The sequence below is a fragment of the Malania oleifera genome, chromosome 9, assembly GCF_029873635.1.
Source record: "Malania oleifera isolate guangnan ecotype guangnan chromosome 9, ASM2987363v1, whole genome shotgun sequence".
Classification (NCBI taxonomy): domain Eukaryota; kingdom Viridiplantae; phylum Streptophyta; class Magnoliopsida; order Santalales; family Ximeniaceae; genus Malania; species Malania oleifera.
In genome coordinates, this window is record NC_080425.1 from 91,457,637 (window position 1) to 91,601,815 (window position 144,179).

At 36.4% G+C, this 144,179-nt stretch overlaps 2 protein-coding genes, 1 long non-coding RNA gene and 1 pseudogene across 5 annotated transcripts; all 4 read right to left on the minus strand.

The window, feature by feature from the left end:
- Positions 1-25,260: 25,260 nt before the first annotated feature.
- LOC131164229 (DNA-directed RNA polymerase V subunit 1) lies at positions 25,261-102,581 on the minus strand. Of its 3 annotated transcripts, XM_058121260.1 has the most exons (21): positions 102,315-102,581; positions 101,968-102,153; positions 99,438-99,515; positions 83,192-83,288; positions 82,571-82,697; positions 82,317-82,432; positions 82,044-82,106; positions 79,532-79,699; positions 78,467-78,625; positions 78,182-78,337; positions 75,428-77,164; positions 75,123-75,298; positions 56,752-56,827; positions 56,499-56,623; positions 53,334-53,458; positions 32,747-33,021; positions 30,834-31,007; positions 30,572-30,712; positions 29,150-30,480; positions 27,535-27,649; positions 25,261-25,745 (listed from the first exon to the last, which is right to left on the minus strand). In XM_058121260.1, the coding sequence occupies exons 4-21, from the start codon at positions 83,270-83,272 to the stop codon at positions 25,530-25,532; spliced, it is 5,361 nt and encodes a 1,786-aa protein (XP_057977243.1). In that variant the 5' UTR covers positions 83,273-83,288; positions 99,438-99,515; positions 101,968-102,153; positions 102,315-102,581; the 3' UTR covers positions 25,261-25,529. The 3 variants fall into 3 exon arrangements, with proteins under 3 accessions (XP_057977243.1, XP_057977244.1, XP_057977242.1); XM_058121261.1 differs by lacking the exon at positions 99,438-99,515 and having other exon boundaries at positions 83,192-83,277; XM_058121259.1 differs by lacking the exon at positions 99,438-99,515.
- On the minus strand, positions 43,368-44,034 carry LOC131164231 (large ribosomal subunit protein eL20-like; annotated as a pseudogene).
- On the minus strand, positions 67,700-68,884 carry LOC131164230 (uncharacterized). Its single transcript, XM_058121262.1, has 2 exons — positions 67,842-68,884; positions 67,700-67,724 (listed from the first exon to the last, which is right to left on the minus strand). Exon 1 carries the CDS (start codon positions 68,754-68,756, stop codon positions 68,037-68,039), a length of 720 nt encoding a protein of 239 aa, XP_057977245.1. The 5' UTR covers positions 68,757-68,884; the 3' UTR covers positions 67,700-67,724; positions 67,842-68,036.
- A 2,518-nt stretch (positions 102,582-105,099) lies between the features above and the next one.
- LOC131164749 (uncharacterized) lies at positions 105,100-110,544 on the minus strand. The gene is made up of 2 exons (XR_009139335.1): positions 110,393-110,544; positions 105,100-110,264 (listed from the first exon to the last, which is right to left on the minus strand). It is a non-coding gene; the product is annotated as an uncharacterized LOC131164749 (long non-coding RNA).
- Between the last annotated feature and the right edge of the window lie 33,635 nt (positions 110,545-144,179).

Genomic DNA, 144,179 nt, shown 5'->3' on the forward strand with positions numbered 1-144,179 from the left:
AAGACCTCCCCTTAGGTTTGTAAAAGTTACAAAAATCTCCCTTCGAAAAAATTTGTCTTTCTGCAAAAATCAAGGAGAGGTTTGTGTCATGTCCCTAGTTTTTTTTTTTTGTTGGAATTGAACATTTGTTGAAAACACAAAACACACACACACACACATATATATATACTTCATAAGCCACTAAAAAAAATATCTTACATTCAGTAACATGTTATTTATGTTAGGCTATACTTTTCATACAACATTATTCTCACTCCCTAGTTTACATACATAATTGCTCCAAAATTGAATAAATGTTGAATATTCTTATTGTCTTCCTATCAACATGTAATACATGTCAAAATAGTCATATCTTGGAGAACCTAACAAGTGGAGGTCTCCTTCAGCTTGAACTTGAAATTATTAGAGAATAGGGTGAGCAACCACAAGCTCTATAAGAACTCGAACCGTGATAGATAGGTTTCAATAATTAAGAGAGGTATAAAATTGGTATTTGAACAAGCTTCTTCGACGAAACCATAGTTCATCGACGAAGGCCATGCATCTCTCGTCAACGAAGTTCAGAGGCTCGTCGACGAGGAGAAGTCGAGGAGTTTCGGGAACCAGTGATATCAGCGTTCGTCGACGAATCCTCTATCTCGTCGACGAGAGGACTATAGAGCCTCGTCGATGAGGACACCATCTTGTCAACAAGTTTGCCTGGGTCAAAGGGGCTATAAATAGAAATTTCATTACTTCTCAACTAAGAAAACTCAAATATCTCTCTCTCTTTCTCTCTAGAACTCTCTCTACTCTCTATCTCTCTAGATTTCCTTAGCATTCATCATTGGAACCATGAATCTAAAGTTACCATGAGGATCGTGGAAGGATTCTCTATAAGTTCTGTAGATCGGAATCCCGTTTCGAAGATTTTCGGATTTTGACATAAAATCAAGGTAAGACTCGGTTTTCAATTCTAATCCTGTAGTTTAGTAAAGAACAGTGTTGTGAGTATCTTCTATACTGCTGGTTGTAGGTTTTTAAACTCGGTTCGTTATTTAGGGACCTTAGAGTTTAGGATTTGCTATTTAGGGAAAAGGTAAGGGGAATTGTGTTTATATCGGTTATTTTTGAAATCGAACTCAGTAGAACTGTGGTTCACGGTCCTGTGCGTGTTTTGACTACTCATTTTGGGGGATCTAACAGGGAAAACTATGAGTTTTTCATGATTACAGTTTTGGAAAAAAGGGGACGACGGGCTGCATCCCTGATTTTGTTGAAAACCAAACGTATAAGTTGATTTATACTATGTTATGGGGATGGTCATGCCTTGACTTGTTTTAAACTGTATATGTTTGGAAAACCATGATTTTAGATTACCAAATGGGTGTGGTTTGTTTGGTTATATGAGCATGCATGTGTGTATATGATTGTTTAAATGCTAGTAGGAACACGGTTCCGAATTGTTCCAGGTACTGAGGGTGTTTGGCTCTATATTCGAGGGCATATGAAATTGCTGGCCATAGATTGGCAGAGGTCCGACTCTATATCCGAGGGCGTGAGCCTATTCCAGCAGATCAGGACAAAGGGTGTGGATCCACCAGTTAGCACCGGTACGATGCCATGGGAGTCGGAGACTAGCCATGTGCTAGTGACGCCGTGTTACGCGGGTTAGCTATGAGCCAACGCCGTATGTTGCGGGCGGGCTTTGGGCTGATGGGTGTGACGACACCAGGATTGCTGATCATGTGTGTGTGTGCTTGTATGCATTGTTGTGAAATTAGTACTGGACTACATTTAACTGCGTGTATGTTGTACCATGATAATACTCAAATGCCACACACCGATATAACTTGTGTTCTTCCTTACCGAGAGGTGTCTCACCCCTACTATACATATATTTTTACAGGTCCTTTGAGTAACCGAAACTAGCGTCCTGGTGTAGGGAGCTTAGTGGCCAGTGTACTGCGGTTAGCGCTTAGGTAAGTACTAGGACTGTGTTTTGATGGGTTGCCATTTTGGGATGTGTTGGGCACCTAGTTGTACGTTGTATGATAAAGCCTGTCTTTGCTCTTGTATAAACTCTGGTATGGTATTGCATATGTATATATAAAATGACCTTTTTTCGCTGAGCATATGATTGTGTTTGGATGTGTTTAGAGTGCCTGGGAACCCCACGGGGTCGGACCCTCATCCTTTGTATTGTATCTGTGGATGATTTGTATGATACATGGATATGTTAGGTTACATTTTCACCCCTGGGTCGCATTCCGGGGTTCGGGGCGTGACAACTTGGTATCAGAGCTAACCAGGTTGTTAGGTCTTGTAGACTTTGTTAGGCTTAGTTGTGAGTACATACCAGAGTATAGGATGATGGATACGGGTAGAATTGGTTTAGGGTTGTTCAGTTGCTAGACCGGGAATTGTCGATGGTATTCCGTGCTTTTCCTGGAATGACGATTCCAGTAAAAGCAGGGCAGATCATTGATGACTTTCGTGTTAGTGCGATAGGACAGACCTAGACCTGGTAGGGAGTAGTTAACACGATTAGTGTATGTTAAATATACGTGTCATAGGGGTACTAATAGATTCCTATTGTGATGCAAAATGGAGCCCAAGGATAATTACGTGGGAAGTGGCTCTGAGGAGACTGCGAGTGATGAGTTTCCTTCTGTGCCTCGAGGTTCGATGAGCCAGGTGTTATGGGAGATCGGGTGGAGTGTGAGGAGACGCGAGCGCTCTCCTACTGCTGCAAGGTGCACCATTGAGAGGTTCACATGCATTCATCCTCCGACCTTCTCTAGAGGACCTGACCCAACGATATCAGAGGATTAGGTGGAAAAGACTAAGAGGATTCTAGAAGTCCTTCATTGCATGAATAGGCAGCGAGTTCTTTATGCCACCTTCCAGCTGTCTGGGGAGGCGGGTCGATTGTGGACTGCGGTGAGTCTATTGGATAAGCAGAGAGTCGGTCTAGAGGAGATGACATGGAGTTGTTTCAAGGAGGTGTTCTTCAATAGATACTTCCTGGCTTCAGTACGTGATGCGAAGGCGGATGAGTTTTCTACTCTGACTCAAGGGAGTATGACGGTGCAGGGGTATGCGGCTCGGTATATAGAGCTGTCCCGCTTTGCGCCGTGTTTGATCTCGAGCAAGTATGAGAAGACTTGGAGGTTTGAGAAGGGCCTGAGGAAGGATATCCGCAGACTAGTGGGTATGCTTCAGATCAGTGAGTTCTCGGTATTGATGGATAAATCCACGGTGATTGAGACCGGTATCCGAGAGGACGAGGTGGATCAGGAATCGAGGAAGAGGACAGTACCTCCTGGGTCTCAGACGAGATCTCGTCAGGGATCGTGGAAGAAGAAGAACAAGGGCTCGGGTTACCATCAGAATACCGAGAGCCAGGATTCTCAGATGAGCCAGACTAGTGGACATTGTGCCAGATGCCACAAATGGAACGAGGGTGAGTGCCAGTCGTTTGGAGGTAACTTCTACAATTGTGACCAGCCAGGCCACATGTTTCGTGATTGTCGTGTACCGAAGCTAGAAGTGCCTGCATCTAGTGTGAATCGAGGGAGCAATCAAATACCTCGGGGAACCGTTCAGACGAATACAGCTCCGACCAGAGTATACTCTTTTACTCCAGTGGACGCTGAGCATGCAGGGAATGTAGTGATAGGTACCTTATTATTGCTTTCAAATAAGGCTTCTGTTTTGTTTGATTCGGGTGCAACCCATTCTTTTATATCTGTGAATTTTGTTGGACGGTGTGGCGCTGAAACCCAAGATATAAACAAGGTTTTATCTGTTATTATGCCATCTGGGACTGTATCTTTTTGTAGGAAGATGTTAGTAGACTGCCCAGTGGTAATTCAAGGGAAGTTGCTACTAGCGAATCTTGTTGTATATGACATATCGGGGTTTGATGTCATTATGGGGATAGATTAGTTGTTCTCCAGTTATGCTGTGATCGACTGTTGTAGGAAGCTAGTAGTTTTCACACCTCCTGGGCGGCAGGAGTACGAATTCATGGGATCGTGTGTGCATCCAACGCCACAGATTCTGTCGTAACTACAGGCAAAGAGGTTACTCTTGGACGGGTGTCAGGGGTACCTAGCTTGTGTGTAGGAACCATCGTGGGATGAGTTGAGGCTCAAGGACATTCGAGTAGTCAGTGAGTTCCTAAATGTTTTTCCAGATGATTTACCAAGTTTACCTCTGGATCGTGAGGTGGAGTTTGCGATAGAGTTATTGTCTGGTAAGGCACCGATCTCTAAAGCTCCATATTGGATAGCTCCAGCAAAACTTCGAGAGTTGAAGGAGCAATTGCAGGAATTACTAGACAAAGATTTTATTTGACCTAGTGTTTCGCCTTGGGGAGCTCCGGTATTATTTGTCAAGAAAAAGGATGGGTCGATGCAGATGTGCATTGATTACCGTGAGATTAACAAGGTGACTGTGAAAAATCGCTATCCTTTACCTCGTATAGATGATCTCTTTGACCAGTTGCAGGGAACGCGGGCCTTTTTGAAGATCGACTTGCAGTCAGGATATCATCAGGTGAGGGTTAGAGCGAAGGATGTAGCGAAGACAGCTTTCCGAAGCAGATATGGCCACTACGAGTTCTTAGTCATGCTTTTTGGGTTGACGAATGCTTCGACAATGTTCATGGATATAATGAACAGGGTTTTCCATGAGTACTTGGATCGATTCGTGGTGGTATTTATTGACGACATTCTAGTATACTCGAGGAGTTCGGAAGAGCATAAGGATCATTTGAGGTTAGTATTACAGATTCTATGGGAGAAGAAGTTGTATGCTAAGCCGAAGAAATGTGAATTCTGGTTGAGTCAGATTGCATTCTTAGGCCATGTGGTAACACATGGTGATGGTATATCAGTTGATCCTAGCAAAGTTGAAGCTATAGTTGACTGGATGAGGCTAAAGAATGTGCAGGAGGTTCGGAGTTTTCTGGGACTAGCGGGTTATTATCGTCAATTCGTGGAGAGGTTCTCTAAAATATCTGGGCCTTAGACTCGATTGACCAGGAAAGGAGTACAATTTGACTGGACTAATGATTGCGAGCAGTGTTTTTAGGAATTAAAACACCGGCTGGTTACTGCTCCAGTGTTGACCATTCCTTCGGGGGATGGTGGGTTTTGTGATTTATAGCGATGCTTCTTTGAAAGGCCTAGGATGTGTGCTTACGCAGCAGGGTAAGGTAGTAGCTTATGCTTCTTGGCAACTAAAGGAATATGAGAAGAACTACCCTACACACGATTTGGAGTTGGCTGCTGTTGTGTATGCACTAAAGATTTGGCGACACTATTTGTATGGTGTGTAGTGTGAGATCTTCACTGATCATAAGAGCCTTAGGTGTTTCTTTACACAGAAGGAGTTGAACATGAGACAGAGGCGGTAGCTAGAGTTGATTAAGGACTACGATTGCATGATCAGTTATCACCCGTGGAAGGTTAATGTGTAATGACCCGAAAAATAATGATTTTAAATAATAAAGAGAGAGGGAAATGGAACCAGAAACGGAAGGAGGCAGCAGGCTTTGTCGACGAACGCTTCACGTTCGTTGACGACATTGCATTTTGGATGGAATAACCTGAAAATTTTGCATAGGGCCTTGTCGACGAACACAGGGAGTTCATCAACGAGCTCATAAGTAGGCCTCGTTGATGAGAAGATGCCGAGAGGGGTTTTTGGATAGTCTGAAATTCGTCGACGAGGGTGGAAGTTTGTTGACGAAATTATTGAAGGACTCGTCGACGAGGTGACGTGTCTCGTCGACGAATCATGACATGTCTCGTCGACGAATCCGGCCCTATAAATAGTGAAAAATTTGGATTTTTATCAGATTTCAGCGCAAATTAACCCTCTCTCTCTCTCTCTCTCTAAAATTCTCCCCTCTCCTTCTCTTTTCGATTCTGGCCTTGATTCACATCGGATCGACGATCTGAAGCCACCATGACGCTCCTGGCGAAGTTCTCTACGAGTCTGCTAGAGCTAATCGTTGGTGGAGTTGGCTTGGATTTCGTCCCAATCTTAGGGTAAGGCATTTTATTCAATATTTGTCTTTCCCTCTGTTATAAGAAATACAATACACAAAGAAATACTGATGTTTTGTTATGGGGGAATTGATTTTCAGGGTGTTGAGTGGAGAACTCTGCGGGTATAGGACCAGAATTTAGTATGGGCTTTTTAGAGTTAAGGTAAGAGAAATATGCTATGTTAGGAGATTTATTTATGTTATCAGAAATAATATGTATATGCATGTATACTAAATATTATACAGAATGTGAATTTTCAAAGTATGTGTGGTCTGAGTACATGATATTGATATGGAGTTTTATGTAGTTTTTTAGTATTTCAACTTATGCAGCTATAGATAGATATTTGCAGATTTTATACAGACAAAATATGTATACATATACAGTTTATTTCAAATGATTACATAGACAGTTTAATATATATATATATATATATATATATATATCAGCATACAAATATTTATTCAGAACAGTATATACAGTGTATATAGAAAGTTATGTTTTCCTAAATGTCATAATACTTAGATTATATAAAAAGGATGTATAGACAGATTATATAGAAAGAAAGTACAGACAAATTACACGGTTATAACATCAAGATGCTACAGTTATTACAGTATTTACAGTTCAGCAATATAGTGTTATGGTTATTTTGGAAATATAATGAAAATAGTATAAAGAGTATAGTATGTATATATATAGTATCAGATCCCTGTGGAAAGATTACAGACAGATACAGTACAGATATAGAATACAGAGCACGGTACCGTTGCTAGATATAGATAGTGTGTGGGTACCGTTAGCCGTGCTCGAAGAGTATGCAGCTCCCCAGTTCGCTGGGTTAAAGGGGCCGGTTTGACGAAGTAGCAGCCAGTCCCGCGCCTAGGAGAGTATGCAGTTTGGCCGGGCTGAGGCAGTGTAGAGTATAGTGACTTACCTGGAGGGCCGACCAGGTTAAGTCCCGCTTACGGGCTGCACAACACTGTCATGAGGGGTCAAATCATGACATACAAAGTCCCAGGGAAAGAACACAGTTATGTATATGTATACAGTTTTACAACTTTTATTGTATATGGTATGATGTAGCACTATGAATGATAGAAAGTTCAAATGATACAAATGTTTTAAGATATTATACATGTGTCGTACAGAATTGCCAGATTATGCAGTTTTTAAATACTATTATTATAATTTTATGACTCGGCCACCACACACTAGTAATAGCATATTTCCACTTACTGAGCGTTGACTCACCCCATTACTTTACCATTTTTCAGGTGAGATAGCTAGGCGAGCAAATTAGGCTCGCGGATAGGAAGTTTACTTGATTACCCCGGTTGTAGGGTGAGTTGTGATAGAATTTTGTATTTTTTAGGTAGATGATGCTGGAGGGGTTTATTTTGTATGGTTATGGCTTGAATATACTGAATTCTGGTATTGTATATACATGTATATGTTGTAACGACCTGCTCCTTTTTCACATATATTTTTTTTTTATATAAATAAATTATCATCACATCATACATTCCAACTCAGCAGGTCACAATCCACCTAGGCCCGTGGGCACCAGGGATATAACAAAACATACAGCAGAAGCCTACGCAACAGAAAGTATAAAATCATATACATCTCATCATAATATGCATAACACATACCAAAGTCACTACAATTACTATCTCACAGTATATACATCTCAAAAATGAAATCTAGGGACAATCCCCACAAAACCTAACTGTCACTACCAAAAACTTACCCTTCCAAAGAGGGCAAACAACTGATCTAGATCAGCGGGGCTTTTCCCGCTCTCCTATCAGGGGCTCCTGAAAAATGTATAAGATTTAGGGGTGAGACACCTCTCAGTAAGGGAAATAAACTAATACCAGTGTGTGGCAACATGAGTATTCTGTGTTCTACATATACCATACATAACATATTTAATACTGTTTATCAAATCTGGGAAAACATATGCATATCAAAACATGGCAGAACATACTGCCTTTTCATAAACATTTCTCATCTTATATCATAATAATAATAACATAAAAACAACCCTGGTAGGTTAGCTGGCTGTTGTCATGTATTACCCCCACATGACTGGGTTGTGTGGCCCGAAGGCGGGACCTGACAATGGTTGGCCGACCACTGCCAAGTCAAATAGTAGTCTGTAGGTCCGATGGGTCTACCCAGACTGGTCCGTACACCAGGGGCGATAACAGCACACTTCTTGAAAATAACCACATCGACCATCCAATCTCACACCACTCCGTACAGCAGCGTTAACACAGATATCATGATCACGAGGACCATGGACACATAGCAACGGTACCGTGCAAGTGCTAGCCTAGACCAAGCCAACCAGGTTCTGATATCATATACATATACTAAAACCGTGATACATAAATATCTCATATCATTTATTTTCACATCAATCATATCATTTCACATATATACGTGTATCATAAAAATCATCGGCCCGTACGCCGGTATTACACATTTTAACATAGCACGGCCCGTACGCCGACAAATCACATAGCACAGCCCGTACGCTGGCAAACCACATAGCACAGCCCGTACGCTGGCAAATCACATAGCACAGCCCGTACGCTGGCAAATCACATAGCACGGCCCGTACGCCGGCAAATCTCATCCACACAGCACGGCCCATACGCTGGCGAATCACATATACATATCAAAATATCTCGGCCCGTACGCCGGTTTTCCATCATAGAAATCCATATCGTCCCCATTCAAAAAAAAAAAAGTATTTCACAACATTTTTATACTCATGCCACACTAAACAAATTTTCTACGTATTCAACATATCATCATTTAAACAGTATTTTCCAAATATAAATCATATATATAAATATATTTATTTTTCCTGAAACCAGATGCTATATATATATACATACATTTTCTCAAAACAAAACTAGCTTAGTTTATCCCCTTACCTGATTCCTGAAAAGCCCCTAAGAAAATCTTCCCCGTACCCACAAGGTTCTCAACTCAATACCCTGAAAATGAAAACTCGCAGAATTAAAGTTTAGTATTTTCGTACGTACAACATTTTCTATAACTACCATTAAGTCAAATTCGACTTAAAAAGTCTTACCTCAACTTAGGGATGATTCCCAACGTTCCCAATTAACACCCTGGAACTGAAAATTTCCAGTATTAAAGTTCAGTATTTTTACGCGTATATCACTTTCTTCAACTGTCAAAAATCCATATATTGAATACAAAGCCTTACCTTGGATTTGGGATGAAATCCAACTTCGTTTCCCTGACGATCCGCTCCGGCAGACATGTAGAAAACTTCGCCAGGAGCGTCGTGGTGGCTTCGGTTTGTCGATCCGGTGTAAAACTAGCCCGGAATCGAAGAAAGAGAGTTGTAGGAGAGAGGGAGAAGAGAGAGAGAGAGAGAATGAACTCAAAGCTTCTTAAAGAAGCTTTTGTTATTTTATATATATATATATATATATATATATAATAGTAAACATTTATTAAAGTGTAGCTTCTTGAAGAAGCTTTTATACTTTATATATATACACACACACACACACACACACATATATATATATATATATATATATATATATATATATACATGCTTTAATATATATATATATATATTTGTTCCTTATCATACTATTCATTTTACTTGTTTATTTAATTAATTAATTTTATTTTATTATTTTATTATTATTATATATATATATTTTTTTCCCGGTTATTACATTCCTCCCCCCTTAAAAGAATTTCGTCCTCGAAATTTACTGTTTCCGTAACTCGCCATCCTTTAATCAGGAAAAAGGGTCTACTCATTTTATTACTTACCCTCACTTATGGTGGAGGAATACCGTGGTTACATCTCGAGTCTTGGAAGATTACATATACAAAAGAAAACCATTCTCCCAAAACTAAAGTACTACACTATTCAACCATTACATGTACCTGCAACAGAAAACTACTTAACTATTTACATTTATTCACTCAGACTTCTTGAAATAAATGCAGATACCTCTGCTTCATCTGCTCCTCAGACTCCCAAGAAGCCTCTTCTACTGCATGATTCCTCCACAAGACTTTTACTTGAGGAATCGTCCTGTTACGTAGCTCTTGCACTTTCCTATCCAGAATCTGTACTGGTACCTCCTCATATCCCAGTGAATCACTAAGCTCCAACTCATCATAATTGATGACATGAGAAGGGTCTGGGACGTATTTCCTCAACATAGCAACATGAAATACGTTGTGAATCCTGGACAATACAGGTGGCAAAGCTAGCCTGTAGGCTACCGGTCCCACTTTATCTAGAATCTCAAATAGACCGATAAACCTAGGACTAAGTTTACCCTTCCTCCCAAATCGCATAACCCCTTTCATCGGAGCTATCTTCAAAAATACGTGATCACCTACGTCAAACTCTAAATTCCTGTGGCGATGGTTGGCATAACTCTTCTGTCGACTCTGAGCTGCACTGATTCTGTCCCTGATAAGACGAACTTTATCACATGCCTGCTGAACCAGCTCTGGCCCCACTACTCGCCGCTCACCCACTTCATCCTAGAACAAAGGAGAACGACATCTCCTACCGTACAGAGCCTCAAATGGTGCCATGCCAATGCTAGACTGATAACTGTTATTATACGTAAATTCTACTAATGGCATGAACTGAGTCCAACTACCCCCAAAGTCTAGTACACACGCTCTGAGCATGTCCTCTAATATCTGTATCGTCCTCTCAGTCTGCCCGTCTGACTGAGGATGGAATGTCGTACTAAACGATAACTGAGACCCCAGAGCCTCCTGCAAACTCCTCCAAAATCGTGATGTGAATCGTGGGTCTCGATCCGATATAATAGATACAGGCACCCCATGAGAACGTACTATCTCCTGAATGTAAATCTCCGCTAAATGGCTGAGGGAGTAGCTGATCTTGATGGGAATAAAGTGGGCGGTCTTCGTCAATCGATTAACAATCACCCAGATGGCATTATGACCATGTAATGTCGTCGGCAGTCCTGACATGAAGTCCATCGATATGTGATCCCACTTCCACTCCGGGATGAATAACGGCTGCAACTGCCCTGCCGGTTTTCAACTGTCAAAAATCCATATATTGAATATAAAGCCTTACCTTAGATTTGGGATGAAATCCAACTTCGTTTCCCTGACGATCCGCTCCGGTAGACATGTAGAGAACTTCGCCAGGAGCGTCGTGGTGGCTTCGGTTTGTCGATCCGGCGTAAAACTAGCCCGGAATCGAAGAGAGAGAGTTGTAGGAGAGAGAGAGAGAGAGAGAGAGAGAGAGAGAGAGAGAGAGAGAGAGAGAGAGAGAGAGAATGAACTCAAAGCTTCTTAAAGAAGCTTTTGTTATTTTATATATATATATATATAATAGTAAACATTTATTAAAGTGTAGCTTCTTGAAGAAGCTTTTATACTTTATATATATATACATGCTTTAATATTTATATATATATATATATATTTGTTCCTTATCATACTATTCATTTTACTTGTTAATTTAATTAATTAATTTTATTTTATTATTTTATTATTATTATATATATATATATATATTTCCGGTTACTACATATGTGGTTATGTGATTTATGTTTTCCGCTGCGTAGGGGTGCCCATTATATTCAAATATTAAAGTAATTTGTTAAAAAAAAAATGGAGAAATTTTGAGGATGTTACATAATGTGGTAGCTGATGCGTTGAGTTGGAAGTTTCGATCTCCTTTGTATGGTCGGAGGTGTCGATCTCCTTTGTGTTGGGATGATGTTGGTGAACGTCAGGTGTTAGGATCTAAACTTGTGCAGCAGGTGTCTGAGAAGGTAGGTTTGATCCGAGAAAGGATTAAATTAGCTCAAAGCCGGCAGAAGAGTTATGTAGATGTTTGTCGCCGTGATTTAGAGTTCGAGGTGGGGGGGGGGGGTAAGGTATTTCTGCGTATCGCTTCGATGAAAGGGGTGATGAGATTTGGGAGAAATGGCATACTGAGTCCGAGGTATATCAGACCATTCGAGATTCTTGAGCGAGTGGGTCCGGTAGCCTGTAGGATTTCATTACCTCTAGAACTTTTGAGGGTCCACGATGTGTTTCACGTATCCATGGTTAGAAGGTACATGTTGGATCCTTCACATATTATCAGCTACGATGAGTTGGAAATTGGGGATACTTTAGCGTATGAGGAGATACCTATTTAGGTTCTGGATCGTAAAGTTCAGAAGCTTCGTACTAAAGAGGTACTGTTGGTGAAGGTATTGTAGCAAAACCACGAGGTTAAGGAAGCTTCTTGGGAACTGGAAACGGAAATACGCTGGAAGTATCCACAGTTGTTTTGAGCACTTGTATGTTATCCTACTTTGGGTTGGGATAGGTGGTTAGTCGTCGGGAGTGTGTATGTGTATTGTGAACTCCTGAGATAGTTGTATATGTAACCACGGTATTCCTCCGCCATAAGTGAGGGTATATATGTGTATGTGTATGAGGGGGCTACGCTGTAGTAGTCGCCAGTTTTCTTCTGGAATGTTGTATGTGTATTCAGTGGTATGAGTTTGTAAATGAGAGATGGCAAATTTCGAGGACAAAATTTTTGTAAGGAGGGGAAATTGTAAGAACCTGAACCGTGATAGATAGATTTAAATAATTAATAGAGGGGTAAAATTGGTATTTGAACAGGCTTTGTCAACGAAGCTAGAGTTCGTTGATGAAGGCCATGCATCTCTTGTCGATGAAGTTCAAAGGCTCGTCGATGAGGAGAAGCCGAGGAGTTTCGGGAACCGGTGATATTAGGGTTCATCGACGAATCCTTCTCGTCGATGAGAGGACTATAGAGCCTCATCGACGAGGACACCATCTCGTCGACAAGTTTGCCCGGGTCAAAGGGGCTATAAATAGAAATTTTATTACGTCTCAACTAAGAAAACTCAAATATCTCTCTCTCTCTCTAGAACTCTCCCTACTCTCTATCTCTCTAGATTTCCTCACCGTTCGTCGTTGGAATCGTGAATCTGAAGTTACCACGAGGATCGTGGAAGGATTCTCTACAAGTTCTACAGATCGGAATCCCGTTTAAGAGATTTTCGGGTTGTGGCGTAAAATCGAGGTAAGGCTCAGTTTTCAATTCTGATCTGGTAGTTTAGTAGAGAACAATGTTGTGAGTATCTTCTGTACTGCTGGTTGTAGGTTTTGGAACTCGATTTGTTGTTTAGGGACCTTAGAGTTCGGGATTTGCTATTCGGGAAAAAAGTAAGGGGAATTGTGTTTATATCGATTATTTTTGAAATCGGACTCGGTAGAATTGTAGTTCACGGTCCTGTGTGTGTTTTGACTACTCATTTGGGGGGATCTAACAAGGGAAACTATGAGTTTTTCATGATTACAGTTTTGGGAAAAAGGGGGCGATGGGCTGCATCCCTGGTTCTGTTGAAAACCAAACGTATGCGTTGATTTATACTGTGTTATGGGGATGATTGTGCTTTGACTTGTTTTAAATTGTATATGTTTGGAAAACCATGATTTTAGATTACCAAATGGGTGTGGTTTGTTTGATTATATGAGCATGCATGTGTGTGTATGATTGTTTAAATGCTAGTAGGAACGCGGTTTCGAATTGTTCCAAGTACTGAGAGTGTCCGGCTCTATATCCAAGGGCGTATGAAATCGCTGGCCATAGATTGGTAGAGGTCTGGCTCTATATCCGAGGGCATGATCCTATTCCAACAGATTAGGACGAAGGGTGTGGATCCACCAGTTAGCGTCGGTACGATGCCATGGTAGTTGGGGACTAGCCATGTGCCGGTGGCGCCGTATTACGCGGGTTGGCTACGGGCCAACGCCATATGTCACCGGTGGCCTTCGGGCCGATGGGTGTGACGACACCGGGATTGTTGATCATGTGTGTGTGTGCTTGTATGCACTGTTGTGAAATTAGTACTGGACTGCATTTAACTGTATGTATGTTATATTATGATAACACTCAAATGCCACACACTGATTTAACTTGTGTTCTTCCTTACTAAGAGGTGTCTTACCTCTACTGTACGTACATTTTTACAGGTCCTTTGAGTAACCCGAACTAGCGTCCTGGTGTAGGGAGCGTAGTGGCCGGTGTACTGCGGTTAGCGTTTGGGTAAGTGCTAGGACTGTGTTTTGATGGGTTGCCATTTTGGGATGTGTTGGGCACCTAGTTGTACGTTGTATGATAAAGCCTGTCTTTACTCTTGTATAGACACTGGTATGGTACAACATATGTATATATAGAATGACCTTTTTTCGCTACGCATATGATTGTGTTTGGATGTGTTTAGGGTACGTGGGAACCCCACGGGGTCGGACCCTCATCCTTTGTACTGTATCTGTGGATGATTTGTATGATACTTAGACATGTTAGGTTACACTTTCACTCTTGGGTCCCATTCTGGGGTTCGAGGCGTGACAAGTTCAGTAGACATTCTTAACTTCCCCTTATTCAAATAAGGATTTCAATACTTAACATAGGAATTCTTACATATATGCATGATCATAAGGTGCATGAACACTATCGGGAATTAACAACAAATTCCCAAAACCTGTGAGAAACAAAATATAGAAAGAATACATGCCAAAGAAAAAATCGATCATATGCACAAGACAATATTTACGTGGTTCGGCAATTTTGCCTACGTCCACGGAGTTGTAAGGATTTCACTATTATTAAGAAGAAAATACAGAGAGTGTGGCGGTACAATACTTTCTCTCTCTCTCTCTCGCTCTCTCGTGAAGTGTGACAGCTTAACCTAATCACCCAACAACAATCGTTTTATATGTTGCGCACAGGGTTCCGAATGGGCTATAAAACGGGCCCAAAATTGGGCGTTATGGCCCAATCCTTCGCTCCATGGACTAAGCCTTAGGATATAAATCTCTCATTAAAGAAAAGTTGGGTCATCATCCAGATTGAACGCAACTAGGCTCCATAAAGCCCAACAAACACAATCTTTATTCAAGCAATATGTCCATATTAAGTTATCATTGCAAAATATTCAATTAGCATGCATTTACACATTTTTAAACATAGCAACACATTTTATCCCAAACAAGTACCAAAATTTCAGCTTGGCCAACCACCACTTAACATAAAAATACTAACAAGTGCCAAATTCTAGCTTAACCAATCACTGTTTAACACGAAAATACCAACAAATTCCAAATACCATCTTGCCACCACCACTTAACACAGAAATATCATCCAAAGGTTTAGAGCCTTTCACCCAAGGGAGATACAATCCCTACTTGCTCAAATTCCACAATATCACAACCACAATAACAGATGGTGCAATCTTTTTAACAATTCAACATATGCATACACAAGCTTTGCTATAGCAAGTAAGGCCATCATCCTCACTAGAAAAATATCCATCACATGAAAATTTTCTAACTAAACAACATATGCAACTATGATAACTAAAGAAATATGTATATGTACTTTGCAGTCATATCAAGTAATCAGAGATAACAAACTTAAATTTTCCTTATTAGGATTCAACTTTATACAAGTTTCTACCCTTACTTCCTTTAAATACCCAAAATCCCTAAGTGAATAAATGAAAATTAAGAAAAATTACCTTGATTTTCAGCTTCTTCAACTTAATATGAATTTCCCTTTAAATTTCCTATATTTTCTTTTGATTTTCTATGAAATTCCTAGATTTTCTACATAGTTGACTCTCTCTCTCTCTCTCTCTCTCTAGAGTTTTTAGCAAGAGTTTTGGGGGTATTCTTTTCTATGTTCAAGTTGTTCTCCAAATGGAAAAGTTAAAGACAAATGCTGGCCTCTGATAGCAGCAAGGGTCCAGCCAGGTGTCTACTATTCTAGAGGCTGAAAAAGTCAAGACAACTCGTGGCAGTTGATGGCAACAAGGGTCCAACTAGCTCTCTACTGTTGGTTTTATTTATTGGTTTTATTTTATTTTATTGCCTTGACTCTTATGCTATTTAAGTTTTAACTTGACCTTCATAATTTTCTTTCATTTAAGACTCTCCTACCACTAATAGTCAAATGAAATTTCCAATATCAGGTAGCACAACTCAAATAAATGAATAACATGACTAGTATTATTTATTAAAAAATAAAACAAGTCATGCTAATTTATCAAACTAGTTTACCTTAATCTAAAGGGTTATATGGACTAAAGCCATGCAAAATTGGCTAGATGTCTCATTGTTACATGAGACGATCAAAACGTAAACTCAAAAAATTGATAAAACAAGTAGTAAAGATTATAGTAATCTGGTCAAATTCTTGTACTTATATATTACAAATGTATATTAGATGTCGTGTTAAACTTGATGTATTATCTATTGAATTCTATTGTTCATCTTTCTATGGTTTGTTTAAATATTATACTTCTTTTCAACTATTCCAACTAAATCAAAGTAATTTATTTTCTTGGTATCATCGTACATTTCAACCTATTCCACTCCTTAGGGCGGGTTTCACTAGTTAGGATTATTTTAGGATCTTGTCATTAATAGACATGATCCTCTCTATTTTTGTCGGGATTACCAAAGTCCCTTCTTTCCTTTTTATGTTTCTATATATTTTACTAATCTATACCATATTAAAATTTTGAACTTGAACCTCATAAATTGTATGGTATGGATCTTATTTACTTTTAACCTAATCTATTTCTTTCATTCACATTCCTTTATTGATTTTCATTGATTAATTTTATTTGTTATCTAATGTTCCAATAAAATCTACAAACTCTATTTTATTCTTCTTATTCTACTTTTTAAATTCCATCCCACTGCAGCGCGAGTTTTTTTTTACTAGTGTATATAGGTAGGCACTTATCCCTCTTTTATCTCGAGATAATTCATTGTTGGATTTGCATTTGAAAAAATGAAACGGGCTTGTTGTAAACATAAAATATAAATAAAATAGGAATTTTAAAAGCTTATGTGGTATATTCAATATATTTAATCAAGAATATAATATAGTTTATGTTTTTTTAATACAAAATCAAACACTTTTCAAAGGATCGTGTGGATTTACGTGAGTAGATGTTGGATTGGTTGTGAATCAATGTGTTTTAACAACTCTCATCAAAAGTGCAAAAACAACGATAGAATTGTAAAAATCATGGAAGAAGGGAGAAAAGATGAAGGTGAAAAGACTTAAATTAGAAGATGCAAGAAGAGGTAGAGAGAGAAGAGATTAAGGGAGAAAAAGAATTAAAAAGGTAAGAGTGATGAAAAACAATGGGCTACTTCATGATGTTTGTTGAGCTGAGTTAGAGATCCCGTTACAATAATCATTATACGTGTTTATATCCTTATGGAGTCAACAACAAACAATAACAACAACAAAACCAAGCCTTAATCCCACTAAGTGGGGTCAAATATATGAATCATTTTCCCCCAATTTATGCGATCATGAACCATTTCTTTTGATAGATTCAAGGATATTAAATCCTTACTCACTATCTTATCACCCTTATGGAGTCAAACTTACATTAATTCTACAATTGCAAGTTTAATTTCAAAATAATAAATCCTAATAGCAGAAGAAATTTATAAAATGTTTAAAATCTAATCATAAATTGGGACCATTTTAAAACATTAAATACCCAACGTATTTTAATTGACACACTTGCCCAATATTTATCCTTCTTGTCACTCAATGATTGACGACTTTTGCCTGATGAGTTAGAGGATCATTGTCACTTAATGATTCCATGCCCTCCGTCGTCTGAGTGATAAGCTATTCCATCACATAAGTGATTCCATCTCATAGGCGATTTGTGCCTCACCTATGGTATTCAACTTATGCATCCTTTAAGCATTCTCCACTTAGTCACTTTCTTAAGTAGGCAATACATGATTCACCTTACTAGTCAATTATTTATTTTTATTTTTTTATGGCGACTCTCTTAATTGAACGATCACCATCACATTCCTAAGAGCTTTCACAAGGATGACACAATCAATATCATTATAAATTATTTTCACTTTTGTAACTAAAATTCATATAATAATTTTAGTTCAGATCATATGTCCCTATATTCAAATATATTAAAGTTACATTTCATTCATGAAATAAAGTTGTGATAAAAACCAAATAGTAATTTGTCTAATAAAAAGCCAAACATTGTTTAAGGGATGGTGAAATGAAATTGAGATGGGATGAAATAGAGTTGTTATGCTAATTAACGTTAGAGGTGCAAGGATAGAGATAAAATTGCAGAATTCGTAGAAATCATAACGTTAGAGGTGCAAGGGTAGGGATAGAATTATAGAAACCATAAAAATCGAAGAAGGAATGAAAAGGATTTGAAGGTGAAAGGATTTAGATTAGAAAAAGGGAAAATAATAAGAAATTGATCAAAGATGGGATGAGATAAAGAGACAAAAGGATAAGGGATAAAAGACAATGAAAGCTATTCTAGCACTAAGCTATTGCATTACATGTTGATTTGATTGAGAGATGTCTTACAAGATAGTTATACTCCTATTTATATTCCTTTAGAGTCAAATCTACATAAATTCTACGTTTACAAATTATAAACTCCAGTCATAAATCCTAATCATAAATTCATCTGTTTCTACACATTAAAAGTCTTATTATAAATTAAGACCATTTTTATGTTAGGAATCTGTAAGCAAAAAAACACACACCGGAAATATAGATGACACCAGAAATTATGTGATTCGGTCTAGATTGACCTACGTCCACAAAGCACACTACAATCCACTATGAAATTGGGAGAAAAATACAAACTCTCTGACAGCTCTCTCTGCACTCTTCTTCACTCTCTTTTTTGCATTCTACCTCTCTTCTCTATACATTTTTCACTCTCACACACCTCTCTATTTATAGATGGCTGGAGGAATTACATGAAATGGTGATTGAGGAATTACAACAAATCGGCAAACACAACTCAACACGGCTCCAATTTGCACACAGCACCAGCTCACACACGCATCTCTTGGCTCCAACTACTTAATAATCTCCACTAAGAGATGGAGACGCCTCCTCAACCAGTGTATGGTTAAATGATGTGCTCAAATATGTCTTCAGGCATGAAAACCAACTGAAATTGAACACAACTTTAGCTTCTCTGTAGTCACTACCTTTGTCAACATATTTGTTGGATTCCTGCTACCTTAGATTTTTTCCAGTGTCAACACTCCATCCTCTAATAGAGATCTAACGAAATGATAACGTAATCCAATGTGTTTGGTTCTGGAATAAAATGCAGAGTTCTTTTCCAGATGTATCGCACTCTGACTCTCGTTGTACAAAAAATTTCTTTCCTGCTTTATTTCGAGCTCTATTAACAAACCTTGAAGCCAAATCATCTCTTTATTTACTTCTGTCACTGCTACGTACTCGGCTTTTGTAGTGGATAGAACAACAACCTTCTATATCTGTGACATCCAACTAACAGTTGCTGTGCCAATAGTGAATATATATCCGGTGGTGCTTCTGCAATGATCAATTTCACCTGCAAAATCAGCATCTACATACCTTTGAATTTTCAAGTCGTTTTTGCCTAAACATAGTCACTTATCAATAGTGCCACGTAGATATTCAAAATCCACTTCACCGCTTCCCAGTGAGTCTTCCTTGGATTTGACATATACCTGTTGATAGCTCCCACTGTTTGGTCAATATCTGGTTTGGTACCAACCATAGCATACATGAGACTTCCAACGGCTGAGACGTATGGTACCTTAGCCATGAAATCTTTTTCTTCATATGTCTGGGGAGACTGGTCCCTTAGAGAGACAGAAGTGACCTGCTAATGGTGTATTTACTGCTTTGACGCTGCTCATATTAAACTTCTGTAAAACACAGCTAATGTACTCTGACTGAGATAACCACAATGTACCTTGCTGCTTATCTCTAGAGATCTACATCCTAAGAATTTGTTTTATAGGACTCAAGTCTTTCATGGCAAACTCTTTTGACAATTACTGCTTCAATTTTTTGATATCTTCTATATCTGATCTTGCGACTAGCATAGCATCAACATATAACAATAGGATAATATAACTAGTACGATATCTCTTGAAGTAACAACAGTGTTCGGCATTGCACTTCTGAAAATTTTTCCTCTACATACAATTGTCAAATTTCTTGTACTATTGCCTAGGAGCTTGTTTGAGACCATACAAGCTCTTCTTCAATCTGCACACAAGATTCTTTTTACCTTTAACTGAGTAACCTTCTGGCTGTTGTATATAAATTTCCTCATCAAGGTCACTATGAAGAAATGTTGTCTTCACGTCCAACTGCTCAAGATGTAAGCCCTCTGAGGCAACAATACTCAAGACGTACTTGATGGTTGTTAGCTTCACAACTGGTACAAAAATATCAGTATAGTCAATTCCTTCCTTTTGCTCGAAACCTTTGACTACTAACCGAGTTTTATACCTGTTGGATCCATCATGCTCTTCTTTGATCCTGTATACCCACTTGTTGTGAAGAGTCTTCTTACCTTTGGGCAACTTAACTAATTCCCATGTTTTGTTGGAGGTAAGAGACTTCATCTCGTCTTTCATTGCAAGCTCCCACTTGCTCGAATCTTCTGCCTAACATGCTTCAACATAGCATTCAGGTTCTCCTCCATCTGTAAGAAGTAAATGATTCACATACCTCCTATTTGGTACATGCTGCCGAGAAGATCTCCTAAGCTCTGAAGCTAGATAGGAGGTAGTGGTGCAACAATATGCTCCACAGGTTCCTCTACCTGAGGATTCTCGGTGTTCCGCTGACATGTCGTTACACCTTCTAGGACATCATCCACATCTACATAGGTTGTTTCAAACTTTGTAGGTTTTGTTGTGTGTCTATCTTTGTACATTACCTTTTCATCAAAAATCACGTTTCTTCTTCTGATCACCTTTTTATTTTCATCATCCCATATTCATCTCCACCATAACCGACAAAGGTGCATTTCCAGGATTTTGGATCAAGCTTATTCCTGACATGACCATTGATATGTACATATGCAACACAATAAAAAACTCTCAAATATGAAAGTATTAACTCTTTACTGCTCCATCCTTCTTCTGGTAGTCTATAGTCCAATGGTACTCATGGACTCCTATTAATCAGGTAAGCTACTGTGTTGACTACTTCTGCCCAAAACATCTTTGGTAAGCCTGACTGCATACACATGCTTCTGGCTTTTTCTGTCAACGATCTATTCATCCGTTCAACTACGCCGTTGTGCTAAGGCGTACCTAGTACAATTCTTTCCATTTTGATACCATGCTCATAATAGAATTTCTTGAACCCGGTGTCATCATACTCACCACCATTATCGGTAATCAGCTTCTTGATTTTCAAACTAGCTTCATTTTCAACCATTGTTTTCCAAATTTTAAAAGCATCAAAGACATTAGATTTTTTTTTTTCAAGAAGTAAATCCATACCTTCTGAGATTGATCATCAATATATGTTATAAAGTAATGCTTCCCAATTATGGATGAAATGGTCGTTGGTCCCTATACATTTGAATGGACTAGCTCAAGTCTCTCCTTCTTTGGGGTACTGGTGTTCGTCTGGAAACTGGTTCTCTTCTATTTCCTAAGTATGCAATCATCACATGTGTCAATCTTCACTGATTGTAAATCACTCAACTTTCCTTTTGAGTGCATCACCCTGAGTCCTTTCTCACTCAGGTGTCCGAGTCATTGATGCCAAATGTTGCTATCATCATTTCCTGTAGCAACTGTAATAGACATGCATGCATTAGAGGTTACATAAAGAGTTCCACTTTTCTTACCTCATGCAATCGTTAGTGCACCCTTTGAAATCTTCCATTCATCACCAATGAAAGTTGTGTTATATCCTTCATCTGCCAGTTGACCAACTGAGATCAAATTCTTTCTCAGGTTTGGAATATATCTGACATCTCTCAGCTTCCATACTGACCCGTTCGTCTTGATCTTCACTGTCCTCTTGCCGACAATGTCGTAAGGTTGATCATTGCCAAGGTATACTTTACCGAAGTCACCTGGTGTATACTACTTTAGGCAATCTCTACTGCAAATGGCATGAAATGAAGCTCCAGAGTCTAATACTCAAGACTCCTTTTTGCTCTCCAAAGAGCAGAACAACATATCATCATTTTCTGAAGCAACATTTGCTTCTGTTTTCGCCTTCGTCTCATATTCTTTTTTCAAACTTTTGCATTGGTTTCTGTAATGACCAGTTTTTCCACAGTTCCAGCACTCAATATTCATTGTGCCTTGGGAACCTGTATCCTAAGAACCTCTGGGTTTTCTAGATCTAGATCGCCTGGACCTAGATCTGCCATGATTTTGTGATTGTCCATGCCTGCTTCCTCTGCCTTGACTTTCCATGTTCAAGGTTGAACTCGAAGTGGAACCATGGTTTGACTATATTCTGATTTCTTCCGTCAAAATCATATTGACGACCTCATCGTATACTAGCTTTGATTTCCCTGCAGAGCTACTGATTGTAATAACAATACCATTCCAACTTTTGGGCAACTGACTGAGAATCAGTAAGACACGAATCTCACTATCAAATGCAATCCCGACTGAAGTGAGTTGATTCGACAACTCGTTGAAACTATTTAAATGCTTGCTAAAACTTTCAATTGCAGAGATGGTTATAGTGAATAACCTTTTCATAAGATGTACCTTATTAGCGGCTGACGGCAGCTCGTACATGTTAGAAAGCGCATCCATTAGAGACTTGGTAGATGATATGTGTTTGATATTAAATGTCATAGACTTTGACAACGTCATTCTGATAGCTCCGAGAGTTTTCTGGTCAAGCAACTCCCACTCGTCCTCGTTGATAGATCCTAACTTTCCCTTCAATGGTAAGAGCAACTCCTTTCCAAACAAGTAATCTTCAATCTGCATCTTCTAGAAACCGAAATTGTTGTCATTAAACATCTTGATCTTTGAGCTCTTTTCGTTCAACATCTCCATTCGCTAATTTAGAGATGGAATCAGCTCAAATGGACAGTACGGTTGGATCCAGAACAGTCGAAAACCTTAGAAATGGTTTAAATTTCAAAAAAGGCTCAAAAAGGCTTCAAAAAACCTAGTCAAACCCTTAATCATATCTGGTCAAACATAGTCAAACGTAACGAAATATACCTATAACTAACGAAATATTCCTGACGGCGTCACTAACGCCGTTAATAGACACCGTTTGTTGATGTGGTAGGGTGTGGGGCCCACCTATTGGCAGATTTTGTGGTCCACTAGATGATGTGGCAACGCTGATGTGTCAGTTGTTAAGGTTGCCACGTGGCGACTGACGGGGATGCCGCATGTTAATTGCTCGGGTCAACTAGTATGGATTTGGTTCGAGTATGGTCTGGGTCTAGAGCGGGTTTCCGGGTCGGGTCGAAGTGGCCAGGTGAGGAAGACGCGTGGAGCGCGTGCAGGCGCGTGAAGACACGAACTACTCCAGCGCGGCGTGTGTTGGCGCATGTGGTGTCGTCTAGGCTCCTTTCGAGCTCCGGTTTGCACCGTTGGCTTCGTCTCGATGAGATGAACGTGATGTTGGCCTCAAAATTCAATTTCAAGACACTGGACAGGGCTTTGTTTTCGATGAATTTCTCCAATTTGGCGTTTATGCTCCGAACCAGTCTCTGATACCACTTGTTAGGAATCTATGAACAAAAAATCACATACCAGAAATATAGATGACATCAAAAATTATGTGGTTCGATCTAAATTGACTTACGTCCATGGAGCACACCACAATCCACTATGAAGCCGGAAGAAAAATACAAATTCTCAAATAGCTCTCTCTGCACTCTTCCTCACTCTCTTTTCTGCATTCTATCTCTCTTCTCTGTACATTTTTCACTCAGACACACCTCTCTATTTATAGATGGCTGGAGGAATTATATTAAATGGTGATAGAGGAATTACAATAATCGGCGGACACAACTCAACGTAACTCCAACTTGCACGCGACAACAACTCACACACGCATCTCCTGGCTCCAACTACTTAACATTTTAAACATTAAAGGCTCAAATATTATGGTTGACACTCGTACTTACTCAATGCTTATCTTGTAACTTAATGATTAGGCAATCTTTATTGCCCGAGTAACCACTTATGATCTCTTTGCCTCATCCAATGACTAAGCTTCAATGCTGCCTAATGGCTAAGTGACCTTTACTGCTTGAACAACTTCTTGATATTCCTAGTTTGCCTAGCGACAAATAACTTGCCCGATCCAAGCAATTTTTTTTCATTGAGATTCTTTGAGCTATTTTTTCTAATTGGGCAAGTATTTTCATTCTTAAAAGGAGTGCAAAAAGACAATGCAAAACATAATTGTATAATCATATGATAATGTAAAAAAAAAAACTGATTTTATGATGAGAACATATGATAAAGTTTATGAACAGTCACGAAATTTAATGGTTTGTTTTAAACTAGTAACAAAACTTTAATTGACAAACACATCTTACACAAAGATCAAAAGCAACTTCACAACCTTCCACAAACCCCAACTAAAAACAATTGAGAAAGCATCCAGTAATATATTCCTCACTTTAGCCTTTCACATCCTCCAAATTACCAATAAGTAATGATGAACGACCCTTATAGTTAGCTTAAGGAGATTCTCCCTTGTAATATTTCATTGCCACAAGAAAATGTAGGATGCTCTCGTAGTATCACCTGACCAACAACAACAAAATAAAAATGCTCTAGATTTCTATAATTAAAAAATAACAGTTAAATGCGCAATAATAATAACCAATGAAGAATACCAATAAGAACAATGATATAGTTAATGGCTGATGACAAATTTTCTTGGGAGCACATATTCCATACCATATTGTCTTATTTAAGTATCCATTCTTAATTGGATGTAGTAGAACCACCTGATTTATAAGGGCATTTTCCTTCTTCCCACTTGCAAAACAAAATTTTCCTTCTTATGGCATCAAACAAATCTAAATACTTGCTGCAATCCTGAGGCACGTTCTGCCTGAACCCTAATTTCAGAAATGAGCAAACAGATTTATGCAATTGATTGCAATTGCCAAACTGAAGCTGAACTATACTTAAAGCATCCGCTGAAAAGGTAAACACCCTTTTAGCAAAGTTTGACCGAGGTGCTCATGCCAAACCGAGGCCTAAATCTCCAGCTGTATGAGCATCTACGTATAAGCTTAAATTTAACAGCTGAACGCACCCAGGAAAAACAATATTTTGGGTTTTTTTGAACAAAAATATTTTAAACAAACCCAGCAAAAATTTTCGAAAATACAAAGTATTCCGGGCTTGAAATCTAAAAACATAAAAGGAACAACTAAAATGACTATCCACTATATTTACATCACATGCGCAATGCAGCCTCCAAAATGACCACTGGTTGTATGGCAGTTGATGCAGATGGGTATTAAAAACAGCATCTTTCAGCAGATATAAATGAATCCTTCCAAATCCGGAAAGTAATCAGGTTACTGCCTATGCACCATTTTCCTCCTGAGTTGAGGGCCACTCTCGGTTTCCCCCAGGTCGAGGCCTTCTGAAGTATTTTCCAATGAATGGCTCGGCCAGGTCGGGATACTTCCCCTTGATGAAGTTCTCTAGACACTTACGGTAGGAAAAATCCTCCTTGCGGCCGTCAGTTGAGACAATGTAGAAGCACCTGCTCTCCTGGAAACTGCTGTGCTTGCTAACCTGCAAATTCAGATTGGGCATTACCACCAGGGAAGGGAATGGACATGAGGCATTACGGGATTCAGCAAGGCAAATGTTAGCATACGAAGCTTATATCTAATGATGAGTTTAATCCACTCAACTAGAAAATCTTCTGGGTCGAGTTGCCTATCTTAATACCTCATGAAAACTTCGCAGTCCCTAGAAAATGCTTGATGAGTGTCTGGGAACACGAATTTGAGGCTGTGAAACTGAAATTGTGTGAATTTGAATAAAACTCTATTTGTTATAGTAAAATTTGTCCAAATCGCACAATTTCAATTTTTTAAATCCAAACTGGTATTCCCAAATGCTTAGAAAGGTTTCAGAACATTCAGGGTTCTTACTGCTCATGCATTAGCATTAGAAATAATAGTCTTATGCAACTACAGTTGGTCAGCCGAGTGCTAACACAAATAATTAGTTAAATCAGCGAGTCCATCACACTGCTTGAGTGTTGATTCTCATTGGAATTTTGTAAGATACAGCAAAATTTTGTGCCAACAGTTAAATATTTCGGAAAAGATTTCAATTTGTTCAAGCTAGCATAGTGAACTTCCTGTCCTACTGCCAAGAGATTGTCACTGGCAGTTACCTTGCCGTTAAAAGGTGTTGAACCAAAGCACATTCACAAAGAAAGCATCTCCTCACCAATTTTTCCTCCCACAGGTAACCAAGTATTCAAAAGCCTTCCAGGGAAATTGTTCCTGCATCCTCTTAAGGTCTTGCAGACATGGTCAGATATAAAGACCTCACCCTCAAGCAACTCCCTCAGTATGCTTTCCATCTAATCCTCTGCTCCTTTAGCAAGTTCAAACCCCATAATACGATCATTTAGAAAAAATAAAATTGTGTCTAAATCCCAGATCTGTGCATTGCTCATGAAAATAATATCTCAATACACTCCATTTGAAATTTACACAAGAACCTCACCAAAGCATCTCAGCAAACTGGCTTTTTTTTTTTTTTTAAAGGAGGAAGAGCCATGCTAATGTTATACCAGAGATGGATAGAAGTCCATCGCCCACCTCAAAACACAAAAGAAAGTCTTCCCAACCCTTTTTAGTTTCACTCTCTACAAGCTAATTTTTAAAATCCAGACCAGTCCTTGACTGGGTTGGTTACTAGTGATCTAGTTGTCAAACCAGCGGATTTATATTTTAACACAAACTATAATTTAGAGTTAGAATTTTATATTATGTATATTTTTTCTTGATTTTTTAAAAACCAGCCAGATGGAAACTGCCATTGGTTGTCATCTATTTTGGCCAACGCACGTAAACAAGTACACAGAAATCATACATATATATACTATTTACAAGAAGCCTATAAAAAATTACAATAAAATCTACCCGATTACATGCATACTTATGTATGTGTATTGAATATAAGGCACGTCCCTAACTTAAAAAGCTTTACGCAGCATTTGGGAGCACGTATTTTGGGCCTTGGATTTGGATTTGAGTAGATTCGGACAAAATCTAATACAGTTTTATATTACATCTTATCCAAATCCACACAAATCTAAATCCAAAACCTCTCCCAAGCACAGGGTTAAAATATTGCACATTTATTTCATAAGAATTAAGAAATCTTTGGATCATCCAAAAAATTTTTTTTTTAAAAAAGAAAAAAATATACAAGGGTTGGTGCATCTTATGCAATCCTACAACAAATGCAGTCATGTATTTAAAATATAATAGGCTACAGTGTCAGCAAAACCGAAACTAAGTGGCAATTTTTAAAGCAAAAACCTCAAAATCCAGTTTACCATGAGATAATCAATTCCAGCACCCATTTTTACTTCTTTATCTGGATGGTGATTAAAGACATTCTCGAGCACAAATGATTGATCTTCGGCAGACAGGGGATCACCATCATTGTACCTTTATATAAGACAATTCTAATGAGAATAAGTAAATATATATAAGTACATATATACATATTATAAAAAAAGTACCAAGAGTTTGTTTTGGAAATGAAATAAATAAAGCCCTATAAAGCAGGCACAAAAAAAAAGTCCCCAATAGCATATCCCCTGACAGTTCTTAACAAGTGTTTGCCTTGCAAATTTGCAATTGGCATATAACTAGAACAGTATACCCAATGACAAGAAATAAATTAAAAAAAATATAACAGAACATAGTAGATGACATATTATATGAGAATTGAAACAACAAAGAATATCATAATCACATTTATTAATTGGAATGGATGGTAAAATTATTGGAGAAAAAATGGTTTTAATTGGAGACATAAGTCACATAATTAGGGAAACTAATAAATGCTTAAGCTTCCATGTGGTTTACAGTGCTACATACAAAATTGATCATTAGGAACCATCTGAATTACAAACTTCAGAACTGCATTTTGAAAATGCCAACAGAACAGGTACAAACAAAAGGTCTGAAGGTTGGAGAGTCAAAATGCCTGAATATTCAACAAATTAATGTTAAAAAAATATAAAACAAAAGTCAAAGATTATTGCTCGCTTTGAAAGACACCAGTGAAAATTGTAAAATCTATGGGCTAATCTGCCATCTAGGAAAGATCAAGCATTCAGAAAATTATCATGTTGCCTTTCAGCTGGCAAATTCACGATCTGGCACCAATTTACCAATGTTAAGGCATAAAATATTGGTTTGAGTCATCTGGTTTTGGTGAAAGGAAGAATGCTCATGCTTTGTGGACGTGTGCCGTTTTTGCAGTTCTGTGGGTTTTTTGGATTGAATGAAATACTCATATATTTATGGGAAGAAAACTGAACGTATCTTCGTTCTGGAAGATAATTTGAAATTTGGCCTCGCTTTGGTGTGCTTCTGCTGGTTGTTTTAAAGGAGTGACGTTTTCTGATATCAAACAGGTTTTGTTGCTCTGATTGTTGAGCTTTGTTCTATTGTCTCTCTTTTATTTTTTATTGTCACTTTTTTTTTTCTTTCATTAAGGAGGATTTCTTGTTCACCTTCTTGTACTTTCTTCTTTCTCTGAAAAATTCATCCTCTTTTGCTATCAAAAAGAGAGGGGGGGGGGGGGGGGGGGGAAGAAAAAGAAAATTTGATCATCTACATATAAAAGAAAGCATCTGCGTTTGGATTGACTTGTATTTTGCTACTAACATAAACCTCCAATCACTATCAAGTATTTTCTAGTTTTCCAAATTGCTGAGGACTTACCCATGATTATCAGAACTGAGAGGCTGGGGAATACATGCACATACACAAGCATATTCTTTAATTCATTAAATTGATGGTTCAAAGTAGTTAACAATTATACTCTGGTCCGCAGATTCACTTAAATCAATGGAAATATTATTGTGTGGAAACTGAGCTAAATCATAGCTAATATTATTATGGAGAGACTAGGGAAGAGAAATGCAGAAAAGGTACCTAGATTGATGCATTATTCTTCTAAGAGACCGCATAACTGGCTCAACATCCGAAAGAATGTCTTGTTCCTCTGAAGTAAACATATCTAAACGCTGCCTGGTTGCAGTATAAATCCCACTTGCACTGGAATCATCATTCGGTATCCTTGGCGACTTAGCAGGACGGTTCTTGTTTTTCCAGTCCCCAGCACCAGAACCCCAACCACGTGAATTTTCGGGGCGGTTTTTCTTGAAAGCTGAGCCTCCCCACTGAGATGGTGTCTCACTTTCATTCCCACCTACAGGATATGGAGAACCCCAACCTTGTGAACTTTCTGGTTGATTTAACTCATTTGAAGAATCCCAATCCCGTGTACGTTCAAAATTATCTTTCTCTGCAGTTACTTCTCTCTGCTGGCCCCACTGGGACTGTTCTTCATTCTCATTCAATCCTCGACTGCAATTACGGGAACTCTCAATGGGATCATTCTCTGTAGATGACTCTTTCTGCTGGCCCCATTGTGAATGCACATTCCTTTCATTCCACCCTTTATTAAAATTATATGAAGTTCCATTGTTGTTTTTCTCTGCAGATGATTCTGGCTGCTGGCCCCACTGGGGCTGTTCCTCCCTCTCAGATGAACCTTCAGCCCAACCACTCTCCTTCCGATATTTTTTAGAAGTTGACTCTTCCTTCTGGCCCCACGGTGACTGTTCCTCTCTCTCAACTGAACCTTGACCCCAATTACGTGGATTGTCTTTTGGTTCTTTCTTTGATCCTGTCTCTCCCTTCTGCCCCCACAGTGACTGTTCCTGCCTGTCAATTGAACCTTGGCCCCAACTATTCTCCTTCCAATCATTCTTTGAGGCTGACTCTCCCTGTTGACCCCATGGCGGTTGTTCCCTCCCTTCGCTTGAACCTTGACCCCAACTCTGTGAAATCTTCTGCTGATTTTCCCTTGAGTCTGAGACACCTTGGCCCCACTGTGACTGTTCCACCCTCTCAGTTGAACCTTGACCCCAACCATGTGAATTGTCTTTTGGTTCTCTCTTTGAGGCTGTCTCTCCCTTTAGGCCCCACTGCACTTGACTTTCGTTCCAACCTTGCACATTTGGAGAATCCCAACTCGAACCTTCAGGTTGATCCACCGGCAATTCAGAATTTTCTTCAAACACTGGCTTCTCAAAGCCATTATCTGGCGATGGGCAAAAATCCAAATGTTCATCATCCAGCATAAGATCATCAATTTCAGCACCCAAACAAGCTGTATTAGAGTCTCCTTCAATTGAACCACCCCGCACCAAGTGAAGAAAAGAATAGACATCAATCCCATCTTCTTGATTCACACCCATCTAAGCAATTAAAAAAAATTTGAAATTTGAAAAAACTATTTAAGTCGTAACTATACTAACAACATAAAATGTTGGAATAAATATAAAATACCTCCTTTTTGTCCCACAAAATATCAAATCGAGAACCTGTACCAACTGCCACATGTTTACCCCATGAACAAGATGCAACTATGCTTGATAAAGAATCGACATGACACTTCTCAGCTGCCCTCTCAAAACATTTTCTTGGTGTCTGTACAAATTTAGATAAAGTTAAGACAACAAAAAAAAGATGGACTGGGATCAAAAATGGAAAAAATACAATACATGTCTTTCAAAAAAAAAAATAATAATAAACGCAAAAGCGTCCTTACAAAGAGTGTTGCTTCTGTAAATGGTACTTGGATGTTCAATGAACGAGATAGGGTTTTGTAACCCCCTACATTGAAACCAACCAAATTTCCAGCGCATGTCATACTATTTGCCAATAAAATGAGATGCTCTTTCAGCACACCTTTTGCCACCATTGCCACAGAGGTTGACAGGCGCTGCAAAAACATTCAAAACATAATCCTTTTCAAAATGTGAATAAATATTAGAAAACTTGAAGGCATGAAGAAAGAAGAAAAAATCACCTTCTATCCATCACAAGAAAGAGTTTATTTTTATCTTCTCAAAACTGAATATAATGAAACCAATACATTTTATTATCCAACAACTAGTATGCCAAGGATACATATAAAGCAAGGGTTAACCAGTTACAGGCCAGAGACTTGGCCGTTGGGACTTTGGTGGAATGGGATTGACATCACAACTATATGGGTGGCAGTGGTTTTGAGGGGTTCAAGCTTTGTTGTGCTGTATTTCTTTAGATTTTCCTGCTGTCCTACTTGGGTCCCATTCTTGTAGCCAATCCTACTTCTGTGGCTTTTTTTGGGGACCTTATGGAAGAGCATGGGTAGGAGGTTGGAGGGGTCAAAAGGGCGTACTTATCTCTCAGGGAATGTCTCACACTCATTAGTGCTTCACTATTTGGAATGCCCATTTATTTCTTGTCTCTTTTCAGAGTTCCTATGAGTCTTGTGAGGGTAATAGAGAAGTTGATGCATGAATTTCTTTGATTCTGTATTGGGGAGGATAAGAGGGACCTCGCCTGCAGGTGGTCAGAAGACCTAATCTGAAGGGAGGCTAGCACTTGGCAAATGTAGTACCTAGAAACATCTCTGTAATTGTAAAATGGTTGTGAAGGTTCCCCTTAGAAGCTAATTTCCTTTCGCGGTGTTTAAAAGTTTGGGGTTCATTAGAATGAGTGGGATAGCAAACAAAGTCGTATTTTTTCTCATGCGAGCCCATAGAAGTTTGTTTCTTAAGTTGCTCGTTTGTTATTTCCTCACCCATTTGAGAGTGAGCATTGACAGCAAGATTTGGTCTTGGAGGATATTTGGGTGGTGAGGTCTCATTGGAGATGATGGTTTCTCATCTTTTTAAGCTCTCTCTCACAATGCACCATCAGCTCTGCCTTAACTTTTAAGAGTGGTTCTTCTGGGCATTTCCATTGTTTTAGAAATCATAATGAAGCATTGATGAGCTCATTATATTGCCTAATGTTTTGGATCATTTTGTTCATTTGGTCATGATTGGTGGGGATTTTTTAGTTTTTTTTTTTTTTGTTAAAATATTTTTTTCCTTCATCTCTTAAAAACTGTTTCCCCTAGTCACTTTCCCAGGAACCACATCATTTGGAAGGCAAAGGTTCCCTATAAGATTTGGACTCTCATGTGGACTATGACTCTCAAGTCTCAACAAGATTAATACGCATGATTTGTTACAAGCTTGAAGATCCTATAACGCTCTCAGTCATGATACGTGCATCCTGTGTTGTGAGTCTAAATGTAGGGGGCTTTAGAGGTAGTAGAAAGAGAGGAGCATTATGAAGTTGTGTGATTTTTGCTATTCTTTTGGCCCTTTGGGTTAAGGGGAATATGAGAATCTTCAAGGATTGTACAACCTCTCCTCATTTGTTACGAGATAGTCATGGAGCTGTATTTTGAGCTTCTCTTTGGGCCTGCTCACTTGTGATTTTAGGGGAATGAGGCTGTCCAACCTTCAAAGGTATTGGATGGCAGCTTTATCACACTTTTCTTGTTTGTTTTTTTGGGACATCTTGTTCTCCTCTCATTGTACTTTTCGTAATTTTCTTTTAACATATATTTTTTTCATAAAAGAAAAACTTCACAACTAGTCTAGAGAGAGAGAGAGAGAGAGAGAGAGAGAGATTTCTCAATACCTGAACAGCTTGCTCAAAAGCACATGAAATCCCAAGTAAGTCCTGCACTTGCTTTATGGCATATGGAATGGAACGCCTAGTGTCAATCAAGTGAATTATTGGAATACAGGAGTCCATGACAATCCTCCAAACATCACCACTTTGCTTCACTGCTGCCTTCTCAAGTACAACATCCAATGCTAATTCACCTTTGTGTGTCTTGGAAGGGTTTCTTATCCAAGTAGTTGAATCTGGACTAATCCAAATTATGTTCACTGAGCAAACTCGAGGATCACCTGTTCACATATGAGAAATAATTCTGAAGTCAAAAAATTTAAATTTCTATCAGCAGGTTTAATGTTCATTGATTTGAGTTCCATATATTTTAAATTGTCTTTCTAGGATAAATTTATACTTGAACAAATTTCAAATTAAGAATTTTAGAACTCACTGAAAATAAGCCCAATTGTTTTAAAATAAGATGCGGTTTACACTAAAGGACCCTAAACCAATAAGCACAAATTTTGGGTTACAATAGATTAAAACTCACTGAAAGCATGCCCAATTTTTTCAAAACATTTGGCTTAGCTTTTAAAGAAGGTTGTTATTGCTAATGATTTGCTCAAAATTTTGACCAAAAATTTCAGTATACGGTTGAAAATTTCTGGGATAAAAATATTTACCAATTTTTTTTGCTTGTCAAAACTTGACCTAAAAGTTTGACTTGTAATTCAAAGTTCAAACACCAACAGATTAATGGTGCAGAAACATAATACTTTTAATTTGTTGAAAAACAGAATGAGGATCTCTAATCCACTGAGGATGTTAGGGGGCGAAAAAGCGAAGTTTAAACTCTGAAATTTAATTGCAACTTTGACACTTGGGAAGGGGGGCTCAGAAGTCAATCCAAGACATCCAACTCCGCAAATCCAAATACGACTCAAATTCTAGGTGCTCCAGAAATTCTTGACATGAGTACAAGACAATGTTCATTGCCACCAAATATAAGAAACAGTACATATAACATTGAACAGGACAAAAACAAGGGCAACAATATTTATAACTGAAAAATATTTGAGCAAAAAAACAAGTTTAGCTACTCTACTCAATTCTTCAGCAGTGAGGAAAAAAAAGTTTGAAATAGAACTTTGCAATTTGAAGCCAAGGGCAATCCAAGTTAAATGCAGAGTACAGAAGGTATTTAACTTCATCCAATGTTTTAAAAGGCTCAACTGAGGCTTGTCTTGAGGCCCACCTCAAGGCAAGTGATGCCTAAAATGCCTTGAAGCTTAATCTAAAATGTCAAATCCCAAATAACATTACACCAGGATCATATAGAATGAACGTCATAATATGAGTTGATTTCTAAAATTCTTGAACCTGAACCTCTCTAAAATAATTAAAGGGTTGCACCTTAGATCTTGAAAATAATTTGAACTTTGTAAAGTTATAGCATGTCTCTTGTCATGATTTATGTAATGAATTCAAGTTATGAATGTTTGAACGGCCAACAAGTAGTTTGCAAATTATACCTATTTTTTTTTTTTACGTTATATTTGTGCTTTTATTTTATAGTTATTTTAAAAAAATATATGTAATTGTTATTTACTTATTTTATCTACAAAAATTCTCAAAAGTGTTGCCAAGCCTTTGCCTTTTAAAACATTGATTTGATCAATTATATCACCTTCTTCAAGTAGGCATATTAATGTATGTTCAGTAGGAGGCATGCACATGGGATGTCAAGGACCCTTTTCTTTAGATAAGCTAAGATTGAATGTTAAAGGATACTGCTGCGGGGACATAGAAGTACATAGCCAAAGGGAAAACAGAGATGCACAGCCACAGGGGGGGGGGGGGGGGTGGGGAAGCTCTCTACAGAAAAGCTCTTCACATATTCACAAGCATGTTTGTTATCTTGAAATGCATAAAATATAACAGAGCAAAAAAAAATTTTCCTAGCCTGGAAATCGAAAAGAAGTACAGGAAGTAGAGGAGAACGAAAACAAAAAAAAAAGGAAGGAAAGCCAAGCTTTATGCCTAGGCCAATGCTATAACCCTCAAACATCCTCAAAGTTCCTGTACCTATCTAAGCCATAAAACTTGTAAGAAAATCTGTGGAGCAATCATGCATGCAAGCACCATGAATTTTCGAGGACTTACAGAAGTACCAAAAACTAATGAAGTATACTCCCATCTATTTTAAATAACTCACAAAAATGCAGGTTAGTTTTTGAGATTCCTGATAGTCAGAGACCAGCACGAAAGAAGAATAAGTAGAACTCATCTCCTTAGGAGCTTACAGAATCTACTTTTTAGAGATCTTGTTTTATACAAACCAATTTAACAATAACAAATGTGAGTGCAAAGAAAAATTATTTTGGCATTACTAGTAATCAAAACAGAAGGGGAGTTTAGGCACAACGGTAAGGTTGTCATCGTGTGACCTAGAGGTCACGGGTTCAAGGCGTGGAAACAGCCTCTTACAAAATGCAAGGTAAGGCTGCGTAATATAGACCCATTGTGGTACGCTCCTTCCCCAGACCCCGCATATGCGGGAGCTTTGTGCACTGGGCTGCCCTTTCTTTTTACTGGTTATCAGAACATATTTCATTTTCTTGAGCATACTTGTCAGGGAGAGGGGGAGAGAGAGAGTAAAGAACATGGTCGACCAAGTGGAATGCTTGCCAGAGTAACTTGCAATAGAACAGATATGGGAAATCTTAATAATTTCATAATAAGCTTGTAGGCCAGGCTGGGATTTGGAGAGCTTTTACAGTTTATTGAAGCACGCTAAACACAAAACAACAAGCAACAACAAATAAGTAGCGAAAGTATGAACCTGTAACTAATTATAACATGCACAGGGTACAAGCCTTAGCCGCTGGATCTGATCAATCTAATGGACGAACAGGAAAATGCGGTAATTTAACAAGTAATGTTCAATAAATGACAGGTGCAAACTCTAACCCCCTCTCTATGGTTTAAGAACTTTTCACAAGTACATTAAAACACACACAAATGAGGAAATGGGATAGTATGAGAGCTATAATGTAATATAGAAATAAAAGAAGACAAAAGTAAGACCCATTTTATAAACCCCATGCAAACAGTTTCATTGTATAAATATGAAAATGGAAAAAAAATATATATATATATTAAACAACTCCACACATATACAAATAATCAAATTGTGTGGACAAAATAAGAAACAAAATAGCGCAGTTTAATTGCATAAATACAAAGTCTGAAATAAAAAAACTAGACAACAAAAAATAGTCTCCTTTCATATATGCTATTGCACGGATATTTCATTCTATTTTTAATGTTTTTAACAGACTTGTGACCTTTTTATTTATTTTTTTATCAGCAAACAAATATATGAGGGCATCAATGGGATGCCAATCCAAAAAAATACAAGAAATCAACCACCATGGAGGGTGTCACAAAAATCAAAAGTAACATCAAAGTCATTTGCTGCAAGTCACTATGCCAACTAGTAGCTGCAGTAAACCACTGTTTGCAAAACTGAAGCGTCAAGATTGAACTTTTGAAAACTCGTCTGTTGCTCTCTTTCCAAACACACCAGAAAATTGCGGCGGGAATGAGAGACAAAGTCTTCCTCTTTCCCTTTGTTGCTTGAATCCCTCTAGAGGCTTAGAGTTCCCCTCCAACAGATCCAGTGGTAACCCACCATTGTCCAGTAAGAGTAAAAACTACATTCCAAAGATTTCTAGTCCAGGGGCAACGGAAAAGGATATGGTCTATTGGTTCTACCTCAGCAACGCAAGTGGTGCATCTATTGGCAATAGGAGAACACCATTCTCTGCAAGTTGTCCACGGTCAAGATCTTACCATGAGCTGTTTCCCAGGTAAAAAAAGCTACCTTCTTAGGAACAGCTTCTTTCATAATTGAGACCAGGGGGATTAAATGTTGTTTAACTCCTCGATAAAAAGTTTCCTATAAAAGGATCTGACAGTGAAACCCCCTTCTTGTTGAAGACCAAACAAGAAGGTCATGAGTGTTTTGGTGCTGGATCTTGTAAAGATGACTGTAGAAATCAGCAAGCTGGTGAAGTTCCCAATCTTCCACATTTCTATGAAAGGGGATATTCCAAAAAAACCCCTGAATTGATGCTTGAAGGTGCTGACTCATGCAAGTATCTTTATCACAAGCTATGTTATAAATGGATGGAAATGAGACCCTGAGAGCCTCCAAATAACTCCACATATGATGCCCAAAATGAATGTTGTCTCCATTTCTCACTTGCTAGCCCGAAAGATCCATTCATTGTGCTTAAGCTCATATTTCATTGCAAAGATTTTCTGCCAAAGTTGATATTTCTCAATCATGAACCTCCATAACCATTTTCCAAGAAGGGCTTTATTGAAGACGTGAAGGGATTTTACACCCAAGCTTCCTGAGCTGATTGGATATTTCACCGAGCCCCATTTGACCAAGTGAAATTTGAATTCTACCCCAAGTTCCCTAAAAGGAACCCCCTTTGGATCCCTTCCAATATTTTGGCACACAAATATTGGGAGTAGGAGGTGCGACATGAAGTAATTCTAAATATCTGTCAAGGTTCTTTTAATAACAGTGAGTCTCCCACCTTTCGATAAAAATTCCTTTTCCATCTTGCTAGCTTTTTTCAAACTTCTCAATAATGGGGTCCAAAACTCTTTATCTTTGAATTTGGCTTCAAGAGGTAAGCCAAGGTAACTGATAAGGAGGACCCTAATTTACACCTCAAGAGACCCACAAGGAGAGATCCTCCTAAATTGTTGCGTATCGGGATCCGATTGCACCATCGCTCTTGGAAACCCATCTTTCTAAGAAGATAAAAGAGGAAATTCCAAATGATGAGATCAAAGTTTTCTCCATGTCTAGCTTACACACCACACCACTTCTCTCTCTTTAATAGGTATCCACCACCTCATTACTGATGAGAATTGCATCCATAATCTGTCTTCTGGCCACAAAGGCATGTTGGTGATGCCCAATAACTTCCAGAATGATTCTTTTGATCCTTTTAGCAAAGGATTTAGAAGAATCTTATACATAGTCCCCACCAAGTTGATTGGATAAAAGTCTTTGACATTAAAAGCCCCATATTTCTTTGGAATCAGAGTAAGAAAAGTGGCGATGATGATGTTGCGCATAGATCTATTTGATCTAAAGAAATCCACAAAAGTGTCGATAAGGTCATGTTTGAGAGTGTTCCAATTAGACCAAAAAAATGATAGGAGAAAACATCTGGGCCAAGTGCTTTGTTTCCATTGCAATCTTTGATTGCTTGGAGGATTCTAACTTCTTCAAAGGGTCTCTCTAGCCATTGTGCAATAGAGGGACTAAGCAATTTAAAATTAATACCATCCACAATAGGTCCGAAATTTTCGATTTCCGAATGTAAAACTCACAAATGCCCCTTTCGGTTTCCCCTTCCTCAACCAAGGTGTTCTCTTTGATTTCAATGCTCGAAATAGTATTTAGCCTACGGTGACAATTCACAGTCTATGGAAAAATTTAGTGCTCCGATCATCCTCCTTAAGCAATAAGGATCTAGATTTTTGCCTCCAAGTGATCTATTCAAGGCTAATGATCTCAAACAATTCCTTCTTTAACAATACCCCTGTTTCCCTTCCTACGGTAGTGAGCCCTTGGTCCATCTCCTACTCCTCAAGATCGTTGATGTCATTAAGGATGATAGTATTTTTTGCCAAAATATTTCTGAAGATGCTCTTATTCCACATCTTGAGGTTTTCTTTCAACCCCTTCAGTTTAAATGCTAGCATCCCCTCAACCTGAAGCGAGGACCACTAGTTCTTAAAGAGATCTCTAAAATTGTTGTGCTTTAACCACATGTTTTCAAAGTGAAATGGGGTCGACCCCCATTTGACGCCTCTCATGTCAATAAGAATAGGGATATTATCCAATGTGGACATGGGAAGGAGTCCATGAGTGACTTTGGAGAAGTGAATGTCCCAACCTATAAAGAAAATTGTCATCTAGGTTTTTGAACAAACATTAGACCGAAAAGGAGTTGACGGAATGATCCAACATCTCCACAACACTGAGGTTCAACATAACAAGGATGCCTCTGGTGTTCGTAGGTCTCCCGTCCCCAAAGATCTCTTACTAGAAGAAGATCCATATTTTCCACTTTGGTCTAATGTAAGCAAACAATATTGCTTCTCTAATCCTTGAGAAAGGACCTTATTACACTTCTTTTCAATTTGTCGTTTAGCCCACTCACATTCCAAGAGGCGATTTTCCTTAACATTATTTAACCATGCAAACCCAGCTGCAGCCTCCAACAAATTTGTATGTTCTCCCAATTTATCATAATTAATTAAACATTCTTGACGTTTTGGCTCCCATTCGTGTCCGATTTCCTGTTGCTGCCCATAGGTTTTTTGGAGTTGGGTTGCAATTCCTCCCTTCTTATTTTTTCCCTTCTCTTTTTTTCAATTTCCTCAATCAATCTAAAAGCCCTATCTTCAAACCCATCAAAAGATACCTAATAGTTTTGCTAATTAATTTCACCTTCTGTAACACCCAATCAGATACTTGCTCCTTAAATTGTGTACTCTTCGGATCAGAACCAATCAATGCCACGAAGTTTAGGCTGTCCTGCACATTTGCAGGGCTGGGGCTGAAATGCACAACCACAATGGTGGGCAGGGGGCTGGAATCAAGGATAAATCAGTGACTGCAACCAGCGAGTTCTCCGTCTCAGTATCTTGGGGTGTCAGGAGCTGAGGGGATAAACCAATAATGGCAACCAGCGAGTTCTCCTTCTCAGTATCTTGTGGTGTCAGAAGCTGAGGGAAAGGGTGGACCTGCAAGAGGGTGTTTCACAGATCAGCCACCAACCCTGCAGCCTTGGCTGGATCTTCATAGAGGGTAAAGGAATTGAAAACATTGGCGTCGGCTGGTGGAGAAGGTATAAAGGCTGGGAGGCTAATTGCCAGAACCCTTCTTTAAGTCCATTCCGAGACCAAAAAAGGAGGAGAAAAGCTAGGGCCTAACTGGCTTTAGTCCGGAAATACCAAAATCAGAAGAGTTCATGCTCTGCTCAACAATATTCACAAAGGATTGTGAACCTCCAATCTTCATCCCAGGTTGGAGTGGCCCTTGCGGCTGGTCGGTTCTTGGGAGCAGTTGAAAGGGTATGCCACAGTGGGGTAGACGCAGTGATGGCACAAATGGTATGCTATTGGTTTTGCCAAAGTCAAAGGAGCTAAAAGAGGGGCTGAAGACTTCCTGATATCCAGGTTTGAACAGCGGGTATGGGGACCCAAAGTTGAAACCTTAGGCTTCCAGAAGGAGGGAGGGACTAGGACTTAGCCAATGACTGCAATTGCGTCGGACACTTTTTTCCATCCCTTCAAATCGAATCCCTCTAGGAAGACCAAATGTCTCCAACCGCCGCTATTGGTCCCCCTAAGGGTTAATAACCTAACATGCTTGTTCAATTTCAAGTATTACGATACGGTATTGTCCCTATTCCTTATCTTGAGAAACCAAAAGGAAGAGGTTCCTCTCACAGCCCAGAACTCTTACCACGCACGAATGAACTAGGTGAACTACTAAGGGTCCAAGAAATTTGATGTGCAGCGACCTCTTTGATACTCCGTCAATCTAGCAAAGACGGTAAGCTCATTTTCTAAAACTAGGTCGAAAATTTCCTCTCAATCCACACAAAACACTTTGTGACTTGACATGGCGAAGGAGAAAAGAGCGAGAGATGCAAGAGGAGGGAGGAAAGGTAGGATCAGGGGGCAACGAGGAGAAATGGTAAAGGGATTAGAGCTACCGAAAGGAGAAGAGAAGAGATGTAAAGAATGTAATGGTTGCAGCTAGGAGAGGAGAAGAGAGAAGGGAAGTAGGGTTAAGGTGAGAAGAGAAAGTGGGATCAAAGAGGAGAAATTTCAAGTTTGAGTTACTTTTGAGAGAGGTTCTCCATGGTCGAGGGAAAAACGGACGACAATGGGGAAGGTAGTCAGTGAGAGAAGAGGTGCTGGCGAGAGGAGAGTTATCATTATAGCCGAGCTTTGTTTAAATATGCCATGTTATTAAACCTTCTATTTTTCATTTTCAATAGAAAAAAAAAAATAGAGAATGTTAAAAAAATTATAAATAGGATAAAGCATACTACCAGGAGAAAACATAAGAAAAGGACAGAAAAAAAAGAAGGGAACAAAAATAGAAACATAAAAAAATTGGACTGACCACACCATCCAATCCCACTGGGATTCCTTAAAGCAATCTCCACTACAATGACCAATCAAAACAGCCCGCAGCAAAGAAAGTAAAACAATCTTCTTCAAATCATTTGTAAAGGCGTAGAATGACCAGTAAAAATACAAGCATTTATCTCCAAGGATTCATTCATGTCAGGGATTATGAAGTGTCTCTCTCAAACAAAGAAAAAAATTCACCCTCTATTCTTTCTAAAACCCAAATTGAAGGATTTCTCTTTTATTTGGACTGTCCTCCAAGAATCACCTTCTCCTATGACTATCAAAAGCCATGATACCTCAAAAATCAAAGAGAGAGAGAGAGAGAGAGAATGTTGGTCCTATTATTATTATTATTAACCTTCTCCTATGACTATCAAAAGCCATGATACATCAAAAATCAGAGAGAGAGAGAGAGAGAGAATGTTTGGTCTTATTATTATTATTCAGTGCAACACAGGAAAGCGCCCTCTTTTTGTCATCCCTGCAGCTTTCCAGACTTTGTATTGAACGCATGGCATAGCTAGGACCCTTCAAATGCTCTCCCAAAAAACAAAGAAGTTGAAAAGTGAAGAAGGAGAAAAAAGAACAACAGTGCATGAACTGTTTTAGCTACACATTGAGACAGCCCTACAAATCTATGACAAAATGTTGGTTATGAAAGAATTGCAATAACAGTTTATGCATGGGATTTTAAAACTTCATCTCAGCTAGGTTTAATACTAAATGGAGTTTCCATTTGAGTACATCTTTAAATGATAGAGAGGCGAAGGAACTCTTTCTTTGTCAGTGTTATTGACAGGAGGCACAATCAGTTATGGGGATTAGATTCTTCATGATCTATTCTTGTAAATCTTTTTTCGAGCGTTAACTAAAACTAAATCATCCTTTCCTCTTCGCTGTAGTATTTGGTGGACTATCTGTAATGGATAACACCAGCAATTTATCGCACATTTGGAGCCCTTTGAAAGTGTTACCCTGGATGTATGCACCTTTTATTTTCATAGCTCAGAATTTGCATCTCATTCTTTCTTGCTGTTGCTCTTTCTCTTGAAGGATTTGGAGTAGGTTGTATGGTGTGTCTAGAGAGAACTGGATTTGCCTAGGGATGCTGGAGGACTTGTTGACAACATGTTTTAGCAAGATGAATATGGGTTGGCTTTGGGGAGTTGTGGGTTTTTTGCAATTTTTTGGAGAATTTAGCTGGAACAAAATGTACACATTTTTACAGGGCAGTAGGTCCCTTGTCTTTTATTATGGGAAAGGATTCATTATTTGGCTTCTCTTTACTCTTCTGCAGCTGGATTTTTTATCCAAAAATAAATGGTTGCAATAAAATTTTTGTTTTAAGAGATTTATTATTATTATTATTTATTTTTATTTTATTTTTAAAAAAAGTGATTTAAGTTTGCCAGCCAAATTGAAATTGTGTGAAGATACTTGGAAATTCAACCAAAATAATAGATCTCAAAAAAATTTAGAAAGGGAATACAATATGATACAACATTGTTAAAAGGGGGAACATGATATAACACTAAATGGAAGAAATCAAAACTTGAATGACAAGTACACATATTTTACATGTGTAAAATGAGGTTAGAAGCAATGCATCAAAACATAGGTAAACAAATACTTGAATTTTAAGAGTAATATAATATAGTATAATATTATTAAAAAGGGCAACAAAATATAATGAAAAAAAACTAGGCTAACAAGTACACAATTATATCATATAGGTGTAAAATTAGGAAAACAACACACCAAAAACAAAACTCTCCTCATACACAGGTCAACAAATTATTGAGTTGTAGAAGGGTAAACACGAATATATATATATATATATATATATAGCTGAATTGCACAAAGGCAAAGGAGGAAATATTAGAACATAAACAAAAAGATGCTTTTTTATGCATACAGATGCATATCAACATGAAAATGTTGCATAACAAGGGGTTAAAGTCCTTATGCATATGGAAATAAAAAAAAATTATTGAAATTTGATTCCCACAAAAACAAATTTCCATTATTATGTAACATGCGTTTTAATAATGTGAAAAATTCAAAACCAGAATAAAACAGGAAAAACAACAGCATAGTATAATGACAGTTGTTCAATGGCTAATAGTAGGGGTGAGCAAACAGTCGGTTCGGTGAAATTCGGCTAATTAACCGAATTAACCGAAAATCTCGGTTAACCATTTCCATTAACCAAACCGACCGAATAAGGGCTATTAACCAAACCTCGCCCGACCGAATTACTTGTTCGGGTAATTCGGTTAACCAAATTTAACCGAAATTATTTAAAATTAATTATTAAAAACAGAATATACTTACAATTTTTTTACCATTTTTTTTTTTTAGGAGTATGAAGGCAGTAGCAACTCAGGGGCATAGATTGATCATTCTAGCACAAAATTTTTAAAAAACAAATCCATAGAAAAACAATTCCCATTTGTAGTCCTCACTAGTTTAACAAACTAATCAACTTGAAAGGCATATAGATGATGTCAATAGCACGCAATGACGAGAGTTACATAAATAAGTTGGGCCTTGATGCCTTGTATGTTGTCTTGAGCTTTCTGGTTGGAGGCCTAAACACCTTAGAAATCAAGGGGAATTTGATTTTTGAGTTGTGAAACTGGTTGGTGCTCTTCCTCTTGCAAAGCTTTGCAGGAATGGTGGCTGTCTTGATAATTTGGATGCATGGAAACCTCACCCTGCGGCGTGATGCCATTTCAGTGTACATTTGTTCAACAGCTCCGTTAAGAGTTGTCTCTCTGTATTCCTTGTACATGTTGTGATAACCAGTTCTGCTCTGATACCGCAGCCATATCCCATAGTTCTTGATCTTGGTGGGATTCTTCTCAAAAATCTCATTAATGGCAAGGTCCATTGCTCTTCTTAACTTTCTTCAGCTTCCTCAAAATATACCAGAACTTGGATCTGGCGTGAACTTCATTGGTAGCCCAGAGTTTCATTCGGTAGATCTTCGGATGCTCATGTGCTTCAGAAGAGAGTGCTCTCCCCACCACCTGGTACTGGTGAAACCTGAAGGCAACCATTTCTGCACCAATTCTACATCTGCCATTACCCAATTTAATTAATTATTAAATCGGTTAATCGATTAATCGAATTTATATTTCCTATTAACCGAACCGAAATCCGATTCACCGAATTTTGGTGAAGCCCAACCGAACCGACCGACCCGGTTTTTTTGCCCGAACCGAACCGACCAATTTCGGTCGGTTAAATCGGTTAATTCGGGTTTCCCCGAATTATGCTCACCCCTAGCTGATAGCAATGACAGCCTGTTGGCACCCTATTCTGTCTGAGGTCAATTTAGCCAAATTTGCAGTTAATTCTTAATTATTCAAGCACATAAGGAGCAAAATGCAAGTTAAGAGAAATTAGTTAAGACAATCACATCATTCCCATTGTTTTAGCATGCATATTCTGGATCTCAAACACTTTTAAGCTACGATTTCATGTTTTAAGGCTCTTTACCCACGTTTTTGTTGGAACCGGAGAATATCCTTAGTCCATTTAGTCTTCTTATTGAGGATAGTATGTGAGGATTGCCCAAACACCCTTAGAAAGACAAGAAAGGAAGCCCTTTTGTTTTAAAACACACCATTGCTCTATAAAAAGAGAGCTACGGCAAGAAAGACACGCTCAAATAGATTGGAGAAGGCATGCTCACTTTGAGAGAGAGGGGAAAAAAGGCTTCACATTGAAGTCTTGGAGGAGATACATGTGGGAGAAGAGGACTCACATATTCAAGGGCGAAAAGAAGAAAACAAGCTTGCATATACTCTCAACTCTTCTTAACATTTATTGGCTTTCTATTGGTATTCTAGCTCTTGGAAGGTGGAAGACAAGGGATGCCTCTTACTCTTCTTCTTCATGTTCTTAATATGATGTTAGCATGGCTATATTTTGAAGTACCCTTAAATATTAATTGAATGTTTGCTTCAAATCTATGTTGAAGTAGAGATCTTGTGCCCATAGGTTTGTTATAAGCTCCAACATTTTTGCTACACAATTGGTTCAGAAGTTGTAGGCTTTGTCCTATGCTTTCATCGTGATCTTCGGGTCATAGTTGGATTAAATTTGTGGACTTCATTGTGTGTTAAAGCTGCAATTTTTATGTCATATTCATGTTTGAAGAGTGTCCCCTACCCCATGTTAGTGTTGAATTTGCATGATTCTTCCATGATCATTTAGGGTTGAAGTTCTTATTGGAGACACACAAGTTCTCCTAGTGTTAAAGTTTTAATCTTGACAGGGCAGCATGTTCATATCACTGTTTAAGGGATTACAGGAGAAAATAGGAGAGGATTGAAGGATTGAAGGACGGGTGTGGTTTGTTAGGTCTAGGTTTGTTCTTGGGGATGACTCTCTTGCAGGGGCTCCAGCAACATAAATTGGCTGGCAGTGGTCATAGGACCCTCACACAAGGACTCTAGAGGGTGATGGTGGCTGCAGCAGCAACCAGCGGTGCTAGCAGGGGCAGCAGACAACAGCCACCATGGCTGCAGCAGCTCAGCAGCATGACTGTTTGAAGGGGATGGGCTGTGCAGGATTTTCTGGCAGCTGGCCTCCACTAGAAGGGGTCATTGGAGGGAGGCCAGCTGAACAGTGGCTATGGCGACGGTCGGCGAAGCCAGTGACAGCGGTGGAAGTTCAACTGTAGCACTAGGGTACCATTGGGAACCCTAGTTTTTATGAGGAAGATACTGACTTCCCGCACAGATTGACTGGTTCAGCAGAGCAGTTGACTGATCTGTTACTTTTTTTATTCCTTTTTAATTTTTTTTAAATGTTGTTTTATTCTTTCTGTATTTTGTTTTGAAATAGATCAAAGACCATTAATTTTCTAAAAATCCTACAAAAAATAAAAAAAAAATTATAAGTTCATATTGTGTATGTGATTCGTAATGTTATTATCTTCTATTATTTGCCCTTATATTATCACCTAAATATTAAATTAAAAAAAAAAGGAGAAAATATGTTTCAGAAGGCCAAAAAAAATCTTTTCTTTTCTGCGACTTCAATAATTAGTACTAAATGATTATTTACTACTGTTTATTGTTATTATAATTAGTTTACTTTAATTGATTTTTTAAAATAATTGAAAAAAAAATACATAAAAGTTCAGAAAAAATCTTGAAATTTTTTCCAAAAAATAGAAAAAACTCTCCTGATTATTTCTTTAATTTCTAGGGTTTTGGAGTTCTTAGTGTTTGTTCCCATTTTGAATTTGGGTTTACGTTTTTGTTAAGTCCAAAAGGAAAAAGGGAAAAAAAAATCAAGAAAAGAAGTTGCCTTGTAAATTTTCCTTGTTTTTATTTCCTGGTTAAGGATATAGAACCCCCTTCAAGTAGAAAATTAGAGATTCAATGTGTTTCATTGCCTTCAAAAGGTTAGTAAGCATGCATGTGGTTTTGTTTCCTTTAGAGTTTATGGTTCTTTCTTTGTTTGCTACTACATCTCACTTTAGGTAACTTGTTGGAATGTTTCCTTTGAGTATGTGATTCTTAGTGTCATGACTAACCCTTGCATCATTTCTCTACACGTTATGATTTATTTCCATGAATTCCATCTTGTCTAAGAATTATAAAAAAAAAAAAAGAAAAACCCCTAACTTAACTAAACCAAAGACGGAACATGAAAGTGGCGTGATAACGCTCTCTTGGGATTCTCAAGATGAGGGAACCCCATAAGTCCAATTAGATACCTGATGGTCATAGGGTGGAACGATACTAAGGAAAGTAGCCTAATTAAAAAATGAAGAACCGAAAATCTTTCTTTGATTAATGTTTGAACATCTTGAACTTATCACGATATCGTTTGATAGGATGACTGTCTAGGGTCCACTAGTACCTTCCCCTCATACAATCATACTATCAAACTTCGCCCTGGTACCGTAGACCATGACTATTGAATCCTTGGACCTAGGTTTAGCTAAATACTAACTATTTAGTAGTAATCAAGTGAACTTAACCACATCTAGGTCAAGGTTAGTAGTAACCTCGTAGAACCTAAAAAGAGCAAATAAAGATCAATAATCACATTTGGATCGCTATCCCCATCAAGGCATCGAATCCCTAGTCCACACGTGTTCACACAACCAATACTTTAACATGCTTGATTTAATGGTGAAATAAGAAAAATCCCCACATGTCGGGGAAGGGGAAGGATGCAGCACACACAATTGATTTGTTATCAACATCCTAACAAGGAGAATAAAAATATATTAAATTATAAATATAGATTCAACGAACAAGCCTTAGCCTAATTGACAAACTCATGACCAAGACCTTTTATAAATTCCTCATTCAGCTCCCTGCAACTACTGCTTCGGCTTCCAGTTTGCTGCACAATATCTTTCATTGGCTTGAAGTTCATACTAGGGCAATTTTTTTTATAGGAGAAAAGAATTATATTAACCAACTAAAAATTACAAGAGGGGAGAACAAGATGTCCTCCCAAGAAGAAAATGAATATGCACAAGCATTGCCAACCAATCCCTAACAAGATCAGGCAGTGGCAAATCCCTGAAGACCCTTAATAAATAGAACCATAGAGAGGCCAAAAGGGCTGCTTGATCCCATAGCAAAACCAGGAAGGTTATGAGATCACTGAAGGTCTTGATTCCTTTCAACCCACAAGGTCCACAAAATAGAAAATACTGCACTACACCATAGCACTTCCCCCTTCCTACTCTTTCCAAGACCCCAGTATGTCACAAGCAAAAAATTGCCCCCAGCCTAAGGTGACGCCCAGGCATAATTAAAACAAGAAAAAAGGGCAGCAACAAAGCAATGTAGGAAAAGGTGAGCACTTGTTTCACAGGACTTGTGGCACATCATGCAAATAACTGGATTGAAAGTCTTGTACGGCCTTCTCAATCACGTGTATTAATCCTATTCTAAGTCAGAATCTAGATAAAGTTTCAAATCTGGAACAGAACACTAGCCTTCCAAGCAATGTAGCTCCAAGGAAAACAATTGAGTGTGAATGATTTGAGAAGGTGTAGAAAAAAGGATTCGGTGGAAAATAAGTCCAGACGAATTGCCATCATCCCACACTCTCTCATCTACCCACCTGGACTGAACAAGTATTAGGGTCATTTTAAAGCTTAGAGAGGCAAAACAAAAATACACGAAAGGTTTCTTAAGAAGATTAACATCAGTTGGGCAACTTTGATAGCTAAGAATTATATTGCAATTTGGATGCAAGTTCAAGGAGTAAAAACCCCAAAATTAAAACATCCCGCGTTTGAGTGGAAAAACTGTACAGTTTACCATTTTGTTTTCCCTAATCTGTGGTAGGAATTGTTAGACCAAGTGATGTAAGATGCCCAAGTGAAGGAAGGGCAGAGAGAAGAAATAGAGGAGATTAAAAAGTAGGGGGAAAGAAGAGAGAACACAAGGAGTAGAGAAGAAAAGAGGGGAGGTGTATTGTACAGTTAGAATGCATTTGTGAACTTTGAATTAAACTTTCTGTTGACCCCAAGAGATTAATTTTCATGATAACAGAACCTCTGTGTTGTGTTTGCACATTCAAATTATGGCTTTAACTCAAATTATTTTTGCTAGATGAGTAGCTTGCACAGAAGCATAAGATCATATCAGTAGCATAATAAATCGAGTTATTGTTGAACAGACAGAGCAATTTTGCTCCTCCTCATGTGGAACTCTATTTTAAATAGATTTATTACTCGAATTTGAAAAAATGAATGCTATACAATTCCTAAACTAATTCCTATTGATTTTGAATTGTTTGCAAGTATCTTTGAGCTTGTTGAATTTGGACAGCTCATGAGGCATGAAAACAGTCTCTTTGCAAAAGTGCAAGGTAAGGCTGCATATATAGACCCATCATGGTCCGCCCTTTCCGGGACCCCGCATACACGAGTTTTGTGCTCCAAGATGCTCTTTATGTTGTTACAGTCATTTTGATAGAAAAAAAGAAAATTTCAGTAAAGAAGAAAGAATATTCAAAAAATAAAAAATACAAAATCATCCTAAGAAGAGAGAACAAATGAACAAAAATTACGGTCAAATGCTATAGATCCAAAAAACACGCCACCTTAAAACAACCTGCTGCAAAAGCCCACAGAAGGGCACATACTGAGTCCAATCTCAGTGCAATTACCAACTATTTCATATATTTTGTTCATAATTTTGCACAATTACCAAAAAACATGCCACCTTATGTTCATATATTTTGCACAATTATTTTATTCAAATTTGTAGTTCTTGTATAATTTGAAAGTTTAAATCATGATAAGGTAAAGTACCTATATTCTTGGAAAGCCGTCCATCAATTCCAATGTTCGAGTGAACACACTTTTTGTCTTTACGGAATCTAAAGCTTTATATCAGCTAACAGTTCAAATTCATAATTTCTGCAGGATTTATGCGTGTATGACTGGAAAGGAAGTACGCTTAAAAGAAGGGACATGTTGAGAAATTAATGGAATGAAAATTAGACCAAATCTTCCGTCAATGGCTAGAACAAAGCCTATAAATAATCTTGGCACTCTTTTTGAAGATTCTATTGGGCAATAGTCAGTTTTCTCTAAAGCTTATCTATATGAGCAGACTTTAGACACCATAGGACAGAATATCTCTCAGTAAGCAATGTCCTTCATAAAGAACAACAAAAGACACTTCATTAATTCTTATAGCAATACTAAATGAATCACTGATTCTGCATACAGAACACTGTAGTATGTTTTACAACGCTACTGATCCTCCACCAGGAATATCATCAAACAACTTAGAGATTGTTTGGAACAACTTATGCAAAAGTGTTTTTCAGAAAAAGTGCTGATAATAAGTGTTGAAAATATAAATGGTGTTTGGTTGCATTTAAAATAAGTGGAATTAGGATACTTACTTTAATTAGAGGGTGTTATATGATTATTCACAAATATATTTCAAATTAAAAATATTAACATTTTCTAATTAACAATTTCATTAATAATTATTTTAATTATTCTTGATTAACATTTAAATATTTTCTATTAAATAAAAAAATATAAGATTATTATTTTTAGCTGTCAACTAATCGGTCAAGGGTTCGAGTCTAAGAAAACAGCCCATCTGCATAAAAGCAGGAGCCTTGTGCAAAAGTGTTTTTCAGAAAAGTTGCTGATAATAAGTGGTGAAAATTATAAGTGGTGTTTGATTGAATTTAAAATAAGTGGAATTAGGATACTTACTTTTATTAGAGGGTGTTATATGATTATTTACACATATATTTTAAATAAAAACTATTAATATTTTTTAATTAACAGTTTCATTAATAATTATTTTCATTATTCTTAATTAACATTTAAATACTTTCTATCAAATAAAAATATAAGATTATTACTTTTAGCTGTTCGACTGATTGGTCAATGGTTCGAGTCCAAGAAAACAACCTCTCTGCATAAAAGCAGGAGCCTAGTGGCCTGGGGACTCCTTTTTATATCACTATAAATTAATTTACGACAAAAAGAATATTATTAATTCAATTAAATTTTAATTTATTTAATGTTAATTTAAATTAAAAGATGGTACTTATTCATTCCAGAATTGAATTTATATTTCATTAATAATTAATATGTCATAATACATAATAAAATAATATACATAATAATTTTAAATATATATATTAATATTTCATAATTAAAATTTTAATTGATAATTATATTAATTTTTGTAATTAACATTTAAATAATTTATACTACTTAAAATAATATAAAAAAAATATTTTTTAATTAACAATTATCTTGTTATTATTTATATTTATAACATATGATTATCACACTAATTTATGTTAAAAATAATATTAACAAATAAATTAAAGTTTTTACTTTGTTTAATGTTAATTTAAATTTATAGATGGTTCCTTTTTATTCATCCCAAAATTAAATTATATTTCATTAATAATTAATACGTTATAATATATAATAAAATAATTTATGATTATTTTATAAATATTTTTAAATTAATATATTTAAATTAACAATTTAATTAATACTTATCTTAATTTTTATTTTTATTTAAAATTTAAATATTTTTTATTAAATAAAAATAATATAATGTTATTTTTAACTAATAACAAGCTTGTTCTTAATGCATATTTATAACATATGATTATCATATTAATTTATGTTAAAACATACTATTAATGAAATTATTAATTTTAATTTTAATTAATAGATGGTTCTTCTTCATTCCGAAATTAAATTATGTTTCATCAATAATTAATATGTTATAATACAAGATAAAATAATATATGATTATCTTCTAATATATTTTTTAAAATGATAAAATAGTCACTAAAAGTTCTAGTATTTACAAAACTGACCCACCTATGAACAGTGCTGCATACAAACGACCAAAAAGCTATTTTTCGTTACTTCTTAAAATTTACTTTTAAGTTCTTAAAAAAGTGGTTTTGGAAAAGCACTTTTTGCAGTAAGTTCTTGTTTGTAAGCATAGCCTTCTACCCTCTTATGAAGCTCAGTCCTGCATAATGCTGCCAACCGCTATTGAGTATCCATGACCTTTATTCACATACCACCAATTATTTATTTATCACGACGTGAATCAAGCATATGTTACATGTTGGATCAAGCATCCACTGTGATGTTCAATTGAGCATCCGTTGTGTGTAAATGATCAAGTATCGATGTGCCAATGCATAAGTATTTTTTATCACACATTAACAAAATTCCTGAGGGTCTTGAGAGTGGATGTAGGTTACTGGACCACTATAAATCCTGTCTGTAGTTGTCTATATTGTTTTGCTTGTTTCAATTGATTGATTTGACTGCTTTCCCACCTGTTGCCCAAAATTTTCCTATTTCCTACCCTAGTCTACTCTATTTCTTCTCTTGCCCCCTCCCTTCTCTTGGTTGTCCTACATCAACACATCAAACACTACTCATTTTCAAATGTTACTGATTCTGCAGTATGGTATGCATAAACTGATGTATAAACAAGCTATTATCAACCATCCAAAGGATTAAACAAGAAAAATCAAATCATAAGCAAAACTTTTTTCACAAAGAATGACCTTTGAATGTAGCTTCTTGGTTCAACTGAATACTCATTTACTGTTCCGTACACATGCTATCCTTAAATAAATTCCATACTTCGATTATGGGGAACCCTTTTCTTGCGGTATATATAAAAGATTATTTGTGATTCTTGGTGAAGTGTGGGCATGTCCAAAGTTGGTAGAGAAGCTCTTGAGCATTTCTTTTAATCAGTTCTGGGAAGGGTAAGGAAGCAGGAAGATTGTGAGGGTGTATTAAATGTGCTGTTTTATGTGGAAGGTTGGAGCTGACTGCTAGAATATTTTCAAGAGACGGTCATTAGAGCTACTTTGGGACAGGGTGCGGTATTAAGCAACTGTTTGGGCTTACAGTGCAGGGTACTTCAAGGCTACTACTTCAAGGATATTAATCAAGATTGGGCAGCACTAATTAGATGATTGTATTTTTTATTTGTTTCTTTTTTCTCAAGGACTCCTTGTCCTCCTTTCTTGCATCCTTTTCTCTTTGCTCTCTTTAAAAATTTCTTTTTGTATCCCCAAAAAAAAGTATGGGAGAACACTAATCTAGTATTACACCACTATCTTAACCCCCTCCCCCCACCCCCCAAAATGAATTAATAAATAATAAATGTATTATGCTGCCATCAATTTGCAGGGATCGTGTATCAGTAGTTAGCCGTAAGGCTTACATTCTTTTGCAGATTTTGTGGACAGTATTTACAGTGATCTCCAACAATCTGCAAGTACTAAGTTTTCTTTGCATTTGGGTACTGCCACCTGAGAGTCTTTTACCAATTCAATCTGGACCTTTTGGGCTTGGATGCTTCCCCCTTGGAGTTTAATAATTTATCATGTTTACTTATCAAATAATAATAATAATAGGTCATAAGCATCTCAGCATTTTGGCAACATAAACATGCATTAGAAGAGACAGGACAACTGGTTATCCAGATAAATTAACCCACAAAAAAAGGGTTCAAAGAAGATTGCCATGAACCATATGTCTTCAGCCGACTGGAAGACCAAGCCCAATTGATCATTTGATAGGGCATTTACAAAACTTCAAAATGATGCAAGTAAAAACAAATAACAGATGAGGAATATGTCATGTTTGGTTTACGAAATGAAATGGGATAGGAAAGTAATGGAATGAAAAATTGAATGGACAGAATGGTGAAATCAAATGATAAATTCGAATTCATTCCCTTTAGTCCATTCCATTCCTATGAACCAAACGCGTTGTAATTGCATTTGCAACATAAACTAGAAAACGCAGACTAAGAAAGGATGATTGTGAACTTACCTTTGACTATTGTCTCCAACAAAACTGGACAAATTGTGTCAGAAAGGATCTGTGAAGTTCTCTCTAAATGAGAGTCATTCATATCTTGCAAGAAGAATGCCAGGCATGGCATAGAGCAACATTCACTGCAAGAAGGAAGCATCACTCAAAAGACAAAATCTACTAAAAAGACACATAAATCTAAATACAAGTGAAATGAGATGCAGTATGCACACGGACAAGGATATGTAAAGAGAATAACAACATCATGTTAACTACAATTGACAGCTATGATGCTGAAACATGCACTTGATTCAGCTCATCACTCAGGGGAAGAGAGAGAGAGATGAATTCCTAAATTTTCCACAGGTTAGATAAAGTAGAGAAAAAGGACATGTCTCATCCATGTCTTTTTGTGAAGCTTTTTATGCACAAATTATTCTCCTTCAAGGATTCAAAAAAATCTCTCAATTACCTAATAAGGGGAGCTTGTATTGGTGGGGCCATAAAGTCCTATGAATCAATAATTTCAAAATTGTACCTGTTCAATGCCTATGCATTACAAATGACAAAATAATGCATATGCTCTGCATAAAGGTATGAAAATAGGTGCACAAACACGGACCTCAAAAACCAAGAAGATAGAGGGTGACAGGGGTCAACACAGTTAATGGGGGTAAACAGAAATAACACATACAAGTGAGACAGAGCCCCAAGTTCAAAGAAAATGCAGAACCACAGAATCTTCAATTTTGTAACATGCTTGGCATGACAGAAAATCTTCTTCACAAGTATCCTTAGAAGATAAAACAAACAACAACAAAACCAAGCCTTAGTCCCACTAGGTGGGGTCGGCTATACGAATCCTTTTTCCGCCAATTTATGCGATCATGGACCATTTCTTTTAATAGATTCAAGGATATTAAATCCTTACTCACTATCTCCTCCCAAGTTATTTTAGGTCTACCCCTAACCCTTCTATTACCCCCCACAGTAACTAAGTCACTTTTCCTCACAGGTGCACTATGTGGCCTACGTTGTAAGTGTCCATACCATCTAAGTCGTCCCTCCCTCACCTTATCTTCTATAGGAGCTACACCTAACTTACCACGAATATGTTCATTCCTTAATTTATTTTTCAACATTATACCACGCATCCATCTAAGCATTCTCATCTCGGCAACTTTTACTTTTTGGATATTATGCTTCTTCGTCGCCCAACATTCGGATCCATATAGCTGGTCTTATAACTGTCCCATAAAACTTCCCTTTCAATTTTAAGGGTATTCTATGATCACAAAGCACACTTGAGATTCCACAAAAGATATGCAAATTAATCAGAAGTGTGAACACCATCAACTCACTTGAGTTGTGAGATGTGTTAAAAGGAAATTAAAAATAATAATAATAATAATTGTGCATAGTCAACAAATTGTGTGTTGTGAAGAAGATAGCTTGGAAATCCCTGTAATCCCATCAGCTATCAAGCAAGAATTCACAGTAACCCAACCCACCCCACTCCTCCCAGCCCCAAAAAAAATTAAAGAAAATAAAAAGTCCAATTCTCTATTCATGTTTTTTCTCCTCATGACATTAGCCAACCCATGGAACAACTTTGAATTACAATCATCCTCCCTGAACCATTTAAATTCAGTCTTTTACCTCCAATTCCTCATTTTCATAAAGATCACCTCCTTTAACTTATTTTTCAGCAACATCCTCTTAATTTTACCACTCCAAAGTTCCCCTTCTTCTTTCCTACACAACAGCTCATCTAGATTGTTAATTCTTTTTAACCCTAATATCCCCAAAAACTTCTGTGCCATACCGTTTAACACTTCTTTAGGATGCTTGATTTTTTCGTAAATCTAAAACCTGAGGGGGAAGTCTAGGTGCATTGGTAGAGTTGTCACCGTCTGACTTGGAGGTCACAAGTTCAAGGTGTGGAAACAGCCTCTTGCAAAAATACAAGTTAAGGCCACGTACTATAGACCCATCATGGTCCACCCCTTCCCCTAGAGGTGCATAGCTTTGAGCACCGAGCTGCCCTTCTTTTAAAACCTTCCCAACCCTTCTCAACATCATCACTCCAAGAACTCCTACCCAAAGACTATCGAGCCACATATTTCTGAATCTAAACGATCAAGGTCCCCACTTGATCTTGCTATACTCGAATAAAATAGGGAAAATGGTTCAATAATAGTTTGGACAGAACCACCGGAGGGCGATTAGGAAAACAAGGACAGGCCTAAGTGATTGGCAACGAACCCCCCAACCCAAAGAATAAATAAATAAATAAACACCTAACCAGCAAAATAAAGCTATACCTAAAATTAGATCCCTAAATTCATATTTCCTAATAAAACTCTACTAAAATTATGCATACCCAATGTAACTCTGCCAAACCCTTTATTCTCCCCAAGAAATCTGACCACATTAAAATCTTACGCTAGAACCCACCAAGAATAACAAAAACCATACACAGCATATAACTCATCCCAAAGTAGGAACTAAGAGCAGGCCCAGTAGGACTAAATCACCAGACCTACAAAAACCACCACCACCCCCCAAATTTTCACCTCCAAAAAAAGCAACAAAAAATCCCCAATGATCCCTATTTTTCACTTCCAACAAAAGTGGAAAGGACAAGAAAACCACTAGGCTGTTGATTCTAAAAAATAAAGTGAGTTCCTATATAATCAGCCACTCCCTAAGAGGGGAAGAGCCTCCCACGCCTTACACCTAGCCTCCCAAATACTTCAAAGCAACCCCCCCCCCCCCCCACCTCCAACCAAAAAATAAAAACCCACCCTTTCAAGTTGGTTACTGCATATATTGTGCATGTACATATTGTACACCCTTTCAAGGATGTACTCCATATATTGTGCATGTTATGTCTCCTACACATCACATTGTGTGGTATCACATTAAATTATAATCAAGGGGCACAAAGTATTGCAGGTACGTATCCATTTTACAGAGACTCCACACACTGTAGGGGTTATGTATTATATCATTAATGATAAAGGCAAGGAAATGGCGGAAATGAATCCAGGACAGTAATGGCACTATAGTTTAGAAATGCTTTCAGACAATAACAGTATTACATTAAAAAGACAAGGCACCCCACATTACACTAGAAATAATGAGTTGAAGTCCAACAGTAAAGTCCAATAAACAACAAACCTGACAAACAAAACTACCCTCTTGAAAAGAAGAGCAGCCTTTTTCTTCCTTCTGTATGAAATGATGGTTTCTTGGCACTTTTGGAGAACCTCAGGCATGCTTAAATTCATTTCCTTTAACAAAATCTGATCATTACAACACAAAGTTACCCATAGAAAAACTAAATTAGTTAGGCAAAAACATAGTATATCTGAACTAAAAAATTACTGCAGAACATACACTGAAGAAAAATATATATATATATGTTACCAACCTCATTGAGATGAATGTGACCAACAAGACCCGCATTGATTTGAGAACATTGAGATCCAGATTGATGTTTTTTATATCTGTATGCAGCAAAGAATGTGACCTTTGAATAGCAAATCGAAACCACATTATTGTTAAATATACATCTCACTGCCTGGATAACCAACAAAATACAAATAATATAGAGAAAAGAGGTCACACTTGTCAGCAAATTCAACTTGGGTTTTTCCATTGGTGACAAAATTGCAGCAACTTGATAGAAAGGAAAAGACAAAACTTTATTGAGATAATTCTTTACATTCATTCTACTCTCTTTATGTTTGAGGACTTCTTGTCCCCTTTGTTATTTTTTCTCCTTGATGTTCTAACAAAGTTTCTTCTTTTATACAAAAAAAGAATGGAGGAAAAATAACACAATCAGTGCTTAAATTACAAGATCTTCACCTATAATATCAATAGGCATAACTTAAAGGGGCCCAGGATTTCTAAAGTAAGAAATAAACATTAGAGAAGAGGTAGAGAATTTCAAACAAACAATTAAGACGATTAAAATGGGAGCCAAAGCGGCTATTTTGAAAAATATTGGTGTCACATGCACACACATATGATTAAGAAGTCTAAGACAAGTACCTCCATAAATGCCCAACCACCAAGTTAAAAATAAAAGCTTCTCTAGTTTAGGGGTCAAATTGGAGAGACAAGAGCTTACCAAGAGAATTCACAAATTTTATACATTTTATTTATATATAGCATACTCTAGTATCAAGATGGTATTAGGCCAAGAGATAATAAATATCATTAGCACTTATGCTCCTCAAGTAGGCTTTACAGAAAATCTTAAGAGACAATTTTGGAAAGATATGGATAGTATCATACAAGGCATACCAGGGATTGAGAAAATATTCATAAGAGAACATCTGAATGGGCAAGTTCAAAGGGATGATAAAGGTTATGAGAGGATACATAGTGGATATGGATATGGAGACAAAAATGAGCCGAGGAAGATGATCTTATACTTCGCTAAGTCATATGATCTTATTATAATGAATACTTGTTTTAAGGAGAGAAAAACATTTAATAACCTATAAAAGTGGACAAAATAGAAGACAAATAGATTTTTTTAACTAGAAGGGTAGATCGTTTATCATACAAGGATTGTAAAGTTATTCCAAGTGAAAGCCTAACCACACAACATAGAGTCTTAGTGTTAGATATATGTATTAAAAAATTGAAGAAAAAGGATAAAATAAACTAGTGTAAAAAAACTAGGTGGTGGAACCTAAAGAGAGAAAATATAATAAAATTTAAAGATAAAATGATCAAAAATGAGGATTGGACTATAGAGGATGGGATAGATACAAATACACTTTAGACGAGATTAGCTAGCTTCAGTAAAAAGATAGCGAAAGAGATTTTAAGCGAATCAATGGGAAGATTCTCGAACAGCAAAGAAAGTTGGTGGCGGGATAAAGATGTCCAAAAAATCATAAAGACAAAAAGAATTTGGTATAAAACCTAGCCAAAATGTGCAAACATAAATAACTTTGAAAAACAATTGTGGGTCAATATCGAGTGAAGTAGAAGCCTCCTTCTATCAACATGCGAGCTTTGTTGTGTCTTTGATACCTCTCTATTCAATTTACCTTGTGAGCTTTGCCTAACCTCCCTTTCCAACTTTTCCTAGACTCCAATCAACCAAGCTAACCCATTTGACTGCAAGAAGGGATATCCGCATTTTAAGTCTCATGTTCTTAGACTCGGAAGGTCTCGGATCCTCCTCCTATATCGAATCTAATACCATGTTTAATCTTACCCTTTTCAACGCCTGCTAGAATCTTGAAGATCTTGGAACCCGCTCCTGATGCACTTATGTAGCCACTGGACTAAGGGTAAACCCAACGAAATTTGAGCTATGCTGGCAATGCCACATCATGCAAGTAAACTCCTAGAGACTTTGATAAAAGTCACTTATTATGTAGGGCACCCTATGTTCAAGGATTTGGGAAGGAAAACCATTACAAAAAGATGGGAGACAAAAATATCTCTGAAGGTTTTTTCTCTCTTGTTTGAAATTTTCCATCAATGGAGAGTTAGGTGTGTGGAGGATTGACATTACAAATTGTAGAAGCAACCCCTCAAAATGTGAAGTTTCACTTAATTACAGCATTTCACTTTAATACGAAGGTTTATTTTAATAAATTAAGTTTAACTCAGAAGTGAAACAAAAACAGAAGTAAATCCAAAGTGGAGCTGCGAGGGGAGGGGAGAGACAAACCAATTGGTAGGGAATTATAAGGAAGTATGCAGAAGCTTATCAATAAGATTTCACTGTCGTGTACCGCATAGTGCATGACCATGATAAAGGTACACACAACAACAATTTATAAAGCAGAGACAGTTCCAGAGAATGGCTGCATCAGTATTCATAGGATACTTCTTGTATACATGCAAGACACTTCCCAAACGTATCAAATACTTTAATGATGTATCTTTATGTGTCCATGATTTTGATGTATCTTTTTCCTTTTTTTGCGATGATAAAATTTGTGGATATTGAAAATACATCAATGGTATATTTAAGAGCTTAGATTTAAAGCCTGGATTTTGATTTGTGCGGATTTTAACAAAACTCGATACAATTTTGTACATCATTCTGTTTAATTCATAGAAGTTCAGTATTGCACAGGAATTCAAAGTTTGAGAGAAATGGTATCCGGAGGAATCTCTTCCACCCTCTATACATAAAACCAAAATCGACTCCAAGGTCTTCGAGCTGCAAGTGTAAAGTGTAAGTGATAGGAGTTTTGTTCAGCTGTAAGCGAGGAATATGGATGGCACCACAGGATTAAGTTTTCACTGTTGGCGGCAAAGTGAATTCATGAGTATTAGTCCTCTGTTTTCTTTCTTTTGGAGTAATTTCATCAAAGAAGGAAATTTGGGAAGATTTGTTATCATGTAATAGTTCAATCTACTCGTGTAGGTAGATTCATATTTCTTTACATGATTTTAAATTAAATGGAAAGTGCTTTCCTATATTTGTTCTAAGGGGATTTGAATGATAGAGTTGGAGTTTATTTCATGATACTCTGAGATATATAGTGGATTTGAACGAAAGCACACACAAGTATAAAACTGGTGCAGCCAATGACAAATAAGAAGGGTTGACAATGGTGTGATTTCATGAAAAGAGAAGAAAAGGGTAGAAGACACCACAAATACTTTTTAACATTGTCGGTTTTGTGAGCAGAAAAGGCTAAGTGCAATCAGGGAATCCAGGGCATCCTGTGATTCAACCATTGAAGAAGAATATGATGATACATGGCCACAGGTCAGAGTGATTTCAGTTCTGCAGTTATTGGTGTCAACAAGTAACAGGTCCAAAAAGGGCGTTGGGCCTTTGAATAGTGGGCTGAAGATTGGTGGGCCTATGACTACGGATAACAAATCATAAGCCTGTGATAGTGAGGGGCTTGTTTTAAAAGTAGGAACAGATTTGGGTCGGTGAAATGTCATGGTCCATTCATTGATGGTGACATGCAGCTAAGGCAGGTGGGAGGCTCTATTGTTCCAGGCCTCAATTATAAAAAGGTACAAGTGTGTAATGGGGGATCCCAGGTAAAGGCAGACGAGAGATCTTTTAAAAGCCAGATCAAAGAAAAAGGATTACAGGATGAAGGGATTTCATGTTCGGCCAACACAGACGTTGTACAAGTGGAAGAGAGGAAAGATTGTTCAGTTGCTTCTTCAAAGACGGCAGGTAGCTCTCTAGGGGCTTCTATCCAAAATCAGATGAATAGATCATTAGAAGTGGATGCTGAGAATCTTTCAAGGCTGATAAACTAGATAACTATGCTGATCTGGATACTAAATCTAAATCACAATTTGAAGACTTTTGGGATTGTGATGTGGAGTTTCCCAGGAATCTTCCTTCAATGAATAATGTTGGCAACAATATGGGAGTTGGCAACTGTGAGAGCTTGATTATGGATCAGTATAATCAGAACAATTTTGACCAGATGTGTATACAAGATAATGTGGGCTATAATTGTGGGAATAAGCTTGGTGTGGGAAAAGGTCGGATGGGGATGGATCTGCTAGTATACACTCATTCAGCAGCAATGCACAAGGCTGCTGATTGGGATTTAGGGAGTAGCTTTTGCCTTGTTCACAATCCAAAGGACTTCATGGTGTAGCAGGTGAGATGGAGTGCGAAGTTGTCTTAGCCTCCATTTGGGAGCACTTAAAAACAAGTGCTTATAGAACTTATCGCTTAAAGTAAGTACTTTTACAAAAAAAAAGTGGCACTTGCTTGTACTACAACAAACACTTTTTGAAAAAAGTGTTTTTCCAAAATCACTTTTTTGAAAAGAATTTAAGTGAACTTTGAGAAGCAATTTAAGATAGCTTTTTGGCCACTTATAAGTGGCACTATTCATAGGCAGAGTCAATTTTAAGATAGCTTTTTGGCCACTTATAAGTGGCACTATTCATAGGCAGAGTCAATTTTATAAATATAAGAAAATTTTGTGGCTATTTTATAATTTAAAAAATATATTAGAAGATAATCATATACTATTTTATTATACATTATAATATATTAATTATTAATGAAACATAATTCAAGTGTGGAATAAAGAAGAAGAACCATCTGTTAATTTAAATTAATATAAAAAATTTAAAATACTAATTTAATTAATAGTATTATTTTAATATAAATTAATATGATAATTATATGTTACAAATATAAATTAAGAATAAGATAATTGTTAATCAAAAAATAATATTACATTATTTTTACTTAATATAAATATTTAAATATTAATCAAAAATAATAGTTAACATATTTATTAATTAAATTTTTAATTAAAAACTAACCATATATTATTTTATTAGGAATTATGATGTATTAATTATTACTAAAATATAATTAAATTATGGAATGAATAAAAAGAACCATCTATAATTTAAATTAACGTTAAATAAACTAAAATTTTTAATTGAGTTATTAATACTATTTTAAATATAAATTAATGTGATAATCATCTCTTATAAATATATATTAATAACAAGATTAGTGTTAAGGTAAGGCTGCGTACTATAGATCCATTGTGGTCAGCCCCTTCCCTGGACCCCGCATACACGGGAGTTTTGTGCATCGGGCTGCCCCTTTTTAGAATATATTTAAAAATAGCTATATATTATTTTACCATGCATTATGACATATTAGTTATTATAATTTATTTCTGGATTGAATATGAACTATTTATTAATTTAAATTAACATTAAATAAATTAAAATTTTTAATTTAATTAGTAATGTTATTTTTATCATAATTTAATATGATAGTAATATGTTGTAAATATACATTAATAACAAGATTATCGCTAAATAAAAATAATAATCTTATGTTATTTTTTTTATACAAAAATATTTAAAATTTAGTTATAAATAATTAAAATAATTATTAATGAAATTTTTAATTAAAAAATATTAATATTTGTAATGTATAATGTGTAAAAAAATAATCATATAGTATCCTATAATAAAAGTCATTATCCAAATATCACTTATTTTAAACACAATCAAACACCACTTATAACTTTCAGCACTTAGTTCAGCACCTATTATCAGCACTTTAAATTCAGCATTTTTTTTTTTCTGAAAAGCACATTTGCACAAGTGGTTTCAAAAGACCCGTACTCCTTCAGGCAAAACAGATATGGGCGATCAGTCTGATAATGGGAGTGATTTGGAAAGTTAATTTGCCTGCAATGGTGGCCTGTCATTGGATGAATTTTTTAAAAATATGGGTAGTTTTCAGATTCTTTGGATTTAGTTGGAAATATTCCCCATGTTCGGCAGGTTTGCTAAAAGGTGTAGGAGGTAAATCCTATTTTTGAGGATCGTGGCGAGGATGCAGAGCAAAATGTGATTGAACAGGCAAGGTATGTAATTTTGCCTACCCCTGTTCCCTTTAGATGGGAGATCAATGAAATGACATCGAAGCTCAACAATTGTTGGAAAAATGGGCTTATGCTTGTGATTCAGAAAGGCAAAATTTCATTGGAGGGTGGTAAGATAAGGTGGAAAAATGTCAGCACTAGCTAATTTTGAAGTGTTCTATTGACTAGGATGGAAATGGGCTAAAGATGGGGCTTTCTTATTTAGTTTTGTGTTAAAATTTTTCAGTTTACCTTTCTAGTCTATATTTTGCTCTTATTTTATCTTCTTCAGACTTCTGATCCTAGCCCTGTTCCCTTTAGATGGGAGATCAATGAAATGACATCGAAGCTCAACAATTGTTGGAAAAATGGGCTTATGCTTGTGATTCAGGAAGGCAAAATTTCATTGGAGGGTGGTAAGATAAAGGTGGAAAAATGTCAGCACTAGCTAATTTTGTAGTGTTCTATTGACTAGGATGGAAATGGGCTAAAGATGGGGCTTTCTTATTTAGTTTTGGGTTAAAATTTTTCAGTTTACCTTTCTAGTCTATATTTTGTTCTTATTTTTTCTTCTTCAGACTTCTGATCCCACTGTAGCTTGTAATTCTTTTTCTCCACTACTAATATTTCTCTTGATCTCAAACAAAATGCATAGAATTCCAAATACATGACTCAAAACTCCTAGCTCTCAAACCTAGCATAAATAAATATTTTCTAAGTTCTTGGAAAGTGCAAATATTTGCATGGAATTTTTACTTTAATAACAACTAAAAAAAAAAAGGAATCACCACAGGACATGAGAAAAGAAATATAACATTTTTAAACCCTTGCCCTTCTACTTGTTTCATATTCTATTTTTAAGCCTTTTGATGCTTGTTATTTATGTTTTGGAATAGAAGACATAGAATATTCATGTGTGTGTCCAAAAGTATATGTTGAATTGCTAACGCATCTCTACTTATCATAAGTTAAAGATTTCAAATTGATGCATGTAAGTATTGTTGGGCTTTTGTGGAGCCTAGTTGCATTCAATTTGGATGATAACCCAACTTTTCTGTAATGAGAGATTTCTATCCTAAGGCTTAGTCCATGGAAAATTTTTTGGACCCGTTTTGTAACCCATTCAGAATCCTATGCGCAGCATATAAAATGATTGTTTTTGGGTGATTAGGGTAAGTGGTCACACTTCGCGAGAGAGCGATAGAGAGAGAGCATTGTACCGCTGCACTCTCTATATTTTTCTTCCTGATAATAGTGAAATCCCTACAACTCAATGGACGTAGGCAAAATTGCCTAACCACGTAAATACTGTCTTGTGCGTGTGATTGATTTTTCTTTGGCATGTATTCTTTCTCTACTTTGTTTCTTACAGGTTTCGGGAATTTGTTGTTAATTCCCAACAACTGGTATCAGAGCCTAGGGTTAAGTTCTAGTGGGAGCAATGGCAAAGGAAGCAGGAAAGGTGTCTGAAATAGAAAAGTTTGATGGCACAGACTTTGGATTCTGGAGGATGCAGATCAAGGTTTATCTCTATGGGAAGAAGTTACATCTGCCGCTTCTAGGAGCAAAGCCTACTACTATGAAGGACGAGGAATTGACTCTCCTTGACAGACAAGTACTGGGAGTTATAAGATTAACTCTATCTAGGTCTGTTGCACACAACGTTGTGAAGGAGAAGACTATAGCAGATCTGATGAAAGCTTTGTCTGGTATGTATGAAAAACCGTCAACAATAACAAGGTACATCTAATGAAGAAATTGTTTAATTTGAAGATAGCAGAGAATGCAGCAATAGCACAACATCTGAATGAGTTTAATGCTATCACAAATCAATTATCATCTGTAGAAATTGATTTTGATGATGAGATTCGTGCACTGATCATTTTTGGCTTCGTTGCCAAACAATTGGGAGGCAATGAGGATGGCAGTAAGCAACTCTACTAGAAAAGAAAAACTGAAGTATAATGATGTACAGAATTTAATTCTAGCTAAGGAGATTCGCAAAAGAGATGCGGGTGAAACCTCAGGATCTAGTTCTGCCCTAAACCTTGAGACAAGAGGCAGAGGTAATGACCGAAATTCAAATCGGGGTAAATCAAAATCCAGAAATTATAAAAGAAACAGAAGTAAATCTAGATTTGGCAAAAAGGGACAATGCTGGAACTATGGGAAAACGGGTCACTTTAGGAGACAATGCAAAAGTCTTAAGAAGAAAAATGAGGATGATTTTGCTAATGCTGTAAAAAAAGAGGTACAGGATGCATTACTTCTTACAGTAGACAGTCCACTTGATTATTGGGTTTTGGACTCAGGAGCTTCGTTTCATACCATTTCACACCATGAAATCATATAGAACTATGTAGCAGGAGATTTTGGTATGGTGTATTTGGCTGACGGTACAGCCTTGGATGTTGTGGGTATGGGAAACGTCCGAATGTCATTGCCCAAATGGGTCTGTTTGGTTACTGGAGAAGGTACGACATATTACGCCATATTCCTGACCTGAGAAGGAATTTGATTTCTGTCGGACAGCTTGATGATGAAGGGCATGCAATGTTGTTTGCTAGTGGCACTTGGAAGGTTACAAAGGGAGCCAAAGTATTGGCTTGGGGAAAGAAATCTGGTACCCTGTACATGACCTCAAGTCCAAGAGACACAATTGTAGTTGCTGAAGCAAGTACTGATACAAGCTTATGGCACCGCAGACTTGGTCGCATGAGTGAGAAAGGGATGAAGATGCTGCTGTCAAAAGGAAAACTACCAGAATTGAAGTCCATTGATTTTGACTTGTGTGAAAGTTGCATCTTAGGAAAGCAAAAAAGGGTGAGTTTCTTGAAAAGTGGCAGGACACCGAAGGCTGAAAAATTGGAGTTAGTGCACACAGATTTGTGGGGGCCTTCTCCCATTGCATCCCTTGGAGGTTCAAGGTCCTACGTTACTTTCATTGATGACCCAACCAGAAAGGTATGGGTTTATTTTCTGAAAAATAAATATGATGTATTTAAAATTTTTAAAAAGTGGAAGGCTATGGTTGAGACAGAGACAGGTTTGAAAGTAAAGTGTTTGAGGTCGGACAATAGAGGAGAGTACATAGATGGAGGGTTCAGAGAGTATTGTGCTGCACATGGAATTAGAATGGAAAAGACCATTCCTAGGACACCACAGCAAAATGGTGTGGCTGAGCGCATGAACAGAACTCTCAATGAGCATGCTAGGAGTATGAGGTTGCATGCTGGCATGGTTCGAAATCGCGGTCGCGGGTAACGTCGCGAAACGGTCGCGGGTGTCGCGGGTCGCGGGAGACGCGGGTGTTACGTAACGGGAAGCGGGCGTAACGGTCGTGAATTTTTTTCACGCATGCACAACCATGCCAAAATTAAAAAATAAGCATGAAATCCATTAATACATGATTTTTAATGAATTTTGAAGGCTTTTTTTCAACCTACAAATGCTTTTTAATAGGCATTATGATTTTTATATTAATTTTAGTGCGCTGTTTACAAAAAAAAACATATTTTTTTTATAGTTTACATTACTTTAATGAGTAAAAAGATGTAGAAATGTAAGAATCAATTAATTAAAGTCATAAAGTTACTAAAAATGAATCAATACTCAATAGACTTAATACTCAATATACACATTACACATACATGAATTTAAAAAGTGATTAATATCAAATATCAATAAATAGTTGAAAATACATGAATACAATATTACAAATTTGTAACATAACACATGTCACCACTAAAAAGAATGACGTGGAGGGTCTTCATAATTTGCATCTGTATCTTGGGATTGGGATGGGAAATTATCTCCCCATCCTTGTGGAAATACATAGTTGAATAAATTTAAGTTTACGTCATTTTGTTGTTGCTCTTGAAAATGTACTGGTGATGAAAATTCTCCTGAATAATGTCTATAAGTTGGGGCAGGGGCTGGCTCTGGGTAGTGTGTAGAAGAAGACTCACTAGATCCTGAGATTCCTGATCCACTGGGATAAAAATGTGAGTCACGAGATGCATAATGTGGATATGCTGGATGAGATCCATATGATTGTGATGATGAACCATCTAAACCAAAGTCGCCAAAACTACGAACCACACCATATGAATCTTCAGTAGAATCGTTAGGGTCACCACGAGCACTCCTTCTCCTGGGTTGTGAAGATTGGTTCCTTGGAGGAATACCCAAGTCATAATTTTCAGGTATGTCATGTAGTCCATAAGGATCAGAAGGATATATATCCCTTCAAAATGATGTCCCTGTATCATATCCATAATTATATTCTACACCGCCGCCTCCACCACCACCACTGCCACCCCCCCCAACCCCAGCTCCAGCACCACTATTACCATCATCATCACTTGGTGGGCTCAAACCAAGATTGTCATCACTTTGTGTACGTTCAGGGCTTGAACTTGAATCATCATGCGCGTTTATTGGTGGTTGATCACCTCCTTCTGTAGTACCACCAACCTCTTCATTTAACCAATTTGAATTGTCCTGACCGTCGAGTAGTGGTGTCTCTCTCTCCTCTAACCATTGACTTAAAGGATCATCTTCTTCGAAAATGTAGTCCAAATTGATAGGATTGAAACCCTCTTCAATTTCTCGTTGGCTTCTTCTCATTGTACGTCTTAACTTTAACCTCATGTTGTAATGTACGAAAACAAGTTTTTGTAGTCTCATGTACTTTAATCTATTTCTTGTTTTCGTATGGATGAGGCTAAAGGTGCTCCAATTACGCTCACAGTTCGAAGCTGATGTGGTCTGGCTAAGAACTCTAATTGCTATTCTTTGGAGTTCAGGAGCACACAAGCCATAATGAATCCACCATTCAGCTGCATTAATAATTAAAAAGAGTTTTATATTAGTATAGCGTATTTCAAAAGTCAAATTTGAACACAAAGAGAGAAAATAGAGTAATTTTCCATTATTTAGCTATATAGTCATATTTACCAGGATTTGTTTGTTTCACTGCCCTTTGAGCCAATGGGGTTCCAAAAGTCTCTTGCCTATCTCGATATAGCAACAACTAAAAAGGATGATTGTGAAATAAAATTAATTAATTAGATGTATTAATAATTATTCTTAAAAGTATTACAGAATACTAGAACAATTCATTATTCAATTTAATGGAACCAATACTTACTTGATTAATAGCCCGAATTTGAGTATCTATATCGGGTACCAACTTGGTTATCACTTTTTTAACTCCATCCATGACTTCTCTAGCAACTTCAGGAGAGGGTGGGGCACCATAAAGAAATTGTGGGTTCAAAAAATACCCTACAATTAAATTTAGAAACATATTAATCAATAGTTTTCTAATGCAACTATGCATAATTTAAAAGTTAAAATAATAAGAAATTGTATTTGATTTACACTTACCAGCAGCGTGCAAATCTTGGTGCAACTGAAAACTCCACCGGTTGTCAATAATTTTCCAATAATCTTTGTAAAACCGGCAATCTTTTTGAATGGCCAACTTCGCCCTATCAATTGCCTCGTATATGAAGCCCATGGTTGGTTTTTCATCACCATCAACCAATTTAAGAACTTTCACCAAGGGTTCTTGCACTTTAATTATATCAGAGGCCTTTTGCCAAAACTCTTTGCCTAAGATAATTTTCTTCGAATCATATGCTGGGCCTGATTTTGCCATTCCAAATCTTGAGTTTTTCCAAGCATCAGATGTAAACATTTCCCTTAGTGCTTGTTTATGCCTGACAATAGTCTCCAAAGCAATGAAATTTGTGGCAAATCGAGTGATGGCAGGGCGAAGTAACTCTCTATTATTTGTGAATTTCTTCATGAAATTCACTGTCCATGTGTGGTTGTAAATAAATGAGGTTATTGTTCTTGCATCTTCTAAGACCTTCTTCACGTTACTTTTCTTACCAATATCTTCAAGAATAAGGTCTATGCAATGAGCTGCACATGCTGTCCAATAGAGATTGGGCCTCTTCTGCATCAATAATTTTCCTCCTGCCTTCATTGCAGCTTCATTATCAGTCACTACTTGAACAACATTCTCCTCTCCAATTTCTTCAACCACCTCATCCATTAATCTGAAATGAAATTATAGATTCAATAATTACTACTATTTAATTAAAAACATGCAAGTCCATAATACTATTTGCATATACAATTAAAATTAGAAAATTACCTGAAATAATATTCAGCTGTTCTGCTTGGCACATCAGAGGCATCAACTGATTTGTGAAACACGGTACCTCTATCGCAATAAACTAAAAAGTTTATAATGTGTTTTCTAGTTGGTCCTGACCAACCATCACACATAAGTGTTACACCTCTTTCCTTCCAAATTCCAGCAAAAGAAGCTATATAATTTTTCATTTCTTGATACTCTTGCTCCAAATAAATTTCAGATATCTCATAGGGTGATGGACCCTTCACCCCCTTTCCAACCTCTGCAGCAATATCAAGCATAGGTTGCATAAATGGAGAGTCAGCTACATTCGCTGGAATCCGATTATAAATTAGGAATTTTCCAACCGCTTTTCCTAATTTACTTCTTAAACCTTTCAGTAACTTTGTGTTGAGTTTTGGTTGTTTCGCACTCTTGCTTCTTTCTAAAATAGGATCCATTGCCTTTAGTCTAGCTTCAGGGGCATCAGGATTGATCCATTGTCGTCCACTACCTCCAGCTTCTCGACCACTATAAGATCGAGCTCCTGCTCTATTGAAACCACTGGTAGCACCACTGCCAGAGCCACCTCCCTCTTCATAAATATTACCTCTTCCAGTTGTTCTTGCTCGAAATCTTTGTCTTTCTTCCCATTGTTGTTGTGATCGCATGCTTTCTTGTCGAGCAAATCTCATACTTTCTTCTTCTAAGTCTTCTTCATCGCTCAAATTCTCAAAATCTCCTCTAATTTGGGCTTCTGCTTCTTCTTGCCTTTTTTGTTTATCTCTTTTCTTCTCAGCATACTGTTGTAGATGTTTCATCATTTGTTCTCTTACTTGTGTGGTCACATTTGAGCATCCAGCTACTTGACCCTTTTTATGTGCCAAGTGTTGTTTCAAGCGTGTAATGCCCCCTTTGATTATCTTCCCACATAACTTACACATAATAACATGTCTATTACCGTCTACCGCAGTACCAAAATGCCATCCAATATCCTCACTAGGTAAGTTTTCATTTCCTCTATCACGTGACATATTGATAGACTTAATTTGATGATCTCTACACAAAATATAAAGAAAATACAAAGTTACAACCTTTCTACAATGACAGGAATAATATAATTAGTAATTTAGTAAATATTAAATAATAAGTACTAAATAGTCCTAATTTTAAATACTTATTACGTAAAAATAAAGTATAATATTTGATTAAAAATAATAAGTAATGTTTATTATTTTTATATTTAAATAAACAAAATTATAAAATATTAGATATTTTATTACAAAAAAAAATATATTTCTTTATCTTTAAAAGATATTTTTATTATTTTTCATAGCTTGATTTTATTTTCATTTATAACTATAAGAAATTAACAGGTGAAAAAGATTTTTGCTCTACTTTCATATACATCATAGCATCACAAATAGAGATCCATACATTACAAATTGACTATTTAATTTTTTAAGCATTTTCTCAGTATATGGATTAAAATTAAATTTTTCTATAAATTCCAGTAGTAATTAGTAAAAATCAGATTTATTAATGTATTAACTATTAGGTTAATTTTTTTATTATTAAGTTATCAAATTTTACTTTATTTGATAACTAAAAACAAAAAATAGATGTAAACATTTATTTTACCTAATTTTAAATTTAAGGTCAAAATGATGTATTAAAACTTAAAAAATATTAATAAACAGGGTCACCCTACTCAAGAAATGGCAAGTAGATACACATGTAACATAAAATGGGTGACAGATGTTATTTAATTTTTTTTTATTTTATAATATGAACATTATTCAATATTTTTTCAATAGATGGGAGTGAATATGATATCTTCTTTATCAAAATAACCACTTTGTCCAGCTGACATAAATAGCATGTTAGCCAATTGGTGCCATGAATTAATTTTATTTCTATAAGTTTGGCAAATCCTAAGACTAAATATTATAATAATTGTGCAGAGTATTCCTTAGAATTTGGCAAATCCTAAGACTAAATATTATAATAATTCTGCAGAGTATTCCTTAGAATTCTTTAAGAATGGTGAAAAATATAGCTCAATTAAGCCTAGATAATATAAAATGCCATCACATGGATGTCTTGTGTACATACATTATTTTAATGCTTTGTTTAGATGGTGAATGCAGTAGTAGTGGATTATTGATATTCAAATATTATTATAAAAAAGGCTTCAATTATTATTGGTAAATATTAATTATTTACTAACCTTAAAAAATATTAATTATATACTATTAATAATTGCTTGCTATGTCATGGAATTAATTTTCATAATTATCTTTCAAAAAATATAATACAATTAAAATATTTATAAATTAAGAAAATTTTATTTTACATAATTATTAATGATTTCTAATTTTTTACTCTATTAAATTACTTTTTTTTTTTTAATTCAATTTAACAAACCTATTTTACAACAAAATATAATTTAAAAAAAAAACAGAATGAAAAGTGCTGTGGGAACAACAAAATATAATTTAAAAAAAAAAAAAACATAATGAAAAGTGCTGTGGGAACAACAAAATATAATTAAAAAAAAAAACAGAATGAAAAGTGCTGTGAACAACAAAATATAATTTAAAAAAAAAAAAACATAATGAAAAGTGCTGTGGGTGTTGAGTGTTAAGAGTTAGAGTGTCTCATACGCTGGGCCTGGTAGTCGACTCAGAGCGAGAGAGGGGAGGGATTCGAGGGAACTCGAAGGAGCTCGAAGGAGCGAAGGCTGCGAACTGCGAAGCACAAAGCAGAGATGACGCCAAGCTCCGAGCCTCCGAAGCTTAAAACGAGAGGCTGGCTGGTGGCGACTGCGACGACTGGCGGAGGAAGGTGCCGACTGCGACGACTGGCGGAGCTGCTGCAGACCTTTCGCCGTCGCTGGTGACTCGCCAAGTTGCTGGAACTGCAAGATGAGTAGATCTGCTCGGTAGCCTCGGTGTGCTCACTCTCAGGCTTCGAAGCCTTCTTATTGCTTCCGCCAGGCGCCAACAAATTTTCAAGGTCAGTTTGTAACTTTCCATTTTACCCTTTGAATGGCAGATGAGTGTGGGGACTGGGGAGGGGGAAAGCAGCGCTGCTGCCTGCTGCCTGCAGCAGAAATCCTTCAGCGAATCTGCGACTGTCGGCCATGTAACGGTCCGTAACGGACGTTACGAAGTGTAACGTTGGAGAATCGGCCGTTACGTACCGTTACGCCTCCGTAACGGCTGTTACGGCCGTGAATTTTTTCCGAACCGCATTATCGGCCCGTATCGGTTTCGGGGCTTCCGATTTCCGTTACGTATCGGCCGTTACGCTACGTAACGGCCGTTATTTAAAACCATGCATGCTGGACTACCAAAAGCTTTATGGGCTGATGCTGTTAGTACTGCTGCAGCTTATCTGATAAACTAAGGGCCTTCAGTTCCCATGAAGTTCAAACTTCCTGAAGAGGTTTGGAGCGATAAAGAGGTAAAGTTTTCTCACTTAAAAGTTTTTGGTTGTGTTTCTTATGTTCATATTGATTCTAATACTCATAGTAAACTTGATGCAAAGTCCAAAATATGTTATTTCATTGGCTATGGTGATGAGAAATTTCGCTATCGGTTTTGGGATGAACAAAACAGGAAAATCATCAGAAGTAAAAATGTGATATTTAATGAACAGGTAATGTACAAGAACAGGTCAACAGTAGTGTCAGATGTTACAGAGATAGATCAGAAGAAATCTGAGTTTGTTAACTTAGATCACAGGTAAATCAGAATACACCTATAGCTGTGGTCCATAGATCTTCCAGGACCATTAGACCTCCACAGCGTTATTCACCTGCTCTAAATTACCTCCTGCTAACTGATGGTGATGAGCCAGAGTGTTATAATGAAGCCTTGCAGGATGAAAGTTCAAGCAAGTGGGAGTTAGCCATGAAGGATGAGATGGATTCCTTGTTGGGGAATCAGACATGGGAACTGATTGAATTGCCAGTAGGGAAGAAGGCTTTGCACAACAAGTGGGTATACAGAATAAAGAACGAACATGATGGTAGCAAGCACTACAAAGCCAGATTAATTGTCAAAGGGTTCCAGCAAAAGGAGGGCATTGACTTCACAGAAATATTTTCTCCAATTGTGAAGATGTCAACAATTAGACTGGTACTGCGAATGGTGGCTGCAGAAAATCTACATCTTGAGCAGTTGGATGTGAAAACAGCATTCCTTCTTGGTGACTTGGAGGAAGACATCTACATGATTTAGCCAGAAGGGTTCATTGTCCAAGGACAAGAGAATTTAGTTAGCAAACTGAGAAAGAGCTTGTGTGGTACAGTTAGCAATGAACGATTTGGAAGCTACAAAGCAAATCCTTGGAATGAGATTCATTAGAGACAAGGCTAATGGTACATTGAAGCTTTCACAATCAAAGTATGTGAAGAAAATTCTCAATAGGTTCAACATGAATGAAGCTAAACCAGTGAGCACACCCTTGGATAGTCATTTCAAACTAAGCAAGGAACAGTCACCGAAGACAGAAGAAGAAAGGGACCATATGTGCAAGGTGCCCTATGCCTCAGCTATTGGCAACTCGATGTATGCTATGGTGTGTACAAGGCTAGACATTGCACATGCAGTGGCAGTTGTGAGCAGATTCATGAGTAGGCCAGGAAAGCAGCATTGAGAGGCAGTTAAGTGGATTCTGAGATATTTGAGGGGTTCATCAGATATATGTCTTTGCTTCACAAGTGCAAGTTTGAAACTGTAAGGTTATGTAGACGCTGATTTTGCTGGTGATAATGATATTAGAAAGAGTACTACTGGGTTTGTATTTACTCCAGGTGGTACAGCTATATCTTGGGCTTCAAATCTGCAAAAGATTGTTACTTTGTCTACTACAGAAGCTGAGTATGTTGCAACAACTGCAGCTGGAAAGGAAATGATTTGGCTACATGGTTTCTTAGACAAATTGGGTAAGAAGCAAAAGATGGGCATTCTACACAGTGACAGTCAAAGTTCATTTTTTCTTACCAAAAATTCGGCTTTTCATTCAAGTCGAAACATATACAGACAAAATATCACTTTATCCGTTACCTTGTTGAAGATAAGCTGATAATACTTGAGAAGATCTATGGATCTAAGAACCCAGCAAACATGTTGACTAAGGGTGTCACTATTGAGAAGTTGAAGCTGTGTGCAGCTTCAATTGGTCTTCTAGCTTGAGGATAGGAGGATGAGTTGCAGGGATGAGGGATTGTTCATTTGGAAGATTGCAGTTGATATTGGTCATTGAACTAGTCTCCAAGTGGAAGATTTGTTGGGCTTTTAAGGAGCCTAGTTGCGTTCAATCTGGATGATGACCCGACTTTTCTTTAATGAGAGATTTCTATCCTAAGGCTAAGTCCATGGAAACTTTTTTGGGCCCGTTTTGTAGCCCATTTGGAACCCTGTGCGCAGCATATAAAATGATAGTTTTTGGGTGATTAGGGTAAGTGGTCACACTTCGCGAGAGAGAGCATTGTACAGCCGCACTATCTGTATTTTTCTTCCTGATAATAGTGAAATCTCTGCAACTCCGTGGACGTAGACAAAATTGTCGAACCACATAAATATTGTCTTGTGCGTGTGATTGATTTTTCTTTGGTGTGTATTCTTTCTCTATTTTGTTTCTCACAGGTTTCGGGAATTTGTTGTTAATTCCCAACAAGTATCCCTATGTCAGTATATATCAATACCCCGTACACATATCTGTGTTTCATAGACCATAAACCACAGTAGGGATCTAGGGGTGATAGAAGATAAACATGAAACTCCTATTGAATGCTCAAGCAGTGAACAAAATTTAATACAGCGTAGAAGTTAAAAAAAACTTAACAATGTAATGTAAAACACATTAAAAAAAAAATGCAATGATGGTCGTATTCAAGCAAAGCCAACAATTCCTAAACATGAAAACTCCTTTTGAATGCTTAAATCAGTAATATGACCAAAAAAAAAAAAACAATAAGCTCCGTTCGAATCAAAATACAATTGCATCACAGAGAGAGAATCAGCCTTTGTTCAGTCATAGGAAATAAAACGACAAGAATTTCTTAGGGTCAAGAAAATAGTGGAATTAAATCTATTTTATCCCTCAGAACATAAAATAAGCCAGATCAACTAGTTGAATATAAAAAATGCAACCAGAAAACCATGAAGATGGCAAGGAATTAAGAACAAAGCCTAAAAGCCACAAAAGGTACGAACAAAATCAGATCACATAACAAGGGAGCCTTTTTATACAAAGATAAAGACAACATACTCAATCATGAAATCAAGTGCTGTGTCCTTAAGACTAACTTTCTTCAACTGGTTCTTCACCAAATATGCTGCCTTTTCTCGGCAATACAGTCTCCCACAGTCGCAGCCATTTAAGTACAAAATGACACGACGATCAATAAGGTCATTCTTGAAACTAACTTTGGAAAGCAGAATCTCCTGGAAAAAAGAAAATTTATTCAATAAATGTATGCACAGTAGCTGTGAAAGAGTTCAAAATGAAAATAACCAAATTTGGGAGTATGGAAAAAGGAATGTGTCACCAATTTAATATCCAAAAATTCATACCTTCATCAGTTCCCATGAGGAATTACTACTAGGAGAAGAATCAAGAACGGCCTTATATGCCGGATTAGACATGGCTGTTGCAGCTAAAACACCAACAGGTTCACCAGCTGGAAACAAACTTGGGGACTGTACTCCAACATTTACCCCATACTCAAACTGTATGATGGAATTGCTGCAAACGTTTCTCACAGTTCCATCATAACAAATAACAACATCTCTGAGTATGGCCATTAAATTTTTGAATAACGTCCCAGGTTCAGACAGTCCTCTTGATGAGCGGACAAGCACTTCCCTGCTAGAAATTGAATGAACCATTTCCTCGTAGGGGTCTAACCCATGAAAAAAACAACTTTTAACCAATCCATATTCTCCAGAGGGGTACTCAACTCTATCAAAAGGGCATTTAGACTTAAAAAGAGAAGCCATGTCCTCCACCAAGGTCCTAGAATAAAATTTCCCCTTATCTGAAAGTTGCAAGCCCAGGAAACCTATTTGCTGAACTACTTTATTTATTGACGAATCACTCTTGGAATCAATTAATATACCAAGTGCAGATGACGTAAGAATGAAATTGGCAATTGGAACTTTCATCTGTCGTATGTGATTCTCTAACTGCAACTCTAACAACTCATTATATGTAGATCTTAAGTGATACAGCAATGGTGATATATCCTGAATATCCTGTAGAATATTTCTCTTAACAATCCTTGGAGCACAAAAATCATATAAACCAACCGTAAAGCCTTCAGAGAACAGATGTTCCATGAGCAGTGGTTGTAATGAATTGAAGATATTCAGAACCTCTTTGGGACCTTTGTCAAATAAAGCAGCACTAACAATTTCATTGATCAAAGATTGGAGTTCATCCCTATTTAGATCAAGTTTCAGCAATTTACTCTTGCAAATCAAGTGTTTCTCCCCAGAGCAGTCAAAAAGGCCAGGTAATACAGTCTGTAACATCTGCAGGGCAGTCCATAAGGGGCCAGAATTGTGGGCCTTCAGCAAAGCAGGCGGAGGTAATTCTGTGGAAACAAACATGCCCAACTGCTGGGCAACTGCTTTGTTCAAGAAATATGTTTTAAACATACTCTTGAGAGAAAGCAATGAATCAGTCGTGATCTGCAAGTTGAGACTGCCACTATGAGAACTAAGCAACTGTTTATCCACTGAAAATAGCTCCACAACCTCTGCTTTAGCAGCAAGAGACTGGGGATAAAATAAATGAACACAATCCCCATCAAAATCAGCACCTAGAGGCCCACATATAAGAGGATTTATCTTGACTGTATGATCATCATGAACATACACAGAAAAAGCCTGCAGGGAGTGTTTGTGAGTTGTTGGTGGCCTATTAATGAAAACAATGTCGCCATCCATAATCCGCCGATGAACAACTTGACCAGGTCTTAGAAAAGTATGCCCCTTTGAACCTTCTTTCAGAGAGTATGTGGATAAACCATCTTTATAGGTTAGACATAATTTATCATCCACCAGCTTTTGAAGATAATTCATGTTTTGCACACTAACCTTCTCCTCAAATGTAATTCTTTGAGCAATTTCAAATGGAATACCAATTTCATTGACCCCTTTATATGCATCACCAGTAATCACACTGCGAGAAGAGAATCCCGATCCCTTTCTGATGAACAAGGTTCTCATTTTTTCCAGCCATGCTTTTGTAGAAGAATTATTAGGCTCCTTGCTAATCCCAAATCGTGCATCCACATCACGAGATGTCTTGCGCAAGGAAATAATACAAATGTTAAATCTTATATACTGCATATAGCACTAAAATAAAACCGCATGGATACAAATATATATAGATATATACATATATATACATATATATATATATATATATATATATATGCGAGGGGCAGCAACTCAGGAGGCAATAAAAAAAACAAAAACAAAAACAACAACAACAAGCCTTAGGTCACACTAGGTAGGGTCGGCTACATGAATCCTACATTTTAAATACCCAAACCATCTAAGTTGCCCCTCCCTAATATTGTTCTCAATTGGTGTTATGCCTAAATTATTGCATATATGCTCATTTTTACTTTATCTTTTAATGTTAAACCACTCATCTACCTTAACATTCGCATCTCAGCAACTTTTATTTTTTGTACTAGTTTCTTAGTTGCCCAACATTCTAAACCATAAAGCATAGCTGGCCTTATAGCCGTCTTATAAGCTTTCATATAGGTTATCTAACATTACACAACATGGATGCAACATATCGAACAGGAAAGAAAGCTAGAAACCAGAGTATTAGGGGTAAAAACATCTCTAGAGTGGACCAAGTTAGATGGAAAATTTTAAGAGGAACTTGTTTGCTTAGTTCAAGAAAAAAAAGCAACCAAAAATGAATGTATGTATTGCTGAATAGGAAAGGACTAATGCTTTTTCAACTGATCCGGCCTCTAACCTTTCTTTGAGCCACTAACACGCCAATAAAAAGATTTTTTTTAAAAAAAATGCCATCCTCCACAGAAATAAAAGACCTAAACTTGACGATGCAACACACATTCTTCACATGGGGAACACAATAGACAAAGGCTGGTTGGCTCCAACCCAAGCCTGACATTTGTCTTCGACCAGAAATAAAAGACCTAAACTTGCCGATGCAACACACATTCTTCACATGGGGAACACAATAGACAAAGGCTGGTTGGCTCCAACCCAAGCCTAACATTTGTCTTCGACCATGAATATTGAAAGTATAACCAAAAATGTAAAATTAAATTATACCTTAGCAGTACCCCTAACTTTAAGATATTGTGAAACTAATGACTGCAGATCATTAGCCTCGATTTCATGAGACTCAAAATTTGGTGTCCCAGACCTTGAACACTTGATAATCTCGACTTGCTTCAGAACCTTCTTAAGCAAAGTTAGAGAAAGATCCTGAAAAGCACAATCAAATTAAAGCATATCCCAAAATATAAGCAGTAAAAACTACATACTGGCAAGAGAGAGAGAGAGAGAGAGAGAAACAACAATTCAGACAAGATAAATAGATGGGTGAAAGCTTACTGAAGACATGACACTAATTCCATCAGAAACATCAGGAATTGATAAGCAATTGGGGGGGACAGGTAAATATTGCAGTATATATCCATCTTGAGGGAAGTATCCTTTCGCAACAAGTTTTTTTCTGGTATCCACAGGTATCTTCTTCAGAATTTCCATCACCTGATAATTGCAAATATTACATACATACATACATACATACATATATATATATATATATAATATATATATATATATAACACAAAACAACAAAAAGAAAGAAAGAACAAATATATCAAAGAGACATGGAGAAACTAACTGCAGAAACTACATGAAAGCATTCCCTGAAATATGCACATATTTTAAGAACATCTTTTCTGTTCTAAATAAGAAAAAAATGAAATAATAGTTATCAAGCACAGAGCATATATCAAATCATCAGGGCAAGGCTGCTGAATGATTAACACTTTAAACATCAACTCATACTGTCAACCACTAGGACAGAAAAAATGTTCTTGAACTAATATTTTGGTTAGTAATTAAATTAACTATATAATCATTAAATCAACTAGAAGGTCACTGTTACATAATCATCTCAGAAAACCACGCTAGTTTTCAAGCCAAAACAGTCAAAAACGCCATGCCCACAGCACTGCTTGTGGAAATACAGACTCAAATCATATGTCAGAAATCATTATGCCTATCAATATATGATAATACAGTCAATTGAAATGACTAGCATGCAAAGCATTACCCACTCAACCCCTCCCTCCCTTGCCCTCCAAAAAAAGATGGCACAAGCATGTAAAACAAAAAAGAAGAAAGAACGGCTGTAAATGGGAGCATAGACACAATCACAGGGCAAAGATAAGATCAGTAAAGCTCAAAAAAAACAGCAACTTGCCCACATATGCAAACAAAAAAGCTATACAGAAAGCTAATAATAATAATAATAACAATAATAATAACAACAACAACCAAAATCAACCAGTGCAAGACACAAATATAAATTTATAACAATAAAAGCTAACTATGTGTCCCACCAAGAAAGATCAAATAAAAGTGCAAGGTCTAAGTAGGGAAAAAAACCTCAGAAGGGAGCAAAGGACGACAAAATGTGTCGCCATAACGAAAACCATATCTCTCCAAAAAATTCCAGAAACCCTCTCTTATTCTTGACCTAGAAGGCAGTTTCAACTCCAAGTAGCATGCCCCATCTGTAGTTTTAACCTCCTTAATTGAAACTTGTGAAAGATCCTGCAGAAAGAAGAGGAAAAAGTATGGGCCACATCATCAAAAATACACAAGGGAAAAAATGTGGAGCGCACATTAACTAAAACACAAGCATATTTTATTTATTTATTGTAGTCCAAAACTCAGCAATAGAAACACAAACAATGGAACCAAACATACAGCATATTAAAGTAAACTAGAGAGTTTAAGTCCATACAAGAAAAAGCATACTGAAGAATGAACAATAAACAAATTTAATCTCTGAAGTTTTCGTTGGAAAGGAATGCACTTATTATTAGTGGATGCACTGACTTTACTGCTACTTTGGGATGGAATTGGGCTATGGTGTTCTTTGGGCATTCTCTTCCAGATGTTCTAAGGGGATTTATCTTTCTGACTTCCAAAGAGACTGAATGAAATTTTATGTTTTTAGTCTCTTATTTTTGTTTTACTTTTTGTTTTCTATTTCCTATTCAACCAGGCAATGATACAAGCAATATCTATACACAGTTTGGGACATGCCCATGCACACTTACTGACACTCAAACCAATAAGTTACAGAGTAATTTATAAAAGAATATTAAATCCAAAAAATGTGCGAGTTAAACTGAGGAGTGTCACATTTATCTCCAAATCTGGCAAATGAAAACATTGCTTAGAGCATAGAGAAAGGATATGAGAAGGTAATACATACATACTTTGTGGCTAATAAACATATACCTCATATAAACACAGGAAAGGGCACCCCCAGGCCACAAGGTTCCCACTTTGTGAGGATAGGGGGAGGGTCAGCAGAATGTACGCAATCTTACCCCTACTATTATGCAAAGAGGTTATTTCCTCAGACTCAAATCCATGCCCAACCAACCAGCCACAAAGGAGCAACTTTACCGTTGATCCAAGGCCGGCCCTCACCTCATATAAATGCAAGGTAAAGAAAAACTTCAGTGAACATTATTTCACAAGAGCAAGCGGCACTGCATTGGTTGTCATGTTATATACTTATATCCCAGAATTACTACCAAAACCGCTCTAAGGGATATAATCAATCCCTCTTACAGGAAGAAGATGACCATATCGTTTTATAGGAAGAAGATTGTGTCATCTGCATCATGTATGCAAGATACAGGAATACATTCAAAACACACACTAATGCACTTAATTAGACCTACCACCACCATTGTCTACCCCATCTACCACTCATCACACACAAGACAGCATAATAGAAAAGGAGACAGGAATCCCTTCCTTGACACCCAAGACATGATGACCTTCCCTCACTTTTGGGCACCTTATCTACAAAAATCTGCTTCCTTTACCACCATAGGGATCAAATATGATGGCATAGATCACTAGATGAGATAGCTACCATTGAAGTGTGGAAGTTCCACCATCACTTACAGCTTACACAATAAGCCATAAGTGATTGTGGAATCGCCAGGCAAGCCCCTGGTCAAGGACAAAAAGGTATCATTAATCATTGCTGGCCAAAATATCAAATGCAGCAAGGTTTGTTCTTGGTTGTACAGCACAGGTAGGGAGACAAATCTCATTCTTCCCCAAGGTACTTTAAAACTTTTATTTGAAAAAAAATAAATTATATTTAGTTTTGTCAATTCACATTAAATTGGAACTTTTAAGAAGTATCTAAGCATTTTCAGTGGACTTCTTTTAAGGGCAAACGAGATAACTATCACAAATTAAAATCAATGAATCTTTCATAAAGATTTATGAACACTTCCTCTGTTCCTCCCATTCTCTTTTTTCTTCTTTACACTCAATGAGCACAAAGAAATTGCTTCAATCCCTCAACCTTTCATCTTCTCAATCATCTCCTCCTACTCACTTCGTACTTGCAATCGTTGAAGAATTCAGAAGAAAACATTTTCTATATTTCTTCCATGCAAGAGCAGGTAATTTTGGGACCAACCAAAGTTATGTTCTGACGAAGTGCCAAGATTCAGCAAGATTATCAAAGCGTCAGAATTGTGATGCACAAATTTGGTAACATTTAAGTTACTTAGAAGTTAAAATTGCCTGCTAAAATGTGTTGGGAACCATCATTGCCTTCGTAGGAAGCAATAGAAGCAATAATGATAATTGTTCCATGGCCCACTGGCTCGTCTTCTGACTCCCTCCAGGGGAGGTTCTGGGGTCTTTGTGGTGCTAGGTCGTGTGCACATTTACCTCTGAAAAAAAAATGTGATAAGACTGCAAAAGTCATGCCCATTAGCATGCATCAAAATCTGAAAATAGAATAAATAAAGAATTCCAACACACATGCACATTGATTAAAAAGTTGTAAAAATTGAGGGCAACAAGCTACATGAGTTCTACTCCCACAACAAATTAGTACAGAGATTCTTACCTCACAGCAAGAAGCTGAAGCATTCAACACCCTACCACTGACTCCACTGCTCTTGATCAAGAACTGGAAAAGGAATAAAACAAAAATAAAATATAAAAAAAACAAAAGATGGAATAATGTAACATAATACCATATCATATGCAGAGAAGATATTCAAAATAAATAATTAAATAGAACACCAAAGAGCCGCAATATGCTATACTGGAATTAGAACTAATAATTTTTTATATGAAATACTTCAGAAATATACATCTGCGGTCACAAATGTAATACCCTATTCTTCTTTATCTTCAAGCACTTCAAGCATAATATGCTTAACATCCGCCTCAGCTCACTAACATGACACGGGTGATATATTGGTATTGGCAATTCGATATATCCAAAATGGCCTGAATCAAGCAAAATGAACAAATTTTAGTGATGTTTATCAAGCATACATAAATAATGATCACTGTTTCTTATATATTTATGACCTTGGAAAAAAAAAAATCTAAACCTATTTTTGCAAAACAAACAAAAATACGCACCATCACATTTCCCTGGTTCAGCAGTACCACAAGATTCACATTTACCAGATTCCAGTGGCAGACCAAGGAATGGATTAGTAAGCTGACTAGCATGGCTAATCGGGAAGTCGCTGTTGGATGCAATACGCTGTATAAAATGAATAAATTAGCTTGATGGACTTAGTTGTTTATAAACAAATTGGGAAATTCAAAAAGGTGCACTTGCGGTTTCAAAATCCTTTTGACTCAGAACTTATTTTTTCTTCAAACTTAAAAAGTCAAGTTGGAAGCAATTTTCCAGTTTTGATACAACAAACAATCAGAAGACACTAGAGGCCACACCAATGTTTTGATACAAGTAACTGATGAGTGATAACTCTTTTAGAATTGTCACAAGATGTTAGAGATGGAATCAAGATATATGTGTCCATCCTCACTTCTGTTGATGAATAAATGAGAGTGCATAGTGTCTTTATTACTGGGAGAGTGTATGAATGTACAGTATATATAAATGTCCATATGTAAGTAGTATTTCTATACACGCATCTGTACAAACCAAATTCCAGATATTAATTGAAGCAGCATAAAAACTTAACACGGGCAAATTAAAGTAACTGCAAAAAATGATAGATTTGTACTCACAATTTCTGGACGGGTTGCCAAACCAAATCTTATTCCATTGATTTCCCCATCTAGAACAGATGTTGAGGAATTATCGTCCATTTACTCTATAGAAAACCTTAAATTTTAGAGGGAATGAAAAAGAAAAAAAAACAAAAACACAAAAAACCAAAAAAATAAAGTAAGGCACCAGTATGTAAAAACCAGCAGACAGAAATGTGAAGGGATAAACGTGCATAAAATTGTCAAAAACTTCTGGAAAAAAGTGACTTATAATAGTCAGCCAAGATGATCTCACAACTTCAAATCAACAAGATCAGAACAATTATAGTAAACAGAAAACCATAAATCCTGACCCATTCTGCATGAATCAGATGCATAAAATTCATAAAATCAACACTGAGCTTAAGTCACTTCGTAATTTGTTTTTTCTAAAAGCATACACTTAATATGCTAGTCACAGAACTCCACTCTTCTAGTGAGGAATGGAACACCATATATAGAAAGGGGAAACAGCCATGGCTGCACATACATGCAAATGCAAATGCATATCTCCGCATAAGAGAGAGAGAGAGAGAGAGAGAGAGATTGCTACATTTATGTCTCTAGATTATAAATTATCAACAGTCACACTGTCTAACACAACATACAGTACAACCAGCAAAGCAGTAGTTGATAGTTTTGATGAAACTGATGAAGTCATGTAAGCATGTTATGCCATCATTAAAGGAAGCAGAGTACAAATCACATAACCTTTCAGATGTGGCAAAGCACAGACTACCAGGTTGACAGCTATAAACTTAATTGAGTTGACGAGGATCACTCCAATGAATCAAACTTTCATCAAGCTCTTTTATAGCTAGATTTCTGGTCATTTTTTATGCTATGCTGTACAGCGTCTAAATCCTAATACATGCATCAGGAATGAGAATTCAAAGAATTTTCCAAGTGGAAAAGAGCACATTACAAAATTACCCAAGTTGGCCACATGACAGGTCTAATTCACATTATATAGTTTTACAAGCATATCCATATTTGGGTCTGGTTTATTTGTGTATGCGTATACAAACAAACACACATACATATGTACAAACATGTAGACCAATAAATCTAATGTTATATTTATAACTACAGAAGCTCATGTCAAAGTTTTCTTCTGCTGCAACATGTATCACATGTATGTTCTTTTCATTTTCTTTATTTTTCTCAGTGCTTTATTCCAACTTCTTGTGTTTGTTTCCTATATATTACAAAAGTTCAAGTCAAAGCTTTCAAGTATTGTGATACGTGCCAAACTTGTGTTCTTATTTAGAAGTTACAACCTGATGGGACAAGAGGTCCACCCGAAAAAATAAGAAACTAAAACAAAATAATAATAATAATAATAATAATAATAATAATAATGAAATTTTAAAAATAAAAAAATACCAAATAGTACTCCTAACCAAGAAAACCCCTTTTCAACCCCTTTCCATCATAGTTCACCAAGCACTTTAAATTTGCAAGCTCCCTTTGGGCTTCGCTTTGTTCTTTCCTCATCAAAGCACACTTCAATTCCACCAGCATCGCACATTTTTAAATCCATTTTATCCATTATATCTTGGGCTTCTGAGCCCTTCCTAGAAATCGCCTCCACTGGTGTGGGTAAAATTCCATACATCTGAGCCATTATCTTATCTTCTATAGGAGCTACACCTAACTTACCACGAATATGTGCATTCCTTAATTTATCTTTCAATGTTATACCACTCATCCATCTAAGCATCCTCATCTCGGAAAAGGATTCATTTAGCCGACCCCACTTAGTGGGACTAAGGCTTGGTTTTGTTGTTGTTGTTGTTATTATCATCCAGCCCATTGTTTTTAAAAATAAGAACCCCTACCAATCCTTCCAAGGGCAGGATGTACTTATGATGGGTCTCTGAGAACATCAAAGGAATCAGAAATATATCCATATTGTTCCCATATCTCATCCAACAGCAAACCACCATCACAGTCAAACTCGCTGATTGTCATCACTATTGTTATCTAAAATATATCCCCATTTCTTAGCCTCCTCTCCTTCACTAACTCCATCATTTGCTATATCCTTCATCTTAGCAATTTTATCTTCCACAAAGCTCAAATCTCCTTCAGAATCTCTCCTTATGACTTTGGCCTTATCTCACCAGAATTCTCTCTCTTTGCTTCATATTATTTCCTCATTTCCACACCCATCATAGAAGCCTTCCAACGAGCATACACCTTAAGACCATAGGATTTTTTCAGAATTAAATCCTGAAACACCAGATTTCCTAGGCAATTCAGTTTCTTCTTTCTTATTAATCCTGGAGACGCCAGCCTCTAATCCATCTGCAAGACCAGAATCAATATAGCCTATCTGACCCTCGTATTATTATCATCATTTTCATCACAAACTGTTGCTCTGAATATTGATCCATTATATGCTTATTTTGGAGAGCAACAGAGATTTTGTATTTTGTTACCATCTTGCTGAATATCCACCCCATATGTAAATTTTGGCTAGGAAAGTGGGCTTGCACAGACACTGGGTCGTGCAAGGGAAGGGCCTGATCACCCATATCCTAGCATTGGGCCTTTTTATATACGACGCCCATCTGTGAAAGCCCTGTTTATAAGAGCCTTCCTTCGAATCTAGAGAAAGGCCCACAGCATTCTTGTGAAAACACTGGGCATGTTCTACTAAATGGCCCAACTTTGTAAAAGAGAAGCAGCACCTTTCTCACAAACCTAATCCAAGATAAATCCTAGCCGCCTTTGCAAGATTAGTAGCCGCCACTGGAGCTAGTTCCCTACACCTCATGGACATTCGCCTCCAATGAAAAGCACATAATCTGGTAAGGGCATCCCTGATTCCTTCAACCGCAGATCAGCCCTGCACAAAAAAAACAATTTTTCAGAATGTGGACTAATTGAGCAGCATTCACCTATCTTTCCTTCCATCACCACCTTACACCATGATCTGGGAGCTGAAGTGCTTGCACTGCCTGCTCCTTCAGAATTGTGACAAATTTCCTATGCAAACTCACAGAACTCATTTGCAAAGCTTCGCCATCCAATTCCTTTATGTCTCTAGGAATGAACACCAAAAAAATTCTTATCTTTATTCCTCATCCCTAATTTCAAAAACTTCCCCACCCACATCCACCTAATTGCCACTAGCAAAGGAGCTTTCCCCTAAGAAAGCTTTTAGAGCCCCTTCCAACCGAACGAAAGTTGATAAACCATTGGCCAGCCAGGAAACAGCCTCCTTCATGAATTTAACCCACCTATTTCGAGAAACATTATTCTCAAGGACGCACAATAAAGGGGTCTCCCCTTCCGTATCCTATCTCAAATCAAAAGGTTTTCCTTTGATCTGCACCAAACAGTTTAACATCACCTCCTGCTAACACAACCATAACCGTGCTTGTGCAAGGGTGAGAGGGTTGCTATGCAAGAGAAACAGAGACCCATACTTACGTTGAAGTCTAGATCTGTATAAGAGTAGAACAGCTTTCTAGTCTTCGAAGAAGATGACCTTCAATTCGGAGAAGAAGAACAAATTGGAGCTTTGAAGATGAAGCTTTGAAGGGTCAAACTTGCTAGGGCTTGCCAAAATGGAGCTTCGAGGACAAAGAGAGAACAATCAAACCTGCTAGGGCTTGCTAGATGAAGCTTCGAACTTTCTATGTGCACCTTTTTCCGAATGCAAAACATGCTATTCAAAAGCTTCAAACAGCTTTCAAGTCCTTGAATAAGATGACCTTCAATTCGAACAGAAAAAATTGAAGCCTTGAAGATGAAGCTTTGAATAGTTGAACCCACTAGGGCCTGATCAGTGAGTTGGCTAAATGCAGCCAGGTGATGCATAATTTTTTTCTTTTATGATAAAATAAGGCATATTAGGAGAAAGAGAGGTTACAATGGAAGAGTACAAGAAGCCCATCATAAAAAAATAAAATTAAAATTAAATAAATGAAATGAAAAAAAATTAAAAAAAAATAAAAGATAAAAGAAAATTAACAACAAACAACGACCCCCCTCTTCAATCCTTTTCCTTCATAGTTCACTGAACTCTTCGTGTTAGCTAAATCCATTTGACCCATTTTAGCTCTATTTTTACACCCATCAAGAAGCACTTCATTTCCCCCAGGATCACAAAATTTTAAACCCAATTTATCCTTGAGATCTTGAACAACAAAACCCTTCCTTGAAATCTCCTCCACTGGTGTTGGTAAAATACCATCCTTGCACTGCAGCTTATTAACCAAATCGTCATTTTCAAATAAAGAGACCCCACTCCAATCCTTCCAAAGGGGACAACTGTACATATGATAAGTCCACTAAATCGTTACTGGAGTCGGAAACATATCCATGTTGTTCCCTAATTCCATCCAATGGTACACCCCCCCCACAATCAAACTCACTTAGGACATCACTTTATCTAATAAATTTCCCCATTTCAATACCTCCTTTCCTTTGCTTACCCCATCACAAGAATTGCCCGTCTTTTTCTTAGCATTTATGTCTTCCAAACTTCCCTTCTAAATTCCTCTTTAAAATCTTTGGCACTGAACATTGCAAGGTTCATTCCCCACAAACACAGAATTTCCTGTCTTGTTTTTGAACTCACCTCTCACTTGTGTTTTTTGTCTATCTTACTGCTTTTACTCCAATCACTTAATGTGTTTTGTTTTCTATGTACACTAGTAAAGATAATGAAGACCCCACTTTACATGGGTAAGACAATAAAAGCTCTCATTTACCCCTTCGTCTTAGACCCTTTTCACTTCCCAAATTTTCTAACCAATTTCGAAATCCATTAGTTCTTACACCATAAGTCTAGCAAGGCCAATGTGACCTAAAAAGAAAAGCAGTAATTTTGGCCAATGTGACCCAAACAAACAACAATTTCACCTATAATTATTTAAATGATGCAATTCTTCTCCTCTATTTATTTATTTGTTTTATTGTATTTACTAAAGAAAATATAATACATAGTAAATCGTATATAAATGAGGAAAAATAAAACTTCGATTTATTAAAATTAGAAGGAAGAAAAACTTTACAAAACACACGAGCACAATGTGAAGTATCATGTTCAAGAACATAAATATGTATATACATAGAGAAGAGATCCTGTTTAGATGGGAAATGATGAAGATAATGATTATCATTACAATGATAATAATTACAATTATAAGATTTACCATTTTGAAGTTTTTGTTTTGATTAGAAGATAACAAAAGATACAATACTTTCCATATCAAATGTTGAATTTTGGGAGATATATATTGTTTTTTAGGGGGATCAAAGCTACTAAATATTAAATTTATAAAAATTATATTCTTATGAAAGTACTTGGTCATAATTTGTGAATTTAATTTATATCACAAGTTGTAAAACCCCACAATGCAAGATCTTGTTGAAATTAAAATATCAAGAAGTGAAATGCAATTGCATGAAACTTTAGGGATTTATTATGCTTAGTTATTTACTATGTCATTTACCATCCTTAAAATGGCATAAGTACAATATTCAGTTTTTCCTAAAAGTATACAAAATATATATAAATAATTTATAATATATAAAAACATATCTAAAATTTTAATCCACATGGCAAAGATGGATGAGTGATATAATGTTAAAAGATAAATTAAGGAATGAACATATTCGCAATAAGTTAGGCATAGCTCCAGTCCAAGATAAGATATGGAAGCGACTCAAATGATTTGGGCACCTAAATGTAAGCTAAACAGTGCAGCAATGAGGAAGAGTAAGCTAGTTATTGTGAGGGGCAACAGGAGGGTAAAGGTAAACCTAAAATAACTAGGAATAAGATAGTAACTAAGGCTTTAATAGCACTAAATTGGTCAAACGAAATTGTTCATGATAGCGTAAATTGGAAAAAAAGGATTTCATGTAGCTGACCCCACTAGAAGGACTTACGAGTTTGGTTTCTTGTTGTTGTTATTGTAGTAGTAGTAGGCTAATCACATCGGTTGGACCGACCAAGTCCCCTATCCAGTTTAGGGATCAATATGCGCTTTTAAAACATTAAGATTTCAGAACCTTCTCAAGAACCTGAAGCAGAGAAGAGGCCAATGAAAGGAAAAGCTAGAGCTTGTGGCACTATTCTTGGCTAGAATACCAGCTTATACTTGGCCTCTCTAAAAGCTCATTTGCAACTGATCCTTAAATTGATGCAGACATCACCAAATTGTTCTAATAAATTCAAAAATACTAAGATCCTAAAGTTGCCTTAGTGACAACCAAAAAACCTTCTTCAATCGATTAAACTCTCAAGCACATGACTGAACAGCAAGAATCTCTAATTTAACAAATTCATTACTCCCTGCTAGCTCACAAAGTTGTTAAAAGTTGTGCAAGAGACCTGCCTAGGAATAAGGCACACTCAGGTACCAAGACCTGCAGCTAAAGTGGCCTCAAGAGGGGCAACCTGTATGAGGTCAACATTAAAAATTCATTAGTCCCTGGTGGCTGAGAAAGTATTTTTAAAAGTTGTGCAAGAGACCTGCCTAGCAGTTAGGCACATTCAAGCGCCGAGGCCTGCAGCTAAGGTCGCCTCAGGAGAGGCAACCTCTATGCAGTACTCAACAAAGTGCATCTAGTGCATATCCTCTTTTCATTGCAAGAAGCACCTTACATCCTGTTTTCAGTACAATAACTATCTCATTTTACACATAAAATCAATTGAGAAAAAAAAAAACAAAAAAACAAAAATAAAAACAACATCCTGTGCACAAGGCTCTCACACCATCTCAGGGGTCTAGGAAGGTCATATTCTCAGAGCCTTACCCCCACATTTGGGGAGACTGTTTCTATATCCTAACCAGGTTTGGCGTGACACCCTTAGGTTACATTTGGTTCATGGATGCCTATTCCTAGGAATAGATTGATTGGTTATAATTGGTTATAATTGGTTAAAGGTAGTCATATAAAAAAAAATATTGTTATCATAATGCAAATAACATTCAATCTAAACTTTTTTATGAATCTGCAACAAGGAATAGACAAGGAATAACAATTCCCAAATTTCACCAATATCTATTCCTTTCCTATTACATGTTGAATGAAATAATAAGGAATATACAAGGAATTGGTATGAACTTTATTCCAAAAATTTTCATTATGTTCCATCTTATTCCAAGGAATAGTTATTCCATGACCAAGCGTAACCTTAGTCTTGAGCCAAGACTCTCCCTCAAATCATGCAAGAAACCGTACAACTTATTCTTTCCTTTGCATTTAATTAAGATTTTACATGTAACCTAGCAACTACCCCCCATTCAAATTCAATAAAAATACTTCTAAAAAACAAAATTTCAAAAGACTAAAATTTCAACACATAGTTTCATGGACAGAACCAAAAAAAATAAAAAATAAAAAATAAAATTGAGATTGTCTCACTCTCCCCATTTTAAATTCAAAGATAATCCCATCAAAACAAGGATTTTAGAAATATTCATCTATCTGAAAAACGAAAAATGACTAGAAATATTATATAGAGTCAAAAATTATCATTTTTAATAGGCAAAAAAACATCACTATGGCCCTATGGGCAACAAGGGTTGCAACCTAAGTAAAGAAGAGAAGACCACAAAGAAAAAGAATCAGGAAATTAGTGGTAGCCTGGGTCTAACCTTTTATCCAATTATTTTTAACTCTATTGATTGATAAGTACCCTCAAAAGCTCTTCTATTTCTTTCCCTCAATAACAACCCAAAAACAGCCAAAAGAGATCAGCTTTGCTAGTAACTTTTTTTTTTTTTTCTGAACCTGTTTCCAAGCCCAGTTCTCTTCTTTGTGCAGACAGCCCAGTACCCAGTTAATCCCCACTGACAGCTGCTGCACAGTCCCAAAGATCGAATAGATATGAATAACTGCCTCATCCTGCTCTTTATACAGAAAAAAGGGTTTGACCATTGTATACCCTCTTTTGAAAGTTATCCAAAGTCAATATCCTCTCTCACACAATCAGACTGCTTTCCGTGTGCAGAAAGCAACCTCCATCTTAATATATTTAAAAGTCCCACTAGGCCTTGGTCAAGTTTTGGCTAAATGTATATGATTCTTAAACTCATACATATTCTGGACTCAAACAACCTTGTATTTTTTATATAAATAACATTGAACAAATCTGTAATTTAATACTAACTTGGTACTAAACAAATGATCATATTTCCAAAAAAATGAAATTGGGACAAATCAAGAAAATAAGTTTTATTTAAAGCCATAAACAACATGTAAATAATTATAAATACATTGACTAAAATGGTTGTGTCCTAAGAGATCATAGAGTGCACAAGAAACATTCCTATGGATATTAATGATAATTTGTTTTCAAACATAATATTCAATTATGAGAATTTTACACACATTTTTAATAAATGTGTGCCTCATCTTCCCAGGCATAGCTTCACCCACAAGCCCAGGTTCTCTTCCCACCTCAGCGCAACTCACATGTACAACAACAATGGTTTATAGAAAGGCAAGATGGTGCCTCCTCATAAACCGATCAAGATACTTGGAAAGCCTGATGATCAGAATCCTAAAGAGAGATCAGTTTCTTCCCACCATATGCAGATTTCAAGTACAAAGAATCCAGATGAAATGAAATTCAAGTAAAATACATAATCTGACCTACATATTAATAAACAAAAAATGAAATTCTTTCTTAACAGAATCCCACAAAGGGAAAGAAATCCAACATCTCTCGTATGGAACATACAACAATAATCAGTTTTTAGTCCCACTATATGGGGTCGGCTACATGAATCCTTCTCCACCAATTCACGCAATCAAGGGGCATTTTCCTCAACTAAGTTCAAATATGTTAAATCCTTTCTTACTACCTCATTCCAAGTTATTTCAAGTTTACCCCTACCTCTTTCCAAGTTATTTTAGGTCTACCCCTACCTTTTCTAATACCATTCACAATAACTACCTCACTCCTCCTCACTAGAGCACTACTTGGCCTGCGTTTCAAATGCCCAAACTATATAAGCTGCCCTCCCTTATCTTCTATTAGTGCTATGTTGAATTTACCGTGAATCTATTTATTCCTTAATTTATCCTTAAATTTTATCTTACTCATCCACCTTAGTATTCACATTTCGGCAACTTCTATTTTTTTGGATATGTTGTTTCTGAGTTGCCCAACATACTAATTCGTATAAGCATGGCTGGTCTTAAAGTCATCCTATAAAACTTTTCTTTTAATTTTAATAGTATTGTACGATCACACAACACACCCAAAGCACTCCTCCATTTCACCCAATCTTCTTTAACTCTATGTACTATGTCCTATTCAATCTCATCTTCCACTTGCATAAAAGATCCAAGATATTAGAATCTACTAGTGTTGTTGATTTCCTTATTATCAAGTTCAATCTTACATTCAATATTCCTCCTTACTTGGCTCGAATTGCATTTCATATATTTTGTAATGTAAAATGTGTAAAGTATACAAAATATATATATTAAAATTTGAAGATAAGATGATCAAATAGGGTGATTAGACAATAGGGACAAAGTAGATGCAAACACTCTATGAAATAAAATGGCTAGCTCTATTAAAAAAGATAGCAAAAGAGATTTTAGGTGAATCCAAAGGAAGATTCCAAGGAAGAAAAAATAATAATAATAATAATAATAATAATAATAATAATAATAATAATAATAATAATAATAGTAATAATGGTGGTGGGATCAAGATGTGAAGATAAAAAGAATTTGATAAAGAACTTAACAAAATTGTAGAAATCTTGGTAAGGAACATCAATCATTTTAAAAAGTGCATGAATTCCTCCCCCTTCAAATCACCCAAAGAATGACCAATAAAGCATGAAAGCAAAAAATGCCCAACCATTCCAAAAGTTCAAAAGAATACTTATATCAAGGCAATATCCTCCACAAAGAAAAAAAAAAATAGCCAAAGCAAATCCTATTTTCTACGAGAGCATGAAGGAAAATAGACAATGAACAAATAAATTGTCAATCATTACGACTTGTATTTTACATTACACGCCAACTATACTAGATAGAGAGAGAATAAATCATTAGTATAGATCAACAGAGGAATGATAGAAATCATAAGTATCCATCTTCTTCAAAGCTAAGACCAAGAAAGAACCTTAAATCTAGGTGTAACTTCAGTCATCCAAATGAGCTGGCAAGAACTAGGAGTTGTGTCAAACCTCCACAAGCACAGGAAAGCAAGACATGATAATCAATCATTTCGCAACTTCTATTGCACAATACATGTCAATTGGGTAGAGGGATAATACAAATCAATAATATCCATTCACTAAGCGATGATACAAATTATTAGTATCCATCTTCTTAAGAGGTAAACACCAAGGAAGAAAAAAAAACCTCAACTGTAGGGGGTAACTTTAACCATATGAGCCAGCAAGGACTAGGAGTTGTGTCAAATCTCCTCCACAAGTATAGGAAACTAGAAAGCAAGACATGGAACTCACGAACAATACTAACCAGGCACCAAGAACATCCATATCTATACTATATATTAATGTACAAAAAACAAAAATAAACCAACATTTTCTAAAGCAGTTGTAAGTGGTTAGTATCATTCACAAGAACAATAACGTGACTTCTAAAAGATTGTTTTCAATAGAAAAAGAATAAATTCATTAAGAGAGAAGCAAGTACGAAGAGGATGAGAAATACTCGCATCACAAAAAAAAAAAAAAAACTAAAGATAAAAAACAAAAAATAAAGTAAAGAGTTAAGACAAAAAGAGACAGAAAACTGAACTAATAAGCGCGACAAATCATGCTGAATGTCAGAGAACGCATCCAATAGGAAACCCACAAGGAAGCTAAAAACACAATCCTGTCTCAAGTCATATCTACAGATGAAGCAACAGTATGGAAAACCTGAGCATTCCTCTCCAACCAGATTACCTAAATAGCTAGCAGCAAATACTGCATACCACCACAAAATCTTGCCTTCTTCTATTTCTCAAACCCAACAATATCATTCAACAAGACATCATTCAAAAAAAAACAGGACATATCCAACACTCCCCAATAAACAAAAAAGAACTTATCAGAAGCACTCAGCCATAGCACAATGATGAAATAAATCACAATGATCCTCATTACTAAAATAACACACACCAGCAGAAAGGGCCATAAATGGTCTACAAAGATGCAAAAAAATTGTTGGTGTTAAACTCTACTAGGAATAACAGGGCAAACAAAAGTCTTATCTTTGAGGGGATTTTAGCTCTCCACAAAAGATTAGCGACAAGAAAAGAATGGAAAATATAAGAATACATAATTTACAAGAAAAAACACCAGACTCTAATATCCTCAATGTGAGAATACTCTAAGGATTCCAACTAACTTAGGTGAGCAAAAATCTCATCATTCTTTGTATCATTAAGGTCTGTACCAAATTTAAAACCCTATGAAACCCTCCTGTCATGAATATTGAACACATGGGAAGGTGAAAGATGGAAAGAAATGCAACCAAAAAACATAATTCACCTACCCAGAGTTCATTCCAAGACTGAAACCTATAGCCATCTCTCGCTATGTAATTGAAGAAAAAATGAAAATGATAAGTGAAAAATGAATTTCCAAGGGCTTTCATGAGTAACTCTAAATATAAAATTTGCATCCCACCCATTACCCAGTGGACCAAATTTACTTTTAATAACCCTATGGGATAGAGAATCAGTTTCCAAAGGAAAATGTCGAAGCCACCAACCAACCAAAACAATGTTCTCAAACACCAACTTGCCAAGATCCAACACGCCCCCCCCCCCCCTTTTTTTTTCCTCTTTGGACCTAAAAACTACCTCCTCACTGAAAAGAAGAGCCCTCCTCTCACCAACGCCTAACCAAAGAAAAACTCCCTCTCCAGCCACATAGCAACCCTCAACAGAATCTTAAATGGAGACAGAAGACATGGAAATCAAAGAGAGAGACAACCAGAATAAACTTTAAAGTAATGCAACCTCCCAAAAGGAAAAGCATACCCTTCCACCCACCAAGGCATCTAGAGATCTTTGCAGTCCTTGATTCCAAAACCCCTCAGACCTAATATTCCCATCTAACGAGACTCATAAATAAGGAAAAAAAAAAAAACCCCATTGCAAAGCCCCTAAACCTACAAGATCTGCAAATATAAATCTCCTCTGGATTCAGATTAATTGCAGCTAGCCCACACTTAGCTAAATTAATCTTAAACCAGAAACTAACTAAAACACTTGTAAAATGGTGAGAATGTTAAAAGAAGACATCCAACAATCTGACAGAAACAAAATGGTATCATCAACAAACTGCAGATGAGAGACAACCACTTCATCCCTACCTACAGCGATACCCTGGACAAAACCCCTATCAATGGCCCCATAAATCATTGTACTCAACACATCAGCTACCAAAATGAAAAGGGATAATGGACCCCCTTGCCTTACACTCTAGATGCAGAAAACCAAGCCTTAGGCTGACCATTAATAATCACATAAATCAGGGCAGAAGAAAGACAACCTCAAATCCAACAACACAACTAAGATCTAAATCCTTCCTATCCAAGACCCTCCCCAATAAAGAGTAATGAACCCATCATAAGCCTTTTCTCAAAGTCCAGCTTAAAAATTAACATGGTTTCGCTCCTCTTAACTTGCTCCACCACCTGGGTAGCCACAAGAACAGCATCCAAAATATATCTACCCCCCACAAAAGCCGCCAAGTTAATCCACTAGACTAGGATCTTCTCAATGATCTTATAAACACATGCAATCAAACTAATAAGAAGCAAATAAACACCTGACAGTCTTTTGGAATAAAAGTGATCAAAGTCGAATTCATACTTCTAGGAATCACCCCATTGCTTTGAAACTCATGAAATACCATTGATCAGGTCATCCATACCTACATCCCAACAACTCCAAAAATGTTTAACCATCTGACCCATGAGATTTCTCCCCATCATATTAAACACTTCCTGCCTAGCCTCATCCTCCTCAAAAAGCCTCTCCAAGTAACCAGTCACCTCACTAGAAATGGGACACCAATTCAACCCCTCAATCATAGGACGACAACTACCATCCTCCTAAAAATGATTACTAAGAAGCCTAGAGATCACCATTTTTTTCCATAAAAATAAGAAGCTATATGAAGAGAGGGAGAGGGAGAGGGAGAGAGAGAGAGAGAGAGAGAGAATTACAGCGTAGGTGATGAAAAGAAATCCTCAAAAATAAAGAAATAATTAAATAATAAATAAAATGAAAATAAAAGTAAACCTACACAAAAATTAACCACGAAACCCCCCCCCCCACTTTAATCACTACCCCAATTCACTAAACACCTTAAATTTGCTAATTCACCTTGACCCTTCTTAACCTTCAATTAAATCCTCAAAAAATAAATAAATAATAAAATAATAAATAAAATGAAAATAAAATAAACCTACACAAAAACTAACCACAAAAGCCCCTCTTTATTAACTTCCCATCGATTCACTGAACATCTCAAATTTGCTAAATCCCCTTGACCCTTCTTAACCTTCGATTTACCACCATCTATCCAAAAGTAATTTCCTCCACAAACTGACATGTATAAACCCAAGTCATCCACTAAATGCCGAGGTTCAAGATTTTCCCTAGAGAGAACTCATCCAAAGAAGAAGGAAAAATTCCATCCTTATCCAATTTCTTTTCATCCATATCATCATTATCAAAAAGACAAATTCCCTCCAAACCTTCCAAAGGGGAAGGTGGCACATACATCAAATCCGCAAGCATATATGAATTAGAAACATAACCATATTGTACACAAATCTCATCCAAGAGCAAACCCCCTATCACAATAAAAATCACTGATGTCAACCCTATCATTATGCGAAAAATCCCTCTAGTTCTTTGTTTTCCTCACAACCACCTCCTCATTGGTCCCCACCCCTCTGCAAAAGTAGTTCTTCCGTTACACTTAAAATACCACCAGCATCTCTCCATAAAACTTTTCTTGTCATCTCTGTAGAACTAACTTGTTTTCTTCAAACTTTTTCTTCATTTCAACACCCAACTACCTTATATTTCAACAAATGTACACCTTTTGACCCATGAGCTTATCAGATTTACCATTTGATTCCCCCACCCACCCCCCCCAAAAAAAAAACAATATTCCCCTAACTCCCAACTTCACAAGAATTGTGATTTTTCATTCAACACTTTCCTTTTTTGACCACTTTAGAAGACCACTATAAATCCTTTATTGTAATCTCTTGCTCCAGCACACAATCATTGACCAAAACTTCAAAATTGTTTGAAACAAGACCTTCTTTCACCGCCTCTTTCCCATTAATCCTTATAGTACTGTTGCTTCTTTCCATTGAAGATGGCAAACCCTCTTGGTCATCAAGAGTCTTTGTAGAAATTAAACAATTGCAAGGTAGGGTTTGTACCTAGAATCTGCTTGGAAGACAATATACTTATTAAGTCCCTTGTCTATCTACACCAATTAATGAGAGAATTTTGGGTTTGAAATGCAGGAATCTTCTAAACTTCCTCAATTTGACCTTCGACTACTGGTAGTTGCTGCTCCAAATAATAAGATTCTTCCAAAACAGCTTCACGCAAGTGCTCTCTATTTAATTCATCACTCGCAGGCAAACATCCTTGGTCATTAGAAACTCCATTCGAAGGATCTTTCTGGACTTATTTGAGATCTAAGCAGTTCCTTGAATGCTTACACGGGCCTATTGGGCCCTGTCCGCATAATTCAAACAATGAGCCTGCTTAAACAATAGCCCATTTCACTTTTGCCAATACTATGGGCATGTTCAATAAGTTAGCCCAACTTAGTTAAAAAGGAAACTGCTCCTTTTCCAATTACCAAGCCTAGGTCCAAGACGAAAACAAAACTTCTCGGCCCAATATTCTTTGCCTCATCTTCCCCAAGCACAACCCTAGCCACCTCTACAAGCTTCCAAGCTCCTCTCGAAACCCTAGATACCTAAACTCTATGGACATTCTTCTCCGATCGAATAGCGGTGGTTCCCAACAATGAAGCCTTAGGCTTCTTCAATTGCGACTCACCCCCATTGATAATCTTCTCTTCCATCACCACCTGTCTTTGTGACCAAGGAGCCAAAAGACTTGCTTCGCCTTTGCCTCCAGATTAGTCTGAATTTCCTTAGCTAACTCACGAAAATCATCAGTTAAGCTTTGCCATCCACCACTTTTAGCACCACCAAGGGTGAACATGAAGAAGTTCTTACCTTTCCCCACCCCAATCCTAACTACAGAAACTTCCCCACCTTTGTCCACCTAATCGACAACCAATATTGCATGTTCCCAAATGAACACTTCAATATCCCTTTTCCATCCGACTAAAAATTGATAAATCTTCAGCTAGCCAAACTAAAATCTCTTTGGCAAGTCACACCCACCTATTCCGAGAAATAATGTTCTCCAACATGAACAAATAAGGGGTCAAATCTAAGATCAAAGGCCTTTCCTTCGATATGAATCGAACGGGTTTTTGTTGTTGACTTCTATCAAGGCCATAAGTTCAATCCATGAGAGAAAGAGAAGAGTTTCGTGAGAGGCTATCTTTTTCCCTAAAGAAAGATTATTAATTCACCTAGAGATCACCATAGCAATATTAGTTTGATCCCAAACAACAACACCCCTAGAAGATTCAATTCATTAATCACACTCCACTTACATCTGCTAGAACCTATTCTATGAAAAAATCTAGCATTACAATTGGTGTTATAAATATATTTAAGAGTATTCATTATCTATAGTCAAATCAATATTTTTAGCAAGGCTATAATTTTTAACAAAAATTTATGTCTTAGCCCAACACAATTAGTCAATCAACTCATCAAGTTGCAAATAATGTGTGAACAGAACAGTGGCTGTTCTAAATTTTTCTTAAGTCTAATCTCACCCTCTTTCTAGCAAATCCTGGATCCACTACTGCTCCGTAGAAAGAACAATGCATGAAAAGGTGAGAAGTAGATCCGAAGTGTCAAGGCATAGAGAACTAAAATCCGAAAATAAAGCCTTAGAAAGGATTCCTACTTTACAACAGATTGCTCATGTTAAATCTACTAAAAATAACCAACCAAAAAAAATTCCTAATATTACTTTGGCCTTCCAAATACCATGATGAGTAGGAAATGGCATGTTTTCATGAATCAAATACCCAAAGAACAATTTAAAATCCCCTGATGAAGCTAAATGACTAGATCCCACTACCAGGCATCCTTCCTATTGGAAAGACAGCAACCCTCCACAAAAAAATAGAGTTCCTCCACCTCCCTGTCATTAAGAGACCTACAAAAATTGAAATATCAATCAAAATAATCCCCATTAGCAATCAAAAAAGAGGAAATAACACTATTGTGCAATGAGAAAGCTGATACAAACTCTATCCATCTCCGACATAGATACAAACGTACAAAACCTAGTGTATATGAGGAATTAACCTCACCAAGGATATGTCCAAAATCAGGCCCTATATCTGTCTCCAGTATAATCTAGTGCGACAAGCAATATCCGACTAACTATGAGGAATTGCTTTCCTAGAGCTCCAATGGGAAACTTATGTAGCAATAATGGCATCCCAACTATAAATAATTCTCCTAGAATACATATTTATCTTTGCGGAAGAAGTGACAGAAAAAATTTTGCTCTAGGCTCCAAACTAGATTGATCTTCTTTTTTCAATGACTTGCTATTAAAAAGCACTTGTATAAATAAATGCATTAGGGGCATAAAGTTAATTTTGCTTAAAGTAGTGCTTTTTTGAAGTGCAACTGTCAGAATTAAGTTGCAAAAGTGATTTCTAACATGAGATGACTCCGGTTTTGAAAAATAGACCCCAAAAAAAATTTTCAAGCACATGTGTGATGATGTATCAACTAAGGAAATCCTGATTATTTATTTTGTGTTTGAATTGTTAGAGCAGATTGCAGAAGCACTTTATGCATATTGCTGAGCAATGGACCAATGGTTGTTAAATCAAAAGAACATTTTTTAGGTCATACATTATTTGATACCATGCCAAATACAATCTGTTATAAGTTCTTTTATGTCATGCAAAGCACAATCTAAGTGCATGATCCATCAGCCTTGCTAGACACGACAAGTAACGTTCCTCAATATTGATTCCAATGACAGAACATCTGAACATAACTCTTTTAAGACTTAAGTTCCTTCAAAGAGCATGAGAATGAATATGACGCTGATATTTTTACTTCAACATTTGCAATATTTATGTATGCGGGTGTAATAGCACCAAATTAAATGGGAGAAAAGCCAAATGTATACCTGCCACCCTCAAAGATTTCAAAAGCATCAAGGGATCAATACTAAGGTATTGAAATGTTTGGCAGATTTAACAGAAAGTCAATTTTCCTTTTAAAAAGATAATGGACTCTTAGACCTACACTAATCTACGTCCAACAAGTTTTTGATGCATAAGCTATTGAACTAAACACAAAAAAAAAAATTACTGAATCAAACAATGTATTATTTTTCAAATACAGATATAGGGTGCTCAACAAAGGAAAAAAATATGAAAATAGGAAAATTCCTAAATATAAATACATAATCCTCACCTAAATAAGTTTTGAGTTATTTCATATTAACACATTTTGTGACCTAGTTTAAATTTTTCAAAAGCTGAAAAAATTTTTGAATCTCTTTCGAGTAGTTTGCCATGTTCGAGTAATATTTCATAAATATTAAATAAAAGGAAACAGTTTGCCAAGTGTTTAAATCATGTTCACACTTCACACCTGAAATCAAGAAGTTCATCCAACTCACTTGCTGATTGAACTCCTCGTGATAAGCAATACAGATTCAAAACAGCGCCCAGAATGCATCAGACAAATTACTTGAGACATCCACCTACTTTACTTGAATGCTTAAAAAAAAAAATTTCTTAATGCAGAAAGCATGGTTTAGTTTACAACAATGTTCATTTGAAAATGTAATAAACTACCTTCCAATGTTCCCCTTGAAGCATCTTACTTTTATGAAAGGGAAAATAGTCAAAAACACAAACACTAAATGTTCCAAATCATTTTCGTTGTTGGTATTTTTCTTTTAAAAAACACCCAGTCCTGAAAAATATCATAAAACTGCTCGAGCATTTCAATCTCCATTTACAGTCAACTTTTTCAAAAATATTGCCAACTCCAAAACAGATTTTTGAAACTCGGAACAAAAGGAGCCTCTCACAGTAACGACAAAATTGATTCAGAACCTAAAACTATTTTCCGTATTCAGAAGCAGGGAAGGGGAGTGAACATGTCACACAGATCACACTTGGCACATGGCAGCTGTTCCAGGTAACCATTTATCGCAAGTTTCTCCACAAAATGGCGCATTCTCCAGACATTAAAGAGAAATAAAATTAGGTCTTCAGTCTATTTATTTCCAGTTTCTACTATTTCCTTTCCGAAAAATAAGAAGGATTCTGAAAAGCAAGTTTCCTGAAAACGAACAAGAGGAACCCGTCCTTCAATTTTTTCCCCTTCGCCCACATTTTCTCAGCGACCGAACGAAACCTTGCAGCCAATATTACTGGTTTTACATTCTCTAGAAAAACCCACGAACAAGAACATAAAACCACCAAAAATAAAAATAGAACACCTCGGTTTGAATTCCAACCTCAACAAACTTGCTGTCCATTTGGATCAGTAGATAAAAGAGAAGAAGGGAAATTCTAGAAAATTGCTTGAAAACGGATTTCATTTCCTAAGAATTTATCAACATTTACCTCTTCCTTCTCCTCGCCACTTCCGCTATCCAAACAGAAACATAAAAAAGAAAAAACTCAAGCCAGCGCTCCACTGGTTTCAACTTTCTCCAGTTAGCCCAAATTCCGACACCTAAACTTAAAATGCGCGCGCTGCTCCGAGGCTGCGAGGTTGATTCTCTGCAATGGCACGCCGTTAAATACCACCTACACGCAGACAAGGACCAGATAGAAAGAGAGAGGGACCCATCAAAATCAATCACTGAGCTTAAGAACCAACCAAAGGAAGAGAGACACTATTAACACCCATTTCACCAAAAATAAGCAAGAGAGAGAATGAGAAACAGAGAGAATAAGAGAAACGGCACCGGGGGGCCTTTCCTCTGCTCAACACCCTCCGGCCAGGGGAATGCGACCAAGGCCAAAACCCTAAAAATTCGCCGTGCAGAAGACAAATTGCTCACAAAACTAGAGAGAGTCGTTGTCCGAGAGGGTGGAGGCTAGAGAGAGAAATGGAGAGGAGACTCTGCTTGATTCTAGAGAGAGGGGCTTTGATCCTCCCTTCCCTGCAGAGTACAGACTGCATGCACTAAGAGTGGCGGTGCGGTCAATTCTAAGCCTTTTTTAGCTTCCTCGGGGTTTTAACTTTAGAGAACCGTACTGGTTAAGAGCTGCCCAGGCGGGGCTGGATGTAAAATGACGAAACTGACCTCACTGGTTGAGGGAGTTACCGCGGAGCAACCGGAGGTTTTGTGGCAACCTTGGAATTTCAACCCTCCCTCCTCGAACTCAATTTAACCCTGGCCCCGGCCAAGCGGCAAATCCCTCAATTAAGGGACTGTTTGGTTGGCAATTCCTTTTTTCTTTTTTTTGACTTTTATTTCTGTTTGAAATTTAGAAAATATTAATATACATAAATATATATATATATATATATATATATGAATAACATTTTTTATATTTAATTATTAAGAGAAAAAAATGTAAATAAAATATATTATAAATTAATGAACAAATTTTTACTCGACAGCATGATATATAAAAAAATTATTACATAAATAACTTTTTATTTTCTTTTCTTAATAAATTCTTAACTTAAAAGGAGTTTTAAATGTTAAGGAAAAAACAAAAATATATAAAACAATTTATGTTACCACGAATTGTAGTGGACATCTATTAGGCGAGTTAGACAATTAATTTTTTTTGTGGTCCTGCAATTTTAAATATTTAATTAAATATTTTTTGAAATGTTTGTCTTTTATAATATTATAATTTTGTCTTTGCGTTTTTAAGCTTCTCCTGCATTGAGAGTTTGCGAAAAAGGAAAAAAAAAAAAGTAATAAAGTCAATTTTCTTCATCGTATTGTTCATATTTTATGTTCACTCCAAAAAAAATACAAATTGAAAATTTTTAAAATAAAGTAAAGTTAATGGTGCATAAATAAATTTAATTTACTGCATATTTTATTTCTTTCTTATTTTTCTTAATGACAACAAAAAATTATAAATAAATTGGTTTATATTTCTTTTCTTTTCCTTTCGTGTTTTCATCCAAATCAAACAAAATCTTCAAACGAAAAATAGTTGAGTTAGGAAATTTAGATGACGGAAACAAATTATAATTAAAAGGAGAAGTATAATAAATTCACTTTCTACTATAGTTATATAATCAAAACAAACCCCTTTATTTTGTCATTCATTTGTATATGAATAAAATCATAATTAATTGAATGGATGAAGCACATTGACCTCTCCTTAGATTTGGTAAAAAAATAATAACTTTCCATAAATTTTTGAAAATTTCAATTACCTCCCCTAAAGTTTTTAAAATCTAAAAGACCTCCCCGAGGTTCGGCAAAAGACATAAATCTCCCTTTGTAGTTTGCAAAAAGACACATTTTTTTTAGGAAATGTTTGTGTTTTTTCTTTTTTAAATAAAAATCTTAAAGAAGGGTTGTAACATTTTTTAAATCTCATATAATATTTTGTAGAATTTTTAAAATTTTATGAAAAGTTTTTATCTTTTTGCCAAAGATCAAAAGATATGAGCATTTTTTCCCTAATTAAATTTATATAATTGGGTGATATTCATCTCGCAAAAAAAAAAATTCTCATCCCATGATTTTATATATCGAGTTAAATAAATATATAAAACCTCTTCATTATTAAAATAATGTGTACGAAGAACGGGATGAACAACTAAAAACCTAATCAACTATCAACAAATGATATCATGTCATATTAGGTATTTAAACTTTATCTTTTTTTCTTTCAAAAATAATGGATTTGAAATTGAATTTGGATTCTAATAATGTCGATTTCCAATAGACAATTAGTTCAAAATTTGTTCGTTTTATCTTTTAAAACAAAATTTTGTTCCATTCATTTTATTTTTATCATTAATTTTTAAAATTTGTTGCATTAACATAGTTATGTTAATGATTAAGCCTTTGAAACAAACTAAAATAAAGATCTTGGTTGTACCATTTCATATTTAGTTGCATTCATTAAACCATAATTTTGGCTTATTTTTATGTGCACTTTGGTATTTATATGCCACACAAGAAAATTAATAATAGCATTTTTTTTTTTTTTTTGGCTATGACCATAATTATGTGTTTTCCTCTAATGGCAACCAAAAAAGTTTTTTTATGTTTTTATTTTTATGCTTGTTTGAAAATTTTAAAAGTATTTGAATAAAAACATTTTAAAGAATTTATTTTTTATACTTGACCATCCAAAAATTTTAAAAATGCGACTAAAATATATTATAAATCAAATAATTTTTATTTCACACACCATTAAATTTTAGTTTTTAAAAATTGTAGATACCCGATTTTAACCGGGCTCCTTCTCAATGGGGCCTCTATTATTTGTTCCCTCATTTCCTGAAAAATGAAATAAGTCTATGGGGTACTTTGTAACCATTGTTATAACATTTTTTTTTTCATTCCATAAATGTAAGGGCCCTTGATAACATTTTACCTCATCTAACATTATTTTGTCACAGGTCCTTGTTAATTATATTTCTTAGGTCCATTATTTTTATTTTTCTTAGGTCCCTTATTTTGATTGAGTCCATGTCTAACTATCCCTTTTTGCATGTTATCTAATCGGGTTTTGATGACAATCAAATGTAACCAATCCTCGGTATTTGGGAAACTTTCTTTTATTCATTGTTTATACGAATATACATGAAAATACAAGAAAGTACGAACGCAACGAGATACATGAGGAATACAAAATACATTGGGGGAATTACGGGGAGTAACAGATACACAAAACATAGGGGTCAAAAGGAAAATCTTCAATAGCTTCAAGGAATATTCGATGAATCTATATGAACCCCATGACTAGCATCTGCACACCAATTCAAAAAAAAAAATTAGCCATTAGAGAAAAAAATTTTAAGAAAATAATCAGGAAGATTGATACTATGATTCTATGAATTAATTTGGAAAAAAAATTGCAAGATTTGATCGAAATAATTCTCTTAATTAATTTGAGGATTCGTGAGATTAATTTGTTTCTTATACAGTCTGAGACCCCCAACCCTATAAATAGGGAGGAACCTTCGTAGATCAAAGCACAGAGACAACATAGTGTGTGAGAAATGCAGTGCGAGGATCATAGAGAGTGTGTTTTGACAATATTCACATAGCAAACATAGTGTGTGAATTATTGTGAGAAGTTCAATAAGAATATCACATTGAGGGAGGCACAAAGGTGTTCGAATAGTGGTAAGGACCTTTGGTGGTGCATTCACACGGTGAAGGAGTTCATACAGGGGAGCAGTTAATAAGAAAGCTCAGAGATCAAAGTGTTATAGCTGGAGCCAAGAGACGGCTAGGAGGAGCTGAGTTGGAAAACGCGATGCAATTAATCTCACGCGGTGCAATTTATCTCTATTTACCTCATGATTGTAACTTCCTATGTTTTGATTGATTATGTTTAAATTGTAATTAAATAGTGATTGGAAGATTAGCCCTATAAATAGAGGGCTAAGGAATGACACAAATATAGTGAGAACCTCAGAGAGAGCAGAGAGGAAGAAAGGAGGAAGAGAGGGAGAGAGAGAGAGAATTGTAATTTTTTTGGCGATAGTGAATATTTGGTGTGTGCTCCATGGACGTAGGTCGATATTGACCAAACCACGTTAAATCTTTAGTGTCACTTTGATCTGGATGCTCACAGGTTCCTAACAAGTGGTATGAGAGAGCGGTTGGAGCAGAAAAGCCAGATCGGAAGTGATCCCGAAATTAGAGCTCTATCCAGTGAATCAAAACTACGTTTTGAGTCCACCATCGCATTCAGCTCGCCGAGATAAAGAGAACCGTGCAAGCTGGAGCTCAAATAGAGTTCATACAGAGGCTCACGCGCCTTGCCAGAGCAAGACGCCTTGCCACGCGCCAGTGACCAGCTCCCTCACGCGCCGCACGCGTTGTACGCATCGTCCTCACCCGGTCAGCCTCGACCTGACCCGGAGGGAACCCGACCCTACCCGGACTCTGACTCATACCGGATCAACCTAAGACCTGATATGCGAGAACCGAATCCAACCTGCAGGCATAGACTCGGCCACGTCAACATCACTGAGTCAGTCGCCCTCAGAGTGCCACGTCATCCAACCAGGTGCCATGTCAGCGAGTGGGCCCCACTACCACGTTAGCGGGTGGACCCACTGCCACATCAGCAAGTGAGCCCCACTACCACGTCATCGTGACACGGCATCCCGCCACATCAGCGGAGTTGACAAAGTTTGACCAAACTTTGACTGAGCTTTTTGGAGTTATTTTTGGTCTGTTTTTTCGAGCGACTTGAACCATTCATAGGGTTTTCAATCGTTCCGAATCCAACCGCGCTATCCATTTGAGCTAACTCCTTCTCAAAAAATCAGTGAATTGAGATGTCAAATGAAAACAGTTCAAAAATCGAAATGTTCAATGAAAATAATTTCGGTTTCTGGAAGATGCAAATAGAAGATTATTTGTTTGGGAAGGAATTGCACTTACCGTTAAAGGGTAAGCTAGCATCCATGAACGAGGACGAGTGGGAGTTGCTTGATCGAAAAGCCTCGGAACCATCAGAATGACGTTGTCGAAATCTGTGACATTCAATAATAAGCATATAACATCCACAAAGTCTCTAATGGATGCGCTTTCTAATATGTACGAGCAGCCTTCAGCCGCAAACAAGGTACATCTCATGAAAAGACTATTTACGATGAGCATGTTTGCAGGTGAAAGTTTCAGTAGGCATTTGAATAACTTCAATGAGTTGTCTGATCAACTCACCTCAGTCGGCATAACATTTGATGATGAGATTCGGGCCTTACTGATTCTCAGTCAGTTGCCTAAAAGTTAGAATGGTGTCGTTACTGCCAGCAGTAGCTCCGCAAGAAAATCGAAGCTTGTATACGATGAAGTCATCAACATGATTTTGATGGAGGAATTAAGAATGCAGTCGAACCATGGCTCTACTTCGAGTTCAACCTTGAACATGGAGAGTCGAGGCAGAGGAAACAGGCATGGACAATCAAACAACTGCAGTAGATATAAACCCAGGCGGTCTATATCCAGAAATCCCAAAGGTACTCAAGACACAAGTTCCCATAGCACAAAATTTATTGAGTGCTGGAACTGTGGAAAAGTTGGTCCTTACAAGAACCAATGCAGGAATTAGAAGAAAGAATATGTGACAATGGCAAAAACAGAAGCAAATATTGCTTCTATAAATGATGTGATGTTGATCTGCTATTTGGAAAGCAAGTAGGAGTCTTGGGTCATAGACTCCGGGGCCTCATTTCATGTCACATGCTACAGAGATTGCGTAAAGGAGTACACACCAGGTAATTTTGGTAAGGTGTACCTTGGCAACGATCAACCTTGCGACGTAACCGGTAAGGGAGTTGTGAAGATCAAAATAAACGGGTCAGTATGGAAGCTGAAGGATGTCAGGTATATTCCAGACCTGAGAATGAATTTGATCTCAGTTGGTCAGTTGGCAGATGAGAGATACACGATAAAATTCATTGGCGATGAATGGAAAGTTTCAAAGGGTGTACTAGAGTTTGCGCGAGGTAAGAAAAGCGGAACACTTTTTCTAACCTCCAATACCTCCATGTCTATTTCAGTTACTGCAAGAAATGACGACAGCAACATCTGTCGTCAATGACTTGGTCACATGAGCAAGAAGGGACTTAGGGTGATGCACTTAAAAGAAAAATTGAGTGGTCTATAGTCAGTGCAGATTGACATATGTGAGGATTGTATAGTCAGGAAATAGAAGAGGGTCAGTTTCCAGATAAACACTCGTGCCCCAAAGAAGTATGTTAGGACACAACAGTAGAATGCCGAGAATCCTCAGGTGGAGGAACCAGTGGAGCAGATCGTCGCACCACTGTCTCCTACTCCAACTCCAGAGCTTAGGAGATATACTCGGTCTCATATACCAAACAAAAGGTATATTGATTACTTACTTCCTACAAATGGAGGAGAGCCCGATGCTACGATGAAGCATGTCAGGTGGCAGATACGAGCAAGTGGGAGCTTACGATGAAGGATGAGATGAAGTCCCTCGCCTCCAACAGAACATGGAAGTTGCCCAAAGGCCTTCACAACAAGTGGGTGTACAGAATCGAAGAGGAGCATGACGGCTCCAGAAGGTACAAATCTCGGTTGGTATTCAAAGACTTCGAACAAAAGGAAGGGATTGACTACACTAGCATTTTTACACCAATTGTGAAGATGACAGCCATCAGATTAGTCCGCAGGATCGAGTAGACAAGAAGATGGTAACTACAGAGAAGCTGAAGTTGTGTTCAACTTCAGTTGGTTTTCATGTCTGAAGACATATTTTGAGCACATCACTTATTAATGATACTGATTGAGAAGGCGTCTCTATCTCCAAGTGGGAGATTGTTATAGCTGGAGCCAGGAGACAGCTAGGAGGAGCTGAGTTGGAAAACGCGGAGCAATTAATCTCACACAGTGTAATTTATCTCTATTTACCTCATTATTGTAATTTCCCATGTTTTGATTGATTATGTTTAATTGTAATTAAATAGTGATTGGAATATCAGCCCTATAAATAGAGGGCTGAGGAATGACACAAATATAGTGTGAAGCTCGGAGAGAGCAGAGAGGAAGAAGGGAGGAAGAGAGGGAGAGAAAGAGAATTGTAATTTTTCTGGTGATAGTGAATATTTGGTGTGTGCTCCATAGACGTAGGTCGATATTGACCGAACCATGTTAAAATTTTGGTGTCACATTTTTTTGGTTGCTCACAGGTTCCTAACATAGAGTTCGTGTCTCAAAGTCAAAAGGGAACTTAGAGGTGAAGGAGTTTAAAGATCAGAGGTAAGTGACGAATTTATAAGGGCTTTCTATGTTCAATATTGCATGTATGATCCAATCCAGTAACCCGATTCAGTGACCAAATCCAAATCGGATCCAATTCACAGATCTGATCCACCAACCTTGACCCGTGGACTAACCCGTAACCCGAACCAGACCCGTTGACTTGACCGAAACTTTTAGGGACTTGGTCCATTTGAAACTGGGTCCCTGGACCTTATCCACTAAATAAACAAAAGGGCTCGGGCCCAAACTTTTAAAAAGACCTCAGCCCATTTTCTAAATAACCTAAAACTCCCCTGCTTGTTTCAAAAGTAACACTAGTGGGCTCAGGCCCAAACTTAAAAAAAAAAATCCCATTTTCTAAATAATAAAAAACCCCTGGTCTGTTTTAAAAATAACATTAGTGGGCTCAGACCCAAACTTTTAAAAAACCCCGACCCATTTAAATAACCCAAAACCCCCCGGCTCGTTTAAAAATAACATCAGTGGGCTCAGGCCCAAACTTTTAAAAAAACTTCATCCCAGTTTCTAAATAACCCAAAACCCACTGGCCCGTTTTAAAAGGTAACATCAGTGGGCTCAACTTATACACATATATATATATATAAAACCAGGCTTAACTCTTTCTTTAAAAACCCAAGGCCCAACCATTTTTGTAACACATCCCCAATTTTCAAAACGGGTTGGGGGCTCAAAAAATTTTCAAAAAAAAAACCACCAAGATCACTAAGCCCATCTTGACCTAACCACCTTTTTACCCAGATCCAAACCAAACTCAACCTGACCCCAACTATGGTCAATCGACCCAAAAGTCATGTTTAGACGAGCAGAAAATGCACAAGAAAATCTATAGAGATCCCAAAAAATAAACACAAAAGAACAAGGAGTAGGGATACTTATCTCAATTGGCCGAATGATCAAACGATTCCACGTGGCCCTTCCCTTTATTCGGTTTCTAACCTGCAAGAAACCTAAAGCCATTAGATTGAAAAAATTAAAAAAAATGAGGGGAAGTAGATTGGGGGAATAAGGATTGGGAAACTTGGAGGAAAATAGAAGACGAAGAAGAGAGATGAGAGAGTGAGAACCCAAGGAAGGATTGTAGACCAGAGAGGGACAGAACCCAAATGAGGGATTGGAGACCAGAGAGTGAAGAAGAAGAATAAAAGGTTGCAGATCTGAGAGGTTACAAACCAAAGAGGGTGAGAGAGACAGAGAGAGAGGAGAAAGTTCGGAGAGAAGAGAGAGGGAGGGAAGTGAAAAGTTGAAGAAAGGGGAAAAAATTGGTTTTTATATTTAGAAGGTAGTGCGTCACGTGTCACCATCGCACAGTGAAACGTGGCAAAATCAGAGTCAGGCATCCTAAGGGCGAGGTGGCATCTCTGGGCTGTCCGATTAGTGTTTTCTTAGGACGATCCAGATCACGCCACTTCGGTGATCCATGGATCATTAGTTAAGGCCATCCGGTAGGTGACATATGGTTGGGGCGACGTCAGCATGACATCATCCGTACTTTTAAAAAATAAAAAGGAAGAGTCGCTCGGGCGTTGACAGGTGTCCAGGGGCGACGTCAGCATGACATCACCCCATTTTCCATAATATATATATATATATATATATATATATATATATATATGTATTTAATACCTATACAGCCACGTGTCCTTATCACAAGCTGATACATGACTCTGTTTCGACCACCTCTCCCAAATCGGTTGACCTAGTTCAGACCTGTCAAAGCAATTCTCTATTTTATTATTTATTTATTTAGTTTTAAAAATTAAGAAAAATAGGAAAAATTATGAAAATATCGATAAAAAATCAAAGGAAAATATTTTGAAAGTCATAAAATATAAGAAAAATATTTTGGGGTCATTTTGTTACCCATAAAAATAAGGAAAATGCTTCGAAAATCCCAAGAATTTTTTTTAAAAAAAAGCTTAAAAATGAATTTTTAGTGTAAGACACAATGTATAAAAAATAATATTGTAAAAAATTATTTTATTTCATTTTTCTTAAAATGAAATATTAATTCAAAGCAAGTCTTAAATTTTGCGAAAGAAAACAAAAAATATTAAAAGGAATTTATGTTATGACAAGTCTTAGAGCGCGTCCACTAGGCGAGCTAGACAATAAACTTTTTGATGTGGTCCCGTAATATGTTTGATTGAACGGTTTTAAAATGTTTTAATATACATTTTTAAAGTTTTTTTGCATCGAGAGTTTGTTAAAAGAGAAGGAAAAATAAAGTGTGTGCATCCATTATGCGAGACAGATAATAAACTTTTTGTTGTGGCCCTGTAATACATTTTTTAAATTTTAGTTACATGCCTGGTTAAAATTAAAAAGAAATTAAAATAAAAGAACTCATAGAGTTTATTTTTTTATATTTTTTTTTAAATAGAAAATGTGGAAAAAGTATATTTAAAAGTAAAAGAATTTTTATTTAATACACAATTAAATTTTTATTTATTTAAAATTATTAATTATATTAAAATTATTTTTTAGTGTGAGACGCAATGTATAAAAAATTATATTTAACAAAATTATTTTCTTTCATTTTTTAAAATGAAATTTTAATTAAAAGAAAGTCTTAAATTTTTTGGAAGAAAACAAAAATATTAAAGGGAATTTATGTAATGACAAACTTTTTGCTGTGGTCTCGTAATATATTTGATTGAACGGTTTTAAAATGTTTGAGTATATATTTTTTAAGTTTATTTGCATGGAGTGTTTGTTAAAAGAGAGAAAAAAGTTGTGTACGTCCATTAGGAGAGAGAGATAATCAACTTTTTATTGTGGTCCCATAATACATTTTTTAATATTACTTTCATGCCTGTTTGAAATTTTAAAAAATATTTAAAATAAAAGAACTTAAAGAATTAACTTTTTAAAATTTTTATAAAAAAATAAAAATGTGGAAATGGTATATTAAAAATTCAAAGAATCTTTATTCTACACACAATTTATTTTTAATTTTTTAAAATTCTTAATTATATGAAAATGAATATTTAGTGAAAGACACAATGTATAAAAAATTATATTGTACAAAATTATTTTCTTTCATTTTGTTTAAATGAAATCTTAATTAAAATTAATTCTTAAAATTTGTGGAAGAAAACAAAAATATTAAAAGGAATTCATGTTATAACAAATCTTAGATCGCATCCACTAGACGAGTCAAACAATAAACTTTTTGTTGTGATCCCATAGCATATATTTGATTGAACAATATATATTTTTTAAGCTTTCTTTGCATTGTGAGTTTGTTAAAAGAGAGAGAAAAATAAATTGTGTGCATTTATTAGACGAGACTGACAATAAATTTTTTATTGTGGTCCTGCAATACATTTTTTTTTTTTAATTTTACTCTCATCCCTGTTTGAAATAAAAAAAACAAAAAAAAAAACTTAAAGAATTTATTTTTTAATTATTTTTGTAATATAATATATTTTAAAAGTATATTAAAAAGTAAAAGAATTTTTATTTTACACACAATTAAATTTTAGAAATTTTTAATTCTTAACTATATGAAAATGAATTTTTAGTCTAAGACGCAATGTATAAAAAATCATATTATAAAAATTATTTTCTTTTGTTTTGTGTTTTTTTAAATGAAATCTTAATTTAAAGCAAGTCTTAAATTTTGTGGAAGAAAACAAAAAACATTAAAAAAAATTTATGTTATGACAAATCTTAGAACGCATCCACGAGGTGAGCCAGACAATAATTTTTTTGTTGTGGTCCTGTAATATATTTGAATGAACGGTTTTTAAAATGTTTCAATATATATTTTTTAAGCTTCTTTGCATCAAGAGTTTTTTAAAAGAGAGAGAAAAATAAATTTTGTGCAACCATTAGGCAAGACAAACAATAAACTTTTTGTTGTGATCCCGTAATACATTTTTTTAATTTTACTTTCATGCCTGTTTGAAATTAAATATATATATTTAAAACAAAAAAACTAAAGGATTTTTTTTAATTTTTTTATCAAAAATTATAAAAAGTGCAAATATTATATTAAAAAGTCAAAGAATTTTTATTTTACATGCAGTTAAATTTAATTTTTAAAAATTATTAATCATATGAAAATGAATTTTTAGTGTGAGACACAATGTATAAAAAATTATATTGTAAAAAAATATTTTCTATTATTTTATTTTTTAAAATGAAATATTAATTTAAGGCAAGTCATAAATTTTGTGGAAGAAAAAAAAATATTAAAAGAAATTTAGGCTATGACAAATCTTAAAGCGTATCCACTGGGCAGACAATAAACTGTTTGCCATGGTCCCGTAATATAATGATTTTTAAAATTTTTGAATATATATTTTTCAAGTTTCTTTGCATCGAGAGTTTGTTAAAAGAGAAAGAAAAATAAATTGTGTGCATCAATTAGGTGAGACAGACAATAAACAATTTGTTGTGGTCCCGTAACACATTTTTTTAATTTTAATTTCATGTCTATTTGAAATTTTTAAAAAAATTATTTAAAATAAAAAGAACTTAAAGAATTTATTTTTTAATATTTTTTATCAAAAAAATAAAAAATGTGGAAAAAGTATATTAAAAAGTCAAAAGAATCTTTATTTTACACACAATTAAATTTTTTTTTTTGTAATTCTTAAGTATATGAAAATGAATTTTTAGTGTGAGACGCAATGTATAAAAAATTATATTGTACAAAATTATTTCCTTTCTTTTTTTATTTTATATTTTCAATGAAATCTTAATTAAAAGCAAATCTTAAATTTTGTGGAAGAAAAATAAAATATAAAAAAGAATTTAAGTTATGACAAATCTTAGAGTGCATCCACTAGTTCAGTGAGACAATTAACTTTTCATTGTGACCTATTTTTAAAATTTTTGAATATATATTTTTTAAGCATCATGAGTTTGTTAAAAGAGAAAGAAAATAAATTATGTGCATCTATTAGTCAAGATCGATCATAAACTTTTTGTTGTGGTACAGTAATACATTTTTAAAAAATTGTATTGTCATGCCTGTTTGAAATTTTAAAAAAAATATTTAAAAATAAAAACTTAAAATAATTTAGTTTTTATATTTTATATCAAAAAATAAAAAAAATGTGGAAAAAAGTATATTAAAAAGTCAAAGAATTTTTATTTTATACACAATTAAAAATTATTATTTTCATTTTCTTTTTTTTTTTCAAATGAAATCTTGATTTAAAGCAAGTCTTAAATTTTGTGAAAGAAAACAAAAATATTAGAAGAAATTTATGTTATGACAAATCTCGTAGCGCATCCAGGCGGGACAATAAACCTTTTGCCATGGTCCCGTGGTATATTTGAATAAACGGTTTTTAAAATGTTTGAATACATAGTTTTTAAGCTTTCTTTGCATCGAGAGTTTGTTAAAAGAGAAAGAAAAATAAATTGTTTGCATCCATTAGGCGAGATAGACAATAAACAATTTGTTGTGATGCGTAATAATTTTTTTAATTTTACTTTCATGCTTGTTTAAAATTTAAAAAAAATATATTTAAAATAAAAGAACTTAAAGAATTTATTTATTTTTATATTTTTATGAAAAAAAATAAAAAATATGGAAGAAGTATGTTAAAATGTCAAAAGAATCTTTATTTTACACACAATTAAATTTTAATTTTTAAAAAATCTTAATTATATGGAAATGATTTTTTAGTGTGCGACACAATAAATTTTTTGTTGTGGTCCTGTAGTATATTTGATTGAATGGTGTTTAAAATGTTTGAATATATATTTTTTAAGTTTTCTTTACATTGTGAGTTTGTTAAAAGAGAAAGAAAAATAATTTGTGTGCATCCATTAGGCAAGACTGAGAATAAACTTTTTGTTGTGGTCACGTAATTCATTTTTTTTTAATTTTACTCTTATGCCTGCTCAAAATTTTAAAAAAAAAAATAAAAAGTGGAAAAAGTAAATTAAAAATTCAAAGAATTTTCATTTTACACACAATTAAAATTAAACTTTTTTTAATTCTTAATTACATGAAAATGATTTTTTTTGTCTAAGACGCAATGTATAAAAAATCATATTTCAAAAATTATCTTCTTTCATTTTCTTTTTCTTTTTTTAAATGAAATCTTAATTTAAAGCAAGTCTTAAATTTTGTGAAAGAAAACAATAATATTAAAAAGAATTTATGTTATGACAAATCTTATAGAGCATCTCGAGGCAAGTTAGACAATAAACTTTTTACAGTGATCATGTAAATCTGTAATATATTTTATTGAATGGTATTTAAAATGTTTAAATATATTTTTTTAAGCTTTATTTGCAACGAGAGTTTGTTAAAAGAGAAATAAAAATAAATTGTGTGCATCCATTAGGCAAGATAGACAATAAACTTTTTGTTGTGGTCCCGTAGTACATTTTTTTTTTAAAAAATTTTACTTTCATGCTGGTTTGAAATTAAAAAATATATTTAAAAACAAAAAAATTTAGAGAATTTTTGTTTCAATTTTTTTTAAATGAGGAAAAAGTGTATTAAAAAGTCGAAGAATTTTTATTTTGCACACAATTAATTTTTTTTTAAAAAGTATTAATTATATGAAAATGAATTTTTAGTGTGAGATGCAATATATAAAAAAATATATTGTAAAAAAATATTTTCTTTCATTTTATTTTTTTAAAATGAAATATTAATTTAAAACAAGTCTAAAATTTTGTTGAAGAAAACGGAAAATATTAAAAAGAATTTATGTTATGACAAATCTTAGAGCACATCCACCAGGCGAGCCGGACAACAAACTTTTTGCTGTGGTCCCTTAATATATTTGATTGAACAGTTTTTAAAATGTTTGAATATATATATTTCAAGTTTCTTTGCATCGAGAGTTTGTTAAAAGAGAAAGAAAAATAAATTGTGTGCATCCATTAAGCGAGACAAACAATACACAATTTATTGTGGTCTCGTAATACATTTTTTTAAATTTTAATTTCATGCCTGTTTGAAATTTAAAAAAAATATTAAAACTAAAAGAACTTAAAGAAATTATTTTTTATATTTTTCATAAAAAAAAACGTGGAAAATGTTTATTTAAAAGTCAAAAGAATCTTTATTTTACACACAATTAAATTTTAATTTTTTAAAATTCATAATTATGTGAAAATGAATGTTTAGTGTGAGACGCAATGTATAAAAAATTATATTGTACAAAATTATTTTCCTTCATTTTTTTTTAATGAAGTCTTAATTAAAAGCAAGTCTTAAATTTTGTTCAAGAAAACAAAAATATTAAAAATAATTTATGTAACACCCCGAACCCGAAACTAGGGTCCGGAGTGTTATTTGAATATATCATTGATACCACCTTGTGACGCCCCGAACCCGCCAAGTGGGACTCAAGTGTCTACGTATTGTTTTTGTCTTGTTAGGACTGGCAGTTCGGGTCGGATGGTTGTCCCTTCTTCTCAACAAAATCCGACTGACAAGAAAGAATCGAAAGCAATCCTTTGCGCATTGTCTTATTAATTGCATTGGCTGCCTTTCTCCCCTACCCCAATCCTAGCTAGCTGCAATCCAAACCTCACCTGTCCTATGGTGGGAATCATCTTACTCTACGGATTATAAGAAGGCATTTAATGCCTTGTGAACATTTACTTGCCTTTGCCTTTCCTTCCTACCTTAAGAAAGAAAACCCAAATCTGGAAAAGCAGCTATCGGCTTCATGCCATCTTCATTCATTTGTCACCTGCCTGAAGCGTTGAAGATAGAGAATGTTGGTTGCTTGTTGATTGATTCGGCGTAACGAGTGATAGAAATACCTTACGAGGGGCGTAGCTTCTTGACTATTGCCCGACCCCAATAGTAGGATCGCTATAACAATTACGCCGCAAAAATAATAACAAGTCCTCAATAATATACCAGTGTATCTACATCTATATACATCTCAAAAATATAACCCAACATCCAGTATTCACAACTCTAAAAACATAAATATATTATAACCCCAAATATTATAACCAACGTTTATACCCTCTATCTCAAAAACGCTACAACAGCCTGAGTTCTCTAAGCTCGATCCCACGAGGTCCTGGAAAGATGAAATTCAACTATCAGGTGAGACACATTTCAGTAAAGATGAAATACATTAAATCAGTGTGTAGCTATCATGAGGTTTATGTACAACATATATATATATATATATATATCAACATATATATATTTTTATTAATTTAAAAAGAAACCACAATTATTAAATCATTCTCTGCTCCTATTCAAACACATGTAAGGTATTTTACCAACAAGAGTTCCCAAGGATTGGGGTGGTTACCCGCCCATACAAGTAGTACCCCTTTGCTCTAATGCCTTAAGTAACTTACAGTCACAATTGAAGCATATAAGGGCATTTACCTTACTTAGTAAGCTCTCAGGTGGATGATTTATCTCGTACTCACACATTCACACACAGGTTTATTGGCAAAAGTTTCCGAGAGTAAGGAAGATTACCTGCCCATACAAGTAACTTCCTTCTGTCCTAATACGTTATGCTGCCCACAACTACATCTGATACCTATCAGGGCACTCACCTTTCTTGGCAAGCCCTCGGACAAAGAGTATACCCCAAATACATGTAATACTACTATATTTAATACTAATAATACTTTACTACATTACTTGTTAGCTTTGGTGTATTCCTAAGAGGGGGGTGAATTAAAATTTTAAAACTTATTCTTAGGTTAAACCAAATATTAGCAAAATATTACAACCTAAGGTCTTTCTATACAATCCCAAATGCGCAAATAAATATAATATGCGGAAATTTAAATCATGTGCATCATTCACACTATAACATACACGTGCAGTAAATATAAAGTACAAAAATATAAACAAACACATGATATGTTATCGGGGTTCGGCCAATACTACCTGCGTCTCCGCCTCTAGCTCGTAAGTATGAGGATTTCACTAATGCTCACTTAAAGGGTGGAGCGACACCGGTTACAACCAGGTCAATTCATGGGGCTGACCTCAACCAACACGCCTTACCAGGATGGTGCACCTAACTTTCCTAATCGGGTCTAAGCCAATTCGGGACTATTCAACAGGGCTAGTCTCCCTCTTCAGACCCACGCCTGGAATACAATCAATATGAATTTACGTACACGGAAATGTGCTTCTCAACTAAGCAGGTATGTACTACAATACGCACAATAAAATCAATGCACCTTAAGTATGCATGAACTATAAGTTCGGTGCTCTACGTGTGCAATCAACATTCAATAAAATGTATAATCTCAAATATGCGCAGAGTGTTCTAATAAGCTAATATTTGAAACAAGTTAAATCAAATCTCAATAACAAATCATGGTTTCAAAGATGCTAATCAAATATTCAAACTAACTCAAAATATTTTCCTTCAATGAAATAGGAACAAGAGTTGTTTGAAAATATTATAACTTTGTAAAAATATTTTTGCACACAAAATATAAGCTTTAATGAGTCTTGCAATGACAATGCAAAAGACCCACTTAGCTATAAGATTTTTTCCACACAAAGATTTATCAAATAAAATCGGGAAAAAATCAAGTTAAACCCTCAATATGAAAATCACAAGCACAAGAGCAAGTGAGGGTTTTTAGCAAAATGGAATAATCAATAAAACACTCACAAAGCAATATTTCTCAAAGGAATAAGGGTATTATGAGTGCATGGGGTTGGAATGAACAAACATGGTTTAGGAAATTTGAGAGAATTTTTGACTAATCCTATTTGCTAATCTTGCCTTAATTTTGCAAATGAAGAGATATATATAGGCATAGGTAAAATAATGACCGTTGGGGACACCAAGGGTATTCTTAAAATTATTTTAAAATGATTTAGGAAAATTAACCATGTTTAATTAAATTTAACCCCAGCAAAAATTAATTTAACTCGAGAGATTCGGGTGCCCAAATAGGTTCTGTCAGAAATTCAATTTTTAAAGGTTCGGGTGCCATAAGTCAGGGTTGGTTGGTTGAACCAAAGATAGAAACATTCTGTCTGTGGTTCGGGTGCCCAAAGCTAAGTTCGGTTAATTGAACCAGCAAGTTCGGTCACCCAAGGCCTTTTTGAACGCGAAGGTTCGGGTGCCCAGGTTAGTGAAAAACATTCTAACATGGGTTCGGTCGCCTAAGGGCGATGCAGTCATTTTTGGTTTGATCGCCTGAAACCTAGTCAACCAGTTGACTTCTCAACGGTTCAGGTGCCTAAGGTGTTTTGAATGCGACGGGTTTGGTTGCCCGACCTCTCACAAATTTTGCCTATTTAGTCCATTTTAAGCCAATTGATTCCCAGATATTATAAGTGATATTGGAAAATTTCTTATATGCAAGTGTTGGGACCTAGGGTATTTTCTAAGGTCTTACTACGTACTCCAAAAACCTGGCATCGGTCGACCGATCCCTAAGGTCAGACTACGGTCTTGAGCTTTAGTTCCTACATACATGTCATGCATTAATTATTACAGACCGTTCCTATATTACTATTACAGACCCAAATTACGCAAAATATAAATTACAATGAGTCTTCAGGGTCTTTAGTCTTCAAGTCTTTTCATGTGCCAACATATGATCTGATAATATAAACCTGCACACAAACTTGACAGACATTAAATACTAAGGTATTTGTCATGATCAAAACGGAATATGACCAATAGGGTCAACATTACTTTTTATGCTGTTATCTCTGTGTTATTCATTACATTCGCATTCATATTCTACATTTCTCATTTGCGACACTCATACCATAAAGTGTCTCGTAAGGTGTCATATTGATGCTGGTCTAATAGCTGTTATTGTAGGAAAATTCAACTAGCGCCAATTATTGGGTCCAGCTACCCCCAAAGCCCAATACACAAGCTCGCAGCATATCCTCAAGTACATGAATCGTTCTCTCTGTCTGACCATCTGTATGAGGATAAAAAGCGGTGCTGAATGCTAACTGAGACCCCAAAGCCTTTTGCAAACTCTTCCAAAATCGTGATGTAAAACGTGAATCACGGTTCGAGACTATAGACACTAGCACTCCATGGGGTCGAAAAATCTTCTGAATGTAAATCTCTGCCAATCTGTTCATAAGGTAGCTAACTTTAATAGGTAGAAAAATAGTTGTCTTCATTAGCCGTCAATAACTACTCAGATGGCATTCTGACCATGTGGTGCTAGTGGTAGCCTAGTGACGAAGTCCATGGATATGTGATCCCACTTCCACTTAGGGATGAAAAGTGGTTGTAACTGCCCTGTCCGCCTCTGGTGCTCAGCCTTAACCTGCTGGCACGTCAAACACTGCTGCACAAATTCAGCAATTTCCCTCTTCATGCCACTCCACTAGAAATACTCTTGCAGATCCCTATATATTTTAGTATTACAATGATGAACTGTGTATAGAGATCTATGAGCCTCCTCTAGAATCGTTCTCCTAATACCATCATCTACATAGACACACAACCTAATTCAAAACCTCAGAGCTCAGTCATCAGAGATACTGAACTCCTCTCTTTGACCATCCTGTACTTTGACTATTACCTCTGCTAGTTCTACGTCATCTCCTTGAGCGACTATGATCTTTTCATATAGCGTAGGCTGCATAACCAGGCTGACAATAAATGCTTGAGGATTACTCTCTACCAACTCTGTACCAAGTTTCTCTAGATCCATGAGGATCGGATGCTGAACCTCCATAGCTGCCAATGCTGGTCCCACTGATTTTCTGCTCAGAGCATCTGCTACCACATTCGTTTTCCTTGGGTGATAATTAATAGTGCAGTCATAATCTTTAATGAGTTCCAACCACCTTCTTTGCCTCATATTCAGCTTATTCTGGGTAAAGAAATACTTTAAACTTTTGTGGTCCATTAAGATTTCGCATTTCCCGCCATATAGATAATGCCTCCAGATTTTTAAAGCATAAACCACTGCAGCTAATTCTAAATCATGCACAGGATAGTTCTTCTCATATTCTTTAAACTGTCTAAATGTATAGACAATGACTCTTCCATGCTGCATTAACACACATCCAAGACCCTTCAAAGATGCATCATTGTATATCACAAAACCCCCCTCCTCTAATGGAATAGCCAGTACCGGTGCTGAAACCAATCGCCGCTTTAGCTCTTGGAAGCTTCGCTCACAATCATTGGTCCAATCAAACTTCACATTTTTCCTGGCGAGTCATGTTAGTGGACTCGATAATATGGAGAAATCATCTATGAAGCATTGGTAGTAGCCTGCCAAACCTAGAAAACTCCTGACCTCCTAGACATTTCCTGGCCTTACCCAACCCACCACTACCTTTATCTTACTCGGGTCAACCGATACACCATCCTCGGAGATCACATGCTTGAGGAAAGTAACATGCCTCAATCAGAATTCACATTTCTTGAATTTTGCATACAACTTTCTTTCTTTCAATATCTGCAACACCAGCCTCAGATGATGTTTGTGCTCCTCAAAATTTATCGAGTAGACTAGTATATCATCAATGAAAATCACAACAAATTGGTCCAGGTAATGATGGAACACCCGATTCATTAAATTCATAAATATTGTTGGTGCATTAGTCAACCCAAACGACATTACTAAAAATTCATAATGCCCATATCTAATTCAGAATGCTGTTTTCGAAATATCTTCTGCTCTAACTTTCACCTAATGATAACCCGACCGCAGGTCAATTTTAGAGTAGACCAGGGTCCCCTGAAGCTGATCAAATAATTTATCAATCCTGGGAAGAGGATATTTATTCTTGACAGTCAATTTGTTTATCTCTCTATAATCTATGCACAACCTCATGGTCCTATATTTCTTTTTCACAAATAGGACTGGGGCCCCCCACGGCGATACTCTGGGCCTAATAAATCCTTTATCCAGCAACTCTTGCAACTGATATTTCAATTCCTTCAATTCGATTGGAGCTATACAGTATGGTGCTTTAGATACCAGTGCCGATCCTGGTAGTAGATCCACGGTAAATTCAATCTCCCAATTTGGTGGTAAGCCAAGTAATTCTTTTGAAAAAACATCTGGAAATTCTCTAACTACTGAAATATCAGCCTGTTTTGGTTCTTCTTTTGGCAATTCCTTTATATAGGCAACATGCCCCTAGCAACCACCCTGTAGCAGTCTCATAACCTCAATAACTGTCACTAGCTGTGGCGAGGCATGCACTCGTGAACCCACAAATCTGTATTCTTGCTCACCTAGGAGTCTGAAAATCACTTCTTTTTTTATAGCAATCTATGTCGGCGTGATTAGCTGCCAGTCAATCCATACCCAGTATTACATCAAACCCCTGCATATCTAGTACCACGAGATCAGCTGGTAGTACTTTCTTCTGAATACTTACTGGAAAGTTCCAAAGTACCTTCTTACACCTCACCATAGATCCCGTCGGCGTGACTACAGACAGCTTAACATCTAATAACTGTGCCTCTACCCTAGTTACTTTAACATACCCCGCCGATATAAAGGAATGGGTGGCACCTATGTCAAAAAAATAATAACTTTATACGATAATACAGTAAGTGCACCTGTGACAATGTCTTCAGCAGTCTCGGCGTCTCCTGGCGTCAATGAATAGACTCTCGCCGGTGCTATATTCCTCTACTGGCCTCCATGGGGCGCCTGATGACCACCCCAGTTTAGTTTGGGAGTTGGTGCATAAATCGGCAGTCCCAGATATGTTGGCTCCCAGATATGTTCAAGCCATATGGCCGGGTCTCCCACAACGGTAGCAGACATTCTCCCCCAACCAACAGTCACTTGGATGTCTTCGTTCACATCTGGGACATATGAGATAAGACTACTTACCCTGAAATCCACTGTGCTCTGTCGCCTGCCTTTGACCCCCACAGGATCTACCTCATCTCCAAGGGCCTCGGCTGGAACCCGTCAGAGAACTCGAAGGTGCGGCCCTCTTCTTCTAGCTCTGTATCTCAGTCTCTCTCAACAAAGCCTCCTCTACTATTATAGCCATGTCAACCAGTTCTGAGAAATCCTACATCTTCAATATTGCCACCTGTCTATAAATGTCCTACTTCAAATTCCTATTGAACATCCTGACCTTCTTAACTTCATTTGGAACAATATAAGGGCGGAAACACGACAACTCGATGAATTTCGCCGCGTACTACTGGACTGTCATCGATCCCTGGGACAAACTCAGAAACTCCTGTACTCTAGCCTCTCTGACTGAGGCAGGATAGTATATGTCAAAGAATATATCCCTAAATTGGGCCTAGGTCATCAACACTGGAATTGATCTCTGCTCCTCTAGTGATCTAGTTGTCATCCACCATCTCTCGCCCTCCCTTGTCAGCTTATACGTGACATAAAGAACCCTTTGCTCATTGGTGCAGTGAAACACCGTCAAAATATTCTCTATCTCCTACATCCAGTTCTCCGCAATTGCAGGATCAGCCGCTCCTAAAAATGCTGGTGGGTTCATCTTCGTAAATTTTTCTATCATGCACCCCTGAGTTGTAGATGGACCTTCTTTCTCCCTGGAGCTTCGTGCTGTATTAGCGATGACCTGCTGAGCTACACTATGCAATACCACATCTGAATCCCCACCTCCCACTCCAAAAGGTCCTATTCCGTCATTTCCATTAGCGTAGGCGCTACTGCCTCCTAGATCCATTCTAAAATAACACCAGATTATCCTGAGAATCCAAACTGCATAATGTTATTCTAATTAAATATATCTATACCTCATATTTCTAATTTAAGGTCTAGTTCTACCGTATAGAAATAGAAACCAATAATAGTTTACTATGGTTTTCCTGGAATCATCATCCTAGGAAAAACATAGGAACCCCGAAGTTCTTGCTTCCAGACTGTAGAATAGAACCCTAAATTTTTAGTCTAATTCCCCAACATTAACTCACTGTTATCCTGTTCCACTCTTTTTAAGATTCCATTCCTATATTCTGGTATTATTTTTTGTTGTACTCTAAAGTCTACAGAACCTAGCAACCTAGGCTCTGATACCAAACTGTAACGACCCAAAAACTACACCATTTTTTTTATATATAATTTACTCTGATACTCCTGTAATACCTACTATAACATATCAGGGTCCAGATGGCACTGAGTTATCCCTGTACATAAACCGACACACCTATGCAGCGGAAAACATAAAGTCATACATCCATATTTAGATTACCAGAATTCAGTGTTTCCAAACTGTACATACATATTTACACATCACCCCATTTTTATCTACTCCAAAAATACATTCTCATGAACACACTTACCCTTTAAAAAAGGGAAGTACAAAAGATCTCTTTATCTGTGAGCCTGATCTGCGAGCCTAACTGGATCACCTGAAAAAATGTTAAATCACTGGGATGAGACAACGCTTAGTAAGAGGAAATATGCTATTACTAGTGTGTGGTAAATGAGTTTACATAAATAATTTACTGATAAATAACTGTACTGAGATACCATGTAAAATATAACACTGTGTAACTCACACCTACGTGACTTAAAATACACTTGTAATATTTGAGTTTTCTATTTAATCATACTACTAGTATTATAATATATCTACTAATATTCTATAAATCTATAATAAATAATTTTGAAAACTACCATGGAAATCTGAACGTCATGATTAAACCCCTCATGACAGGGTTGTCCGACCCATAGGCGGTACTTAATCCTGGTTAGCCTACCAGGTAAGTCAACTGTACTCTACCAATCCTCAGTCCGGTTAGAATGCAACCTCTCATAGGCTCGAAACTGGTAACTACCTTGTCAAATCGGCCTCCTCAACTCAGAATACCAGGGAGATTGCAATCTTTCTGTGCTCTGCTAACTGAACATAACTTGATTCATCAGGGTCTGATACTGTACATAATATTTCTATAGATATCCTACTGTTTTCATCATGATGCCAAAATAACCATAACATCATAAATCTGATATGAAAATACTATAATATATGACTAAAATAACTATGATATTTGACTGTAATAACTATAATATTTGATTGTAATAACTGTAATATCTTACTGTAATATCTGATTGGATAATCTGTAATGTCTGAGTGTTATGGTTTTGGAAAACATGACATTCTGTAAATACTGTAAAATACTCGTCTGTATAATATTTGTAAAATATCTGTCTGGTAAATATCTGTCTATAAAATATATTTGTCTATATATACACTGTAAATCATGATATTCTAAAAAACTATATAAATTTTGTATTAAGCAAATATCTACTCAGGCCACACAATTAATAAAACTCACGTTTTGAAATCTGTAAAACTGTATAAGTTATATACCTTGTACCTCAATGAACAAATACTATAATTTACTAATAATATTTTTTAATTTACCAGCATAGCATATTTTCCTTACCTAACTGGCTGAGAGGCTCGCCTTTAACTTTATCCTCATGCTCACGGCGTACTATCCCCCAAATCTTGAAATAATATATATATACATATTTCCAATAAATCAATTGTATTTCCTCGAACCTACATACTCATAAATTTTCTAAACTATAATTTACCTGAGCTCCTGAAAATATTCACTAGGTCCTCAACCCATGCCTGCAAGGTCCCAAAAACACCCTAGTCCTGAAATTATAACATCATAATTTTATTCCACAAAACTCCAGTATATTCCCATATAACTTAAAATCTAAACTCAAATAAGTCTGATAAAATTGAAAATACCCAAATATTCAACTTACCCAAATTTTTGGATGGTGCTCAAGTTGGCCTAACCAATGATCTACTCCAGCAAACTTGAAGAGAATCTTCCCGGGAGTAGTGTGACGGCTTTCGATCGTCAAATCGACAAACAACGAAGCCGAAATCGTAGAGAAAATAGGAGAGGGTCGGTTTTTAAAGAGAGAAGGTGTTTGCTGCATGATTTCTCGCTAAAAACCCCGGATTAGGCATATTTATAATCCTGGATTCGTCGACGAGACACGTCACTTTGTCTATGAGTCCATGTAGGGAGTTCGTCACCGAACTCGAATCCCTCATCGACGAACTTCAGGCTTCTGCTAAACCTCCTCTCGATAAATTCTCATCGATGAGACACGTGTCCACGTTGACAAGCCCAAGAAGGATGCTCATCGACGAGAACCCTGTGTTCATTGACGAGACCCTATGAGTCCCTTTTTGGAATTTTCCTTTTTCTTTTACTATTTAATTACTATAATTCTTCTGGTCTCTACATTGGGTCCTTACACTTACACGTAGATAGTCCCCAATATCACATATATTATTAGGGGAGTCAATTAAATTAAGTCAGGACACAAACAGCCAAACTTGTGAGGTTTCAGGCTACCGAAGCCCCGGTGTTCAAAACACCTCGGGCGACCAATCAGAAAGTTGATTTAGCTTCAGGAGACCGAACCAAAAATGACTGTAGCATCCTTGGGCGACCGAACCACCATTCTAACTTTTCCCAACAACTGGACAGCCCGAACTCCTACGTTCAAATATGCCTTAGGCGACCGAAAGTTCAAGTTTGGCATATCGAACTTTAGACCGGGTGACCGAATTGCAGTCTTTTGGAGAATCGCCTCAATTTAGAAAATCGAACTAAAATTCACGCACTCGAACCTTAAAAATCACTTTTCCTATTGTGTCTGTTCGGGCGGCTGAATTCTAGGTTAGGCACCCGAAACTCTCGGGTTGGTCCAATTCTTGACTGAGGTAAATTGGTTTAAATGGGGTTAATTTTATTAAACACTTTAAAAACATTTTTAATATTCCCCATTGTGTCCCAATGGTTACTTTTTAAGTCCCACCTATATATAGCACTTCATTTGGCTTAATTAGCAACAAGATTAGCAAAAGTGATTAAGATTTTTTCTCTCAAATTTTTCATACTCTTTTGTTATATTCTTTTCATTCATACTTTTTTATAAACATCTTTTTTGAAAGTGAGAGAAAGTGTTAGTTGTTCCCATTTCTTGCAAATCAATTGCAAGATTAAAGGGAAGTGATTGTGGTTAGTGTATATACTCTTACATATCATTTCCTTGGCAAATACTCTCTCATAAACATACGGTTTTGAAAATCCATTTTGAGATTTCTTTCTTATTTGATCTTTCCCATAGTATTTTATTTCATAAATATTGTATTGGGAAGATCTTGATTTTTGCTTGCTAGTCTTGACACTTATATTGCAAAACTTGAAAGCTTGCACATGATCTTTGATATTGGTTTTGCAAATCCAAGATATCTATTGTGCTTTTCATTTACAAAAACTTTAAGATATTAATCTTGGATTGTGTTTAACTTCCTTTTGATTAATTTTTTGTTGAATATCATAGCTTGAATCAAAGGTTTTAACTCTCACATTTACATTCACACACATTTTTTGGAGAGTTTACACATTGGATCTCACCTGAGCATTAAATGTATATCATCTGAGAGTGCATATTTATCTGGATTGTATTGTAGTACATATTTTCTTGGGTAAAAGCACTTAAATTGTACGCAAAATTTCGTATTCATTGATTGTATTCCAGGCGTGGCTTGAGGGGGTTTGATCAAGCCTGTAAGGATTGTTAGGGCCTTCTCCGCCCTGCAATGAGAGTTTGTAAAGGTTGAGGTCAGTCCTTGGAATTTGACCTGGTTGTATCCGGTGCCACTCCACCCATTAAGTGAGTATTAGTGGAATCCTTGTGATTGTGAGCCAAGGTGAGGACACAGGCAGGATTGGCCGAATCTCAATATCATATTCGGTGTCACCTTTACATTTCCTGCATTATATTCTCATTTGTGCTTGACTTAATTTCCCTGCTGAATATTATGCATATTTGATTGACACATTATCGAATGTGATTGAGAGATATTGGAATTGTGTTGTATATACTGAAATTGATTAATATATCATATCTGAAGCATCATACATACTTAGACTGCCCCTAGGTTGCGTAATACTGCTGTTAGATTAGTTGAACCTAGGAGGAAATTTGTAAATCTCCAATTCACCCCCCTTTTGGGATCGCACCAAAGCTAACATTGATGAAACCAAGAAGGACATTCGTCGACGAAGACAATGGGTTCATCGAAGAGTCCCTGCTGATGCCCCCTTATAAAATTTATTTCTCTTTTATTTCCTTCTACCTTTTTCCTTTATCATTTTCATTTATTATATTTACGGGTCTCTACATCCTCCTCTCCTTATAAAAATTTCGTCCTCAAAATTTGCTATCTCTCACATGTATCACTTTTTTTGGAAAAACCTACTGTAATTTTATTAATTACCCTCACTTATGGCAGAGGAATACCGTGGTTACACTTACGGTCCTAGGAGATTAAAATAACCATACAAAACTCTCCCAAAACCATCAAAACAGAAAACTATTACGTACTACTAATTAACCTGCACAAAAACCTACCTATTTATATGATTTCTTACCTAAACATTTCCTTCCTCTAGCTGATTCTGAATCCCACTAAAACATATGTGGGTACTTCTGACGCATTTCCTCCTCTAATTCCCACAAAACTTCCTTAACTATGTGATTTCTCCAGAGCACTTTCACTAGTGGGATTTTCTTGGTACGTAGTTCCTACTCTTTATAATCTAAGACCTGAACTAGTTTTTATTCATAAGACAAGGTCTCACCAATTTCCAATGTTTCATAACTTATGATGTGAGATGGATCTAGGATGTATTTATTCAACATAGAGACATGAAATACATCGTGAATTTTGGATAGCGTCAGGGGTAACGCTAACATGTAGGCAACTGGGCCAACTCTTTCCAATATCTCAAACGGCCCAATATACCTAGGGCTAAGTTTACTCCTCTTCCCGAACCTCATTATTCCTTTCATTGGAGAAATCTTTAAAAACACATTATCACCCACATCGAATTCCTGCTCGCATCGACGGATATCTACATAGCTTTTCTGCTCAGAAGCCCGCTATACCATCTCTGGCCCCAATATATGTTTTTTTTTCCAATTTCATCCCAATATAACAGAGATCAACACATCCGTCTACACAATGCCTGGTACAGAGCCATCCCAATATTAGCCTAGTAGTTGTTGTTGTAAGCGAACTCCACTAATGGTAGGTATTGAATCCAATTGCCTCCAAAATCAAATCCATCGGTCGGAGGATGAAAGGTCGGGCTAAAAGCCAACTGGGATCCCAAAGCTCTCTATAAGATTTTCCAAAATTGAGACGTAAAATGTGGATCCCGATCATAAACAATTGACATAGACACTCCATGCAATCTGACTATCTCCTATACATACATCTATGTCAATCTACCCATGGAGTAGTTTACTCGGATGGGAAAAAAATGGGTGGTCTTCATCAATCTATCAACGACCACCCAGATGGCGTCCTATCCATGCTGTGCCAGCGGTAACCCTAATACAAAATCCGTAGAAATATGCTCTCACTTCCATTCAGGAATATGAAGTGGTTGCAGTGGCCCTGCCGGTCTCTGATACTTAGCTTTCACCTGCTGGCATGTCAAACACTGCTCTACGTATTCTGCAATCTTTCTCTTCATATTGCTCCACCAAAAGGATAATCTCAAATCCCTGTACATTTTCGTACTCCCTGGATGTACTGTATACAGGAAACGGTGCACCTCTTCTAGAAAGGTTTGTTTAATCTCAACATCTGCAGGTACACAAAGTCTGGTACGGAACCTCAAAGCTCCGTCATATGAAATACTGAACTCTGCTCGCAATCATCATCTCATTCAAACTTAGTATTCTTCTTGATTAGTTATGTTAGAGGCCCTGATAGCCTAGAAAATCCCTTTACAAACCGACGGTAATATCCTACCAAACCCAAGAAACTTCTAATCTCCTGGACATTCCTCGGTCTCACCCAATTCACCACTGCCTCTATCTTGCTAGGATCTACTGAGATTCCATCCCTGAATACTACATGCCCAAGGAATGCAACTTCCTCTAACTAGAATTCACACTTCTTAAATTTAGTGTACAACTTCCTTTTTCTGAGCATCCGAAGTACTAGCCTTAAGTGTGTCTTATGCTCCTCAAAACTCCTCGAATATACCAATATATCATCAAGGAAAACCACTACGAACTGGTCCAAGTACTAATGGAAAAATCTGTTCATCAACTCCATAAATATAGTAGGAGCATTCGTAAATCTGAATGGCATGACCAAAAACTCAAAGTGGTCATACCAAGTTCGGAACACTGTCTTAGAGATATCCTCTGCTTTGACTTTCACTTGATGGTATCTAGATCGTAGATCAATCTTTGAATAGACATGTGTCCCCTAGAGCTGATCAAACAAATAATCAATATGGGGAAGAGGATGTTTGTTCTTAATTGTTACTTTATTGATTTTCTCGTAGTCTATACACATCCTCATCGACCCATCTTTTTTCTTCACAAACAGAATTGGGGCTCCTCAGAGAGATACACTGGGTCTAATAAAACCTTTATCTAGCAATTCCTACAACTGATCTTTTAACTCTCTCAACTCTGCTGGATCCAAATTTTAAGGAGCTTTAGAAATTGGTGCCATCCCTGGAAGTAACTAAATGGAAAATTCAATCTCACGGTCAGGAGGCAATTCGGGTAGCTTCTCTGGAAAAACATCAGAAAATTCCTTCACCATTGGAATATTGGTAGGCTTCAATTATTTCTCTATCACTTCCTTTACGCAAGCTATATACCCTTGACATTCGTCCAGGAGTAGCCTCCTCGCTTGAATGGCTAACACTAGCTGTGGTAAGGAATGCACACGCGACCCCACAAATCTGAACTCTTGCTTTCCAAGAGGTCTAAATATCACCTCTTTCCGATGATAGTTGATGTTAGCATAATTAACAGCTAACCAATCTATTCCCAAAATCATATCAAATCCATGCATGTCTAACACTACTAGGTCAGCTGGTAATATTTTCCCCTGAATATCTACTAAATAGCCCTTAATTACCCTTCGACACCTCACCACTAACCCTGTTAGTGTGGCTACTGCTAACTCAATATCTAAGAACTGTGTTTCTTCCTCATTTAACTCGACGTATCCCGTAGAAATGAACGAGTGTGTGGCCCCTAAATCAAATAGAACAATAAATTTAACTTAAAGCATATTAATCATACCTGTCACTATGTCGCCAGCTGCCTCAGCATCTCCTAGTGTCAGTATGTAGACCCGCGCCTGTGCAGTATTTCTATGCTGGCCTCCTCGGGGTGCCTGGATGTTTCCTCGGAACGGTCTGGGAGCAGGACCGATGCTATGCTGTGCATGACAGTATCGTGCTAAAGGACCCAAACTACCACACCAATAGCAGACATTTTTTACCGCTCGACACTCTCCTCTGTGTCTCTTACTACATGTAGGACAAAATGGATAAGCCTGCTCTACTTGAACCTATTGACTCGCAGTCTCTTTCCTCCATCCTCCGTTGTATCCACCTCTCCTCCATGAACCTTGACTAGAACCCGCTTGAAACCCAGAAGGTGTGGGTCTCTTCCTCTGGCCTTGCACCTCAGCACCCCTCTACCTGCTCGCCTCAACCACGGCGGCCCTATCTACCAGTTCTACAAAATCCTGTACTTTCAACATCGCCACCTGTTCATAAATTTCTTGCCTCAGAACTCTCTCAAATTTTCTTGCTTTCTTTGCCACATTGAGAACTATGTATGGGGCAAAACGGGACAGTTCAATAAATTTCGCTGCATACTGCTAGATTGTTCGATGCCCCTGGGTCAGGTTCAAGAATTCCTCCACCTTTGCTTCTCTAGTGGTGGTAGCAAAATATCGATCGTAGAATATCTCCTTAAATCGACTCCAGGTCAGAGCTGTTGGTATCAATCTTTGCTTCTCTAGGAGTCTCACTGCCGACCACCAATGTTCAACCTCCCATGTCAGTTTGAAGGTGGCATATAACACTCTCTACTTATCAGTGCAGTGTAGTATAGTTTGTATCTTTTCCATTTCCTGTACCCAGTTCCCTGCTATAATCGGGTCCGCACTTCCTAAAAAGCCAGAGACTTCCTTTTGGTGAACTACTCTATAGTGCAACCCTGATTTGCTGATGGACCTCTCTGCTCCCTAGAGCTTCATGCAATCTCAGTCATAACCTTTTGAGCTACACTATGCAGAACTACGTCTGAATCACCGCCGCCCGTACTAGAGGGCCCTGCGCCATCATCACCACTGGCGTGAGCACTACTACTCCCAAGGTCTATCTTGAAAAGACAATAAACATAGTCTGAGGACCCTATCTTCATAATATGATTGATATATTTTATATATCTAAAATCTTATATCATCAATTAACCTAACGTCCTTATTCTCAATTTAAGATTCAGTCTTGTAATTTAAAAACAAAACCCGACAATAGTTTATTACGGTTTTCCTGAAATCGTCACCCCAAGAAAGACACAGAAACTACTACAAAAATTTTGATTCCAGATTGTGAAACAAAACCCTAAATTCTCATCTTAACTTCCAACATTGACTCACTAAAATCCTCATCTACCCATTTCCTGTCCTCTTCCACTAGAGTTTACAAAACTTAGCAACCTAGACTCTGATACCAAACTGTCAGGACCCCAAATCATGCAACCATTTTTTTCCCACATAATAATAATTATTATTATAATAACTCTGATACCATACTATACTATCAAAGTCAAAGTCAACCCAGATCCACCTGTTTATACATACATGCCAACTAAGCAGCGGAAACCATAAAGTACTTAAACTTATACACAATACCAGAGTTTTACTGTTTCCATATACATATATGCCTCCCAAAAAGGACCGTAAAACCTAAGGTCATAACCCCAAAAAACCATCATGTACTCATTCCAACTACTTACCCTTCGACCAGGGTAGCACTATCAGCCTCCTCTATCTCGGAGCTCGATCCGCTTGTCTAACTGGGTTTTCTGAAATGTTTGTATTGCTGGGGTGAGACACTTATCAGTAAGGGAAATAGACTATCTATGTATGGCAATATGAGTATTAGTGTGATATAAACATTTACTGTACATGATAAACTGTATCTAATAAAACTGTTCTATTTAAATCTGAATAAATCATATTTTAAGACAACATATAATTCATCTGCTATATCTGTATATTACTGAATTTATACCCTGGATGGAATATTGAGTCATGATTTAACCCCGCATGATCGGGTTGTGTGGCCCGAAGACTGGACTTAACCATGGCTGGCCAACGAGGTTAAGTCAAACATAACATAACATGACTACGCACATTGCCTACCCAACCTGATCCACCCATCCTACTCTCTGCAACACTTCTCGGGTTGGTGCACAATGGGTATCCTACTCTCCGCTATACTTCGGGCTAATCGACCTTCGACCCACACTTTCTTAATAGTGTGGTTGCACTGTCAGCTATACACCAACCTGGTTTGTCTATTCTACTCTTCGCTATACTTCTTGGGTCGGTACATAGGGTTTGCTTTGCCTGATCTAGCTACTTGGTACGCCCATCCTACTCTACGCAACACTACTCGGGTCGGCACATAAGGCTCTGGCTAGCTAGTTACGATACCATGCTTATAACATACACAATCCATCCGGGTTTTGTTATTATACAATACATTTCACATAATATTTCTGTATAAAAACTTGTCATTTCATAATTTCTGAATAAATTGTCATATTAAAACTTATCACGACATCTGCGCCGGCTAAATTATCATAATATACTGAAAATATCATAATTTATGTTCTATTTATCATCTTTCTAAAACTGCTATCAAATCATGTTTATTCTGTGAAATCATAAGATATTCTAATGTGCTAAAAGTCTACAATATAATTATTTATACTCATGCCACACAAGTGAGTACTACTACATTATATTATCTGTCATGAAAAGTGTATTTCTGCTGAAAAATAGTATTTAACCTGTTTCTAGGGTTTTATTAGATCAAACACCAGTATTCCCAAAACTACATCAATTCATAAATAAATTTATGAATCAAATACTGTATATTAAACGATTAAATTTCTGAAAATACATGACTTAATCTATCCCTTATCTGTTTCTTGAGAAGCTTGTTGAAAAATCCTAAATCACGCCTACGGCGTCCAGAACTCCAAACCCTGAAATCGCATTAACCCTAGTTAAATCAACTCAAACCCCAGTATATTTATCATCTAACACATTTTTTGGGTCCACATATGCGAAATGATCACATAAACCCTAAAATAACATACTTACCTTGATTTTAGAATGGTGCCCCTATCACTCCCCGAACCCAAAAATGGAATCCAAGGGTGAAAATATAATCTAACTTGTCCCTGTATCAAACAAATACAACCAAAATACAAGACAATGGATGAGGGTTCGATCCCATGGGATTCCTAGGCACCCTAAACACATCCATACATAATAGAATATACGCAATGGAAAAAGGTCATTCTATACAAACATGGTACCATACCAGAGTTTATACACAAACAGAGTCAAGGCTCCATCATACAATGTACAACTGGGTGCCCAACATATCTCAAAACTGCAACCCGTGAAACAAAAGTCCTAGCACTTACCCAAGCACTGCCCGTAATACACCGACTACTACGTTCCCAACACAAGGACACTAGTTTGATTACTTGAAGGACCTGAAAAATATGTACATACACCAGGGGTGAGACACCTCTCAGTAAGGAAGAATACATGTTATATCGGTGTGTGGCATTTGAGTGTTATCATGACGCAACACATGAACAGTTAAATGCTGTTCCAGTACTAATTTCACAACAGTGCACACACGCACACACGCATGATTAAGCAATCCCGACGTCGTCACACCCTTCAACCCGAAGTTGGCCCGGGACATATGGCGTTGGCCCGTAGCCAACCTGGGAAACACGGCACCACCGACATATGGCTAGTCCTAGACTCCCATAGCATCGTACCGGCGCTAAACTGGTGGATCCACACCCTTCGGTGATCAGCCGGTAAGGCTCATGCCCTCAGATATAGAGCCTGACACTCTTGCCAAACATGGCCTAACAATTTCATATGCCCACGGATATAGAGTCAGACACTCTCAGTACCTGGAACAAATTCGGAACCACGTTCCTACTCGCATTTCAACCAATCACACACACATGCATGCTCATATAACCAAACAAACCACACCCATTTGGTAATATAAAATCATGGTTTTCCAAACACATATAGTTTAAACAAGTCAAGGCACGACCATCCCTATTACACAGTATAAATCAGCATATATATACAGTTTTTAACAAAACCAGGGATGCAACCCATCGCCCCCTTTTTCCCAAAACTGTAATCATGAAAAAACCCATAGTTTTCCCTATTAGATTTTTCCAAATGAGTAGCCAAAACACACACAGGACCGTGATCCACAGTTATACCAAGTCCGATTTTAAAAATAATCGACATAAACATAATTCCCCTTACCTTTCCCCCAATAACAAATCCTAAATTCCAAGGCGCCTAAACAATGAACCGAGTTCCAAAACCTATAGATCCTAGTATAGAAAATACTCACAACAATGTTCTCTACAAAACTATCAGATCAGAATTGAGAACTGAGCCTTACCTCGATTTTACGCCAAAACCCGAAAACAGTCAAACCGAAAATTCAATCTGTAGAACTTGTAGAGAATCCTTCCACGATCCTCATGGTAACTTCAGATTGACGATTCTCGCGATGAACAACGAAGAAATCTATAGAGATGGAGAATAGGAAAAGTTTATAGAGAGATAGAGAGAGAAAATGAGATTTCTTAGTTGAGAAGTAATAAAAATATCTATTTATAGTACCTTTGACTCAATTGTTCTCGTCGACGAATTGCGTCCTCATCAATGAGGCCTTATAGTTTGCTCATTGACGAGATGATGGCCTCATTGACGAGCCTGAAATTTCTGATTTTCGAAAACCCCTTGGCTTCTCCTCATCAACAAGCCTCTAAACTTCATTGACGAGAAATGTACGACCTTCATCGATGAAGCCTGTTTAATTACCATCTTCCCCCTCTCTTAATTAATTAAACCCACCTATTACGGTTCGGATTCTTACAACCTAAGGACCCCAAATCAACAATCCACTCTAGTTACCTTGCAGAGAATCACCCCAAGATTATCGTGGTAACCTCCGATCGTCGAAACGGGGTAAAACAGAGTCAAATCTGAAGAGAGAAGGAGGGAGAGTCGAAGTATAGAGAGAGAGAAAGAGAGAGAGAGAGAAGAGAAGGCAGAATTCTTGCTAAATAATGATCTTGAGCCCTTATATAGAGAGTTGTCCATGTGGCCTCGTCGACGAAGATAATGGGTTTGTTGACGAACCTTTAATGGACTGAACTTCTCTACTCTCGGTATCTTCTCGTCGGCGAGGCACGTGTACTCGTCGATGAAACCAAGAAGGAAGTTCGTCAATGAAGACAATGGGTTCGTCGACAAGTCCCTGCTGATGCCTCCTTTTAAATTTTTTTTTCTCTTTCCTTTCCTTCTCCCTTTTTCCTTTATCATTTTCATCTATTATATTTCCGGGTCTTTACAACAATATTATTACTCAAGGCCAATTCAAACTTGCTAAATGGACTTTAATTTCAATAGGCCAAGCCTGAGTATCATTTTTTCTGCAGCCCCAAAGGAAAAGATATGAGATTAGAGGAGATATGCCTTTATAGGTGGGAAGGTTCCGCCAAAGTAGTTGCTAGCTGATGTGGGACGTGGGAACCAAGGGTGAGGGCTGGAGCTAGGCAATGGCTGGGCTTGGGGGCAGGGGGGTGTGTGAGAGTGAGAGTGAGGGTGCAGTGTGTGTCTCTCTGCATGTTACCGTGATCACCGCTTGAGGTTAGGCAATGGCTGGGCTTGTGAGTCGCCAAGGGGATGAGAGTGAGAGTTGTTGGGGTTATCCCACAATGGAAAATGTGGATGGGGTTGGGTCAGTTATTAAGTGTGAGGAAAAACCTCATCCTATGAGCTAGTTTTTGGGCAAATTTTTTAGATAAATATATATATTTCACTTTTTTTGGGTTTTTTGGTTCAACTTTTTTTGTATAATTGAAATTGAAGCCGAAAATTGATTTTTTAAAATTGAAGAATCAAAACCAAATACCGAAACCAAAAAAGCAAACTAAAATATTAAATGGTTCAGTTTCAGCCCTTGTTGATGCTCACTCATGTAGTAATTCTTGTGAAAACTACATAACACTTAACTTAATTTTTTGTGTATTAAATCACTATTCACTTTTTTTTTTATATATTACATAGGAACTCTAACCACCAACCAGCCTTTCGGACCCCTTGGTGCGGCACCAAACCTACGAATCAGCGTCCTCCGCCCCTAGGTCTCGCTAATCAGGGCAAAGTCTGGATGCGGATACGACTTTCGTGCGTCAATTGGACGTTCGGCCAACCCGACCCCCGGAACACATCTCCATTACTATCCACGGTCCCTGCTGGCGTATAGAGAACTTTCACCATCCACGGTCCCCTCTAACTCACAAAGCGAACTCTCACCATCCACGGTCCCTGCTAACTCCGTAGGTGTATTTACTTGGAATTGAACCCCCGATGCTCCTTCTTACATGCTAATGCCTTTCCACCGCATCATGCCTGTGGGAGCATTAAAACAAATCCAATGGCAAATTTCAATGTTATCACGTTCCCTAGTGAATAGTTATTTGAATAGGGTATATGTATTAGTACATAAATAACTTGTCAAATTAGTCATGAGAAATGAGTTAATTATGTTATTTGACTAGCTTAATTGTAATTAATATATTGACTTTTCTTTTATATTTTTTGCAAACGATGAGATGTTATTTTTAGTGGTGAATTACAATAAGTACATGTTTATTGTTTCTAAGAGAGAACATAAATTAGAAACAAATGCTTGGTGTTCTCTTTTCAAAAAGTAGCAAATGCCATTTTATTTTCTTTCCAAAAATAGACAGATAGATCTCTTTCGAAATCAAATTAGAGATGAATGAATGGTTGAACACGTGTTTTTCTTAATATAAAAATGATAATCCTTGAAAATTGAAGTAATAAATTTTATTAGAATGAAAGTTGACAATAATGATAATAATCAAAATTTAAGTCCCTTTAATGATATGAGAGTTTACATCAAAATTTAATATTACCAAATTATATTTTAACAGTTCATCATAAATTGAAAAATAATATATATTCAAATATTCAATACGATACAATTTTTTTAAAAAAATTCATTACTTAGATTCAATCCCCACTTCAAGTTTAAATTTTAAAATTAAATTATACTTAGTAGTTATGAGAAATTAGCTCTTTTTGTGTAGACTACAATTTTTTTAAATAATAGCAAAAGTCTCAATGAGCCAAACTAACAAACTCAAACCTGCATGAATATAAATAAAAAATTTGTATTTATCCAAAAATGTAAAAACACCCATCAAGTTGAAAAAAAATGCAGAGAGAGAGAGAGAGAGAGAGAGAGAAAGAGAGAGAGAACCAAACTCACTATTAACACATGTCATAGATGTTTAGCTTTCTTGTTTAAAATCATACCAAATTGAAATAACAACGCATTAGTTGAAACACATCTTAAATTTAAAATAAGACATCTAATTGATTAATGTATATCCAATTGAACTTCTTATTGAAGATAATCTCAAAATTAGGTTTTAGAAGTTAAAAAATGTAGGCACCTAGGCAATATTTTTGAAAAAGATACTTATAATAAGTAATTTCAGATTACTCTGAAATAAATACATTTTTTTAGATAAGTACCTTTTATAAGTGATTTCATATATGATAATTCAAAATTGAGAATATGTGTCTCGCGTAATTTTTTTCCCTTGGTTTTGAATTTTAATCCCATGACTATACTACAAACTTTCATTAAATAGGGTTTTTGATGAAAGAACATCAAACATATTAACATGTTAAAAACATGAGTAACGGAAAAATTTGTACCCCCGTCCATTGTGCTTGACTTGTAAATATACTACTAAGAGTTACTTCAATCTCTAGAAAAATGAACTAGAATTTTATGAAGTGCCTTATAGTTTTTACCTTAGACTTTATGGGATAGATTGATGGAATACACAGGCCCTTTTATAGGCAATACTAAAGACCCTTCACATAACTCGTATGACTTTTGAGCTCCCTCATTAGTTCCATCCATCAAGGAACAAATATGAAGAGTTTGTAACTTTATCACTAATAAGACTATTAATTCATGCACTCATTGGATAAATAACCACCAAGTGCACTTAATGTGGAATGTAAACAATCACAACTATCACTTAATGTGGTTATTGGAACCATAAAATAAAGGTGAAATGTGAATCATTTTAAAGGAATATTTATAAAATAATATAAATATTTCTTACATTGTCCCACTTGGTTCACATAACACAGATTCTTTATCAAAATGAGTCATGATATAACTTTAATTGCATGCACATAATCTTTATTGTGATTGCTCCCACTCACTTAAGTCATACTACACAAGGAACCATAGCGGTAGCGCAAGCATTCTCTTCTATGTGTTACAATGCATAATACTTCATAAATACTTTAGGAAAAACTTTATGAATAATCAACGTCATTCGGGTCCAACCTTAATATCCTGATGGATATGATGAATTTATCTTTATACACGTGATACTGAATAATTTATCAAAATAACTCTCTCTATGACAAAATGTTAACAAGTACAAGAAAAGAAAAACTAAATGCCACAAAAGCCCATATTATCCACATAACCCTTAAACTGCATAATTGGTAAACCATTGGTCATTAGATCCGCAATCATCAAGTCTGTAGTGGTATGTTCAACTGTAACCAATTTTTTTCTTGATATACTTTCTCACACTAAGACACTTTATGCTGATATGCTTGCTTCTGCTTCCACTTTTATTATTTTTAGAAAAGAACACTGCAACATAATTATCACAGAGAATCTTTATCGGTCTTTCTCTAGAATCAACAATTTCGAGACCATTGATAAAATTCTTTAACCATAAGGCCTGTGTTGATATTTCATAACAGGTGTCGTGACGTTCCCGGATGCGAACTTGGGACGACTCAAATGATGTGTGTGTGATTTTGAAAATGTGATTTTCATGGAAATCATGGTGTATTGAGTTGCCACTAACCTTTTAGTGTGGTTAGAACACTTGATTACTACCCAATTAAGGGTAGAATTAGTCTGCATTACCAGAGTTGAACTCAGGAGTTCGGTTACACGAGGGGAATGTATTAGCACCCCCTACATGCCCGTTCTTACGAACGGTACCTAATTAATAAAAAATTATCCCAAAATAAATTTAATAAGTCTTAGAAAATTACTTCTTTCAAAAATTATAAATAAATACCTAAAATAAAATATTATATAAGTATTCCTTCATAATCGGGGCATACCATACTCCGAAGAGCTCATGCATCCCTTTTAAATCATCGGGATTGGAAAATTGAGAAAATACTTTATAGAATACACTCCCAAATTTTAGAAATCTTGTAGGATTTCTCTAAGTATGAAAATACTAATTTTGGGAGGTTTTCTTGGACTCATTCAGGATGAAAATAATTTTCTAGACCTTGAAAATATTTTTCTAATTTTTTTTTTTATTTTTGGTGATTTTTACAAGTACAAACCATTTTTTTTTAAGCCTCAAAATTCATTTTTGTAATTTTTTTTAATTTTAAATAATGCAAAGGCAGTTAAGAAAAATGGGGAAAATCATTTATCCCTAAAACTTTTTCCTGAGTTTTCTATAAAATTTTATGATTTTTTTTATAGAAATTTATAGGATTTTTCCAAGTACAAAAAGTGATTTTCTAACCTAAGGAAATTTTTTGAATTTTTGGTGGGTTTTTTCTAATTCTTATGATTTTCAAGTGCCAAAATGATTTTCTAACTCTCAAAATATTTTTATGGGTTTTCTTTAAATTTTTCTAATGGTGAAAACAAATTTTTATTTCAAAATCATTTTTGAGAATTTTTTGTAAATTTTTTGAACCTTTATTGTATTTTTCTAAGATTTTTTAGGTGCAAAATAATTTTTAACTTTCAAAATTTTTTTTTTTGGATTTTTCTAGATTTTTATGTGATTTTTGTTGAATTATTATTATTATTATTCTAAATTTCTATGAATTATTTAAATGTGTAAATAATAATAATGTAAACAAAGCGCCTAAACCGGTTTCATACCGGGTCAGGGGACCCAACCGGTCTAGGGGAGGTCAACCAGTTTTAGGTTTTGGTCAAGACCATGACGTGTCATGCTGCAAGAGGAGCTCAGGTAGACGTCCGAATTGACCATGTGGCCTCATCGTGGTCACTAAAGTGGAGAGAATCCAACGGCTATAAGGTAAGCACGCATGCTCCTGCCTGCGTGGGGAACTAGCAACCACGTGTCACCTAGTGTGTGGATGTGGCGGGACTCGAAAAGTCACTGTCTCCGGGGCAATCTAGCTCGTTCCTGGAGAACCAGATCCAACGGTGGGGACTAGTGGGTGCAAGGATCCGTGACGTGTCCTCAATATGATGCATTAGCTAAAAACACACATCCAACGGTTCCCAAGAGGCCACATGGACTTTTGATCTAACGATTGGAGAAGAGCCACGTGTTATAATCCTACGGCTTTTAAGCAAAACATATAAAAATTAAATTTTATCTCCTCCCATTTTTCCACTTCCACTTAACCCCCTCTCTTTCCTCTCACCGTCCCTCCCTCTTTTCTCTTTTCTACAAAGCAAGCCCAGAAAGCCTAGTGTTTCTGTTGTCTTCTGCATTCTCTTCAGGCACTCACCCTCTGCAGCTCACCTTTCCCATCATCCATCTCAGTCTCTCTTAATCTCTCTCCATCTCCTTCACTGTTGTTTGAGACACCCAGAAACCTTCCTCTCGGATAGCTCACTCTCCTATCTCTTTATCTCCCCTATAAATCACCTAGATCTCAATTTGGGAAACCTTAGCCCCCCTATACTCACCTCAAAGCTCTATCCCTACTCTCTACTCATTCCCTGTTACCTCAGATCCTTCTCTCGAACACGAAATCCGGGTTTTATAACCTATCCCGTGGTCGGATCTCGTGGTAAGATCTCAGGCAGACATGGAACCACGGTGAACATATCTCAGGGGACTTAGAGAGAAATACACAACATAGATCTCAGAGACGTACTGTAACGCCTCGACCCTCTAAGTGGGTTCGGAATGCTACTAATCCATTCATTTACCTGCTAACCGACATTCTAATGTCATTTATGTAGCGGAAAACGTAAATATAATCTTCCAACAATATAATACAAGAGTTTTCTACTTCTATCTATATACCAAACTCAACTTTTCATCCACACGTATTTAACATATTTACATATCTCCAACAATCAGTATTCACAACCATCCATCTCTCAGAAGACTTCAAAACATAAAGTATAAAACATAAAACATAAACTTTATACATCCCAAAATATCATCAACATTATGCCCTTTCTTTCTATAACTCAAAAATGTTATAATAAACTCGAGCTCTTTAAGCTCGATCTCGTGGAGGTCCTAAAAAAAATAGATTTACATTTGGGTGAGACACATCTCAATAAGAGAAAAAACAATATATTAAAACAATGTATGACCAACATGAAGTTTGTATATAACATATTATTCATCATTTTCAAATCATTAACATAATTTATGAAATCATTTCCTGAACCTAATCAAACACATCCAAGGTATTTTACCCACGAGATTACCTAAGGATAGGGGTGATTACCCGTCCATACAAGTAACACCCTTCTGCTCTGATACTTTAGGTAACCAAAAGTCACAACTAAAGCATACCAGGGCACTCACCTTACTCAGTAAGCCCTCAGGTGAAGAAGTATTCTTGTTCTCACACAGTTCATGTAAAAGTTTACCAGGGAAGGCTCCGGAGAATAGGGAAATCTACCTGCTCATACTAGTAGTTTCCCTCTGTCCTAGTACGATATGCAGTCTGCTGCTATATCTGATACTCATCAGAGCACTTGCCTTTCTCAGCAAGCCCTCGGGCGAAGAATTTGCCCTGCCCAATATGTAACATGTTCTACTAGCATAAATACTAATAATGTAATGACCCGAAAATTAAAACTATTAAAATAATTAGGAAGTATAATAAATGAAACGGATTAACGGATAATAGGAAAAAAAGGAAAGATTTTTTTTAGGGAAAAATTGCAGGCCTCATCAAAGAATGTTCTATTTTCGTCGACGAGTGTCCTTCTAGAGATCGTGGATGAACTCCCGTTCCTCATCGACGAAGGAATCCTGAGAGAGTAATTTCAAACTCTGAATTTCGTCGACGAAGTCTCTTTAGTAGTTCGTCAACGAGCCCACGTGTCTCGTCGATGAAGCCCTGCCTATAATAGAATTTCTTTCATTTTCAGCGAGAAACTTTGGGATTTCACTCTCTCTATCTCTCTAAAAAAATGGATCTCGAACCTTCTCTCTTCGATTTCGGGCTAGATTTGATCTGGTTTGATGATCTGGAACCACCATGAGGTTCGTGGGATCATTCTCTGCAAGGTTGTAGGAGTTGATCGTTGGTTTAAGAGGTTTGGGAAACATCCCAAAATCAGGGTAAGTGAGTTATTTTGTAAATTTTCTTAATGAATATTGTTATTTGGAGCCTAGGAAGTATTAAATAAGTATTTTTCATAATATTTGAGTCAGTTAGGGTTTATTTAATTAAACTAGGATTTTTTATTTAGGATCCAAGTGAACACCGTGGGTATCGGTTCGGGGATCCTGCCTGCGTAGTTCAGAAGTCATGTAAGAGGAAATTTTATATTAAATCATATTTTTATGAATTAAATAAAAATGGACTATATTTTCTGAGCTTAGGGCTACTTATTTAGCTATGTATATGTGAAAATGAACCAATGAAAGTGAATAATATTTTCAGGATAATTA

Bases quoted from the DNA above. Each gene is read 5' to 3' on its own strand.
- LOC131164230 (XM_058121262.1), bottom strand. From the start codon at position 68,756: ATGGATGAGGTGGTTGAAGAAATTGGAGAGGAGAATGTTGTTCAAGTA.
- LOC131164229 (XM_058121261.1), bottom strand. From the start codon at position 83,272: ATGGACGATAATTCCTCAACATCTGTTCTAGATGGGGAAATCAATGGA. The intron at 82,698-83,191 runs GTGAGTACAAAT...CATTTTATACAG, and splicing joins TGGCAACCCGTCCAGAAATT to CGTATTGCATCCAACAGCGA. The intron at 30,481-30,571 runs GTATTTTATATT...TTAATTGCTTAG, and splicing joins TTTTGTGGGACAAAAAGGAG to ATGGGTGTGAATCAAGAAGA.